Source organism: Panthera onca, chromosome B4 (assembly GCF_046562875.1).
Source record: "Panthera onca isolate mPanOnc1 chromosome B4, mPanOnc1 haplotype 2, whole genome shotgun sequence".
Classification (NCBI taxonomy): Eukaryota; Metazoa; Chordata; class Mammalia; order Carnivora; family Felidae; genus Panthera; species Panthera onca.
Window position 1 is genome coordinate 78,515,410 of NC_138345.1, and position 121,896 is coordinate 78,637,305.

General features: G+C 50.1%; 5 protein-coding genes and 1 long non-coding RNA gene across 6 annotated transcripts; 1 reads left to right on the top strand and 5 right to left on the bottom strand.

The window, feature by feature from the left end:
* Positions 1–15,698: 15,698 nt before the first annotated feature.
* LOC132694352 (uncharacterized) lies at positions 15,699–18,892 on the top strand. Its single transcript, XR_009617265.2, has 4 exons — positions 15,699–15,935; positions 16,589–16,648; positions 18,618–18,688; positions 18,805–18,892. It is a non-coding gene; the product is annotated as an uncharacterized LOC132694352 (long non-coding RNA).
* Positions 18,893–19,206: 314 nt separating this feature from the next.
* Positions 19,207–28,948, bottom strand: KRT71 (keratin 71). The gene is made up of 9 exons (XM_060657529.2): positions 28,458–28,948; positions 25,304–25,518; positions 24,556–24,616; positions 23,936–24,031; positions 23,402–23,566; positions 23,076–23,201; positions 21,483–21,703; positions 20,736–20,770; positions 19,207–19,850 (listed from the first exon to the last, which is right to left on the bottom strand). The coding sequence occupies exons 1-9, from the start codon at positions 28,899–28,901 to the stop codon at positions 19,639–19,641; spliced, it is 1,575 nt and encodes a 524-aa protein (XP_060513512.1). The 5' UTR covers positions 28,902–28,948; the 3' UTR covers positions 19,207–19,638.
* Positions 28,949–39,977: 11,029 nt separating this feature from the next.
* Positions 39,978–47,628, bottom strand: KRT74 (keratin 74). Its single transcript, XM_060657542.2, has 9 exons — positions 47,138–47,628; positions 46,314–46,528; positions 45,810–45,870; positions 45,223–45,318; positions 44,583–44,747; positions 43,262–43,387; positions 41,579–41,799; positions 41,089–41,123; positions 39,978–40,380 (listed from the first exon to the last, which is right to left on the bottom strand). Exons 1-9 carry the CDS (start codon positions 47,606–47,608, stop codon positions 40,190–40,192), a joined length of 1,581 nt encoding a protein of 526 aa, XP_060513525.1. The 5' UTR covers positions 47,609–47,628; the 3' UTR covers positions 39,978–40,189.
* Positions 47,629–58,117: 10,489 nt separating this feature from the next.
* On the bottom strand, positions 58,118–69,795 carry LOC132695352 (keratin, type II cytoskeletal 72). The gene is made up of 9 exons (XM_078449839.1): positions 69,286–69,795; positions 67,423–67,637; positions 64,689–64,749; positions 64,244–64,339; positions 63,393–63,557; positions 62,705–62,830; positions 60,116–60,336; positions 59,451–59,485; positions 58,118–58,696 (listed from the first exon to the last, which is right to left on the bottom strand). The coding sequence occupies exons 1-9, from the start codon at positions 69,742–69,744 to the stop codon at positions 58,506–58,508; spliced, it is 1,569 nt and encodes a 522-aa protein (XP_078305965.1). The 5' UTR covers positions 69,745–69,795; the 3' UTR covers positions 58,118–58,505.
* A 6,450-nt stretch (positions 69,796–76,245) lies between these two features.
* Positions 76,246–87,264, bottom strand: LOC132694340 (keratin, type II cytoskeletal 73). The gene is made up of 9 exons (XM_060657530.1): positions 86,818–87,264; positions 85,108–85,322; positions 84,252–84,312; positions 83,285–83,380; positions 82,403–82,567; positions 79,769–79,894; positions 79,150–79,370; positions 77,884–77,918; positions 76,246–77,108 (listed from the first exon to the last, which is right to left on the bottom strand). Exons 1-9 carry the CDS (start codon positions 87,262–87,264, stop codon positions 76,852–76,854), a joined length of 1,623 nt encoding a protein of 540 aa, XP_060513513.1. The 3' UTR covers positions 76,246–76,851.
* A 19,888-nt stretch (positions 87,265–107,152) lies between these two features.
* On the bottom strand, positions 107,153–114,398 carry KRT2 (keratin 2). The gene is made up of 9 exons (XM_060657522.3): positions 113,536–114,398; positions 112,328–112,542; positions 111,921–111,981; positions 111,585–111,680; positions 110,749–110,913; positions 110,323–110,448; positions 109,292–109,512; positions 108,052–108,086; positions 107,153–107,957 (listed from the first exon to the last, which is right to left on the bottom strand). The coding sequence occupies exons 1-9, from the start codon at positions 114,145–114,147 to the stop codon at positions 107,599–107,601; spliced, it is 1,890 nt and encodes a 629-aa protein (XP_060513505.1). The 5' UTR covers positions 114,148–114,398; the 3' UTR covers positions 107,153–107,598.
* Between the last annotated feature and the right edge of the window lie 7,498 nt (positions 114,399–121,896).

Consider the following 121,896-nt stretch of genomic DNA (forward strand, 5'->3'; position numbering starts at 1 on the left):
AACCCAGGGCCATCTCAGGAAACACTGGGCGTTGGGACATTCCTGGAGGCACACCGATTCCTGCCCAGCCCAGCCATACCCTCTGCATGTTCACAGATCCTGTCTTCACACCCCATAGGCACACAAACTGTGGGCCTTGCTCACCACCCGCTGGGACTGACAGTCACTGTTGAGTGCTCATGAAAAGAGGTTAGCTTTTTCCAAGAGAGACACAGTGTTCCAGGCAACTGGGAAAACACTTGTACCAACCATTTACTAATTTCTTCATTCACCACAAGTGCTTTGAGCAGTTGTGGGGGACCATGCACTGGGCTGCCACCGTGGGGGTGCAGCAGTGAAGAGGACAGGCCCGTGGGGGAGAACCAGGGTCTGAGGACAAGGCTGGGTCTCCCCAATCTCCTTGCCAGGCTGAGGACAGTGACCTATATCATCGCCTGGGGACAGTGGATGGTCGTCAAGGGCTGGAGGGAGACTAGCCTGTGAGCCAAAGTCAGTGCCAAGGCCCTTTTAGCCAAGGTGTCTGCCTGTTACAGGCTTGGTCCTTCCAGGCTGTGGGTGCTGGTGCCAGATGGGGAGAGGAGCAATTGATGGAAACCCCTTTCTTCCTGCCCCTCTCCCATCCCTCTTCCCACCAATAGAAGGATTGAGAATCACATGTGAGCGTTGGCCTGTGTCTAAACCACATCATGCCCTCAGCTGGCTGTCTCCTCAAATCCATACCCTCTGGAGGAGTTGCCAAGGGCTCCTTTGTCCCTCATCCCACCCAGTCTCTGGGTTCCTGTGGTCATTCAGCCTCAACTCTGCTGTCCAGTCAGGTGGATCCATTCACACCCCTACCCCAGGGCCTGGCTTTCATGCTAAGAGGGGCTGTTACACTGAGTGTTGCCTCTATCTTTGTCTCTGTCTCTCTGTCTCTGTCTCAGACTCTGTCTTGGTTTCTCTGCCACAAAACATGAGGCAAAGACCCAGAGGCCTCTCAGGCAGTCTGTTCCAAATGGGTGTCTGACAATGGCTAGCTGGGTGCCTCTCTGAAATCGGACTTTCCATGATCCCCAAACAACCCAGAACATGGGCTGAGTCAGTGCCCAGGGTACATTTTGTGGTGTGGTAGAAGACAGTAACAACAGGCACACTTATATAGCACTGGCTGAAGGCCAGGCACAGTTCTGGATGTAGTAACTCATTTAATTCTTACACCCTCATTAGGTGGGCCTATTATTGTCCTCATTTTACAAATGAGGAAATTGAGGCCCAGAGAGGTTAAGTAGCTGGTAAGTGACAGAGCCTAGATAAGAACCCAGGCAGGTATGACTCCAAAAGCCCTTGTCTTCACCATTATGGACATTCAGGTTGTTGGCTCATGACCCCGACTTGACCTGAGGAGGCCTTCGGCAGTGGCTCTGGTCTCCAGCCAGCCTGTGAGGGCAGCAAACACAGGGGGCCTTAGATGCCATTCAGCAGTCAGCATGTGTCAGTATCCTGCAGCAGTCTTGGGGGAGAGGAGACTCTAACCTTGACTAGGGATAGAAGGGTGGATCCTTGGGGATACCCCTCCCCTCTCTGGACTGCCAGAACCTGGGGTGAGGCAGCTGGGACTCTGGGGCAAGACTGCAGTGGATTGGGGTCATCCTACACCATGTCCCTGGGGAGATGAATCTTAGGGATTACCTACTATCACTCCTCTCCCTATGTCCCTGGCACCAGACACGGGGCAAAGGCCCAGATATCTCTGCAGCAGCCTATCCCAGATGGCTGAGTTGTGTCTGAAAACCACTTATCCAATGCTGCATGTGTGGCCCAGTGTCTTTGTTCGGGCTTCAGCTTTTCCTTCTATTGCTCATCTTTCCCACCCTTGAAGCTCCCTACACCAGGATACCAAGACAGGGCCCCCCAGAACTTTGCTCTGGATGAGCAGAGGCCACAAAGAGGAACGGATAAGAGGGGACGACCCAGCCTGAGGGTTATTTGGCATTTTTGAGTCTTTGGAATGGGCTGGGCTACCAAGTGGACTCATAGGGAGTAGACCAACTCCTTCAATGGGACCACCCCACTCAGAAAAGAGATGAACCCCATCTCACTCAGATATGTGGCCTCATTTCTTTTGGTGACATTGGGTCTGATTTCCTCCAGCTCTTCTTTGAAATAAATAGCTATCAGAGTCTCACGGTGTGCCTGAACTTGTGCTAAGATTGAACGTGCATTGTTTTATTTACTACTTGCGTTACCATGGGTAATAAGGCTATTATCATCCCTGTTTTCTGAACCTCAGAAACTAATTGTGTCTTGTCTAAGGTCATACAGCTAGTAAGTGTCAAACCTGAGATTGGATCCCCAGTCTGGCTGTTCCTAGAGCCCATGTTCTCAACCAGCACACAAGCCAAGCACCTGAGGAGCCAAACACCTCCGTGATCTCCATCGGCAGCCCACACACCAAAGCCTCCTCAAATAAACATACCACCTAAATGAAAACAGCGTGCTTCTCTGCACACCAGCTCTGAGACCAGTCTGCTGTGCCATTACCTCTTTGCAATCAGATCACAGTCTTTAAGCCCCAAGCCCTGCTCATGCAGAAATTCTCGAAGCATCAGTAGAGCCATCAACACCATGATGCCCCCACAAGGTGGGACTTCCTGACTCTTTGTATCTATGAGGCCTGAGTGTTCTCCACTTATCCATCAGCCTTCCCAGACAGGGTATGTGCCAAGGAATGAACAAAAGCTCCATTCACGATGACCCCTCCTCCCCCACCATGCCCTACTTCTCTCCTCAGCAGTCCAGGAACCCAACCGGTTTGAGTCTGCCCTAAGGGCTTGTCCCACCCATCGACCTCCTTACTCTCCAGATCTCCTTGGAAAGGGCAGCCTCACCATTCAGGGCTAAGGAGACACTCGGTGGCAATCGATGCTTCACTGCCAAAATGTCATGACCTATCCAGCCTCTTGGGCAGTCCCCAGCTTCCAGCTGACCTGGGCATCCCCGAGGGCTGGGGCCCCTCACTCTGGCACCAGCCACGGCCTCCTGCAGGTTGGCACGCTGCCTTCCACAGAGAACAATAACGTGTTATGGTCTGCAAGACCTCAGACATAACATGGCTCCATTGTTCTGAATCTGGAAAATGATCTCACATTATTAACCCTGAGAATCAAGTTATCCCCAGTCACTTGGTAAAGCGTTGCCTTCCTTTGCTCAAGAACACACAGAAGCTTTCTAATGACTTTGTTCTCGCCTCCTTATTCCTCTGATCCCCCTACCTCATCATCCCTACTACCATCTGTGGTGGGCTCAGGTTATGCTACATGGCAAAGGAAAATTAAATTAAATTAAAGCTGCAGAAAAAAATAAGCCTGTTAATCAGCTGCCCTTAAAATTGGGAAATTACCCTACGTTATCTAGGTGGGCTCAACACAATCCCAAGGGTCCCTAAATGTGGAGGAAGGAGGTAGAGGGGAGGTCTGAGTGACGTCAGGCAAGAAGACCCTGACCACTGTTGTCATCTGTGAAGAAGAGAGAACAGAACCTGTGAGCCAAGGAAGGTAGGTGGTCTCCAAAAGCTGCAAAATGCAAGGAAGTGAATTCTGCCCTAGAGCCTCCAGAAGAAATGCAGCCCTGCCCACACCTTGATTTTAGCCCAGCGATACCCCTTTCCAACTCTAACCTCCAGAACTGTGAGATAATAAGTTTGTGTTATTTCCACCAATGAGTTTCTGATAATTTGTTACAACAACAACAACAACAGGAAACAAATACACTGTCTATATCCAGATCAACTTTGGCCAAGGAACCTACTCTTTGTCCTCCACACCACACCCAGGTAACCCTCTCCTCCACCTTGTCCTGCCTCCTCCACCTAGTCCTGCCTATCCCTCCCGCTTCCCGGGTTCTGCTCCTCACAGCCCACCTCCAAAAGGGTCCATGGCAGAGAGGACCATCTTATGTCTCATGTCTTTGCCCTCTCCATATGTTGTGCCACCAGGAACAATGTCCACGGAGCAACAGTGAACAGGCTACATTCAGCATCCACTGTGGTTCCTCTGCCAAATACATGTTTTTTTCTGCTCCAGGGTTTGTATGCATTCTGGGGTTTTGTCCACTGCTCTCAGGTGAAGAGATCACTCTGGATGGGTCCCTGTGTTTATCTTCCTCAGTACTGACTTTCCCTCCCAATCCCACCCCATTTCCTTGCCCCAAGGTATAGCAGGAGCAGCGCTGGTTCTTGACAGTTGCAGGTTCTCACTCATTGGCTGAGGGTAGGAAGAACCTGGGCTGAATTAGACCCATCCTTTGGTTACTATTTGATGAGTGTGAACCATGAAGTTCATGTCTGCTCCATCCTGGAGACTGGCCCCTGGTAGGGCAGAGGAAGGGAAGTGGTGGGCAGCGGAGGGGGGTGGGGCAAGGTTGCTTGGTAAAGAGCACTCCACTTTGCCAGGTTGTTTTGGGGGGATTGGTCTTTGGTCTTGGCAGTTCAATGGCCTCATTTCCTGGTCACCTGACTTCACCCATTGCAGCTTTTGTTCACCTTGGGTTCTCGCCCCATCAACTGCCACCAGCTATAGGTCGTCACGCTGGTGTGGCCAACAAAGGCAAGGTGGGAATTCATAGGCAAGAGTCTCTGACAGTTGGTGAGGAATGTATCTGTCCTGGAATGTGACATCACAACTGATGTCCTCCCTGAGGACCTTGGCCTGCTGGACAAATGCTGACATTTACCAATGGTCCAGTTCCTTATGAGGGAGGCAGGGAAAATGGCCCCACTCTTTCCCAGACAGTCCCCAGAGGGACATTCCCCAAACAGAATGGGTTCTGTCAATCTTCCCAAAGCCCCATAGTCTTCTTAGTTGGCAGAAAACAGAGAGTACCCTTTGTATTAGGATTTGGATGAAGATTCTACTCCTTGAGAATGGGCATGCCTAATAGGTTTGTCTCATAATGACCTCAGCTGGGAGTGCAAGCTACAGACTGTCCTTCACCTGAAAATAGCTCTGGCTCCTTAGGAATTCTGCCCTCCCCATCACCTTGCATCCTCTCGAGGATTCCCACAGCCTGTGTGCTCTCCACATTCCTCCAGGGAAACGAGTGTGACTGGCTCACAGCTCTCCCACTGATGGGGGACAGCCTCAGATGGAAGGAGAAGGAACAGAGTAAGTGATGTCTTGGGTTTTCTCCCTGAGGAAACCCATGCAGCATGAGTGTCCTACCACCCAAACATGGGGTTCAGATTGCCAAACTGGGCCCCACCTCGTGAGTCAGTTGGGCAGACACCTCCAAAGGCCTCCAGCACCATCAATTACCTGCCTCAGTCTGGTGTGGGGATCCAACCTGGACCTCAGGCTGGACAGCAGGGTGGCCATGTTCTTTATTCTTACACACTCCACTCTAGGCTGTGGCTGTTTTCCATAGACCAGAATCCCCAGATGTCTGAGGCAGGGTCTCCATCATAACATCTCCTAAGGGCTGAGGGAAGGAGCACCTTCTGTCAGGTTCCACAGAGCCTCACTCTACTTGCTCTCATTCATTCCCAACAACCAGAGTTGGCCTCACCTGGCCTGTGGAGCATCTCCCCTCAGGCACGCAGCTGGGCCTTGGGAACACGGGCCACGAGTCCCCTAGTAGACCCTCTCCACAGCTTCCTCTGAGAACATGGCAGTCTCATCTCTCTCACCTTGCCTCATTGAAGGGTCATACTGTACTTGCTGGGAGGAGCCAGAGGGCGTGCCCTTCCCCAGCCCTACTGGAGACCAGTGAGAGGACCACTCTCCTCTGCCCTGGGGTCCATGTTCAGACAGTTTCCATTAGAAGAAAGCCCTTCCTCACTGCGAGTTGAAATCGCCTCCCCACAACATATGCTTCTTGGCTGTGGTTCTGCTCTATGGAGTGACACAGAAGAAGCTCAAATTTCTCTTTCCCTCTGGCAAATTTTTCCATATTTGGGGACATTTCTGAGTCGCTACCCCTTCTCTGATTCAGAGGACACTGACTCCCAAGGAGAAAAATGTGGTGCCATCCCAAGCTGTCTACACTGCTGCAGCTTGCCCGATGGTGCACTTCTCATAGCCCTCGGGAGCTGGCTCAGCCCTGGCAGCCAACCCAGACCTATGCTGGGATTGCAGGCCTCTCCAGCCAGTACCTATTTGCCCCTCTCTAAAATGAATATGACTCCTTAAGTATTTCCCCAACTGCAGCCATTCAAGTGTTATGCCAGGATTTTGCTCATATCTACAAACGACCTAGACTGTTATTCTCTATAATATTTTTTCTTTAGATTAGCTTGCAAGTTTACCTAATATATTTATTTTATAAGGGGACTTTTTCACTGTTGAATGACATCTTTTCTAATACACATCGAAATAATGTCAGTACTATAAAACAGGCTATGACAAAGGCTGGAATGATTCTGTGCACCAACAGGGCTGGCCTCTCTGTTTTGGGAAGCAGCCTTTCACATGTTTGCAGGGAGGGAGCTATGCTCCAGAGTCCCTCCTGCTCATCTCATCCCCTTCCTCAAGCCTCTGCCCCAGACTAGCTTCCTAACGTGCCTCTGGTTTCCAACTTCCGGGTTGTCCAAAACAGGAATAGCCCCTTCCCTCTGTTTTCTGGCTCCCTGCTTTCATTCTCCACCACGAGACTGAGACCTTGCTCACAGCTCTCAAGTCTCTTCTCCCATGAAGTGAGGAGACCCCTCCATGGCACTTAGGACAGGGCTGGGGCAAGGGGCTGATTTATGTCTTCAGAACGTCCAGCTGCAAACCTGGACCAACAGGTACACCTGATCCAGAGTCAGGGAGGTGGCAAGGCCATTTCTGTAATTATACCATCGGGTGTCTAGAAACCACAAATGAGCACTTAGAAAGCCAAATTACAGTCCTTACAGGGAAGGATGGTGAGTACAGCAAGCAGCAGCCTCTGGCCAGGCAGTCAAAACAACTGGGGCTGTGGCCGATTCAGCCCAGGTGTATTCTGGGGAAGAGAGCGGTGGCTTAGGCACCTGATCTTACCCTGCCCCTATGATAGGTAGCACCTTCCTAGAGATGCTGAGAACCACTGTCACTAATCTCAGGCAGGACCCAGGAGAAATTCCTGAGAAGCTTCTCCTCTGGAGGCATTTGCCCCCTCCCCAGCACACCAGGCTTATTATCATGGCCACACCGGCTACACCCCAAGGACAACCTTGACCATGTGGACATCTGGGCCTGTGCATGGCCTTGAACATATCTGGCAGTCCTGCCAGTTCACAGGGCTGGCTCCAGCCTCACCCTTCACCCTCCCACACCCATATCATTGGCTCCATACAGAGTCCCCAGCTTCTCTGGAACACCTCTCCCAATACCAGCATCTCTGAACTGCCCCTTGAAGGCAGAGCCAACCCCTGGAACAAAACCAAGAGGGGTCAGTGAGATTTCCTCTGCCTCCTTTCCAGCACATGTGCTCCATCCAAGTAGGAGAGAATGTGGGGGCCACTTCTGATTTGTGACCCAAATGAGTTTCATAGTCTCTCTGGCCCTGAGTTTTTTATTTCTATAAAATGAAGGTGCTAGTAGAGTTGTTGATGAGGATTTAATAAGGAAATATCCTTAAAGAAGCTAGTTCATAGTCTGGTACCCAGGAAGCCCTCCACAGACAATAGCCATTATCATTATTCCTACCTCCAAAGTTTCTCTCTCTGCCTCTTTCCCATCTCCTTGACAGGCCAGGTGCCGCCCCTTTGCTTCACCTTCCTGTCCTTTGACACCCACGGCTTGGCGTAGGTGCCTAGGTCTGCCCCAGTTGGTGTCCCAAATGTAGGTCCTGTGTCCAGAAGCACCCTGACCCTAGGCGAAGGGGAGCCCTGCCTGGGACCCTTCTTTAGCGGGCCCTGCTTTGGTCCCTTCCACACTTCCAGAGCAAGAAGTCTCTAGGGTCTCTGGGACAAGCTTATCTGGAGCCACAGTCTTCTTTCAGGCAACTGAACCCCCAGAATCCCCTACCCACTGCCCCCAGCCCACACCCACGCCTGTATGGTCCTCTTCTGCTGGAGGTCCATCCTCTGGAGCACAGACTGCCTTGCTGGTGGGTGCCCTTCCAGGATGTCTGCAGTTGTAAGCCAGGGTTTGTGTGAGGTCCTTGCAGTGAGGATGGAGCCAAGGGTCAGAAGAGAAGGGCAGGCTGGGGAAGGGAGGAGTAGGAGGGGTCTCTCTGTACTGCCACATTCAGACCTGGAACTCTTAGGAGTCCAGGAATATTCCAGTTGAGCCTGGCCTGCTGGTCAGTCTGTTGGGGACCCAAAGCCTGGATGTCTCAGCCAGCACAGGATCACCTCCACCAGCTTCTGTACTGCTAGCCATGGTGTGTAGCGGGGAGGGAGCTACCTCTGGTGCTTGGGGCTCTCAAGAGGTCAGACAGTGAGCCTGCTGACTGTATTCTCCTTGGTATTTCAGATCTGTGAGCTAAAGATTGGGATGCAGAGAAGAAGTTACTGGGGTCTACCCCTGCAACAGCAGAAGCAAAGCTGAGGTGTCCAAATATCCAGACCCTTTCTCAGAGACTAATATAAACTACTTACTTAATCAGATGTTCTCATTGTTTTTTCTTAGGCATTTCATAGTATTCTCCCCATATTCCATGTCATTTTCTGACGATACCTTTCTGAAAGTCCTGGACCCATGCATCTGGGAATAAGTTGCTAACTGGGATAATTACACGAATGTGTGAATTTGAGCACAAATGCATAAATTACAAATATGCTTATCTATATAAAGTCAAGGGGACCTGATTTTTCCATCTGCTAGTGACCATAGGCAAGGTCCTTAATGCCTCTAGCCCTCAGGTTCCTCATCTGATAGATCTCTAGATAAATTCTAAAAACATTTCCACCTCTAAAACTTTGGTGTTGGGGCGCCTGGGTGGCTCAGTCGACTGAGCGGCCGACTTTGGCTCAGGTCACGATCTCGCGGTCCGTGAGTTCGAGCCCCGCGTCGGGCTCTGTGCTGACAGCTCAGAGCCTGGAGCCTGTTTCCGATTCTGTGTCTCCCTCTCTCTGACCCTCCCCCGTTCATGCTCTGTCTCTCTCTGTCTCAAAAATAAATAAACGTTAAAAAAATTTAAAAAAATATCTATTAAAAAAAAAAAAGAAAAAAAAAGAAAACTTTGGTGTTTACCTTCTTTGCTCTTCCTTCCTTATTCTGCAGTCACACCAGGGCAATCATCTCCTTCCCAAAGTGTCCTTCACATTCCTGCCCCTAAAACCCAACCTCATCCAGGAAGCCACCACTGCACTCGTCATGTAAGAAGACCCACCTTGGCAGATGCAAGTGTGTTTCTCATTCAACACACAAGGAAACTGAGGACAAAGTGAGGTAATGACCTAGAGACAGAACAAAATGCCCTTCCACCTCTGGGGTCCACAACCCTCAGGGCCACCATTATGGCTTGCGCAAGTTATTGTTTCTGTGAGCATCAGTGGCTCCCTTCCATCACAAGACCTCTGAGGGCCAGAATCTTAATCCCACCCTCCCTGCCCTGCACCAGCCCTCCCACACAATCCTTGTGCCAGATGGGATCTCAGTGTTTTAGTCAGGGCTCTTCAGAGAAACAGAATAGGAGATGGATGGATGGATGGATAGACAGATATACATATTCAGCATAAGGAATTGGCTCACATGGTTAGGAAGGCTGAGAAATCTCAAGCTCTGTAGTTGGCAAGACCAAGGCGAGCGTGGTTCCAGTGGGCATTTAAAGGTCTGAGAACCAGGATAGCTGACATGCCAGTTCTGATCTGAGGGACAAGACCAATGTCCCAGCTCAAATAGTCAAGCCAGCAAAGTTCCTTCTAACTCAGCATTTCTGTTCCATTTGTGTACTCAATTGATTGGATGAGGCCCATCCACACGGGGGAGGACCATCTGCTTTACTCAGTCTACAGATTCAAATGTTAATCTCATCTAGAAACACCCTCACTGACACACCTGGAATAATGTTTGAGCAAATGTCTGGCACCCCATAGCCCAGTCAAGTTGACACATAAAATTAACCATCACACTCAGTAAATGTCTATTTGGTGCAACAAAGAAAAACTCCATCTTGATTCCTGCCAAAAACCCATTGTCCCTTTTGAAGACTCCCTTTATTCTTGTCTCTGCACTGTGTTGTGCTGGAACAAGTTCAGCTGCCTTACAACAGCCAACTGTTACAGTTTTAAAAATTTTGTGGGCTGCTTGTTACATATAGCCAGATTTCGAATTAAATTATCTGAACTTACAATTAAATAAGTTAAATTAAGAACAAAGGTAAGAGGGGTGCCTGGGTGGCTCAGTCGGTTAAGTATCCGACTTTGGCTCAGGTCATGATCTCGCGGTTCACAAATTCGAGCCCCATGTCGCGCTCTGTACTGACAGTTCAGAACCTGGAGCCTGCTTCAGATTCTGTGTCTCCCTCCCTCACTGCCTCTCCCCCACTCACACTCTGTCTCTCTCTCTCTCAAAAATAAATAAGCATTAATTAAAAAAAAAAAAGAACAAGGTAAGAAATGCTTCAGACTTGTAACCTCCTAATTATTTTACTATTACCTAAACTCTAGAGCTTACTTACGTCTCCTGAATCTGTATGGTGGAAATACTATACAATGATTTGCTGGTGCACATCTCTGTGACTCTGTAATCAATGGCATCATGTTGGTAACTTGAAATCACCATTGTGGGAATATTTACACCCAAGGAATCACCAAACACCACATATGAGAGCTTCATTCATTGTTCTATTTTTATACTTTTAAAATTAGATATAGCTGACATGTAACATTAGTTTCGAATGTACAACATAATCGCCAAACATCTGAATATATTTTGAAGCAATTTACTGGTTTGTTGATTGTGTAAAGCTACCCTGTTCATCACAATTGTCACTAGCCCCATGTGGCGTCTGAGCACTTGAAATGTGGCTAGCCCAGATATGGATGTATTGTAAATGTTAAATCACACTGGATTAGAAAGACTTAGCATGGAAAAAATGTAAAATATGTCATTTACAATTCTTATATTGAATATATGCTGAAATGATAATATTTTTATATATTGGGTTAAGTATATTATTAGAATGGATTTTGGCTTTTTTTTTTTTAATGTGGCTACTAGAAAATTTTAAATTATATGTATGGCTTGCATCGCACTTCTGTGGACAGCCCTGGTCTAGATTTAAGTATTGGAAAAAATGTTGTGTGGATTAAACCTAAAAGTGTATCATCTCTGTAGCCATTACATTGTGAACGGCAAAAAAAAAACAAAACAAAACAAAAAAAAACCCTGACAGCATAACCTTCTGGTATTCAAAAACTATTATTTGATTCTCTGAAATAATCACTCATATCTTTGAGGAAAGAGTGAGGCTCCAGCATTCATCTTCATTGCTGTGTTTTCATCCCAACGAATAAACTGAAAATAGGCACCAGAGTTCATGTGGGGGCTACATTTGCTCGTCAGTTGCAACCACAGGCTAGCTGTGGATGTGGAGCTTTGCAAAAACCAATTGAAAGCATTTTGCAAGAGTCAGTGGCTTTCTAGAGTTTACCATAAAGAATATTTTATTATTATTGTAAATATTATCAGTGAAACTTGTGATAAGCCTACGTACAGCAGCATCTGGCTGGCTCAGTGGGTGGAACACGTGACTCTTGATCTTGGGATTGTAAATTCGGGCCCCACATTGGGTATAGAGATTACTGAATGCAATAAAATCTTAAAAAACAAAACAAAACAAAAAACCTAAGTACATACATATGTACATATATGCGTGTATATATGTGTGTGTGTATATATTTATGTGCACATATTTTTTTTTCAAAGAGCTAATAAAGTTTTTATCAGCACACGGCTGATAAAACTCTCCAACCTTTCTGCTTCCCCTAGCCCACTTCCCGGGCCCTGCCTCCTGCATTACTGCCAGACTTTCTACCTGCCCCCCCCATCCTTCATTTCTGAATTTGCAGGCTTCAGAGATGTGGACTAGAGGCCCCGCCCGACTTTGTTCCTCTCAAGATACCTTTTTTCAGTGTGTTCTCCTCTTACCCATCGTGGCTGGCATCTCAGTTTCTGGACACCAGCCCTGAATGGTCAGTCACAGTGCCACCAAAATCCTGTTCCTGGGCTGGACATTTAGTGGGAGCCCTGCCTGCACTCTTGCCCTGAGACACTAGAGGCAGGAAATCATCTTGGGCAGTGACTCCCAACACCACTACAGGGATGTAAGATGGCAACAGCCGTTCCCAGTCCCATGGAAGATGGGTCTGAAGTGAGGCGGAGGGGTGGCTGAGCCACAGAGAGGGGCATGGTGCAGGTGGATGGTGTTCAGAATGCTGGGGACACGGCTCTGCACATTTCTTGTACCCTCGTATCAAAAACAGTGAGTTCAACTTAGGGCAATTCTGTCCTAGATGCTGCACAAGAAAACATTGCCCCTCCCAGGCTCTGCCTGCCAAGGAACCCAGAAGGACACATCGGCCACGACTACTAAGAGGCGATGGGCACCTGAGGGTAAGACTAGCAATCCTGTTTAGGGTAAACCACAAACAGCAACATATACATGTCAGGGGTGAGGCATGGCTTCAGGAGATTCCGGGTGGAGAGGGTGGGTGTTGGTTGAAGGACAGTGCAGGGGCCAAAGCTCCATTATGGTGGGGAGACACTGAGTGGGTAGCCATGGGCTCTGAATATCAGGGTTAGCTCCCTGAAGGAAGCAGAGTTCAGAAACATGGGCTCAAACACAAGAGTCTGGGGTACAAGGTAAAGACAGGGAGACAGGCACTCTTGCTGCTGGGAAATCAAAATGGGATCGGAGTCCCCAGGGAAACCCTAAACATTACTGGTGGTTTCCTAGGTAGTGATCATTGTCTCAATAACAGTAATGAGAATAATTAATAATAATAATAGCAGCTAACATTTATTGTGGGGCCGGCATTTTACGTCTCAACTGCAACGGTGTCAGGGGATAATTGTTCTTCTTCCCTTTGTGTAGAAGAGGAAACAGACGAGTGAGGACAATGAACTAGCTGTGGAGCGCAGCGTTTCCGAACGGCGCCCGGGACTGGAGCCCCGGCCCCGCACCCCCACACGGCCATGGCATTGCCTCTGCAGTGCTGTCACCTGCACCGCTCTGAACGCCCATGCTGCGTTTCTACAGGCTTCTCCTTCATGGTTCCTTTTGATGATTTTCTAAATGTCGTGCAGTTGACAGAGCAGTTTTATTCTTGTTTAGACGACGACACTGAGACACAAAGAGGCAGCTTGAAGCACTTTTCACTAGTCTGGAGCTAATGGAGAAAAAGAAGGGCAATGCAGCAGGTTTTCATGTGGCTAACTTTATTTAGTCTAAAGGATTGAACTCACTTCCAAGAGGTGTCCTTCCTACTGTGAAATTGTCCTTTTCCTTTATGAAATGATGAAGGGAGTGGATGCTATGTGTTGCTTTCCTTTATGTCCCATTTTGGCAAAATGAAAGGCTGTCAGCCCTCGCCTCTGATTTGCAATCCTAATTGATGGTGGGCTGTCAGGGTCCGGCTCTGCTGTCCTGGAGCCCCAGGGCTTGCTGGGTGCTCTCTCACGGCACACCTCTTCCAGGCCGGGGCATTTACTCAGGTGCACTTTTGCCGCTAAGTATGAAGGATACTCACAGAGCAGTGCCCAACCTGCCTTCCACCAGTTGGGAAGATGCCCTCCATTACCCCTGCCTGCGGAGGAAGGGGTCTCAGAGAGGACAATGGGCCTGGCTGATCTGCCAGCTGAGAATGTGCAGAGGGAACACCCTGGGTGTTCTGGCTTCAGAGAGTGCAGTGTCCCCAACAACCCTCTTTCAAATATGCCTCAGCCTGCCTGGGGCCCCTTCTCCCACACCCCACTAATGTTCCACTTGCTTGCTTGGGGGCGGATGGGGGGGAATCAAGCAGAGATCTTCCCACCCTTGGCCCATGTGTCCTAAAAGCCACGATACATCCACCTTTTCTTTCTTTTGAGGATTTTCCATGGCAGCCTGGAGGCTCTTCTCTCCTGGTTTGGCTAGATTCCAAGACAATCAGGAGCTATTTGAGGGGCGTCTGAGTGGCTCAGTCGGTTGAGTGTCTGACTTCTACTCAGATCATGATCTTAGTTTGTGGGTTCGAGCCCCACATCGGGCTCTGTGCTGACAGCTCAGAGCCTGAAGCCTGCTTCAGATTCTGTGCCTCCCTCTCTCTCTGCCCCTCCCCCACTGGTACTCTCTCTCTCTCTCTCTCAAAAATAAATAAACGTTAAAAAACTTTTTTTAAAGAGCTATTTGAACAACAACAAAAAAATCAGGACCACGTGAGGGGAGCAAGTTCCTAGAGGATAAATGTTTTCTATCTCTTGTAAATGGAAATTATCTTTGGGTTACCTGTGCTTCTGAATTACCTGTGTCATGGCTCATTCTTCATTTTTGTTTTTTTTTTAATTTTTTAAAATATTTATTTATTATTGGGAGAGAAAGAGACACAGCATGACCAGGGGTGGGGCAGAGAGAGAGGGAGACACAGAATCCAAAGCAGGCTCCAGGCTCTGAGCTGTCAGCAGAGAGCCCGATGTGGGGCTCGAACCCACGAACTGTGAGACCATGACCTGAGCCAAAGTCAGATGCTTAACTGACTGAGCCCCCCGGGCGTCCCTCATTCTTCATTTTTGGATGGCTTTTTCTCCCTCCTCCACTAGCACTGGGGAGAGATAGTGACTGTATTCCAGTCTAGAATGGAGGACCAAGAAATAGCTGAGGCAGAGGGAGAGACTGGAAAAATATTTTTCTTCCCTCAAGCTGTACTGTGATAAGCCCACAGCCGACTGAGGGAACATTAGAGAATCGGGCCAGCAAGGTTGGGTGATGGGACCTGAGAATCTCCAACCCTGAGAAGGCCGGCCACTGAGGGAGCTAGACAAGAAAACATCTTTGCTGCGCACTTGACAGGGAGCCGAGGTCCTGTGTCCTCGAGGGGGCGGTGGTCAGACTCGAAGCAGAACTTTTCTAAGGCCAGGTTGTGAGACACGAAGACTCCAGCGTCTGCTCAGAAGGTGCCATAGAAGAGCAGAGATGCCTTTACCTGGAGTGGTTGCAGAAGTGGTGGCTGTCTTCAGCCGGCTGGACTGGCTATCGTGCCATTGTCTGGAGAAAGGACAGTGCCTGGAAGAGCCCACTTACCTGACAGGGGCCACCTCCTTCGTGCTCCTCCAGATTCTTCCTGCTGGTCTAGGATTTCATTTTGATACTTCTGCTCCCACAGCCCAGCCAGCTTCTCAGGATAAAGTGCCCACCCCAGTCTGCCTCAGCTCCATTCCCTTCAAAAGTAGCCTTCCCCGCACGCTGGGTCCACACTAGCCCACCTTCATCACCTGCTTGAGGCTCCCCCCTTGCCCCCTCCTGCTCCTTCTCCAGAGCCAATGCTACCAGCTTCCCTGGCCACCTCTGGCACGGGAGACCAGGGCTTCAAGGGGAGCTGGATCTATGTGCTGCTCTGACAGCCCCCCCAAACATTGAGGGGATCAGTCTCTATAACTGGCAGGTGACAACGTGGCCACAGCCTCACTGGGGAAATCTGAGATAGGTTACATGGCAATTCATAGGCGTAAGAGGAACCTAGCCCGGTGCCTAGGACGTGGAGGTATCAGTCTTCAGATGATGGAACGTGATGGAAGTTCCAGCAAACAATGGGCAGGGAACCCACAGGACATCAGGGAAGGGTGGGAACGCACAGCAGCTGGGTGGGCAGAGGCAGATGGTTCCCACACCGGGAGGCAGGGCGGTGATGTGGAAACAGTGTGGGCTTTGGAGAGACAGACCTCATGGAATCCTGGCCCCGTGTGCTGGCTCTGTGACCCTGGCTGCAGCAGGCCTCTGTCTTAGGGAAAACAACACCCACCTCAGAAAAGTGACGCAGGAGGCGTGCCCAGCTCGGGAGATTCTGGTCCACAGTAGGTGCCCCATAAACATCGGTTTCTAATCCCTCTTCTCAGACCCTTGTTTGGTACTCTGGACCCAAAGCATAGGAAAGGGCTGGGGTACTGAGGCTACACAGAAGGAGAGAAGGAACAGAGTAGTGATCAAGCCAAGAGGGCTCAGCCCCCTTGGTGGGCACCCCAGGTTCTATGTGGGACCCCTTTTGTTCTCCTCACCTTCCAAAGATGGCCTGAGGGTGCCAACCTCCACATCTATGGCCAACTTGACCCACAACAGTCCCTTGCAGTCCCCCAGCTGGGCTGCTGCTATATCTGGCTTGGCTTGCTGCAGAGTCCCCTCCAGTGAGATGTCCCAAGGGCCTGCTCCCATCAGTGGCCATGGTGGCAGCCGGGAGTCAGAGTCCCATGGAGAGGGGGGTGGTTAGTCCACCAGCCTGTGCTCAGTGCAAGTGGTGTGCTAGGCACAAGAGTGCAGAGGTTAGGACCACTCAGGCTTTGGGGGAGGTGATGGAAAGGACGAGTAAGGTGGGTTGGGGACTTTATTCATTTGCACCGGCTTTTCCTCCACCTGTATCCTTCCTGAGTGGCTGCTCCTGTCTGTAGGACTAGAAGCTTCCTGAATGCAGGAACTGTAACTTTGCTTTCTTTTTTCTGCATCCACTCCACAGAGCATCACATAGCTGTGAGGAGAGGGAGGCAGAACAGTGGCACAGATCCAGAGGCAAGATGTGAGGCTCATTGCAACACTTTTACACACCTATAACCAGCTCCCTTTCCTGCCCCTCACCCTCTGTTGGTGCCCCATAACCCCTGCCACCCTGTCCCTCGGCACATGGCCATGTCTTACCTGACACAAGTCTGGGCTATTAGGTGTAAATTTCCTCATTGCCCCACCCCCATGTCCCTTTCAGAGCTCATGCTGTCATCTTAATGTGTTGACCCCATCTCTACTCCCTCATTCTCAGACCTTGCTACATTTACTAGAGTTTGGACCTCTTTCTCCACTGATTACATTCTCAGCTCTGGACGCTCATTAGAATCCCTTCCGCAACTTTTGAGAGATGCCGCGAATGCCTGGGCCCCACTCCAGTAGACCACCATAACTGGTTTGGGATAGTGGCTGAGACATCAGTATTTTAAGTTCCCAGGTTATTTAAAAAAATTTTTTTAATGTTTATTTATTTTTGAGAGAGGGACAGAGTGCGAGTGGGGGAGGGGCAGGGGGAGTGGGAAACAGAATTGGAAGTGAGCTCCAGGCTCTGAGTTGTCAGCACAGAGCCCGACACAAGCCTCGAACTTATGAATGGTGAGATCATGAGCTGAGCAGAAGTCAGTCGCTTAACTGGCCGAGCCACCCAGGCGCCCCTCCCAGGTTATTTTTGAGCCTTTGTGAAGAACCACTGCTTTTGGCAACTGTGATCAAATGACCACCTAGACTCATGTGACTTCATGGCCACCCTGCCTGTAAGTCATTAGCATTATTCCATTTCCTCAGAGCCCTGCTTGTATCCCAAGTCATCCAGCAACTCTTACCTGGTCTGTCGCTCACAGCCAGCTGAGATCCCTCACTCCAGCACCTGCCAAGCTCCATAACTTGAGTCTCTACTAACTTGGGCCTTGGTAGGTGCTCCTGACTGTCTCCTGCAGGAAGCTCCTCTCAGCCTGCAGCACCTTGATCTGCTGCTTTAGAAAATGAACTCAAAACCTAGGATAACCCTGCCCACCCAGGAGACCCCCATGAGCCAAAGGGCACAAAGGGATATGGGAGAGTTCTTCACTTCTTTTCCAAATCTGGATGAGAAACCAGCAGGATCTAGAGAAGCAGCCTCCATCCGCCCCCCCCCAAACCCGCCCCGGCCCCATTTGAGAATCTAGAATTCTTCTAAGCCTCTCAGCTGGAAAGGTCTTTCTGCTATCCCAGAACCTCAGTTCTTACTGCTGCAAAGGTAGCAGAGGCAGCAGGTGTATGTGGATCCTCTGCTGAGGGACAGTTCTGAAAGACAGTGTCTCTACCCAGTTCTGAAAATACACACACACACACACATACACACACACACACACACACACATAAGCTTCACCATGTTGACCAGTGAAGCAAACTTGCTGCTGAGTCTTGATCTGTTCATCTTCCTCCACCCACATGGTGGTGTTGACTTCCAAATTGAGAGAGGTGAGAGGCTGAAGCTGATGGCCACCTCCTGGGTAGCAGGGGTTTGAGGCTGGCCCTGGTGGCCTTGGGCTAAGCCCCAACCACTACTCTAAAGTTCTGTCTGCCAACCCAGCCCATTCATCCCTTTCTCCAATCCCTCTACCTCCAATTTTGTAAGCTCTTCAAGCCCCCAAGGACTTCCTGACTGAGGTTTGGCAGCTCATGCTGGTTGCTGGGGGTAGGGGGGTTGTCTGTCTTCCTTACACCTCTCCTCACCCCAGGGTAGACAGCCATCTGGGTGGGAGCCAACTGTACAGTCACTAAAATTTATAGCCTACCCTGACTCCCAACTCACTTCACCCAAGTCCAGTCTCAGGCTCCAAAAACTTGTTCCCCATCTGGGCATCCTACAGGCCCCAAGTGTGGGGTCCCCATAAGCTCCACCCTTTCTGAGCGACCCCTCTCCCAAAAGACCAGGCCTCTGAGCAACGAGGAAAGAGTTGAACAGATACAGACACCTGACTGCCAAACCCCTACCTTCCCTCTAGGAAAGAACCAGTTCTTAGATGGAGGCCAGGGTCCCAGTCGGGAGCAGGACCATGTCTGTCAGTAGACACAGGTAATTCTTTTGTTGAAAGCCACAAACCACACTGCACACACCCCCTTCCTCTATTCCTCTCCCTCTTCTTCTCCCTCCCTCCTCCCAAAGTCAGCCCATGCTTCATTCCCCTGCAGCTCCAACACTGCCTAGCCCCTGGGCCACGTGTGCTCTGAGAACTCCTTTTCCTGCTCCGCAGAAAAAATTAACATAAAACTGTGGGCTGCACAGGTAATATGCAGTGTGTACTGTGTGTGTGTCTGTGTGTGCCTGTGTGGTCCCTGCTCCAGTGAGTACCCAAGGAACTGAGTATGTGCACACACCTTGACTACTCAGACACCAAGCCATCAGATTGTGCTGTTTATTGACGATGCGATAGGAGGGTTCTAAGAAGAAAGGGAATGCAGAGGGCCTCCTCTTCTCTGCTTCTGGACACAGGAGAGTGAAGAGAGATGCTGAGTTGTACTGGGTCCCGCTCAGAGTGAGCCATGAGATGGAGCCAAGGTGGGGTGGGGACTGGCTTCTCTTGGTTGTTGTCCTTCAGTCCTCCTTGTCTTGAACACAGAACCAGCCACTAGCCTAGGCAGGAGCTGGGACAAAGGCCCCAGTGTGAGAGCTGGGGCTCGGTGTGAGCCCCAGGGAGCCAGACAGAGTATTTAGCGACTGAGCTGGAAGCTGTTGTAGAGGGCAGAAGTCTGGGAGCCTGGAGCCGAGTTGATGGCATAGGTGGGGGACCTCAGCCAAGGAAAGCAGTGCCAGGCATATGTCAGGAGGAATTTCCCCAGGTTTAGTCATCCACACCTGTCCAGGCTCAGGAAGACACAGGCTGGGAGAAGTGGGTGGCCAAGGCCAACACTGGAGGTACAAGAGCAGGGCTGGGTAGAGATGGGGCTGCTGGTGGGCTGGGGAAGAGCGTGTGTGGGAGACAGCTGGGGATGCACGGGTGGCAGGAGGGCATCGGACGGCCCTCTCTACCTGCTGGCTTTCTTGGAGGACGCGCTCTGGCTGGAGCCCTTCCCCAGGGTATCCTTGTAGTCGCTGGTGCTGCCCCGGCTCCTGCCCTCCCCACCGCGGACACTGCACACGCCCGAGATGCAGCTGCTGCTGTTGGCCACGTAGCCGCCGCTGACAGAGCTGGGCCGGAGGCCATAGCCACTGCTGCCGCTGGTGCTGCTGATGATGGCTGTAGAGGGAGAGCAGGGTCAGCTCCCCTCAGGGGGCAGAACCAGAGGAGGTTACCCTTCCCTGGGACAGAGGGGCCTCTTGGGACGATGGGTTAGGTGAGGGCTTTGGTTATAGCCACATGCAGTTTGGATAAGGAGGAAGCAGTCCTGGGCTGGGATCCAGGAGACCTGATTGCTGGCCATGCCTCTGCCATCTGGCTGTTTGGGCTGTTGGGGCTGTAACCCCAACCCAGGGAAAATACCCCAAAGACAGCTTCCCCCATGTCCTTCCCTTGCCTTGTGCAGCTTAGACTGGCTGATTCTTAACTCCCAGAGGCCCATCCCTTTGGTACCAGCACACCCACCTATGTTCTGGATATACCCCTCCCCCTTCTATTAGCCTTTTTGCTCAACTTCCCAGCCTCCAACCTCTGCCTCTGGCTAGCTGTCCCACAGATGGCATCTTTTGGAAGCTATGGTTTAATTCTTAGTCCTACTGAGAAATCCAGAGATCCAATACTGTCAGCTTGCTTAGCCTCAGAGGTTCCCCCTTCCCTGATCCCCTCAGCCCCCTCTATTTCCCCAGCCCAGGGCTGGTCACAACTTGCAGCTCTGGTGTCCCGGGCCTCACACACACTCATCCTTTGTTTCCCCTTCCCTATAGCGATAGCCGTCCTAGCTGCCATCCCCTGGGAATGGGGAGACAGAGGGATAAGGAGGAAGCAGTCCTGGGCTGGGAGCCAGGAGACCTGATTGCTGGCCATGCCTCTGCCATCTGGCTGTTTGATTTCAAGGTTTTTTGCTCTCTGATCCTTAGGTGCTCATGTATACACACAGTGGGGGGACTAAGGCCCTTTCTGGTCTGCAGATTCTACAGCTTTAGGTCCAAGCATACAAGTACTTACAGATGCTGACAGGGGAGGGAAATTCTCCTGACATCCTGTTAGGGAGAGAAATAAAATAAGACCAAGCAGCCATCCAACCCACAATCTATTGTCCTCAAAGCCAGTGTCCCCAACAGCCTGATGTGGGTTTCTGAACCCAGTGGGCACCTGTGGAAATTCCAGGGCTTCTTTGGAACAAGCAGAGCTTGGAAAGCTCTGGGCGCTGCCGCTGAATCTTTGGGGTAACCGGGCAACAACCCAAGTCAAACTGCAGTCAGCACAAGGTGCACACGTAAGGTGTCATGCACACTTCCCAAGGTCAGGCCCAGGCACTGAGTCTTTCCTGTCTGCTGAGAACAGTGGGGGAATGGGAATGGCTGCCCTGGGACATCTCTGACAAGTTCATCTTATACCTGGACAGATAAGGAAAGTGGAACTAGACGGTCTAACATAGTAATGGGTTTGGGTTCTGGGGTTTTTGGTTTTGGTTTTGGTTTTGGTTTTGGTTTTGGTTTTGGTTTTGGTGGGGGAGCTGGGTGGTGTGCTAAGTACACCAGGCTCGAAGGAGCTAATCCCTGAAGCACAGCGCCTGGCATGAAGTGAGCGCTCACGCCAGGGCAGGTGTTATTAATTACTTTTATTATTCCCATCATTGTCACCCCTTCACCACCAAGAACGCATCTTATTCTGGAGAGTGTGCTAAGCTTTCCGCTTTCATCCTTCTCAAATCCCCGGGGCTCTCCTGCCAGAGCACCCACACACACACACCTGCATTCCTCGCTCTCCAGAAGCTTGCGGTAGGTGGCGATCTCCATGTCCAGGGCCAGCTTCAGGCTCATGAGCTCCTGGTACTCCCGCAGCATCCGGGCCAGCTCCTCCTTGGCCTGGTGCAGGGCGGACTCCAGCTCGTCCAGCTTGGCCCGGGCATCCTTCAGGGCACTGTCGCCCCGCTGCTCGGCATCGGCGATGGCCGTCTCCAGGTTGGAAGCCTAAACAGGGAGTTAGAGAAGTTCAAAAACTGGAAGGGGTAATTCGAGTCATCCAAATCCAAATCTCACTAGCGCTTGCTGATTCCCAGGCAGGGACGCCCACCTCCACCCTTCACACCTCCCATTCCTCTTCTAGGCCAGGGCCCTTCCTGGAGCTGGCTATCTCCACTCGTGTTTAGGCATTGGTAGTGATGAAAAATAGCACGTCCTCCCCTCCTGCGATCGTGGCCAATTCAATACCACGTCAGTTCATCGCAAAGACATTTACTTGGCCACCCATGTGCCAAGGATACAAAATGAATAAGAAAGTGATTGGCTTTCTGCTCTGGAACTGTTTAAAGTCTGGGAGGAGAGACCATTGGAATATGGTGTTGTAGATACAATGATAGTGGCCACCCAGGGGCATAGGACCACCGACAAGGAGTGCAGGGAAGTAGATTTCCCAGAACCAACTATTATTTCCCAAGTGCTTACCATATGTCTGGTACTGCACTCAGCCCTTTATATGCATTTTATGTACCTAAGCCCACGTAGTCCTGTGCAGAAGGGATAATGAACTTGTCCCACATCACAGAGCCACTAAGTGTTAGAGCCCAGGGGGAGATGGAAAGATCACTAGACTGGGAGCCACAGTTGATTCCGATCACAGCTCTGCCACTTGCCAGCTTGCAACCCTCTTAACTTCTCTGAGCCTCAATCTCATCTGCAACAATGGGTAACGCTTGCCTCATAGAGTCTTTGGGACGATTCAATGTGATAAAATGATAGGAGCTGCTGCTATTGTTATTATACAAATGCATCTTGTCTTCTCACCTTAAAGCTGAGACTGCAGCCTATATTCTTGGGAGTGGTTCCAAGCAAGGCCTTAATAAAGCACTTTAATGAGTGCTGTCTGAGCCCACTTATCAATCATTTAATCCAAAAATGTTTATTAAGCTTCTACTATGTGCCAGGCACTATGCTCCATGCTGGGAAAACAATGGGGAACAAAGCAGCCAGCTCCCTGCCTTCTTCCAGTCTAGTGGAAGACGGGACAGGCTGGTATCAGGCAATTGTCAAAGAGTGACAAGACAAGAGAAGTGCAGGTGCCGGCAGAGCATGTGAATAGGAAAGAGGGAACAGGGGTGTGGGCCTAGTCCATTCTGGAGAATGAGAGTAGGCTTCCTGTGGGAGAGGCTTCGAAGCAGAGGTCCTTGGGGTGAGTAGGAGATGAGATGCCTCAGGGATGTCTGCTCTAAGTACTCAAGACAGTGACCTCACTGTCTCCTTTCTTCTCGTGGGCAGAGATTTGGGAGGCTGATATCCTTGGCCAACTCATCCCCCCTTCAATTTTGCCCTCCTGCCCTGGGCCATCAGTAGCCAGTCCCCTCACCTGCTTCTTCACATTCTCAATCTCTGAGCGGATTCTCTGGATGAGCCGGGTGAGCTCCGAGATTTCATTCTTGGTGTTTTTGAGGTCATCCCCATGCCGGCCAGCTGCCAGCTGCAGCTCCTGGAACTGGGGACCCCAAAGTACAGAGCCATAGGTAAGCATGATGCATGTGTCATGGGAGTACAGGATGTCTGGGATTGGTGATGTCATGGGGGAAGGGCATGTTGGACACTTAACTGGACACGGTCGCTGTTCTGGGAGTGTTCAGGCCCAGCCCTCATGCCTGCTGGAGTTGCCCTCCCTGGTCCTGCCTCAGCCCAGCTCACCTTGGTCTGGTACAGGGCCTCAGCCTCAGCCTTGCTCTTCAAGGCAATCTCTTCATACTGGGCGCGGACCTCGTCAATGATGCTGTCCAAGTTCAGGTCCCGGTTGTTATCCATGGACAGGATGACGGACATGTCGCTGATGTGGGACTGGATCTGAGCGATCTCCTACATGGGAAACAGGGCTGGTCTCAGAACTTGACTATAGGAGGCCAACACCACCCCTCACCCACCGCCACCAAGCAAGGTTAGCAAATCCAGGAGACGCTAACTTAGAGGCTCTGAACCAAGGCTGTTGCTCCCTGGGCAAAGTGAGCTCCCTTCAGGCCCCAGACAGACTCCCACCACCATGAAGCCAGGACCTGGACTATTTCCTTCCCACCCAGAGGGTGCAGATTAGGAGCTTCTTAGGGCTAAAATGGGAGATGAATGGCCAACCGGGGGGCCTCCCTGAGAGAGGGGAGCCTCCTCTAGCCCCCAGAACAGAGTTTTACCCGCTGGCTGCCCTCAGAGGGGTGGGTGGAGAGACAGACTTACGGCTTCATAGAGGCACTTGAAAAACTTGATCTCCTGATCCATGGAGTCCACCTTGGCCTGGAGCTCCTCCTTATTGGCATAAGCTGCATCCACGTCCTGAAAGATGCCCCCACCATCCCTCGGTCACTACCAAGAAGAAAACACCAACCCCAGCCTGGGTGCCCTGCACATGGAAATAGCTTCCCTCTTCTCTCTGAGAGGCTCATGGGAAAGGACAGGAACGAACAGAAGGGCCAGTCCTGCCCCATCCTGAGAATCTATGCTCTCAGCAGGAATGGGGCTCCCCTCTGAGGAAGGGAGCCCCAGCCAGACAGCTGGAACCCCAGCCATCAGTCATCCTTCTGACGTCTGAGTCAAGCCCCGTGGTCTCTGGGGAGCCCCCGTGTGTCATCCTCTGCTGTTCTTTGTTGTGGACAAACCCTGTCCACGTGAAACACTCAGGAAGGCCATTATTGTCTCTGCCTTTTCATTCCTTCTCTGGGTAGTCCATTGTGGTTTTCCCTGGCCCCCCTCATTATTTTGCAATTGCCTCTCTTTCACCAAGAGCAGAGCACACTGGTAGGCTCAGCCTTCCCTGGTCCCAGGCCAGCTCCGGACTCAAGGCCTGCCTTCCCCCTCACCTTCTTGAGCAGCACAAACTCGTTCTCTGCAGCTGTCCTCCTGTTGATTTCTTCCTCATACCTGCAGGAAAGCCAGGGCTCAGCTGGTCAATGCGTCTCACTTAGAACCCTCTCACGGAGAACCCTCATCCCTCAAGGAAGACTCTGAACAAGAGGCAGTGTGCCCATTTGAGGGGACAGATGCTAATGGGCCACAGAGTATTGGGCTGCTGGGGCTGCCAGGCAAGGGAGGCTTCCTGGAGGAGGGGACACGGTAACCAAGTTTGAAAAAAGGAGATTGTTGAAGATCTAGGTACAAAAATGAGGGAGGAACACGTGGAGCAAATGATCTGTGAGAAATCTCAGAGGGAGCAAGGAGCAAATTTGAAAATTTGAATCAAGCCTTTCAAATGAATGGGGGTGTTTCCTTAGTTACTCCTCTTGGCCATTCGGGGAGGTGGATGGGTGTAAGTCCCCTTTACCAGTGAAGACCCAGGAGCTCTGAGTGGCTTACCCAAGGTTTCCCTCACCCAACCAGACATAATCCTTTGACCACCGTCCAGCTACCTGGACATCTGTCCTATGTGCCAGATCAGAGGCTGGAGAATCAAGTTCCAGAGTTTTGTGGGAGTAATTCTGCCTGGTATGACAAGGAACATTGCCCCTCACCTCCAACACCTTTCAGCTGGGGTAGCTGCCACTCCTGCAGAGGGAGCTCAAAGGGAAAGGGGCAGCTGTCCAGCTGCAGCGAGATCCCTTCCCCACTCACTTCTTCTTGTAGTCCTCCACCACGTCCCGCACGCTACGCAGCTCCGAGTCCAGCCGCACCCTGTCCCCAGACAGTGTCTCCAACTGCTTCCTCAGGTTGCTGATGTAGCCCTCGAGGATGGGCTCCAGGTTGTTCTTGCAGTTGTTCAGGTCCAGCTGCTGTAGCAGCTCCCACTTGGTCTCCAGCACCTGGTTCTGCTGTTCCAGGAACCGCACCTGGAACCCAAAGAGCAGAAACTGTTGAGCCCCCCGTGGAAACAGTCACACCTGTCTTTCACAAGGCACTGTGCAAAGCACTCTGCCTGCATTTTCTCCTTTTCTCCTCATGACAGCTGCATGACGTGGGCAAATCATGAACCCCACTTAATGGAGAGGAAACTGAGCCATAGAGAATGTAGCCTCTTTCCAAGGTCCAATGGTTTGGTAAGTGAGGGAGCCCAGACATGTGTCCCTGTAACTCATGCACCCGGTCGCTCAGAACCCACTATGGCCAAATCGACTCAGGGCAGGTGTGTGCCTAAAAAATACTAGGACAGAGTCAGGCTGGGTCCATCTTTGGAAAGCTTGACCTTGCTGAAGATGGGAGTCTGTCCTTCATTTTATAACATGTCAAGTTCAACAAGGCTCAAAGGGCTTCCAGGTAATCTAAATGTCTGCATCAGGCTCCAGCTCTTTCATTGCCCATGTCCTCCTCCCTCAGCCCTAGTTCTGCCCCTGAGAACCATCTTCCACAGGGCAAAAATGGCATGTGGGGCATGATGGACAGTACTCCCCATGCCACTGTGGATTCGCTGGGCCAGGAAACTGACCAGAGGGAGGGGATTTACTTATTGCTCGCTTGTGTGGTTTGGGCAGTACAATTTTTTAAATGTGACTTAATCCACATGAGCACAGCCAGTGTCTAAACTTTTTTTTTTAACGTTTATTTATTTTTGAGACCGAGAGAGACAGAGCATGAACAGGGGAGGGTCAGAGAGAGGGAGACACAGAATCTGAAACAGGCTCCAGGTTCTGAGCTGTCAGCACAGAGCCCGACGCGGGGCTCGAACTCACGGACCACGAGATCATGACCTGAGCCGAAGTCGGTCGCTTAACCAACTGAGCCACCCAGGCACCCCAAGCACAGCCAGTGTCTAAATAAGATTGTGTTCCTTATCGTCATAAACACAGGACCTCAAAAAACCATCAGGGATTCAGTGTTGAGATGAGATCAGCCACCAAACTGCTTGCCCCCAGCAAATTATCCAGTCTTGCTTTGATTTAACCAATCCTGACTCTTTCATGTAAATTCTTAAGACTAAGCATTAACCACAGAGTAAAGCCTACACCCAGGACACCAAAATTCACATCCGGACCACACACTGGCTAATCGGGACCACTGATAAGATATACCTGTATTTTCTGGCTCCCTGGCGTTAGGCGACTGTGCTCCTCTGGACACTGAAGTTATTTGGAAACTGTCCAGGCCTTTGAGCTGGCTTCTCCCTCATTTTAGACAAACCACCTTTGTTCAGAGGTGACCGTCTTCATGAAGAAGGTAACTCTTCTTTCCATGTCTCCAGACTTTGCCCCTTAATGGGGTTTGACCAGCCCAGCCAAAGGTCAGTCCACTCCCACGTGATCCCCAAACCCCAAACCTCAGAGCCCTTTGATCTTCCAAATTTGAAATGGTTTGGAGGAATAAAGAGCCACAGAGACAGTGCTGGCCCCTGAGGTGAGCAAGGGATCCTCTGAGCAGGCGTCTAGAGCTGGGGGACGGGAGTAGGCTCCGATGGCCACTGACCATTTCAACCATAGGCTTTGTTCTGGGCTGACCCGTCCTTGGTGCCTAACTGCCACATAGCCAGTGTAGCCCCCCATCCCCAGTACAGTCTCACTTTCCTTCCTTCCCATCCCCGCTCCAGATGCCAAACCCTGGCATGGCATTTATCTCCATGCTTTTGCTGACTCATAGAATGGGAGTAATAATTGCTCATCTACCAAAAGTCAGGGGCTTATCTGGACTGCATGATGCCTTGAGGCCTATTCCAGACCTGTGGTTCCTCCTCTTCTCAACACCCCTCCCTGATCTCTCTGAAGATAAAAATGATAGTAACAATAACCACCATTTGGGAGTACGTGTGCGGCACTGTGCCAAGATCTTCACAAGCATTTTCTTTTATAAACCTGGTGACAAACCCCGAGAGGCAGGCTATTATCTGCATTGCAAAGATGACATAGAGGCAGAGATAAATAACTCTCTACATGGCTGGCTCTGTGGCTGGCTTAGCCAAGACAGCTGGAAAGTGATGGGGCCAGAGTAGAAGCCAGGTCTGACCTCAGAGCAGTGTGGAGACATCTTTCCCACTGCACTCTTCTGCCTCTGGCTCTCCTTAGCCAACTAAAAAAAAAAAAAAATTCCCATGGCCGAGCCACCCGGGAATGACCACACTCTGATGCTTCTGATCCATCAGTCAAATGACTAGTGGAGGAGATCTGCTCGCAATGGATGGGAAAAAGACAAGCTTTCCTGGTTGCTCTGGGGCAGATTCCCTCTCACTGGCTTTCCCCACACACAGCCTGCATGGACCCCAGGCTTAGCAATGGCACCAAGCCGACCCTTGAGTAAGAAGCAGGGATCTTCCCTTTGGAGCTCCTGCCAGTACCCCCCATGAGCCTCTGCCAGCAGAGACAGACCTACCTCTGTCTTCTCTTAGGAAAGATTATGCAAGGAACCTTAAACAAGTCACCGTGATGAAAGAAAACACCTGTTTTGTGCCTCCTCATAGCTAACCTGAGGAGAATCAGTCTGGAGACATGGAAAGAAGAGTCACCTTCTTCATGAAGACGGTCACCTCTGAACAAAGGTGGTTTGTCTAAAGTGAGGGAGAAGCCAGCTCAAAGGCCTGGAAAGTTTCCAAATAACTTATGTGTCCAGAGGAGCACAGTTCCCTAACCCCAGGGAGCCAGAAAATACAGGTATATCTTATCAGTGGTCCCGATTAGCCAGTGTGTGGTCCGGATGTGAATTGTGGTGTCCTGGGTGTAGGCTTTACTCTGTAGTTAATGCTTAGTCTTAAGAATTTACATGAAAGAGTCAGGATTGGTTAAACCAGAGAATCCCTTCTCTGTAACAAAAGCTCATGTTCTAAGAAGAGAAGAGAAGTTAGACCCACCTTGTCGATGAAGGAGGCGAACTTGTTGTTCAGAGCCTTGATCTGCTCCCGCTCTTGGGCACGCACTTTCTGGATCTCAGGGTCCAGCTCCACATTGAGGGGGGCCAGGAGGCTCTCGTTGACAGTGACCTGATGGATGCCTCCAGGTGGGCACACAGTTGAACACACGGGCCCCAGGGCCACACTGCCAAACATGCTGCCAGCAAAGCCACTGGCCCGGCCCCGGCCAAATCCATAACCACTCTTCCCACTGCCGCTGGCCATGTTGAGGGAGATGTTCCGGATGCCCCCCAGGCTGTAGAGGCTCCGGCTTCCGAAGCCCCCACTGAGCCCTTTGCCCCCTGCCCGGTAGGAGGACGAGCTGCCCCCTGAGAGCACTGCTGAGCAGCCGCTGAAGCCCCCCTTGGCGGCAGCCCCTGACTTGCAGGTGAACTGGCGGTTCATGCTGCTGGTGGAGATGGAGGTCAGATGCAGGAAGGGTGAAGGCCAAGTCCCACACGGGCTCTGCAGCTTGCAGTGAGGACTGGCAGGGCACCCTTCCTTATATGTGCTTGGCATTGGGGCTCGTGGATGGGCAGTCAAGAGCTTAATTCATGGGTTTGGCTTGCCTGGGAGCAAGAAGTCATTTTCTCTATGCTGAGCTAGAGATCAAGCCCTCCCCACCTCTGAAACAACATGAAACCTTCAAATTGCTGGGCTTGCAAGCCTTGCTCATGTAATTTGGGTTTTATCTAATTAACCTGCTGTTATAGGGTAATTTGCCCCAGGCCCCAGCCTCTCCAGGGGGATGTCACTGGCACTTCACCATCCTGACTAAACTTCTCTGGGTTATGGGCTTCCTCCTGGGGGCTCAGGGAGCTGGAAGGGGATGGGCTTTCCTGGACAGAGTAGGCTCCTGGGTAGAGTGTCTGGGGGCTCCAACCATAGGTGTGTCCTCGTCTTTACCGGAAAGAGACCATTCATTCTGGTCTCCTGGAGACACACCCCACTGACGGCCTCTTCCTCTAACCCAGAGAGGACAGTGGCCCTATGTACTGGGGTGTGAAGGATGGAGTGACCCTCATGAGGACATGAGGGGTCATATGCTTCCATCAGTTCTCCAGGAAATGGGGTCTCCGCACTTCATGACTCTCAAGCTCCAATAAGGCAGGCTGGAGGCTGTGCAAGGCACAATTGATGTCTAGTAACAGACACTGGACAGAATGAAGAAAAGGAGGAGGGAGTTGGAGCAGGTGGCTGAAAATTCAGGGAGTCAACTCAGAGGAGGCAGGGAGATGGCAGAGAGAGGCTCACCAGGGCCTGGAGGCTTCAAGGAAGGACTCCTGGGTGGTCCGTTGGCTCATTTCTGTCTTGTGTATCTGTTAGTAAGAGCAGGAACAAGCTGAGGACAGGAACCATCTGTTTAGAGTTCAAGTGGAGGAACTGCTGTCCAGGTGAAACTGAACTCCTATGCGTCTCTTCAGACCCACGCAAGCCCAGTGAGTACCTTGCTGTCCTGCTCCAGCCTGCGATCCTTGCCCCAAACTCTGCCTGCTGTCCCTGCCATCTCAGATGCCTGACTCTTGACCCGGGCCCCAGTCCTCCCCTGTGAATGCCATTGCTGCCAAGACCCCTGTTCTGCCTGTGTCCGGCTCTGTCCCCAGAGATTGCCTTTACCCAATGATCTCTATTGGGACCCCAAGGTGGGCCGTGACTCTTGGCTGGGTGAAGCCACTGGAGAGAAATCTGGAACCAAGCTGGTGTGGGGCTCTCTCACTTTAGGAGTTGGCCTGGAATCCATTCCCTCTTCCTCCCCCATACTCCTCCTTACCCACCCCGCTGCCATTTTGTCTTCCTGGCTTACCAGAACTTTTCTCTTCCTCCCTTCTCTCTTTCCCACCTTGTGTCTCCGGCATCCATCCATCTTTCCCTCTTCCCCTTTCACCACCTCTGCTCTATTGTTCCCTCTCCCAGAGGTCTTCCTGGGTCATCCCAGCCCATATCTGAGCCCCCCTTTATCTCCCTAACCCTTAGCATGTTCTTAGTGTGTTCTGGAAGGACAGTGGCTCTATGGGCAGCCCCCATGAGGTCCCCCTGAAGGCTGTGTCACGTCATCTCAGTTTTCCTTTGTAAGGAAAGTAGAAGGTTCTCCAGATCAGAGACCACCTAGCTACTCCTCCCGCCCTCCCCTATCCTTCCTTTTCTCCCTTCGGTAAACCTCTATCTCTATTGAGAGCTTCTGTGGGCCAGGCATGTGCCCAGTGTAGGGGACATGGGGGCTTGTGGTCTAACGTTAAAGGCCTTTCCCAGCTCTTGGAACCTGTCCTAACACGATGTCCCCTCGATGGCTGGCTGTGTGTTTCTGTGACATGCATTGCAGCTCACCAATCCAACCTTCAATGTCCCTGCAGCTGCTGCCCTGCCTTGTCCTCTCTCCCTGTCCTTGATGTTCCCTGCTTCAGCCAAGGACATCTCCCCAACAGGCCTCGTCTTCAAGTGCTTCTGCAGTTCTGCCACACTATCCCTAACCAGACTGAAACACCTTTCTCCCCATGCCTTCTCATCCATATCCTCTGCTCTTTCAAAATCCTGCTTAAGACCCTGGTTCAACCCCATCTCCTCCTCTGTGTGCTGGACCCCTCTGTCCATTGACACCTGTACTGCTGTGTTCCCTGAGGGCCCAGGACCCGGGTGAGGGTCCCATGTCTCCCAGTTGACTCCTTCCCCTGTACCTCTCCTCAGGACCCAAGACCAGCCTCTGGGCATCCCTTCCTAACTGCCAGAAGACTGGCAGTTGTTGGAGAATTAACCAAACAGCATGGATGGTGCATCTTCAGGGAGCCCTTGGGCTTGAATCCACCTAGAATGCCACCAGGTAGGAGCCAAGACCAGGAGCTGGCTCCAGGGGTCTGGATCCCACTCACCACCCAGCAGCGCTTAACCTCTCCAAGCCTCAGCTTCCCCAACACAACTGGGATAATAAACTCCTGATGGGGTAGCTGTGACGGTCCCATGGGAAGCACTCCGTATATGCCTGCTACTTATTCAGTGTTCAGTCGATGTTCTCAAGTACCAAAAGTACAGAGTAAAGTAGAAGTTAGGAATCAACCTGTCCTCTCCTGTTCTGCTCTCTCTCCTCCTTCCTCTCCTCTGGGAGAGGATGTTTGGATCATGACATCTCCATACAGTGTCATCTGCTGTTGGAGGACAAGAAGGGGCTGCTGTCCCCAGAGATCCTAGGCTCGAAGAATCAGTCCACTCAGACCATTCCTGATCATGGAAAACTCGCCACTAGAAATAATAATAATAATAATAATAATAATAATAGTAGTAGTAGTAGTCACTGTCTACCGAGCACTTGCCAAGTACCAAACTCAGTAAGAAGCACTTTTCAAACATTACATTTATTGCTATTGATCCACTTATCAGATATTTACTGAGCACCTACCAGGTGCTGAGTGGGGGGCAATATAAAGTATCCTGTCCTCAAAGCACTTCATTTCTGGATCCATTCAAATGCAGGTGTCTCTGGGAAAAGCATCTCATCAAGCTATTAACAAGTCATTAACACTTTAGCATGAATTAGTTAATCAGATACTAGCCATCAGGAATGGAACACCCTATGTTGTTGATGAGGATGATGATAGGAGAGGAAGGAGGAGAGTTCGGGGCCACCCACAGGAAGGGTGGGCCCAGGTAGGGCTCCTGGAGTGCATGTGTTTTTGCTGGAGGAAAAAGGGAGGGACAGAAGGAAACCAGGATAGAACCACAGTTCAGCAAGGTTATGAAGGCCCTGCCCTAGGCTTAATTAAGACCTGGGGAGACTTAGGGGCTGGATGAGGCAGAGCCCCCTGCTTTGGGAGGCCTTGGGGCTGGCAGGAGAGACAGGCTACAATTTCCCACATCTTGTGTCCCAACTGCACCTTGCCCTCACACCCTTCAAGGTACCAGGATCACTGAGTTTTCTAGCTGGGAATTATACTCTGAGACAGGCATGGACATCTCTGAGCCTCAGTTTTACTCATCTGTGAAACAGTCGGGAAGTGTCTCAGATCAGAGAATCAAACCCCCACGTTACCAGGAACATCTAGCTTTCCTTAAACATTCAAGGAAATTTTTAATTGCCTGTTAAATAAATTACATCTGTACGGTTTTATAGCCAAAACAAGTTACTTTATTTACACAAAGAATTTAATTACACAGCTTTTTGTGTGTCTGATCAGTGTGACACACTCGTTGTGATCTCTTGGCCCCAGTCAAGACACATTGGCTCCCTTCTGGGGTCTGATAAACCTCCAGAGAAAGCCTCAGAGGGAGAAGGGAAAATCAAGTACAATCCAAGAGGGTACTAGAGATTGAAGGAAAAAGGAAAGCCACAGAGGGGAGGCGAGCCCTGGGGACACTGAATCCACAAGGGCTGCCTGGAGGAGGGAGTTTGGGTTCTAGTCTGTTAAGGGAAAAACGTTTGGGTGGGCTGGCAATGGGGAATGGCAAAAGCAGCCCAGGAAGGGCATTTGTAAGGAAAGGGCCCTCCAGCTGGAGCAAGCACTAGCAAAGGGCGAATATGGGTGATGGTCCCTAGATCCCAAGCTGTGTATGTAATAGGGAGGCATTGAAGGCTCTTGAGCCAGGTAGACCCTGAGCAATACAGTTTGAGGAAGCAGAATGTAACTACTGGGTGGGTAGGAAAAGTGGGGTGGGGAGAGGCTGGAGGCATTGAGAGGGGCAGGGTTCTCGGAGAAAATAATTGTCTCCAAAATTAGAGAGAATGAGCTGGGTTGTTTGGATGACATCAGCTCCGATCCTGCCAGCCCTCCTCAGCAGATGGACTCAGGAAGTGAGCGTGCGGTCTGTGGACCCCCCACAGGTCCCCCTCAAACCCTTGTACTCCCCGCAGTTTCAAGCAGGTGCGGCACTCAGGCCCAAGGTGGCTGGATGGAGCGCAGTCCCTGGGGGACTTGGCCGCAATCAGAGCCACTCATATGGGGGCAGGACAGCTGTTCAGCAGGTTTGCAGCTGGCAAGGCCAAAGGTGAGCTCACCCCAGAGGAGCTGGGGTATAAAGGATGGAGGAGGGCTGTCCCGCCAGGCACTCAGCTCCACTCCCACTGTGTGGTGTGACTGCCAGAGAGGCGTCCTCCTCGTTCAGCTCTGTGGCCAGGAGCATCTCCCTTGAGCTTTGCTGGCCATCTCCTTCCTCCAACCCCACTGAAGCCTCTGACGAAGTGTGTGGATTTGGGAGTGTGAGGAACCAGGTCCTGGTCCTGCCGGGTGACCTTGGGAAGGTCTCCCAACTTCCTAAGCCTCTGTTTCCACATCTCTAAAAAGGGGGATGCTCATATGTGCTCCACCTGCTCCCAGAGGTGGACGGGAGACACCTTGTAAATAACAACGATAATGATGGTACTGATCCTACTAATAACAGCTAACACACATTGTGACCTCTGCCAGGCACCACTCTAAGCCGTCCGTGTGTGGTAGCTCATTTAGTCCTCACAGCAGCGTGTGAGGTGGGCACTATTATCAACCCATTTTACAGATGAAGATATTGAGGCACGAGGAAGTTAAGCTCGTAAGTAGGGGAGCCAGGGTCCAATCCGGACGGCCTGGTGGCCATCTGCACTCTTAGCCTCTACGCTGTGCTGGCTTTCCTGTGTACAAGTGCCTGTCCTATTCCAGGTACGCAGGGCCAGCTCCAGCCTCCCCTCAAGTTCCGGTTCCTGGTCCCTGCTGTCCCTCTGTCATCTCAACCTCAGTGTGAAAAACGGATTTTCTCCTGTTCTTCTTCCTGCACAGACCCTCCAGCCTGCTGTATCTGACTCCTGCTCTCCTTCTCAGCCTTCTTTGCTCTTCGGAAGAACATTAATGTAGTGTCAGGACTCAGGTGAAGGTAGGTGGCGGGGGGTGCTTGTGAGGTAGCTACGTGTTTCTCACATATATCGGCTTTTCCCTGATGTCACGTTCTCCCAGCCCATGTGGGAGGACGTGTGTAGGTGCACATCTGTGCGTGAGTGGTCGTGAGCATGGACATGGGCAGAATGGGTGGCCAGCCAGCAGGGAGTGGCCTGGCTGTCCCAGTGGTGTGTGGCTGACATCCACTGTGATGGGCTAGTGCCCGACTGTACTGGCTGTTACATATTTTGGGTATCTTCTGAAGACATGGGTCTGTGGGCCAATGAGCATGTGTCTGTGCATGTATACACTGGTTTCTGATGGCAAGGGGCCCCTGTTGGGACTAGCTCTCTGTTCCTCTCCATTGGTGGCACACAGGTCAGTGTCCCATTTTCCTTATATTCGTTTTCAATAATAGCCATGAGGGGCAGCATGGTGACTCCCAGCTGGTGACCATTTGAGGGAATCAAATTCATTCATTCTTTCAACATCCCTGAAACCACAAAAGTAGGAGAGGTTCTGGCTAGCTGGGCCTGAAAGAACATCTCTTCCCGGGGGGAGGGGGGCAGTAGGATGGACAAGGTGACTTCTCAAGGTCACAGAGCATCCATTTCACCAAGAGCTTCTCTGCCAATGCACACGGACGAATCAGTGAGAGCCGCACATGATACCAAGTTTGGAAGAGAGGGAGAAGGTTTGTGAAGATGAGAAAACAGGAGGGTTCCAGGCAGAGGGAAAAGGCACAGGGAGGAGAGGTGGGGGAGAGCAGCTGTGGCTCCAGGAGGCAGAGCACACACACTGACTGCCGTCTTCTTAGCAACCGCTCTGGGCCAGGCATTGACCACATACTGGGGACAGAGGAAGACAGGCTGGCAAATCCCCTGGGCTTGTCCTTGACCAATCAAATGGAAGGTTAGTTATCTCTGTCCCCCTACTGGGCCCGACTGCTCCCCCATCTTTATCACAGGTTGCTATTTGCCATATGGTGGGAAAGGCTGGGAGCAAAGTCCAAGGACATGGTCTCTTTGGTCTTTTTCTTGCTTCCCTCCACCCCCAAATTTTACTTTTTATTTGCGTGAGAGTCCCATAACATAAAAGTAACCATTTTAAAGTGAACGATTCAGTGGCATTTAGTATATGCACCATCACTCTGGTGCAACCATCACTCTGTCTAGGTCCATACATTTCATCACCCCAAAAGGAAATGCAGTACCCACTGGCAGGCTCTGCCCCTCCCCCAACCCCTGCAACCAAGTCTCTATGGATTTACCTATTCTGGACACTTTGTATGAGTGGAATCATACAATGTGTGACCTTTCATGTCTGCCTTCCTTCACTTAGCACCGTGTTTTCAAGATTCGTCCATATTGTAGCACGTATCAGTACTTGACTCCTGTTTATGCCTGAATAACACCCCATTGCAAAGGATATACCACATTTTTTTTTATCTATTCACTCATTGTTGGACATTTGGGCTATGTCATACCCTTCTAGGCTGCTATGACAACTATAACAAACACCACAGACTGGCACCTTATAAACAACAGAAATTTATTTCTCACGATTCTGAGAAGTCCTTCTGAGTCCTTCTGAGAAGTCCAAGGTCAAGGCACCAGTATGGTCGCATTGTGGAAGAGGCCCTCTTTCTGGTTCATAGCCAACTACTTCTCACTATGTCCTCCTATGGTAGAGGGGCTAGGGAGCTCTGCGGGGTGTCTTATTAGAACACTGATCCCACTCACGAGGGCTCCCCCCTCATAACCTAAGTACCACCCCATCTCCTAACATCACCGTATTTGGGGGTTAGGATTTCAACATGTGAATTTGGGGGACACACAAACACTCAGACCACAGCAATGTGTTTCTGCCTTTAGTTATTGCGAACAGTGCTGTGATAAACACGCATGTACATGAATTTGCTTAAACGCCTGTTTTCAATTCTTTAGGATATACATACCAAGGAGTAGAATTGCTCATATGACAACCCTACATTTAACTCTATGAGGAACTGCCCAGTCGTTTCCCACAATGATGAACCATTTTACATTCCCACCAGCCATGTACAAAGGTTCCAATGTCTCCTCAAGCTTGCCAACACTTTTTATTTTCCATTATTTTTTTTATTACAGCCATCCCCAGCGGGTGTGAAATGGTACTTCACTATGGTTTGGATTTGCATTTCCCTGATGACTAATTGTGTTGAGCACCCTTTTATGTGCTCTTTGGCCATTTGTAGATCTTGGGAAAAGAAGTCCATTAAAGTCCTTTGCTCAATTTTTGGTTGGGTTGTTGTCCTTTGTTGTTAAGTGCTACGAGTTCCTTACATGTCCTGAATACTAAATCTTTAGCAGATGTTTGATTTACAAAGATCTTCCCTTATTCTGTGGGTTTTCTTTTCACTGTCTTGATAGTGTTGTTTCATGTACAGAAGTTTTAAATTTTGAAGTCCAACCTCATCTATTTTTTCTTTAGGTGCTTGTGCTTTGATGTCATATCTAAGAATCCTTTACCAAATCCAAAGTCATGAAGATTTATTCCTATGTTTCTTCTAAGAGATTTATGGGTTTAGCTCCTATATTTAGCTTGTTGATCCATTTGATGTAATTTTTGTATATGACGAGAAGTGGGCGTCCAACTTCATTCTTTTACATGTGGCTAGCCAATTGTCCCAGTATGTCTAGGCATGGCATTGGCATCCTTGTCAAAATGGCCATAAATGCATGGGTTTTACTCCCCCAAATCTTTTGAACGTATTTGTGCTAGGTAAAAAGATCCTAGGAGCATTATCTCTTAGGTGCCTCTGTTAGGTAAAGCTCCCTTAAGTGTAAAGCCCAGAAAAGAATAAGGCAGTCCTTGCCCTTGAAGTCCCCAAGTCTGGCCCTGATGGAATCAGTCACACAGAGAGAACATCTCAATCACGTGTGGAAATGTCACGTTGGAGTAAGCAATGGGCACTGCAAGATCCTAGAAAATAGGCACTCAGCCCAGCCTAGGGATTCATGGAAGTTTCCAGAAGGAGTGGGAACCTGAATGGAATCTCAAAGGAGCATTAAGAGTTGTCCAGGTAATGAAAGGTGCAAATGACAGTCCGTGCACAGAAGCTGTGTGAGTACGAGCATCACCTGGATAGATGATTCAGCTCCTAAATACATCTTCATTGGAGGTCTACACAGAGCAAGTAAACCAGATGCTTACCCTCCCAAACAGTGTGGACACTCCCTCATTCCCCGGGGCTGCTCTCCAACCAAAAATTCCATGCACACCTGTTCCTTCTGGTCTCTTTGTCCTGTGTGCTGAAGTCAGATGTACAGAATTGAAGTCGGTCACCACTCCACTGGTCCTACCTCTACGATTTCTCCTTCTTGGGCTTCAAAGGGATCTCCAAATTGAGTCCCAAAGCAACAGCACAGTCACCCCTGTGCATTTCTCAGGATCTTAAGTCAGCCCCAGATAACAAAGAATCTGTCCATTTCTCAGGTGGATAAACTGCAACCAAAGGAGCTTCCCCTCTGCTCTCCTCAACACCTCAGCACAGGACATGTTGCCTCAGTCCCTCAAAATCACATCTACCTAGACTCCTTCACTGTGCACCCAGGACTGGGCACAGCACCCAGGCCTTACCACCCCATGGCCAGAGGTATGCCTGCACTGTGGCCCTAGAGGAGGTAAACCCCATGAATGGCTCATGGGTTCCTCTGAAGGCTGTTTCATGTTACAGATCCCATCCACCCATCCCCTCCCCACAGCCTCTCTTACTGGGTCACTGGGAATTTGGTCTTTGGAGAAAGGCAGAGCATCAGTGCTGGGAAGGGCTTTAGGGGTTCATGACCCACAGAGTCCGTGGATGGGCTTTGTGGGTTTGCAAACCTCTGAACATGCAGACACATTTCTGTACCTTTTTTCAGGGGGGATCGTCCACAGTTTTTATCAGCTCGTCTGAGTGCAACAGGTGATGGTTAGTGGCTGAGCCAGAACAGAGCCCCCATAACTCCCAGGGCACTATTTCTGGTACCCACAGTGATGACAGCGGTGACATCAGAGAGAGGCATTTGGGCAGAAAGCCCACCAGACTCTTGGGCTCTTGTGCTTCCCAAGGTTTATTGCATCTTGGCACACACAGAAGGGGACCTCCTTAATACATGAAAGGCACAGTGAGGTCAATGGAGGTGGCAGCTTGGGACGAGAGGTCCCGCCCTCGCAAGGCCTGCCCCTGTTACCCTGAGGGCTGGAGGGGCAAACATCTCAGGCACATTTATGATACCAGATAGACAGAAAGCCAACCAGAGGGCTGAATTCTGCAGGCCAAAGCTGAGGAACTCAGAACCCCATCCAGCCCCACTGCTCACTTTGGAAAATCTAAGACCTCCCACTCCCCACCAAAATAAGCACACAAAAGCTATCCCCAAACCTACCGTGATGGTGTGCTTTAAGTTCTCTTTCCAGGAATCTATGTGCCTATCTTTCTAGTTATTTGATTAAACTTTCCTCCTCCTCCAGGAAGCCTTCTTTGCTTAGCTTCTACATCCTGGTCTCTTCTCAGCATTGTTGCCTGGGACTGCCATTCCCTGATTTGTACGAGGACATGATTTGCATCTATGTCCATCTGTCCCATCAGCCTGCGATGACCTCCAGAGCAGCTTGCTCTGATCTGCCTCCTGACTTTCTAAAGGCTGGTGCATGTGGGTGGGGCGGGGCCCATTATCATTAGGAGGTGAGCAATTTGGTGAGATTGACACACTGACAAGAGTGTACCTCTGATATTACTCAAGGGCAGTTTATTGAATGTACAGCAGGAATCCAGAGTTCTTAACTCAAGCAAAGAAGGGACTGGGTGTGACCATTTTTAGGAATATTTACATCAAGAGCCATGACTTCTGGCCTGGGCAGTACCATCAGAGATAGATCAAGCTCCCCCCACCAAGCACAGCTCATAGCAATAAGAATTGAGAATCACAAGCACAGCAGGATACAGCCCCAGAGAGAGCACTCAAGATAAGCCACACACCCACAGTCCTCAACAAAAAGGCAACATAATCATGCTGCCCTCATCAAAAGAACCATGGGTTCAAAAAAACTCCCTTTGTGAAAGAGGCAGTGATATGCCATGGAAAGTATATAGACCCTGGAGTCAGCCAGACCTGGGCTTGACTCGTGGCCCTGGTACTTCGTGGGTCACAGGGACAGATTCTACAGCCTCTCAGAGGATGGGGCTTCTCCTCTGTCCTGAGGATGCTGGTTGCATCCACCCAGCAGGTTGGGTAAGAAAGACCGGCATGAGGGGAGCCTGGCACATAGCAGGTGCTTAGCATATGGTTGTAGCTATTACCAGTAAGGGAGGAGTGGTGGGTGACCCAAGGTGGCAGGAGATCCCTACGTTCTCTGTCACTTGGCTTTGTAGAGACAGATACAGCTCGTGGTCTGAGAAAGGACACCTTTTCTCCTAAATAATGGAGTCATTCGGCAAAGACCTTTCTGAGGGGACAGGCAAGGGCTGGCTGACCGCTTGCCTCCTGGGTGCACATGGAATGAGCCTCAGCCTCAGCACACAGCAAGACTATTCCCCCTCCCCTCCCCTCCTTCTCCGCCACCCCCTTCCCCTCTTCTTCCAGGGAGAACCAGAGCTCCCCAGGGCCAAGAAGGTAATTGGAGCCTGTGCCCCAAAGCCTCCTGAAGACAGTAAGGGGAAACAAGAAGTCAGAGTCCACGCGGTACCTGAGGAAACAGGACAGTCAGGGGAGACACGGCACGGGTGGCCGAGTGCACTACAGACAGTCCCGGGACTCGGGGGTGGAAGGTGGGGGACAGCAGACAACTCCAGGTAGGGCGGTGGCCAGGATCTCTCTTCTCCTAGGTGCCGGGGGCTTATCGGGTAGCTTTCCTGGAGGGGGCGCTCTTGCCCCGGGCATCCTTGAGGTCTCCCACTCGTGCCCCTTTGGCCCTGGACTGTCCGGCCCAAGTGCTGCTGGAGCTGCCCGCCAGGCCACTGGGCCCCGTGTCAACACTGCCAGAGGTGCCGGGGTGGTAGTAACTGTTTCCACCGCTGCTGATGACAGCTGAGGAGGAAGGGCCGAGAACAGAGAAGAAGGGCAGTGAGGGTCAGTCAGGAAAGAAGCCATCCCCCCTCAACCCCCAGCAACCTTCAGCAGCCTGGAAACATCACAAAGACCCACAGACACCCTGCGATGTGCCAGGCTCCGCGTGAGGCGAGGACCACACAGCACAGATGCGATCCCTGTCCTCCTGGAGATTCTTGGACTGTTTGGCCCCCAGTGTACATTCTTTTTTTTTTAACTTGTTATTTAAAGTTTATTTTATTTATTTTTGAGAGAGAGAGAGAAAGAGAGAGAGAGAGAGAGAGAGAGAGAGAATCCCAAGCAGGCTCCACACTGTCAGTGCAGAGCCCGATGCAGGGCTCGAACTCACAAACCGTGAGATCATGACCTTGAGTCAGCCGCTTAACCAACTGAGACACCCAGGCGTCCCTGCCCCTGTGCGCATTGTTAACCCTCTCTCTGGATGACAACGCCCTGGGAAGAGACAGGAAGGAAATTGGGTAGGCATGACTTCAGTCACTGTTGCCATGGGACAAAGGGAAATAGGTTTCCTTTGAAGCCAGAGAAGCTTCAAAAGACAGTTGCAGAAATTCCCAGATTGGGGGTGGGGCAGAACCACTAAAGGAGGTGGCGTCGCTCTATCCTGGTGTCCACAGCTTTCCCATCCAGCCAGAGTCCCCACCCAACCCATCTCTCAGGGACACTTACAGATGCTCACAGACGATGGATTCTCACCAGACATCCTGTAAGACAGAAAGTTAGAGAAGGATAAAACCTCAAGGAAGTGTCTACATTCAGCTAAACCTGGATGGGCACCTGCTTTAACACGTAGATTATTTTCATTCATCCTTAAAACACTCCTCGAGATGGGGATTATAATCTCATTTTACAGGTAAGAACATAAAGATGCAGAGACGCTCAATGATTTACCAGGACTGCAGAGCTTGTGCGTGGCAAAGCTAGCAATGAAACCCAATCTGGGGTTTCTGTGTGACCCCACCTGGTATTTTCAGAGCACCCCTCATGCTATTTGCTTCATGTTTGACCTCCATCACAGGAAGGAAGGGAAGCTGAGCTCCCCAGTCAAACCACCACCTTGTGCTCATGTTGTTCATCTTCCACTTCCCAAATGTCCCCAGCCTAGCAGCGAGCCACCCACAGCCCCTTCTCCCCTGCTTCCCCCCGCCCACCCCCCCACCTGCACTCCTCGCCCTCCAGCAGCTTGCGGTAGGTGGCGATCTCCATGTCCAGGGCCAGCTTCAGGCTCATGAGCTCCTGGTACTCCCGCAGCATCCGGGCCAGCTCCTCCTTGGCCTGGTACAGGGCGACCTCCAGCTCATCCAGCTTGGCCCGGGCATCCTTCAGGGCACTGTCGCCCCGCTGCTCGGCATCGGCGATGGCCGTCTCCAGGTTGGCACACTGAAAGCCAAAGACCAGGGAGATCATCAGAATGCAAGATAGTTTTTAGATCTTCTGGGTTAGGTAGCACAACCCCCATTCTTTACAGATGAGGCCTGAGGTGACAGCAATTAAAAGCTGCAGAGCCAGCACTAGACCCTGGGTCTCCTCTATTTTCTGTCGCAGATGGATATTTACAGGAATTGGTGTGAGAAGCTGTTGAAGCAGTTACATGTCATGAGTATAGGAAGAAAACTTTGATGTTCGCAAAGTTGTCTAGTCCCTGGGGTTGGAGGCCACCAGTGGCTATAAATTCAAAGGACACCAGGTCCAAGAGAATCACGCTGAGACCCCAGCCAGAACGCCTCTAAGGAGCAGACAGCATGCCAAGGTGCCACTGTAGTCAGATTCCTGCCTGCAGGACAGCTCCCAGTCAGGACCCTTGCTACCTGTTAGCACCAAGAGCAAGCATTTCTGGACCAATCCAGCACTCTGCAGGGAGTCTGGCTCAGTCCTCCCCCCTTGGCAGCCTGAATTGGGTGAAGGAGGCTTCCCTTAGAGCAGGAGATTAAAGGCCTGAAATCACAACTACAACCTCAGAAACTAGATTCTGACAAACACCTAGCAGCACTGTGATGCCATGTACTGATGGGGAGGAAAGCTGTCCCCGGGCTCCCCCTCATCGCCTGGAGTAGAGGCCTCAGGGAGGAGAGTAGGCTCTGATCTTTCAGTTTGGTGACTCTGTCACTGGCAGAGTTGACCTGGTTCTTTGGGGAAGACCAGGACAGGAAGGATTCCCCACCACCTTAAAACCAGCTCCCCACTGACATGGTGTTTAAGTCTTGCTGCTTCCAGGTGAGACAGGATCCCCCAGCTGAAGTGGACATCCCACGTGGTACAGGGCAGGGCCACCCAGGAGGGCTTCATCTGCTGTTGTCCTCCCTCCGTCACCAGGACTACGCCCCACCCGGAGGGCAGGAACTTAACGTGGCCATGGAGGGGCCCGGGATGCATTCCCCACGCATCCCACATGAGTTGAGTGTCCATTGGGAGGAGGAGGTGTGGGAGCTGCCGCCAGAGGGCACATCTGAAGGGTTGTACAGCAGGTGTGTTTCACATAGAAAAGGTCTGAGAAAGAGGGAAAAAAGAAAGAGGAAACCTGATTTCTAATGTTGGCTCTGTTGATGACCAGCTGGAGACCTTGGGCAAGTCACTTTCCCTCTCCAGCTCATCTTCCTTACCTATGAACTGGGAGTCAGATGAGGTAAGCTCAAGGCATTTCCCAATCCTGAGCACAGTGCCAGCTCTGACCACAGGGGTACAGAGGCAGGTGGGAAACAGGGACAGTGGATGGCTGAGGGGTTCCCACGCCCAGGTTGGGAGATGTGCTTTGTGCAAAAGGGTGGGCTCCAGTTTCTCCATCGCAGGGGATGAAATTGAACTTCACCAAGAACTTGACAATCTTTGTGAAGTTGCTGCCCACCTGCTTCTTCACATTGGCAATCTCACACCGGATCCTCTGGATGAGCCGGTTCAGCTCTGACATCTCGCTCTTGGTGTGTTTGAGGTCATCACCGTGCCGGCCGGCTGCCAGCTGCAGCTCTTGGATCTGGTTTCCCAGAGATAGAAAGTTGGTTATGAGACAGGACTGCATCCCTTGTCCCCCAACTTGAAGTAGGGGAAGGGTCCTGAGCAAACAATCCCATGGCTGGGACCAACCAGGGGAGGTGGTTCCAGAGCAGGAAGTGATAGAGCGGGGGCCTGGGCACCCTTCCAGGGGTTTTGTGGTGGTTCTGGCCCAGAAGTCCACCCCCTTCTCTAAGCAGAGCCCTTGTGCTGGGTCCATCATTTCTCATTGCTCTGCTTGTGTTCTTTCCCCAGCTGGATGAAAGAAAGATGTAAGTCACATTTATTAAGCACTTTCAAAATCTAAGAAGTGCTTTCAGCTTGTTTAACACCTCTTTACAGAAGCATCTGCATAGGCCAGGCTCTGCTCCAGGTACTGGAGGACATAGCAGTGAGCAGGATAGGTGAAGTCCCTGTCCCCACAGAACATAAATTCTCCCATAGCCCTTTCTCAGTGACAAGTGGAGAGCCAGGAACCTGACGGCTGTGTGTACCCTTAAGACGGCGGGATTGTTGGCTCGGGGCTCATAGCTCATATCTTCCCCTCTCCCCTTGCCCAGTCCTCCAGAGAAGAGGGGATGACATATCCATGGACAGGGGACGAGGAACCTGTGATCTTTGCTGTTAGTGGGATTTAACAAACATGACAAGGGGGGCCAGAGCATGGCAGGTGTGAAGCCCTGAAGAGCACCCAGGTAGAGTCTCCTCCAAACATAATTGCCATTGCCCAGAAGGTGCCTAGACTTTCACTTCCTCATCTTGGAAGTCTCCCCAAACTGATTAGGAAAGAGCTCAGGGCTTCCTCTTCCCTCCCCACCCCACCCTGGGGCTTCCCTAGTTACTCTCCCCCATATTTGTTACTCTTCTGCCCCATAATGACATGCCATAATCCCTGGAAACACATTTGTTTTACAGCAGGAACACCTCTCTTCTTTCTTTCGTCAATGGATTGCCTGTCCCTCTCCGTTGAATATGCCCATCCACACCAATTTTATGTTTTACCTTGGATAATAGTCTCTACTAAGAATTCTTTTCGAGTAGGATGTGGTTAAAGCATTGGTTGTAACCATTCTTTCTTTCAGCACATCTACAAAGATGGCTCTTGAATTCACTGGTGGAGGTGTCCCTTCCCAGGAAAGGAGAGGCTGGTGGAGGACAGCGATCCCCCTGGTGCCCACCTTGCTCTGGTACAGGGCCTCAGACTCTGCCTTGCTCTTCAGGGCGATCTCCTCATACTGAGCTCGGACCTTGGCGATGATGCTGTCCAGGTCCAGATCCCGGTTGTTGTCCATGGACAGGATAACAGAGGTCTCGCTGGCATGAGTCTGGATCTGGGCCATCTCCTGAATTGAGAGATGAGGAGAGTCAGTGTCACCCAACCTCCCTCTGCTGCTTATTAGTCTTCTGGGCTGACGTGGTGGGAAGAAGTGCCTGCTCCAGATCTGTCTGTTGGAGCCGAGGGAGAAGGCTCACAGCAGCAGGATATACCCCACATGGGCAGCAGACAGTCAACGGCATTTCCCATAACTCACAGGGTTAAGAACCTGTGCTTGAGTAGAACTTCACAAGGTCATTTTTTCCTGCCTGCACACAAGGTCACTATCATAGTCCAGGTGGGATTGTCTCTTATGTATATAGCTTCTGGGGACCAAGATCTTACACTTCCGTGGTCTCGCAGTGCAGAGTTTTGCACCTTTCTATAAAAACAGGCTTCATTCTATTTATTCTAAATCCTTCTAATTGGCATCCCAGGGAAGAGCCAAGTGAAGCCTCCAGCTGGCAAGAGGCAGGGTGGGGAAAGGGTAGGAGTATCCTCACCGCGTCATACAAACACTTGAGGAACTTGATGTCTTTATCCAGAGAGTCTACTTTGGCCTGAAGCTCCACCTTGACTGTGTAGGCTGCATCCACATCCTGCCAAGAGGTGCCCAGAACATTCAGTCAATACCATCCCATCTCATCAGCTTTCCCTGTCCCTGATCCCAGAGCCATCTGATTTCCTATCTTTTTGCCTGCAAATGGAAGCATATGGTTGAATAAAATCACTCAATATTGCTTTTTCTCATACTCACTTACTCTCTGAAAATAGGGAAAGGGGAATGTTGCTTGTTACATTGGAGAAAAACAATGCCCAGAGAGGTAGAATGAGTTTCCCCAAGTCACACAGGAAGGTCAAGCTGGACCAGAGATTCCTGACTCCCAGGCCAGAATTCTCTGCTGTCTGTCTCTCTGCCCATCCCCTGGGTGTGTGTCCTGTCTCTCCAACTTGCTAGAGGCCAGAACAATGACTCTGTCCCCATTTAGGCGTAAGCCCCTCCCGAGGAGGCCTGGGCTGGAGTCCTGAGTGGAGGCGGTTCAGATAGGGGTGCAAGAGACCAAGGTTCATAGGCTCTTCTCTTTCTTACCTTCTTGAGCACCACAAACTCATTCTCAGCTGTTGTACGCTGATTAATCTCCACCTCATACCTGGGAGAAAGGAGAGAGGATAGCAGAGACCTCAGTCCCACTGGCCAAGTAACCTTCCCTTCCCACTGTCCGGGCAAATGCTTGGGTGCAGAGTCCCTGCTGGATCTCCTAGCGTTGCACAGGCTGGGAGTGGCAGGACTATGTCCCTGAGTTGCCTCATTTATATTCCACTCTCTGGATCCTAGGAAAATATCCCAGTGTCCATTAGGCTCCCTAAACTGGCCACTGAACCAGTCGGTGGATCAATGAGCATGGAACTCCTTCCAATCAACCAGATAGGACGTTCTTATCAACAGAGCAAGCTGTTGTGCCACAACCAGGGGAGGGGTGTGAGCCCCTGGCCCTGGTGCTTGCTCCCTCCCCACCGAAATAGTGGCACAGAGATTGGGTTTGCCAAGAAGCCTCTGGGAATATGACCTATGACCTTGGTGGTCCGTGCTCACCTCTTCTTGTAGTCCTCCACCACGTCCCGCACGTTCCGCAGCTCCGAGTCCAGCCGCACCCTGTCCCCGGACAGTGTCTCCAGCTGCTTCCGTAGGTTGCTGATGTAGCCTTCGAGGATGGGCTCCAGGTTCTTCCTGCAGCTGTTCAGGTCCAGCTGCTGTAGCAGCTCCCACTTGGTCTCCAGCACCTGGTTCTGCTGCTCCAGGAACCGCACCTGGGACCACAATGGAGGCTATTGTGTCCATGGACATGGGCCATTGACTCCCAGGTTATATGAATTTTTCTAAAGTCGTTTGGCTTAAGTGCTGACTCTCCACTCATGGGATTCCATGCAAACTAGACCTTTACAAGTGCTCATTCCATAGCCTTCTGGACAAAACCAATCCCTGAAATCTCGAGGAAGAAGGAAATTCCATAGCTTTCTTCCGTCACCTGACTCAGCACCTGGGAGATGCTCCCCCTGATGACTCAGCCAAGGGTTTCTTCTGTACTGTGAGCCCTCCCCTCCCAATAGTGCTGATCCTACCTTGTCTTCTTTAAAGAGCTGGAGATTCATCAAGTTGTCCTCCAGAAACCCAGCACTTCTTTCTCAAGGTGGGGCTATGCTTCACTCAATTCTCCACCCTTCTTTGCAAAATCCCCCAAGAAAGCAGCACATTCATTCATCTCTTTGTGCTACCTAGCTTACAAGATGTTATGATCAGGGAGCCCTTCCTGACACCCAGCTGCCACCTTTCCATCCACTGTGCCCTGTCTACTCCCAGGCAACAGGGATTTGTTCCCATCTCACTGGACTGTCTCATCCTCCTCCTGTGAGACCCACCTTGTCGATGAAGGAGGCGAACTTGTTGTTCAGAGCTTTGATCTGCTCCCGCTCCTGGGTGCGCACTCTCTGGATCTCAGGGTCCAGCTCCACGTTGAGGGGGGCCAGGAGGCTCTTGTTGACGGTGACCTGGTGGATGCCCCCGGGTGGGCACATGGATGGGCACACGGGCCCCGAGGCCACACTGCCAAACATGCTGCCAGCAAAGCCAGTGGCCCGGCCCCCTCCATATCCAGAGCCAGGCCCAAAGCTGTAACCTCCAGTCCAAACACCACCGCCAGCTGTATTGAAGGAAATACACCGATTCCCTCCAAGACTATAGAGGCTCCGACTGCCGAAGCCAGCCCCAGGTCCTTTGCCAGCGGCACGGCAAGAAGCCATACTGCCCACAGCCTTCCTCAGCACCACGGCTGAGCGCCCACTGAAGCCACCCTTGTCACCATCAGCCTTGATGTTCAGCTGGCGACTCATGGTGGGAAGGATGGAGATGACAGAGCTGGAGAGAATACCAACGGATAGAGAACACTCTGACGGGGCACCCAGAGTGCTGCCTCCTTTTATCCTGTCGAGCCCAGGACACCGGAAAAGGGCGTCTCTTCACTATCTCCTTTCCTAGTGCTAAAGGGCCAGGGGCCATGGGCAATTTGTAGAATAGAGATCTCCAACCCTTCGTGGGAACAAAGCATTTCTGATAGCAAGCGGAATATGCTGTCCTTGCAGACTGGAGTGGTCTAATCTGGCATTTATCTGTGCTCTTAATTAAGGAGCAGGAAACTTATCCCCTTCAGAGATCTCCTAGCTTTATTTTTCCAGGGCTTCCTCCATTTTGTTTATCTATCAGTGAGGAGCAAAGGCAATGCCTGGCTTTATCCAGAGAAGACCCATCTGAAAACCCAAGGTTTCCTCCCAAGAGAACCCATCTCCCATTATTGGGTTGGTGGTAGTGAGGAGCCGAAGTGTTCATGCCAGAGAAGAGGAGACTTGGAAAGAACATGGTGTCTTCAAAGATCTAGATCCAAGACAGAAGTTCCAGGAGTCATTCTTTGGGTCACTGTCGGGACCCCAGCTGTTCAGCAACGGAACGAACCATAGGAAGATAATGGAAGCAACCACACAGAGTCTGCATGGCCCTCAGCAGGGGTATTGTCTGCGGCTTTCTCTGGGTGAGGCCTGCGGGGGGTGGTGGTTGGTGGTGACCTTGATGTTGCCTTTTCAACAGTAAAAACCTTTTCAGGCAGCTGGCAGTTCCTGCAGCCACGTTTTTGCTCCCGAATAAGGTTGTCCACCCCATACTGGGTCTCCCCAACCCCTGTGATCCCTGGAGAAACACTCCACACCCAGGGACCAAGCTGCAGGAGTCCCTGAGTTCGGGGTGGACTGTTCTGTCAGTTTCCTGATCATTTCAGTTCTGTCAGTTTCCTGATCATTTCAGGAAGCCACTCAATTAAGGGAGGGGAGAGAGCAGCTCTTTCTTAGTTCAGGTAGTCCTGGTGGGGTGAAATGTTACAAAATTCCTTCAAAAACAGGCATCTGGTAGCTATCCTGATGCAGGACTGCCGAAGCTCCTTCTCCAGGGACCCTGTCTCCCCAGCCCCCCACCCTCCCATCCCCCACCGCCCCAGCAGGGCCTCGCCCCAGGGCATGGGGGGAGGGGGGCATAATGTAAGTGGTTTCTTGTGGCTTTCTAAGCCATATTGCAGGTGCTGGTTTGTGAATGAGTCCCTTGACCAACACACAGCCCCAGCCACCAAGGAGCTGCGGACCAATAAGAGGAATCTCCGTAAAGAACTTAATCTGGGGCCAGAGCTCCAGACAGAACAGCACTGTGATGCTGGGGGAAGCACGCTAATTTTGACCATAGATTTCAGGAACCTCCAGAAGGCGGGGCTAGTACACCCCCCCCCCCCCCCCCGCCAGCACTCTTGGGGGTGGGGGCTGGTTCGCAGCAGCTGCTCCCAGGGGACTGACATATGACTTGTAGTGGCAGCAATGGTGGCAGCGATAGAACCCACCCACCGTAGTAATAGTGACAGAGCAGACAAAAAGAGTTCGCATCAATCGTTCACACCGCATGTGCCCAGCATTGTGCTTAGGACCACCAGCATTTCTACTTTAACCCTGACCTTCCATACTTTTCTTGACAGGTGAGAACCGGAGGCTTAGAGATGATAAAGAATTTGCCTGAGGGCACTGGGCTAGGAAGTCAGAGCTGGCACTGGAATTGGAATGCGTCTGGTCTCAAGGCCGCGTTCCCAACCAGCACGTAATGGGATAAGATGTCAGCTAGCAGCAAAGACGCAGGGCTTTCTGTGCTGGGGGCTGGGCAGTGATAGTGATGGCGGTGATGACGGCCACGGGCTGGGGGTGGTGACGCAGAAGGAAGAGGAGGAGGCAGAGGGGACTTTCCGGACAGGTGTCATCATCGCTGCCATGCACAGGTGCCCCTCCCAGCGAATTCTAGGGAACGTAATTGCAGGGAATTGTCTCCGACCCACATTGTGGGAATCTCTGGCAGTCCCGATCTTTGCTGTGATGGCCACCTTCTAATCAGCCACCACGCTCCCCACCCCAGTCTTTGAGTTCACTGGGCTACTGAGCATGCCAAAGTCTGAAGAGATCAGTTCATTCAATAGCCGTAAAATTGAGTTCCTACTGTGTGTACCGCTCTCCGCTGGACAGTGAGAGAGAAATGTCTAAGACACTCTCCTTCTTCTCTAAAAAACTGAAACTGAAGTGGAGGAGACAAAATACAAGCGTGTGAAACTTGTCTGGTTGTTGCTCTTGCAGTTTTAATGCCACATGCCTGCACTGGATTACGTGTGACTCCGACAAGCAGTTATTGAAATTCCGATTAAAAAAAAATCAGAATAAAATACGTGGGGCTTGGGGCTCTCAGGGGGGCTCAGTCGATTAAGCACCTGACTTCGGCTCAGGTCATGATTTCGCGGTTTGTGAGTCTGGGCCCCGCGTTGGGCTCCGAGCTAACAGCAAGGAGCCTGCTTGGGATTCTCTCTCTCTCCCTCTCTGCCTCTTCCCCACTTTCTCTCTCTCTCTCTCTCTCTCTCTCTCTCTCTCAAAATAAATAAATAATAAAAAATATACATGGGGCTTTCTGAGGTGGGGGTCGGGAAGTGAGAGGTGGGCCAGGCTGCACAGGGGCAAAAGGGACAAAAAGGGAAAGATGGTGGAGTGGCCGGGACACCTGCCTTCTCCCTGCGGACAATGCAGCATCGTGCGAGGGTAAAGAGGGGAAGAGACATCACGCTTTAGGTTAATGAGCAGTCTCTGTGTTGCATGAGAACTGTCGGGAGACAGGTATCCCGGGGAGCCCCCAGGGAGCTGAGCCTGTAGACACCACGGTCTCCTGCCATCTTGGTTAAGGATACTTCCGGAGGGTAAGAGGCCCACTCTGCAGGGCACACCACACTGGAGGTAAATCAAAAGCAGGGCCTTGAATAATCTCAAATGGACATAACCAAAGTCCCGTCTGCCTGGCTTGAGAATGGATATTGAAGGCCATTTTCCTCTAGTCCATTGGCCTTTGGACTACCCCTCAACACAGTCTAGGGAAGCAGTGTTCTGTAGTTAAAGGCCATTAATGGAGGGAAGAAGAAACCTGAAGGATCCTTGGACGAACTTTGGGGCTGCAAGACTTGGGGACACACCACAGCATCTTAGAAATGGCAAAAGCACTTGAAACTGAATTCCCTGATTTCCCTTTAAAAGTGAGCTCAGTGCAGAAACCTAAGACTCCTGACCTGTCTGAACCAGTTTGAAAAGAGGCTGTTTTTCCATCCTTGTCCAAATTTAGCCAGCCCCAACAATAGAGTTCATGTGCTTTTCTGCCATCCTCACCACACCCCCTCCCAGCACCCTTCCCCTCCCTGACATGAAATGCTCTGCATCCTGGAGGATCCCATCAGACAGCAGATAGAACATGCACCTGCGAGGTGGGGCCCAGCCCACTGCAGCAATCTGGGGCTCCAGATGCAGGATGAGAGGCAGAGGGGCAGACGATGTGGAGGGAGTGAGACAGAAAGTTCTGCGTTAGGAAGAAGGGGCACAGGATATAAGGGAGAGCACCCCAGACAGGACGGCTGGGAGAAGTAGCTGAAGACCATTTTGTAGGGTGACCAACGATCCCGGTTTGCCTGGGACGGGGCGGGGTTTCCAATACATGCGTCCTTCAGTGCTGCCCCAGGCAGTTCTGAAACACCCGGACGGTTGATCACTCTAGCACCCTCCATATCGCACTGTACAGACTAGCAAATTCTCCAGCAGTTTGTAGGGGTCACTAAAGTTGCATCTCCCCCAGTCTGTAAAATGTCAATACCCAAGCAATTCTCTGGTCTCTCTCTCTCTCTCTCTCTCTCTCTGCTAATCCCCCCAACAGCCCCCTACCCAAGTGTTAGCATGAATTCCCCCCACCCCAGATTATTGAGAAGACAGGTAGCTAGATGACATCAATTTAACTTTATTCCACACTCACTCACTTAAATGCTTGCCCTATTATAAGGTGCTGTGCTGAGCGAAATCCCAGATGGGCCATCACCATGGTCCCCACTGCCATTTCTTGGTGCCACGTTAGCATAGAAGACGCTGTACAGGACGCCTCTACTGACTACAACTTAACAGAGGATGTTTAGTGACTTGAAACTTCTCCCTGCTAGTTCTCATAGAACTTTCTACAGGCACGCCTCGGCATCTCTCCACAAACACCCTTCTCTGAGTCGAGGGCCTTCCCCACGTCCCCTCCTCCGCACCCGCATCTCTTTCCTTCTTGCTGGCATAGTCCAGCTCAGGAGGGGCGTGACTCCTCCTTCCCTCCTCAGGAGAAAAGCGGCAGGGCAGTCCCGTCCCCTGGGTGCACCACTGGATTTCAGCCCCACTCGCCCCCTCACCAGGTCCCGGTGCTGGGCACAACCCTCGTGGCCCTCAGGGCAGCCTTGGGTGGCTTGCCTGAGTCCCAAGGATGGGCTCATGATGTACGGTGAGTTGGAGCCTCTGGCCAAGTCTCCCTCCTCCCAACAGGAGGGTCGCCAGAGTGTCCTGGCTTCCCTGTGAGTTCCCCCCTGCTTCTCCAGGGCTGGCTGGGCTCTGTCATCCAGTCCCCTGGGTCTCTTCCTCACTGAGCCCCTGGGAGAGGGCGGTGGTCCCCCAGTTCCCACCCCTGTCCACTCTGGGCTCTATCCACAGGGAGCTCTGTCCTGCCCTCCTTCCCTCTGACTGGTTCTGCAGTCTGGTTTTCGATTTTCGCAGCCTGAGTACCCTTTTGCCTTCAGCACATTCCGGACTGTGTCTCACTAAACTCCTCCATTCTTGTTTCCTTCTCTCTCTTCCTACTCCCTGGCTCCTAAGCCTTTAATGGCTGGACAGACCCCCAGTCCTTTAGTGTCGATCAAGAACTCGGTAGCTCTTTATTCCCCCCGCCTTTTTAAAAAGAAAAGCTCTCTAAACTCTCTACAACTCCACCCCACCACCCACCTAGTCATCACAGGGCACTTTCCTCTCAGCTCAAGTGCACAGAGGTATGTGCAGACAAGCGCAGTCTTGCTCTGGAAGAGGACACATTTTCTTCCATTTGCTTGTTTGAAAATACCACTGGGCCCCCATTCCTGTATTACTTCATCTGTCTCCTTACCTCAGACCCCTCCACCCCAGCCGCTTCTGGAAGAAGTTTGTAAGGTATTTCCTGGTCCCCTTTATTGCTCGATTCTTTTTTTGAAAGACAATGGAGAGGCTGGAGGAAATGAAATGTCTTAATCTTTCCATCTTGACTGTGAACTTGGGTGCTTGATCTGCCTCTTCCTTTGCCCATTTCCAAAGCAAACAGGCTGGGCTGTGCAGTGGGCTGTAATTAAGCCACTCATCACTAATGACATGCTCTCTATCTCCCATCGGAGCATGGTGCAGCTCTGCCCAAATAGGAGGGGAAACCCCTCCCCACCCCCATCCGGTTCCTAGGGAGAAACAGGAGTGAGTAGTGAGCTGGGCCTGGGGGGGGGATGGGCACCTGCTTCAGGTGTGGGGGGAATGGCCATCCCCCTTCCCTGTGCCCTAATCATACCTGAGCCTGGGGGGTCCTGGGGAAGGGCGTTGGGAAGGGGACCGGAGAAAGGAAGAGGCATCCAGGCAGGACCGAAGCACTAAAGGGTCTGGGGTGACCATAGGCAAGGTAGGAAGTGGGAGGAAAAAATATAAAAACGGGACATCTGGAAAGAAATACAAGAAATAAGAAGCTGTTGTTTTAGGAAAAGGAAGCTGGAAAAGACTGGGTCAGTGGGGGCGGAGGGAATGGGTTGGTCCTGGGGGGAGGGACTAAGGCATACAGAGAGGGTACAGGAAGAGTCCCTGGAGGCAGAGGCTTGAACTGAGCTGTTCCAAGAAAGGCATTTCCATCCAGCCCCAGCCCAGGTGGAAGGGGACAGTTACCTGCAGGCTACTGTGCTGGGAGGTCCTAAGTACCACTGTCTGGAACGCCAGCCTGGCATGGACCTAGAACCTCAGGCAGATGGGGCTTCGGTGACGCCCCACGTTGGCACCTGAGGCTGGGGTCAGAGCTCCATTCAGAGCTGAGACCTGAGTGAAGCGTCTTTATAAGATTCTGTCAACCCTCCCTTCCAGAGCAACAGGACTGGAGACCCCAAGTCCCCCTCTCCTCAGTGTTGTGGGCTCCCACTGAGGCACGTGGGACTTTATGGCCAGGCTTCTAGGTGCAACACACAGCTGTGGGTTCAGGAGGCTGGTTGTGAAAAGAGACTGCAGATCGGAGAGTGGGGGACGGGGCCGCACACCAGGACAGGAACGGTCTGGAAGTGGGAGCCAGTGAGCACAAGAGACGGGGGCACACTGGTTCCCATTAGGGAAGAGAAACAGCTGGGCAGCATGGAACAAGGGTGGGGGCCGCATGTCATAACTGAGAGCCAAGGAGAGGGCTGAGAAGGACCAGCGGCTGTGGGAGAGAACCTTCTAGAAACCGATGTGAGCTGGAAGGGCTGAAGGGAATAAGAAGGGGAAGAGCTGCTGGCCTGGGATTGGAATCCAGCAGGGAATCCAGCAGGGATTGGAATCCACACAGTGAAACAGCTGTGCTCAGGTGTAGACACCGAGTGCTCGCTTGTTGAGGGCTTGCTGGGTGCATTTTGATGCATTTCATCCTCACATCAGTCCTGTAGGTAAATACTCGTATTTTTCCCACTTTACAAATGAGAAAACAAAGGAGCAGGCAGACGGGGTTGCCGAAGTCACAGTTTTATAAGTGGCAAAAGAAATACTCAACTGGCCAACTGCAGACTGTGCCCTTCCACACAGGGCGACTTCCTGCACACAGGTCCCCTCTAGCCTGGGTCCACTGTGCTATGGTTCAGGTCACTTGTTGGGAGCAGCTTTAATCTAGAACTTGGTGCTGCATCTGGAGTGTTTGGACCCCCTGAGAGCCCTCCTGGGGAAGATGGATGGATGGATGGATGGATAGATGGATGGATTGGAAGCAAGAAGGAAGGATTCAAGCAACAAGCCTCTAAGAGGGACCACATCTACACAGGGGTGTGGTGTGGACGTTTACCAGAGGGCAGCGATGCGCGAGGCCATGGAAAGTCGTTCACAGGAGAGAAGAGACTCTCACTGTCTCTGGCGGTTCTGGCAGCACTTGCCAAATAAAGCGATTGTCCTACAAGCAGTTGTCATCCTGAAGGTGATAGAAGTGGTGGAGGCCCTGGAAGAAAGATTGGACACAGCTAGCAAAGGGCAGCTGGAAATCTCAGAGCAGCTGCCAAATGTGACATAAAAGGTCTTTAAGATGCCCTTTCCACCTCCTCCAGGAAGCCTTCCCAGAATGTCTGTGTTTAGCTCTGATCTCTTCCTTCCTCTGTTACCCCTTGGCTGTGCCTTGCCAGCACCTCCATGCCTGTATCATCTACTGAGAGAGACAGAGACAGAGAGACAGAGAAAGAGAGAGATCTCAGAGGGGGCCACCCTGCATCAAGGCAGGGATTTTCACACAGTGCAGATGGGGCTGGGGGAGTGTATTGCTGAGGGATGAGGGTTTCACCCCCAGGACCTCCAGATCAGCACCACGATTCTCAGGCACTCATTGAGGAAGAGCTGGCTGGAAGCCCCAAGATCTCTGAGTAGAGATGAGGAGGTTCAGGCTTCGCAGCCAGTGCCCCTCACCCTATGTGAGTGAGAGGTCAGAGAGGAGAGGGAGGGGGCAGGAGCCAGGGTCTGGGCAACATGGAGGCTGGAGCCAGCCTGGGCACGCCAGGGAGTGAAACAGCATCTCCTCCAGCTGGCACCCTGTGGCGGGCACAGAGCCTTGTTCCAGATCGTTCCACACCCTCTGCACTAAAGGGAAGTCTCCTCTGGAGCCGTGGAAAAGGAAGGTGCAGTACCTGGGGCTGCTGGCAGAGGGCAGTGTGTGTGCACAAAATCCAGGCTCCAAGGAGTTCTCTCTCCTGCTTAGAAATCAGCAGTTCGTGACCGCATGGGAATGTGTTTCAATGAGAAGACCCAGTGCCCCCTGTCCTGCACTTAACCCCTCTCAGCCAGGTCCTTAGGCACAGTCCTGCGGTGGACTGATGGGTCGTGAACCAGTGCAGAGCCAGCATAGAAGGCCCCTGCACGGGCAATAATATTGTAACAACCAACATCTGTTGGCTGCAAACTATATTCCAGGCAAACTGTAGTTCTTCCATGATCCTTTTTCATTTATTCCTCTACAATGAGAACCTTGTCAGTAACGAAGTGTCCTGTCTGGAAGTATGGGCTCTGCAGCTGGGCTGGCGTTCGGTTCCCAACGCTGCCATTTCTTAACTATGTGACATTGGATGGTTTCTTTCACTCCTCTGAGCCTCAGTATTCTCATTAGTAAGATGTGCATTATGATCATTGCATCTTGTAGCAATAACACCTATATCAGATTGTTGGAAGAATTAACTGAGTTGCCGGACGTAAAGTGCTCAGGAGAGTTGGGGTCGAGAACAGTGCCTGTCATAGGAAAGGCTCAGTGATGGCCAGCTTGTGTCGATCCTATCTTGCAAGGGCAAGATCTTGCACGAGGGCCACAACTAGCCATTAGAGGAGCCAGGATGGGAAGCCAAGCTTACGACACTCGACTGGTATGCTAGCAGGGGGACCGTTTGCCTGAGACAGGCTGGCTTATGCCTGTCATCTGACCATCCAGTTTAGCAAATGTCCAGATCCAAAGGGTTCCAGATTGGTTGATAAGTTATATAAACTTCATATACATGGATGTCTATAAAACTCAAATTTATTAACACAAGTATGTTTCATTACTCACAAACCAAGTCATCAGGGCACCTGTGTATACCCCAAGCCCCTTCTCCCCAGCGAAGGTGGACTAGACTAAGCCATGCATTCTTGCAGCAAACGTGTATTGAGTCCCAACTGTGACGCAGACTGGGGACCCTGAAACACGGGGCTGAGAGGGAGTGGGGTGAGGTGACACACGTGTGTGCAACTACCAGGACACCAGGAAAATAAAGCACCAACTATAATGCAGATTCTGGAATGGTGCTGTGGATGTGTGGGGCTGTGAACCAGGGCAGAGCACAGAACCATCCAGGCCTCCATTTGCTGGCCTATAAAGTGAGGAGACAAGGAGGGATGCCTGGGTGGCTCAGTCAGTTAAGCATCCGACTCTTGATTTCAGCTCAGGTCATGATCTCACCTTTCGTGGAATCAAGCCCATGTCGAGCCCCATATCGGGCACCATGCTGACAATATGGAGGCTGCTTGGGATTCTCTCTCCTCTCTCTGTGTCTCCCCTACTCCTATTTGTGCTCTCTCTCTCTCTCAAAATGAGTAAATAAACATTTTTTTTAAAGTAAGGGGACAGGGAGAACTGTCTGGCCACCAGCTCTAATGTTCCCTCTCATTTAATGTTTAATGACTTTGATGGAGTCTGCCAGGAGGGACCAGAAAAAGCATGAACATGGGAGGTGGCATTTCAGCCAGGCCACAAAGGATGAGCGCGGGCTTTCCCTAAATGGGGCACGGGCACCTGCAAGTGAAAAAATCGTATTTGCAAAGATCCTTGGGTATGAAAAGTCCTGGCCCGCTGGAAAGAAAAACCAAGGTTAAAGCTAGGGATGATGTGGGAGGAGAAGGCATCATTGGGTACTTTGAATGCCCCCCTCAAACGAGGCTCATCCCTGGAAGGTGGTCTCACTCTTAGCACCTTGCTGGAACCAACGGTGGGAACTGATTCCGAGAAAACAACACCCCTGCAGAGACACGCGCATGCCTCAGAGAGCACCCTTCTTCCTTCACTTAATTTCCACTCATGGCAATAATCACTGCTTGCCGTGTGTTATGGATGTCTCTGTTAGTTGCGTGGTTTCACTCTTCCCATAGGCTGTAAGCTCTGTGAGAACACAATCTGTGCCTGTTTGTTTACTCCAGTATTCCCAGTACCTGAAGACTGGTTTGGTGAGCCGCTACTTTCTGCACCCAACAGATCCGATGCATCCAGAAACGTACACACAGGCAAGCCTCAAACTTTGGGGTGGAAAAGAATTGGCTGGAAAAACAGAAAAAGGCCCTCTGTGGGGCAGCAGAGTTAAGGTGGGTTGGCAGGAGAGTGAGGACGTAAAGAAAAAGAAGAAAATAAGAGGCACTTAGTGTGGGTGCCTTTGACAACCCGGGTGAGAAGCCACACCGAAGCTCGCGTGCCTGAGCATCCTGGCGTGACCGCGATGTGAGCCTGTCTGCAACAGGGATGATAATGCCCACCTCACACTGTGTGCACAGGTGCCCCAGTGCCCCGGAAGCAGAGCCTGTCCAGAGGCATGTCAGAAACAAACCCCAGCTGCTGACCAGGAGCCGCCCTCAGCAGTACCTACCTGGCCACAACCAGACGGCAGAGACCCACGTCCAGCCTGGCACCCCAGAATTAGACTGAGGAACTTTAGAAGGGGTGCTGCCAACGTCAACTTCCTGGACAACAGATTCAACACGGAATCAAATGGCACTGATCATTTATTGCAGGAGAAGCGGAGAACCGGACATGACCCGAAGCAGAGGACAGAGAGACCCCCTGGGCCGCAAAAGTCCAAGAAAGGCATGGGGACAGAGGGGCTCACACCTGCCCAAGGGGGGAAACATCCTACGTAGATGCGTTATCTCTGCACTGGGGGCAGCGACCCAATGATAAATGGCCAAGAAGGTCACCGAGAGCACTCGTGACCGGACTTCCCACAAAAGAGCGTGCACCACCCGGACCACAGGGACAGGGGACGGCTCAGGGACTGGGGCTCCAGAGGAAGCACTTCAGGGCTGGGACAGGGTGGGGGTGGGCAGGGAGTGGGGGTGGAGCAGACAGGTTCTGCAGCTTTCTGCACACAGCCCTTCATCTCGAGGCCTTTTTGGTTGCACAGCTGCTGCCTGAGGTCTTGGGCAGGGGATCCTTGAACTCGCTGCCGCAGTTGCCTTTGGTTTTGACGTCCACGGCCGCAGGTTTGAAGCCGTAACCGCTCGAGGCGCCGAAGCCCACGCTGAAGCCAGCCCCTCCTGCCCCAGCACCAGTGCTGCTGATCACAGCTGGAAGGGGGTGGGGAGAGAAGACCCCCCCAGCCTGTGGCATCCTGGCCACTCCTTCAATTCCCTCCCCCTGGGGACAGATTCTCTCTGCGGTGGGCTTTTAGTTTACAAAGAGGTTTTCACCAGCACTGATCATTTTTCAAGTATTTGGCCGCACGTATTAGACCCTGTCCTATCGGTCTGCGTCCATCCACCAGCGACAGACTTAGAGCTCCAGCGAGCTCTGGCAGGGACCTTCCCCCACAGGAACAAAGACCCTTCGGTGCATCCCCCAAGGAAGGGGCTGCTGGAGTACCCCCCACCACCACCACAGTAACTCCCCTGCACTGTCTCTAGCTTTCCAGCCTGTTTCAGCTCCTTCCACTGTCCTGCCCTCAGGCTCTCCCCAGCCCCCTCCACCCCCAGCACCACTACCCACCCCCCCCTCCCCCCCCCACCGACTGCAAGCTAGAGCCTTGATTGTGCGCTGGTCTCAAGATCAATAGAATGTCTCCAGGAAGCCTCATGCTTACAAGAGGCGTTTGGATTATACACTACTGGGCATCATTTGATCGTTCCATAGATTGTGCTTCTGTCTTTCACGGTATTATTATTTTTCTCCATCCGCTGCTTCTCATTGGCTACTAAAGCCTCTTCACACCCCTACATCTGTCCTGAACCCTCCCTGCTGTCCTGACTTCTCTCTGGTGTCATGGAATTGCAGGCTCAGACTTCTGGTAGGTGACCAAGGGCAGAACCAGGTCCTGGTACTTACAGATGCTCACGGAACTGGGGTGTTCCCCGGACATCCTGGAGAGAGAAAGTGGGGAAGGCAGATAAACCCTCTGTAAAGCAGCACTGCATCTATCCAGGGGGTCACAGGGATGCCGCTCAGAATGCACACTGCCCATCCATCCCTTCTTCCCACACACCACAGTGGGACCTCTCCGGAAAGGAACAGAGACAAAAAAATCTGCTGTGAAGGCTCCCTTCTCCATCAGAGCAGCTCTGGAGTGGTCTGGTGGCTGGAGTGATCATGTCCCTGCTCCCCTCTATTATGCCAGTGGTCTCACACAGTCAAGAGGAACGAGCTCACATCCTTGCAGGGCCTCAGGCTTTGCCAGAGTTACCTCGCACTCAGATGACTCTTGGAAGCCATCCTGCCCGCCCCCTCCCCCGACTCACCCTCAAGTGCGCAGCACAAAGGGCCAGGGACACTCTGTTTTGCAACCGCTACAGATGTTAATATTTCCTCTCCCACTACCTCTCTGGGATTTTTACAACTCAGTCCTTCCTAGAGTCTAACTTTGGTCTTTTCTACTGCACCATGTCAAACCCATTGCCTCAGTAGGACCTGAACCGACCCAAACTGTTTGCCCTGAATCTTCCTACTCATGCAGACAGGGAACTGTTCCAGATTAGAGATATCTGGCCCCCCACCTGCACTCTTCGCCCTCCAGCAGCTTGCGGTAGGTGGCGATCTCCATGTCCAGGGCCAGCTTCGTGCTCATGAGCTCCTGGTACTCCCGCAGCATCCGGGCCAGCTCCTCCTTGGCCTGGTGCAGGGCGGCCTCCAGCTCATCCAGCTTGGCCCGGGCATCCTTCAGGGCGCAGTCGCCCCGCTGCTCGGCATCGGCGATGGCCGTCTCCAGGTTAGAGCACTGCAGAGCAAGTGCATCCAGCGCTTTGAGCCAGAACGCAGTTCTGAGATCCTGCTCAGACACCCTCCCCTCATTTGGTCCTGACCGATAGTAAATGCTCTGAGGTCCTCCCAGTGTCCCCCCCCTTTGGACATTGCTACAGATGAATCTGTCCTTTCTCCTAACTCCAGCATGGCTCACCTCCGCTCATGTGTTGGCATGTGAAGCTGGAGCTTCCCTACCTTGGGAGAGAGGAGGAAGGGCACTGAGAAGGCGAGCTCCCTGGGCCTGTGGCCCCTGCCCTCCCCCTCCTGGTCTGTAACACTGGCTGCAAGATTCTAATGCCAACCCAAGACAAAAACCAAAAAAAAAAAAAAAAAAAAAAAAAGAGGGATTAATAAAGTTCCTTACTGATGAAATTTCTGTTCAGTAAACCTGCCACACTGAGTCTGGTCTCCAAAATTCCACAGAGCATCACACTAGGGGAGTAATAGCCTCAAAAGATACTCTTGTTACCAGGTTTCCCAAGCGGGCAGGCAGCTGCTGTCAGGTGGAAGGCTAACGTGCAATACAAAACTGCAGATGAGGCTCTGGGCTGCGGCCATGGGACGGCTGCCGTGGGCTTTTGGACCTCTTAGTCTTGGTGTGTGTTCCATCACTAGGCCAAGGTTTTGGTGGGATCTAAAACTCTGGCTTCTCTTTTCTGGTGTGTCCCCTTCCTCTGCAGTCAAATTTGCTTCACCCCAAGGAAAGCAGCTGATGCTAAGGCCAGACGGAATTCTAGATTGCGGTCCAGCCGGCGCCACCCCTGTGCCGGGCAGGCCCCCAGCCGTGCAAACACCCACAGTGTTTCAGGTGAGTGGCTCACAGCCTCAGGACCCAGCCACCCGACCACAGAAGACCACGTCCCATCCTCAGGACTGTGGAGGTCTAATCAGTCAGGGCATGGCAATACACTCTGTTGGGCTGGGGCAGGGCCTTCCTGTCTGAAAGGAAAGTGTGCCAAATTCTGCCAAACTGGCCTCTGCTCCTTTTCACTGACTGAGGTCCCGCATGGTGAGCCCAGGAGGCTTCTGGGTCTCATGAATGTGACGTGAGGGGAGAGGGCATGAAATTTGGGCATCCTTGACAACAATCATCCCATGGATCCTGGGGTCAGCAAATGTCAAGACAGTCTGCAGGTGAAACTATGTGCTTCTTTGGTGGGAAGGCCAGAGGGCCAGAAAGCACCCTGACTGAGGGCCCTCTGGAGGAGCTTCAAGGGGACCAAGCATCGAGAGTGACCCCCATGGGCTCCCCCACGGAGGACATCTTCCCTGACCTCCTAGGTGGTGTTCTGATTGCAGACGTCACTTTCTGGTAATAAGCTCACCCAACCGTGAACACACGGCATTTTGCCAGCTACACATTATAATCTGATACTTGAGGGCAGCTTCAAACACCTTGTTGTTTTTCTTTCGTGTATGCAGAACTTGATTAAATGAAAAACACCATGAGTTCTTGTGTAATGTGGTCTTTTTTCTTTCAGCTGCCAGGAGCCTGGTGCACAGGAGTGTGTGTGTGTGTGTGTGTGTGTGTGTGTAGGGAAGGGAGGGGCCTCTAAAGAAGAGGACAAGGGGACAGGGCCACTTGACTTGTCCAGGAAGCCTTTGTGCCAGCCTCCACCAACTCTGGGAATTTCCTGGGTTTGCTTCCTACAGACTCAGATAACCCAAATGATGCACCTGGGGTCATGGGGTCACTCAGTGCCAGGCCACCACACACAGCACTGCCACAGCAGGACGAAAACACAGAGCAGAGCCCTGGGCCAAGTCTATTTGGAAAGCTCTTTCTCTCCCATTCTCCTAAATTCCACTGCTGGGCTCTCCTTCCTCTGGCACCGATTCATCATCACATGAAACCTCCTTTTCACCTACTGTGTCGGGTCTAAACTCCACTGCCCAGCTTCACAGGTGCCCATAATCTGCCCCGTGCTACCCGGTGGGGTCCCGCCCCCTTGCACCCCACCCATCATAGAACTTGTGCTTGAGCTAGGTGCCTCTCACCCCTGCACACATGCCATGCAGCGCCCACCTTGGATCCATTGCTCATGCCGGCTCCCTCACCAGGACCCCTTCCCTCTCCTTTCTGCCCATCCCCTCCCACCTCCTGTAGGAAGCCTCCCTGGGGTCTTCATTCTGCTCTGGCCACTCCGGACCCCTACAGCCCTTAGGAAGCATGTTTCACAGTGGGTGGAATGCTTCATCCTTCTATACGGGTTCAGACTATTCTCTCCTCCTGGACTGTAAATGCCCTCAGGAGGGACCATGTCTTATCTTTGTTCCGTATTTAGTCTCATACACTTGGTGCCCAAGACAGCCCGTCAGCTGACTCATTTCATGGAACCCACCTGCTTCTTCACATTCCCTATCTCTGAGCGGATCCTCTGGATCAGGCGGTTGAGCTCTGAGATCTCAGCCTTGGTGAGTTTGAGGTCGTCCCCTTGCTGGCCCGCTGTGACCTGCAGTTCTTGGATCTGACATGGGGCGAGAAGGAGGAGCAGAGGACCATTGGGAATTCACCTCCCAAGGGTCCTGAGCATGGAGAGGGGGAGGGGGACCACATGCTGTTCTCACTGCCCAAGCAGCAAAGGTACTGGGAGGAGAGATGGGGGGGAGGGACGGAAAAGGAAGAGAAAGCCCACCCTTTCCTTTCAGACAGGAAGGCCCTGCTCCAGCTCAACAGGGTCCTCAGGTCCACAAGGGTGAGAGCCTTGGTGGAGTTCTACGAAGTTGGGAACACAAAGAAAAGCCAAGATGGATGGATTACCCACAGAAACTGACAGAGTCTTCCCTGGGTTGTGGCTCATGTGACCTCTGCTGTCAGCTAGGGCCAACAGCCAAGCCCATATATGCCCCTAACACATGCCAAAGCTGTGGTTGCCCTCCCTGGACCACAGGGGGGCATTTCCACAAGGCTCAACTCCAAGACAAAAGAGGTCTCAACCCAGCCCAATACACACACACATGCACATGAACACACGAGGAGAGAGTGGCAGCTGTAGTCACTGGGCCTTGCACACCCGGCACACAGCCCACCTTGGTCTGGTACAGGGCCTCAGCCTCGGTCTTGCTCTTCAGGGCGATCTCCTCATACTGGGCACGGACTTCATCGATGATGCTGTCCAAGTTCAGGTCCCGGTTATTGTCCATGGACAGGATGACAGATGTGTCGCTGATGTGGGACTGCATCTGAGCAATCTCCTGGACAACAGTTAGGGAAGTGGAGCCAGTTAGAGGATCCCCATGAAGAGAGCACATCTCCCAACCCTCCCTGGCCAATCCCTCACTGCCCTCCCTCAGCCTTCCGCAGAGCCTACCAGTGCCGGTGTGTGCCAGGCACGAGGGGAGCGCGTTGGGCTTTCAGTCCCAAGGTGGGACTGCCCTCTCCATCATGCACTCAGGCCTGCACCTACCCCTATTCCACACTCTATGACTTCATCTGGAATATTAGATCTGAGCGTGGCACACAGAGCTTCTCTAGGATCACCGACCACCTTCCTTTTCCCCAGGCCCCTCACGGTTTAGTACAACTCAGGCCACGCATCCAGCTCCTCAGGCAAGACCCCCGTGACCTTCTCAGCACCCCCTGAGATTTTCCTCATCCTTCTCTGGGAACCTTCCCTGGCGGCTCAGGCAGAACTCCCTATACCTTCCTCTGCTCCCCTCTAGAGCTCATCTGCAGGTTGTTTTCCCTATTGGACTGCGACTTCCTGGAAGACAGGGATCATTTATTCTCCATCAGGCCCTCCTCAAGCCCACCTCATTGCTCAGCAAACGTCAGCTGCACTGAGCTGCCAACCTTTGGTCGACACATCCATGTAGGCCGAGGGCCAGAAGCCACTTGTGAGTGGCACAGACCACACAGGAGAGCTCAGCGATATCCTTACCCCTTCATAGAGGCACTTGAAGAATTTGATCTCATCCGTCAGGGAGTCCACCTTGGCTTGGAGCTCAACCTTGTTCATGTAGGCGGCATCCACGTCCTGGGGGACACAGAGAGGAGCCAGCTGCCTTCCCCTGCCCTCCCTCCCTGCCACAATGAGCCTCAGGTTCCCTATGGGCTCTACTCCCCTCTCCCTGGCCTTCACAGGGAGGCCCGGCTGCTGATAGCAAACCAACCAATGTGCGGGGCGATGGCCGTGCCAGAAGTGTGGCGAAATGTGTGGACTGGAAGCTGGCAGGTTCTGGGAGCATGCATCCCAGGCAAAGGAACTTAGGAGAGCAGGGAAATTAGAACCCCGGTCACCCTTTCCTCAGCCTACCGACATCACTGTGTCAGGTGTTCAGGGAGCTTCCCTAGGCCTCCTCCAGCCCTTCCTGTTCCCCTCTCACCTTCTTGAGCACCACAAACTCATTCTCAGCAGCTGTGCGTCGGTTAATCTCCACCTCATACCTGTGTGCGGCAAGAGAACGGAGGTGGTGTTGCCATTGGGATAATTCAGTTCTGCAAATGCTCCCTGAGCAGTTGGTGATCACCTCCATGCCCAGAGCTGCGTGGCAGTGGCCTACAAACTGGGGTTCACGTACCCTTGGGGCATGCACAGCCTTCTAAAGGGGACGTGACGGGAACAGGTTTAAAGGAATTCACATCCAGCTCCTTCGTTCACATGTGACCTATCCTGCCGTGCAGCTGCCCTAGAATGCACCTGTGGGGGGCTTCACTGTCCCTCCTCTGTTTCACAACTACCCCCACCCTCCTGACAGCAGAAAGACGCACCCCTTCTGCCATCCGGCCCCTTAGCACAGTGCATTAGCCCATGGTGCAAAACGTCCCAGGCACCAAACAAAACACTATCCCCACCTTCGAGTTGTTTCTACTGGGTTTTTTAAATATATATACATATTTCTGTTCCAGATGAAGCAAGGTCTTAGAAACAGGATGCTTGGATAGGGCTGGGATGTTATTCATGCAGATATATTATAGATTGGGGAGACAAGAGTATAGATGACTCAAAGACCTATGTCACCTCTTACTGTTGTCAAAGAATGTTGAATAATGAATCTTAATTAATGCTAGAAAATGGCTTGTTTCCATATGATTTAACACGAGCAATCCATTTCAGCTTTTTCCTTCTTCCTAAGGCATGCCACTGGCTGCCAAGGGGGAAAAAGGCCTGCTGAATGACTCAAGTAGTACAGGTTAGTGAAGTGGGTTATTTTAAAATGTGACTGGAACATTTTCTGAACCTGCCGGATTTTGTCAGTCACACTGGATAAAATACATAAAAAACAGTTGATATGATTTATCTCAGATTCCGTGTGGGTTACTTAAAAGACAATTGAATACTTCTTTTTATCAAATAGTTGTTTCTATTACAATTTATCATTATCTCACATTATCTTATAAAATATTCAATCTTTCTTCCTCCCGTTAACAAATAAGAGTATACCCTAGTTGCAGACCAATTAGTTTTTAGCCTATCTTTCTATTCCATAAAATACATAGAAAAAGTTTGATCATGATGGCTATCAAAATTAATCACATTCATTTGGCCATAATTTTTCATTAGGTACTTCTAGAAACCAAACAGCAGAACATACATATCTACACCCTTTTATAAAGAAAAAGAATGCATTTCATAGCACTATTGACTTTGGAACTAACTTATAATTTACAAAATACATTATAATGCATACATAAAAGTTAAGCTACAGCCAAATGCATATTGACTTTTTGTTTCAGAACACAGATATATTAATTATATTAAATCTCTATCACTTTAATCTTGAATGCTTCCAATAACACTGTACAAGATGTAGACTTTCATTTCTTGCCAAGTGGATTTTACAATAGTTCCCAATTCATTTCATTATTTCATTTCATCCCCACGGTAATCCTGCGAAATAGCTTCTATTATTATCATCTCCCAATTTTATACATGAGGCAAAGTCATAAAGCTAGTTAATAGTAAAGCTAGGATCTCAGTGACATCAGGACACCAGGCCTTAGTGTTGCCTAGCACTTTGGTTCTTTTAAGAGCTGTTAATACATTACTTTCTGGCATTACCCTCTCTCAACAGCCCGTGCAAGTGGCGAGGCAGGCAGCAGTATCTGAATTTTATAAATATTAAAGCTGAAGTTCTCAGAGGACTCAGTGACTCATGGTCATGGTGGTGACTCCAGAACACCTGGCTTCCCTGGTCTGAAAAGCCCAGAGGCAGCATGATCTTTGGATGCTTCTGACCTGGACATCTGGGCTCTGCCTGGAAATCCCCTCTTTTCCTCCAGAATTCTACCCAAATATCCAATGGGGTGGCATTTCCATCTTAATGCCACTCAGTCTCAGTTCACGCTGTATTCATTTCCACTGCCTGGGGGGCTCTCTGAGCGTGTTCTTTAAGCCTGTCCCCATAATCTGTGTGCTTTCAGGACTATAGACTATGTCACCTCCTCCCTCAGGACTCTTCGCAGGTCTCAGGGCAGAGTTCTGCTTGGGGCTACTTCAGAACAGGGGTGGACAGGCAGATTGAACATGGAGCAAGAGAAATCACTTGGCTCTGACCATCTCCATCCCCTTGAATTGTGGAAGAAGTCATCTTTCCCTAGAGATCCTGGTGCCTGAAAGCCAGCTTCCAAAATACCAGATCACACTGAGCCGGGATGGCTCAAGCCTGGGGGAAATTAATGGGATTCAGCAGCACAGATATGCTGCAGCATGAAAAAAGTTTTTAAAACACTTGTTTGCTCAGCTTTAGGTTTTATTCTGGGATTGGCGTGCTGGCTCACATCCTAGGTACTCCCATGGAAGGCCCCTCGCACAGGAGGAGCTACAGTGCCATCTGGGCTGTCCATCTGGTTTTGAGACAGCCCTCTTGTCCCCATGTCTCCATTTCCAATGTGAGAATGGGCACACCATTTCCTAGGCGATTCAGGGCACCACTTTGGGTAGAGATCCTTTCTCTTCCTATGTCTCAACCTGTCTGGATCTCCCTCCCTCCCCAGGGGAAAGGAAATCGCACATGGTATCAGCAAAGGACCTAAGAAGGCAAAAATGCTGGCTGCAGATCGAAACCTCAATCTGTCCTCAAGACCCTCCAGTGGTGGATTCTCTGCCTCTCCACTCACCTCTTCTTGTAGTCCTCCACCAAATCCTGCATGCTTCTCAGCTCCGAGTCCAGCCGCACCCTGTCGCCTGTCTGTGTCTCCAGCTGCTTCCGGAGGTTGCTGATGTAGCCCTCATAAATGGACTCCAGGTTCTTCCTGCAGTTGTTCAGGTCTAACTGCTGCAGCAGGTTCCACTTGGTCTCCAGCACCTGGTTCTGCTGTTCCAGGAACCGTACCTGGAACCCAAAGGCGGTCATAGCACAGAATCCCCCTTCTGTTCTTGCCTCTCCACAGTGGGGAGAGAGGGCCCCAGAAATCAGATACAGTCGGTCTTGGATGGGAGGGAGGAAAGAGCAAGACTCATCAGAGAATGGATTCAGCCAGGGGGACGTGCCTTTCTGGGTCTCCAAGACGAGAAATCAGATTGAGTCTAAAAGAAATCGGGAAGTAGGCTTACGCAGTGCTATAACTGCCACCGTGAGTTATCATGTGATGGAAGTAGCTTCTTTTGCTGTAAATGCTGGTGTTTTCAGAGTGAAGGAAGAGGGGAAGCAAGGGAGGAACAGTGCAGGGGTGGGGAATGGCATTGGAAGGCCACTCTGGCCATTAACACGTTCTCTCTTATCTGCAACCTAAGTTGCTCTTGGTTGGTTGGTTTCTTCGGTTTTCATTTCAAAGCGGGTTCTCACATCTTTAGAAGGTTCCTTCATACTTGACCAAAAGTCTTACATATTTGGGCTCAATAACTTCAAGCCTCTGCTACTCGCTAGCCTTCCTCTTCTTCCCTACCTCTAGCTTGAGGGAGAGAAGGAAACATGAGGGGGAAGAACAGACTTTGAACAGGAAAATGAGCCCTGTCCTCTGGGACAGTAGCTCTGTTTCTTCCAGTCCTTCCCTCTCCCTTCCAACCACTCCCTTCCTCTTCCTGAGCACAGCGGTGAGGGACACAGTCCTCTGTTGCTATTCTATCAGCCTGGGCACGTTTACTGGCCTCCTGCCATGTTAGTTTCCTCATCCGCAAGGCAGAATGATAACACAATCATGGGTTGTGTGTTGATATATGGGAACCCCTTGGGACAGCACCAGGCACTGAGTAACATCAGCTCTTGTCAGTATTATGTCCCCTGTGACTCATGGCCTAGACCTTCTGCCCCAGGTTGGATACAGAAGCATATTCCTTCTCTCCTCTTCGTTCTTTGGGGTCACTGCCTCTGAGTCACCAGAGACAGCTTCCCTTTTAACCTCCGCATGCTCCCATCCCCACAGACACATAGAGAATGCACACCTGTAACTCGACATGCCCTCCTTCTCAATCTCCCCTCTCCCCCCCCCCCCCCACCACCCAGCCCCAGCTTTCAGTCTTCTGGTCCTTTTCTTTCATCTCCTCTAGACACCTTCCTGGCTTATATCCCCATCCTACCTCCTACTTTGTTAAGTCCTTTCCCTTCACCAAGCATCACGTCCTGTGATACTCCCTCATCAGTGTCCCTCTTGTGCTCCTGTCCTGGATATATGTACCCATCTCCTTGTGTGATAATTGAGAGCTCTCAGAGGGCCATTTCACAAGTCTCCTGCCTGTGGCGCTCCCCGTTCCCACCCCGGGGTCTTGTCCACAAGGATAAAATGAAGCTTCTGTTTACCATGGGTCGTGGGTCGGGGGTGGGGGTGCCTAGCACTGTTCCAAGCACTTTAGAAACATCCAATTCACCCTCACATCCTCATGTGGGGTAAGAGCCACAGTGTGCCCATTTTACAGAGGAGCCAAGGGAAGCCCAGAAAGGATAACCGGCTGGCCCAAGTTTTCACATAGCTGTCAGTGGCAGAGCCAGCACCCCGGCGCACACTGGTCACCAACGCAAGGCGCACAGATGCCTGAGGACCCACCTTGTCGATGAAGGAGGCGAACTTATTGTTCAGCGCCTTGATCTGCTCCCGCTCCTGGGCGCGCACCTTCTGGATCTCGGGGTCCAGCTCCACGTGGAGGGGGGCCAGGAGGCTCTTGTTGACGGTGACCTGAGGGATGCCGCCGGGCGGGCACACGGACGGGCACGCGGGCCCCAGCCCGGCGCTGCCGAAGACGGTGCCCACGAAGCCGCCCAGCCGGCCGCCGGTGCCGGAGCAGTGGCCCAGCGCGTAGGCGCCGCCCCGGCCGGCCGCGGCGCACAGAGCCAGGCGCCGGCCGCCCCCCAGGCTGAAGAGGCTCCGGCTGCCGAAGGTCGCCGTGCTCTTGACGCCGGCCCGGAACGAGGCGGAGCTGCCGCTGACCCGGCCCGCGATGACGGCCGAGCAGCCGCTGAAGCTGGGGCGCTCGCCGGCGGGGCGCTGGTGCAGCTGGCGGCTCATGCTGTGGGGACCGGGTGCGGGCGCGTGCGGAACGCGGGATAGGGGCGCGGAGGGCGGCTGCGCTGGTAGGCCTGGCTCGCCCCCCGGCCCCTTAAATAGGCGGCTGGAGGCAGCCTAATTTGTAGGTCGGGAACACTTATTAGCCACCTGGGGCCTCTCCGTATAGGAGATTACCACCCCTCCCTGAGATTTGTCTCCCCCCCTCCAACCGTGAACTCCCCATGAATCCCCTATAAAATGGCTCGGAACCCCGCATTTGGTTTGCTCACCTCCTGCATTATAATAATTTGGCTACCTTATCTTCACTTGCTGTCCTCCAATTACTGGGGTTATCACTGTCAAGATCTGTGGTGGAAGCTTCCAGTGGGTCTGGCTGGGGTTGGGGGGAGACACCCTTTAGAGGTGGAGGGGTGTGGTACAATGGAGCAGATGGCCAGGCGGGTTCTGCTTCCAAAGGACATGAACAGGGTCAAGAATATTCCAGAGAATCATCCTTAGCTTGTGGGCTGCTGCTTTCCCAAGGCTTCTGGATAAAGACGGCTCTGACCTGAGTACTGGAAGGAAGTCCCAGAGGGTGGAGATTTCTGGTCTGTCTACAAGGAATTCTATGTCTGTTGAGGCAGATCAGACACAGTGACAAAATTAAGGCCAGTGGGAGCTCTGGTCACAAGAGGTGGAGGGTGAGGGCTTTGGGCCAGAGCTAAAAGGGTTCTCCAAAAACATTTCTGGAATAAAAGTGAGGGAGATGCTAGAGGAGATGGAACAAGAAAGCTTTAGGAAGATGGTCTTTCGTGGGATTTGCGTGTTTTCTTTTACTTTGATAGCAGAAGATGATCATTCGTCCCATGCAAGGAACCCCTGATCGGGACATTTGCTGCCTTGGCATTTCTGATTCTGGATCAAAATGTGACTGATGATTAAGAACAAGTCGAGAAGGGCTGAGGAAGACTCCTCCAATCTGAAAAACTAAGAACTAGATTCTAGAACTTCATTCCAAATAAGTTCAAGAGTATCTTTTCCAATCGAACCCAATTTCCTTTTTCCAACTTAAGTTGCCTCTAATTCTTCTCTTCTGTTAGAATCGGCCCCTCTCAGGGGCACCTGGGTGTGTCGGTTGGTTAAGCGGCTGACTGCAGCTCGGGTTTGGCTCAGGTCATGATCTCCCAGTTGGTGAGTTCAAGCCCAGTATCTGGCTCTGCATTTGACAGCCTGAGTGGGCTTGGGAGTCTGTCTCTGCCCCTCCCCCACTCTCACTCCCTTCCCATAATGCCCTTCTGACACCCGGGTGGGCTTCTGCTTCATCACTCTTATTGCTCAGTCTGTCTGAGTCCTGAGTATGTGTCCCATTTCCACCACCAGACTAGCAGGTCCTTCTGGATTAACCCTTCCCTCCCCTGCTCACCAGTGTTCAGTCCCAGCCTTGGCACCAGGGACATTCAGGATGAGTGTGAAACAGACTGGTGCTTAGGACAAGGCTCATTGCTGTGCCCTCAGTTATACCCTGGAGCCTGGACTCCCCCTTGGAACCCTCGTGGAATGGCCAGATGGTACCCGGGCGTAGTTGAGTGACACAGGCTCCAGTGAACCAATCAGAGCATAATAACACCCAAGGTGTTTACCCCACAGGGAACAAGGCTGTGGGGACATTGGTGAGTGATACAGATGGCGCCAGCCACAGATAAACAGATAGAGGAGTCTAGAAGGTCCTGGGTGGAAAAGAGAGTGGGCTCTCTATGCTGCCTCAGGGGAGACACTACAGTCTATTCCCTCTCATGGAGAGGGGCCATGTCAATGAAGCTGGGTGACCAGCAAGCCCTTTGAGAAATTCAAGGTTAGGCTTTCCATTATTTCATGAGATTATTTCTTATACCCCATAAATGTAGCCAGTTTTTTGTCCCCCACAAGCACAAGAGAGAGTTTATTAACTCTGACCATTGAGAATAGAAGAGAGGAAAAGTATTTATTGAAACAGAAGAAACTTACATAGGATTGGGTTTCAAAGGGAGCCTTTGAAGTCTCCTTTTTTTTCTGGACACTTTCTAAGAAGTTGAGACACCCAGGCATCTGGAACCAAGCCACTTCTGCCCAAGGTCAGGGAACAGGCAAGATGACCTTTTCTCATCTTCCCTTGAGGGGTTGACCGGCCAGATGAATCAGGAATTCCTTTGAAGCCCCAGGCTTACCTTCCTTACAGATTATGGAGAGACAGAAGTGATACAACCAGGTTTGGAAGGCATGGGATGTGTGGGGATGTGGGCAGGTCAAAAGGTGGCTGAGGTCTGGGAGGAGGGCTTCACATTGGAGGTGCCTCTGACAGCAGCCTACTGTCATTTGGGCTCCACTGACTACCTCTGCCATTAGTTCCAGGTGGGAGCAACACCTGGGATGGTAGACTAAGCCAGAAGCATCACCCTTTGAAACAAGAGCTCAACAACAAAGGATGGATGGATGGATGGATCCTTGAAGCAAGGCTTTGCAAACATACTGAAATTAAACTGGTTCTCGTTTGCCCGGGAACCGTAGTTCTTAGGAGATTAATAGCTACCGTGTAGAAAAAAAGCATGGGGATGGATTCTTTGTTGGGTTTTTTAAAAAAAAAAAAAAAGGTTAAGCAGGCATCATATTGTGGGACTTTTTAGATCCATCACTATGCTTAGGAAAGCTACACCAAAGGATGCTGCGAAACTCAGTGTTTTCCAAAGATGGTGACTGGGAAGTGGTTTTTTTCTATTTTTTAACATTTCTAAATTTTCTCATGTGAGCATATCATGTTTTTATAGATGAGTTATTGGAAAAAAAAAAAACTAGAGAAGAAAGGGAGGTAGGCCGATTCCAGTACCAGATATAAAGCACTGTTTTTGTCCAAAAAAAAAAAAAAATGTGTGTGTGTGTGTGTGTGTGTGTGTGTTTCCCAAGCTTTTGCTTGACCATAAAGACCTCTTTTTGGCCAAATATTTTATAGGAACCAGCATTTCAAGGAATGTGCTTTAAGACACACTGAACAAGTTATCTCTATTTCACATTTCCCAAATCCAAACAGTGTTCCAATATCTCCTTAAAAACATGAAGGAGAACTAAATATAATTACCATAGCGTGCAGCCTCATCTGGTCTATAGCACTGTGCCTAACATGACATTGTCAAAGTCAAAGGGAAGTTATTTGCTTGGACGAGGGCACATGTGCTGGTGCCATCTCAGCACTGCTCATGGGGAAAAGAATTCTCGAGCTGGTCACCTGATTGGTTGGCACCAACCAAAAAGGTTGTGCCAGAGACGTCTAGTGCTTATCAAGTATCCTCCTTCTTGTCCTCATTTCCCAGCCTCCTTTGGGGTTTGGTTGGGGCTTGGGACCCTATTGGCCAGTTAAATGTGAGTGGTATCTAGGATGAGGCAGTTAACAGTCCATGTGTCTCTTTCACCTCTCATTTCCCCTTTTCCAGTAAGTAACCTTGAGGCCACATGTCCCATGTGGCCAGGCTCAAGACAGAAGCGCGTAGTTCTGTGGGACACCCACTGGGAGAATCATGTGGGATTACTGCCCAAATCGGTCTCGGACTATGAGTGAGAAATGAACTTCTATTGTGTTGAGACACTGAGACTTCAGAGTTTGTCCATTGAGTCAGTCAGTGTTCATATTCTGATCTAAGCATACGATGGTAGAAATATCTCTTAATAGCCAATGCGTTTTCTCTTTAGTTCATTTTCACATTTTCATCAAATAATCTGATTGCTATCAGACCTTCTGCACTTCACATCTCAGCCTTTTTGAAAGACTAGTCTATCCTAATAATGCTAAGAGTGACAGTAGGAACAATGATATAATAGCAACTATTTATTGAGCACACACTATGTGCCAGATATTGAACAAAATAATAATTCTCATGCATTCTTCAGCTAAACTTAATTCTCATGACAACTTTGTGCAGGAACTTCTAATAGTAACTTCTTTATACCAATGAAGAAACTGAGATTCATGGAGCAAAAGTGTTTTGCTTAAGTCACATTGTGAGTGGCGGAGGGGGACTGAAACCTGGGTCTGTCTGATGCCGAAGGTGTTGGCTTCTCCTGTGAGCACTACGGTGTAAAATCCCAGCTCTGTAGCCAATTGAGAGGGCCTCTCTGATGTGGCTGCTGCCGCCCTCCCCAGCCCCCCAGCACCACTGCACCCTCCCTCTCCACCTGCTGTAATCCCTCCAGCAGCCTCCTCTGACCTCCTTGGAGCTCCTCACTCTCCTCTGTGCTGTCTCTGTATCTCCTTTTGTTACCAGTATCTCACTGTGTTACAGTTACGTTTATTACCATCATGTCACCATCAAGGGCATGGACCAGGTTTGCCTACCACTATATCCCCAACAATAACTGTGTGCCAGGCACATGCTAGATACTCAACAAATACTCATTGGACTGATTATAAGTTCTTTACTGGCCCCAAGAATGTATTCTCTGAGACTAGCTATTCTGCCAGCCGATTCTCCTTTGGGCAATAAATAAATTGGCATATAGTTTATGAGATGGTCTCTTTAAATTTTTTTAATGTTTATTTATTTATTTTTTGAGAGAGAGAGACAGAGTGCAAGCTAGGGAGGGACTGAGAGAGAGGGAGACACAGAATCTGAAGCAGGTTCCAGGCTCTGAGCTGTCAGCACACAGCCCAACAAAAGGCTCAAACTCACGAACCGTGAGGTCATGACCTGAGCCAAAGTCGGACGCTTGCTTAACCGACTAAGCCACCCTCAGGCACCCTGAGGTGGTCTCTTTAAAGTTTGGAACTTGCAAATTGCTTTGCCACCACTAAACACCTCTTTTCAGTGAGCAGATTTAGTCAAGTGTTTGAGCCAAGAAAATTGAGGACAAGATCCTGTTTCCACTGACATTTATTAAGTATGAACTTTGTACCAGAAGTTGCATAAGACATGCTTACATTGCCTCATTTGGGCATAATAATCATCCAGGGGTGATTGGCTGCCTATTTTATAGCTAAATAAATGAGGCTCAAAAGCCTTGAGAGCTTTGCTTACAATCCCAAGTCAGTTGCAGAGTCTGAATCTGAATTCAAAACCATTGACTTGAACTCTAAGATTCTCTGGACCCACAGTGACCCTGTTCAAATGCACCTGTGAGTTACAGCCTGAATGAATGCCAGCCTCTCACTGGCTCTTTGCATCCTGACAGCATCATCACGGCCTGGGAACCTGGCAGAAGTCTCTCAGCACAGGAGTGTTTTGGAAGCTGAAAAGTGTATATAACAGAGATGGCACATGCTTCAACACAACTCATACACAAATGCATTCACTTCACCAAAGACTGATGGAACACGGCTCATTGTTTTAAAGAGAATCTACTGTAGGGGCACCTGGGTGGCTTAGTCAGTTAAGCGTCCAACTTCTGTTCAAGTCATGATCTCATGGTTCCTGAGTTCGAGCCCCGTGTCAGGCTCTGTGCTGACAGCTCAGAGCCTGGAGCCTGTTTCGGATTCTGTGTCTCCCTCTCTCTCTGACCCTCCCCTGTTCATGCCCTTGTCTCTCTCTTCTCAAAAATAAATAAATGTTAAGAAAAAAATTTTTTTTAAAAAGAATTAAACCAATTGGGGGCGCCTGGGTGGCTCAGTCAGTTGAGCGTCCGCTTTGGCTCAGGTCATGATCTCATAGTTCGTGGGTTCGAGCCCCGTGTCTGGCTCTGTGCTGACAGCTCAGAGCCTGGAGCCTGCTTCCAATTCTGTGTCTCCCTTGCTCTCTGCCCCTCCCCCACCTGCACTCTGTCTTTGTCTCTCAAAAACAAACAGCCATTGAAAAACAATTTTTTGAAGACCATCTACTTCAGCATTTTCCCAGAGATCAGGGAGCAGCCATAACTCGAGCCCCAGGCTTTCCAGAACTGGCTTCCTTCTGTCTCTTGATCAATTTTAAATCCTGCCACAAGATAAATGCTGCCTCCCTCCCCCTGCTGATAAGCAGCACGTTCTTCAAGATTGCCTGTTCACTGGAGCACTGGCTTGAGAAAAACATGACTTGAAGGCGCAGCTACTGGGGATGGGGTAAGAAATGACTCCAGGGTATCACAAAATCCGGGGTATCACAAAATCCAGTGGGATCCTGCAGTCCATGCAAGGATCTTTCTCTCAGATTAAAAGATACTCTGGGGTGCTGTGGAACACACCAGACCTCGATGCCCCAGGTTTCAGGTCATTTACCTCCACAGATAGAAAATATGTGGTCTGAGGGGCTCCTGGGTGGCTCAGTGGGTTAAGCGTCCAACTTCAGCTTGGGTCATGATCTCATGGTTCATGGGTTCGAGCCCCATGTCGGGCTCTGTGCCGACAGCTCAGGCCCTGGACCCTGCTTCCTCATTCTCTCTCTCTCTCTCTCTCTCTGTGCCTCCCCTGCTCTCTCTCTCTCTCTTTCTCTCTCTCAAAAATAAATAAACATTAAAAAAAAGAAGAAGAAGAAAATAGGTGGTCTGAGATGAGGATTCCCGTAGAAGAGAGAAGCAGCCTGGTCCTGCATGAGTTTTATTAAGTTTATTGGTGAGATGCAGGAATTAGAGAGGTAAGACCTGAACAAGGACAGGAACTCACATATTGAAGGCACAAATCCCTTCATGGATAAGACCAATCTCCAGGGCTACTCCCAGCTCTGTAAACGTGTTGGGGCCACGCAAGATAGAACCCGTAACCTAGTGTTTTGCCTGAGCTGCTGTTGCTGTAACAGGAGACAGTCTTTGTGGGTCTGTCGGTGGCCCTGTAATCTCATGAACCCAGGCAGCATGTGGCCAAATAACTCCCTAAGGCCAGGCTGTGGAGGGGGGAACTGCTGAGAGAGACCTTTCTCTGCAAGGGGCTGTGCAGGCCAGGGAAAGATCTGGCCTTCCTGGCAACGCTTCAGGAAGGGGAGCCTGAGTTAGGGAGTCTCTTAGTATGGAGGCAGCAGGATGGGCTAGAATCCAGATTCTGAATGAAGGAAGACTAAGGCAGGAGGTAGAAGAGAGGGAATGTCAGTGGCAAGGAAAAGCAAGAAGGAGACGATGATAAATGTGATGCAGGAGTTTCCTGGAGAAGGGAGTCCAGAGGAAACCAGGGTGAGGTGGACAGTGGGGAAATACACTTTCACTTTATCTTGTGGTTTTCTTGGTGGGGGAGCTCAGAGCTGAGGTCTTCCCCTGGGCGTCCTTGAATTCACTTGCACTGCCCAGCCTGGTTTTGGCCTCTCCGCGGGGGCCACAGTTCCCACTGCCAGTGACACAGCCCCCGGACAGCATGCCATAGCCCCCCGAGACAGAGCTGGGCCGGTAACCAAAGGTGCCAGAACCGCTGAAACCAAAGCCAGCTCCTGTGCCCGTGGTCCCGGCCACCGTGCTGCTGATGACTGCTGTGGGGGTGGAGGGAGGAGTGATAAGTGTATGTCCCAGGACAGGGGTGACACCAAGTCCCCTCCAATCTCCCACCCACAACTAGCTTAAATGTCTCCCTCTTAAGCAAACGCTTCACATCAACTGTGGACTCTAAGGATATATGCTCAATTCCTGAGCAGCTCAGGCACTGGAAAAACTAGCCCAGATCCCACAGGATCCCCAAATTGGGCGTGTTCTCCTTCTCTGAACAAACAGGAGTACCAAGAGTGTCTCCTGAAGCATCACATAAGCCAGTAGGGCTCTCATTTAACTTTAGAATATGCTCTTAATTTTTTTCAAAGAACTTCCGGATTGCTTGATTTCGGGAAGGTTTGCTGGTCTGTCTTAGGAGACCAGGCTGACCGCTGTGGAGCCAGCACTCACACTGGTCATGCACAGCGTGCCTGAGCACAGGTCTCTGCTTGCAGTGAGGAGGTGGGCTCTTCCTGCTCACAGCTTCCATCATGCAGGAGAGCTGTCGTGGGACGGGGGAGGCAGAAGAGGGTGGGCTGAGAGTTTTGTCCCAGCATAGGTGAGATCTCTGGGGAAGGGGCCCATGTGAAATATCAGAATGTGACGGGAAGCTGCCAGTGGGAGCTCCACGGAGGAAGAGGGAACAGGTCTTAGCGAGGAAGGGGGTTATGACCAGGTGATCTACCAGGCAGAGCCCATGGGGGCCCGGAGGCAGGCACCCATTTCCTCTGTGTTCATTAATGGGCTACAAATATTCCCTCAGAGGCATGAAATACTCACAAATGCTCACAGAACTGGTGTGTTCTCCAGACATCCTGTGCAGAGAGAAAAGGGGAGGTAAGTCTCCAACGCTTGGAATCCAAGTTCCCCACACCGCAGCTTGAGATCATCAGCCACATGAGCCCAGCCTCCACGAACCCCTCCAACTGGCCAGATGTCATCATTGCACCTGCATGTCTCTGCTCTGCCCCGCCCCCCAGTCTACCCTTCCCACGTCAGACACGTGCCAACCTGCAAACTTGGGGCCCCCAACAACAGCACCTCTCAGGGCCCCTCCTCTGGGTTCCTCTTTATCCCATTTCTTCATTCCTGGGAGGCTACTGCCTGAATAAATACACGTGTGGAAATACTGGCATCAGAAGGTGCCCCTAAGGAAATAACCGTCTGATTTTAGGACCAGTAACTTCTCCTCTGCTGGTCTCAGCACTACAATGGAGCTCAGTTAGAACAAGCTTTTCACATGTCAGTGTTTCACGTACCCCACTCTGACGTGCTATGAACCTGTACGACTCACACCGTTACATACTTAGTATTTTTCATGGACTCTGCCTTTTATACCAAAAAAATGCATTTCTCTTAACAAGAAGTTTTATGGGGCTCCTGGGTGGCTCAGTCTGTTAAGCGTCCAACTCTTGGCTTCGGCTCAGATTGTGATCTCATGGTTTTGTGAGGTGAAACCCCACATCGGGCTCTGCACTGACAGTGTGGAGCCTGCTTGGGGTTCTCTCTCCCTCTTTCTCTGCCCCTCCCCTACTCGCGTGCTCGCTCATTCTCTCTTTCTCTCTTTCTCAATAAATAAATTTAAAAAAATTTTTTTAAGACGTTTTCCTTCACCAGGGTAAATAGAAAACCAACACTACCTGATCAAAAAGGATTAAAAAAAAACAACGGTAGCAGTAAAAATAAGTATAATGAAAATAAAGCAGTTTAAAACTTTAGGGCTAGACATTGTTGCCTTCCCGAGGCTCTGAACCTGGGATCTAGTATCTCTTTACTTATAGGGATATTTGCAAGGGTCCGAGCGGTGTTAAAGACACAACAGAACCATCCTGAGACTTTCTCCCTGTTGTGGTCTGGAGACTGGCAGGAAAACTATAAAGGAGATTGCTGTCTCATTGACCAGATGCTGTTTAAAAGCTGTTTGTCATGACCTGAAAAGCATCTCCAGCCACTCCAGCAACCTCCCCCACACTCTGGGAAACTGAGTCAGAAAAGTCCAAAAGTTCTTCCAGCTCTAAGACCCTCCCCGCCCCCCCCCCCCCCCACCTGCACTCCTCGCCCTCCAGCAGCTTGCGGTAGGTGGCGATCTCCACGTCCAGGGCCAGCTTCGTGCTCATGAGCTCCTGGTACTCCCGCAGCATCCGGGCCAGCTCCTCCTTGGCCTGGTGCAGGGCGGCCTCCAGCTCATCCAGCTTGGCCCGGGCATCCTTCAGGGCGCAGTCGCCCCGCTGCTCGGCATCGGCGATGGCCATCTCCAGGTTAGAGCACTGCGGGACAGGAGGTAGCATTTTCCCCTGAGTTCTAAGGGCAGCCACTCCAAGCCTCACTTCACCCCTCATCCCTCATGTGCTGACTGTGGTCGGACCCTCCTCTGTCTGGCCCCAATTCCTACAGCAAAGCCACATCCATGGTGATAGATAGAGTCCCCTCAACTGGGTCAGGGGAGATTCTTACTCTTAGCCACTTGGCTTTCTGAAAAGACCTTTCCAATTGTTCCAGATTTCAGATGGGAGATAAGTGTGGAGGATGAGATCGGGGGCTCCACCTGAGAAAGTGGGTTCTGAAATGAAGGATGTAGAGTAGGAGAGAGGCCTGGGGGAGTATGTGTGATAGACCATTCACACCTCCCTGGAGAGTGAGCCAGGAACTTCCAAAGCCCCTTTACCTGCTTCTTCACACTCTCAATCTCTGAGCGCAGCCTTTGGATAAGCCGAGTCAGTTCGGAGATCTCATTCTTGGTGTGCTTGAGGTCATCCCCATGCCGGCCAGCTACTAGCTGGAGCTCCTGGAACTAGAAGGACAGGGGGCAAATCAGAGACCTTGACTCAGGCCTGGTGGAGCTCAGCCTGGCAGACCATGCCTTTGCCTTCAGAGTGTGACAGAGGTGGGTAGGGGTTCCCAACTTCACCAGGCCTGTCAACAGCCCCCCCACTCAAACATCTATCTGTTCATGGGATTTATTTGTTTGTCTTAAGCACAGTTCTCTCACTGATGGTTACATTTGGACATAAGGACTGTTGAAAGTCTTCTTCTCTCCATACTGCAACCATATAACATACAACTCCAACTATGACACTGCTCTACTGATAGCCCTTCAAAGTCAAGATCAAATTCAAACCATGAGCATGGCATCAAGGTGCTTTGAGATTTGCATCCACCAGTCTCTCCAGACTCATCTTTCGCTACCCCTGCCCATCTGCCTCTACACTTGTGTTGAACTGTTCCCTAAAGGTCCCTGTGCTCTCAAGTCTCTGAGACTTTGCATGAGGCTCTACCTCCACCTGGAAAACCCTTTCTCATCCATTTTCCCTTTTTCCCTAGCTAGTTCCAACTCAGCCAAAGCAGATCAGCTTCCTCCGGAAGGCCTTCCTTGATCTTCCTTGATTGGGTGTACTTCTGGTTCCGTAGTTCCTACCACTCCAGTTCATAGATCTTACCACACTGTACTATAAGCACACCTTTCTGTGTCTTCCCCATCAGACTTAGCATGACTGGATGACAGGGACCTGTATTCTCTGTGACTTCCTGCCCTTCATAGCTCAGCTGGGCCCTGGGCTACTGGAACTGTTTCTGGGAATGGAGGAACATTGTGTGTGTGTGTGTGTGTGTGTGTGTGTGTGTGTGTGTGTATATGTCTGTGCGCGCATGCGCACGTGCGTACGCGTGTGTGTTGGTATATTCTGCTAGTCTAACACCACTAGCCATGAATTTGAGGTCATCTACTAGTTTGGGATCACTCCCGCCTTGATGTCATCCATTGAACAGTCAATAGAGAATATTTTAGTTCTACCCCAGAATCTGGCTTATGAGGAACTTGGAAAAGTGTGACACTCAGAACTCTGGTGACTGCACACTGCTTCTCTCTGTGTAACTGGTGCTTGGCCTTATGGGTTGTCATATCTGACCCTAACAAGGCCCTAGAGTCAGGATTCCTCTTAAAAATGCCAGGTCCCCTGGAAGACAAAGAGGCTTCTCACTATGTTCCTGTGTTTATCTTTGGTACTAATCTTGGGATGATAAACACTGGGGCAGGACAGGTGGTCTTTCCCTGCTTCTCTGCAAGTCTATGTGAGGAGGATGGCCCTCCCTACGAACGGACAGGGAGGGAGGCACTAATTCCCTAAGTTCTGACACCAAGCAGGCTCCTTCTGAAGCAAACAGACCAGTGTCCTTCTCCACTCTGTTCCTGGCCCATCCTAAGTCGTCACTATAAATGCTTCTTAACAGAGTCATGTCCTGATCTTTTGTCTGAACACTGTGGAATTTGTAGTCAGTCATCTAGATTCAAATCCAGCTCCATTTATTCCCCGCTAAGTGACCTTGGCAAATTACTTAAATGCCCTGATCCCTGCCTTCTTCATCTTTGAAAGGGGAAGAAGAAGAAGAAGACCTTCTAATTCTGTTGCTAGAACTACACTAATGAAACTCTGGTCAGTAAGGGCTTAGCTCCAATTGGAGACTTGCAGGTATGGATAACCCCATACTTCTTCTGGAAGGAGTTTGGGGTTAAGCACTGGCCACTGACAATCCAGAGTGCCTGGGCCACATGGCCGTCCCTGAAACTGGCTTGCAACAGTCACGTGGAGGGACTTGGGAACTGGAAACTTGGGTTTGAACACTTATCAAGGAGCCCTGGCCTGTGCTGTTGCCTGGACCTCCCTCTCTTCCTCCCAACCCTGCTGACCACATCTTTCCATCCCTATGGTATCAAGGAGGCAGGGGGAGAGATAAGATAAGGTCTCAAGTGTGTGAATTTCCCCTGGGAAGGAACCCAATAAATAGCATGGAACAATTAGGAAGTTGCCATCTGATCTGAGAAACTAAATTATCTAAAGAATCATTTCCCCACCCATGACCCATTAAAGGAGTTAAGATCATACTCCCCCTTTATCCTTGTAATTGGACTTGAATGAAAGGTAGGAATTACCTGATCTCAGATGACATTCAAGAGACCCCCTAATTTATTGTAATTAATGGAAGAGTTGAGATGCTAACTACCCATGTTTTCCTCCCTCTCAGACTCAGTTCAAACCCCTCAGCCTTCAGGAAGTCAGTACTGACCTGTCCCACTTGGCCCCCTAACCTCTGTCTCCCCAGCATCCAGGACTCTGTTTATGCCACATTCATTTGCAATCAGCCATGGGTGTCTGTCAATGGCTGCCCCAGTCTTTGTGGATCAGTCCAAGAGCTTCATCTTCTCCTCCCTTTGGGAGTACCCCAGAACCCAGGACAGTGCCATGCTCCCAACAAATGTGTGGACCATGGTGGGCCATGGACTCTGAGGAGGTGTTCAGCCCACCTTGGTCTGGTACAGGGCCTCAGCCTCGGCCTTGCTCTTCAGGGCTATTTCCTCATACTGGGCGCGGACCTCAGTGATGATGCTGTCCAGGTCCAGGTTCCGGTTGTTGTCCATGGACAGGATGACAGATGTGTCACTGATATGGGACTGGATCTGAGCAATCTCCTACATGAGAAGGAAGGAAACATGAAATGCCATTTGTGGATGGAGGAAGGCCAAGGTGATGACCCTTTCATAGAGAGCCCCTAGACCCTCCCAAGTAGAGACAAGCTGTATTCTCCAAAGCCCCCCAGCCCAGATGTTTCAGTGCCACGTCTGAAAACTGCTGAATGAGATGGAAGCAGCCCAAGAAGAAAACAGCCCATCTATCTGTCACTTGAAACAGGTCAGGAGTCGAAAATATAGAGGAGAAACAGCCTGGCCACCACACAAGAGACACTAAGGACACAGGAGCCCACATATGCTTGGCCAACAGGATCAGGCTTTAAGCCAGATGATCAGAGGTAGTAGAAAGGGTGTGAGGACTCCCCCACATTTATCCCTAGAGATTCCTGTTCAAGACCCAGGGAGACACCCCAAGTGGCAGACAGAAGACAGGCAGAAATGAGAATATCCTTAGCTGAACATCAGTGTATCAAGGACCCATGGCTTCCTCAAAGATGTGAGACTGTGACTGGGAGTCCCAGGCTGGGACTGATGGTCCACATAATTTGAAGGCAACAGGATAGATGTCATGCTTTCCTTTGATCTACATGCCCCCCAGCATCCAAATGCTGGAGATCCCCTGGGCTCTTAAAGTTACAAGGAACAAATAGCCACTCATTCACATGGCTGTCTTCCAGAAGACAGAGTTAGGGATGGGGCTGGGGGATGGAGACTTACCCCTTCATACAGACATTTGAAGAATTTGATCTCTCCATCCAGAGCATCCACCTTGGCCTGCAGTTCCACCTTGCTCATGTAAGCCGCATCCACATCCTAAAGGAATCCAGAGACCCCCTGATATCACCCTTCTTCAAGCCCAGAAAGTGCTCTCCCAGGAACTGACACCCAAGCACCAACACTGAGATGAGCTGCCCCCGGGAATGGAGTGAGGCCTCAGAGGGCAGGAACATAACTTCCACCCAAGACTCACTGCGAGCTTCTGGAACTCATCTGCCCCCATCCAAGATGGAATCCTGTTCCTCCCCCTATTTCTCAAAGAGAGGCTACGGGAGGGAGAGCTATCTCCTATAGGGGGTCATTTGGCAGTCAGAGCCCAAGGCAGCCACAGCACTTTGCCAGAGACAGGCAGAGCTGGAAGGTAAGCGTGCAGCCCTCCCCAAAGCACGTCCTGTTCCCCAAGCCAAAGTGGACATACCCTGGACATTGGCTATCCACATCTGGGCTCCCACCCATCGACGCCAAATATAAAAAGCTGACAAGGTAGGGGTGCCTGGGTGGCTCAGTTGGTTGGGCGTCCTACTTTGGCTGAGGTCATGATCCCGCAGTTGGTGGGTTCGAGCCCCGCATTGGGCTCTGTGCTGACAGCTCAGAGCCTGGATCCTGCCTTGGATTCTGTGTTTCCTCCTCTCTCTGTCCCTCCCCTGCTCATGCTCTCTTTCTGTCTCTCAATAATAAATAAACGTTAAAAAAACATTTTTTTTAAAAGCTGACAAGGTAATGTATTCTAGGTAAACATCTAGGTGTCCCAAGATATCCCAAGCAACACATCCTTCCATCTTCTTCTGGCACTTCAGATCCTGGTCGTTCTACAAGGAGCACAGACCCCAGTTTCCTCTCTGTTACCTCCCCCACCCTCCATGCCCCACCACCAGGTGACGGGCATATATATGCACCTCCTCCTCACCTTCTTAAGCACCACAAATTCATTCTCGGCAGTTGTGCGCTTGTTAATTTCCTCCTCATACCTATAGGAAAAGCATCACATGAGCAAGGTATGTGTGTGTGTATTCTCATCACAAAAGCAGAAAAGAGGTGTCCACTCTATGTATCTTTTAGCAGCTATTATTCTACATCTTTGCAAATCTGTCCCACTCACTAGGACTATGTGGCCAGTGCTGTAGACAGGGTTTGAAAGTAACTCCCTCCCAGGTCAGGGGACCAGATGATTTTGGGTCTGGATTCCCCCTGATGCCTGGGGAGTAACTAGGTTCTTCCTCCTCCCATTCAGTGTCCAAATCACAGGAACATGCTGCTATCCCTTGTAGCCATGATTTTTGCATCACTCCAGCTTCCTGATACCTTGCTAGTAAACTCACCCCATCCCAAAGTGTGAATCTAAAGGAACCTAGAACTGTCCCCGGACAGGAAGAAGGAGCATGGCCCAAATGTCCAGGACCTGAAGACAATGAGAGAAACTCCAACTCCCTGACTTGCTCGTTTGGGGAAGGGGTGGTTCCTGGAAATTTGGGGGACCTCTGAGCGAGCTTAGGAGCTGAGAGGCTTTCTCAAGTGGGAAGCAGAAGGGAGTGTGCCAAGGAGGTGGCCACTTGCAAGAACAGCCCTACCACTGCCTGAGAGGCTGACTATCCACTGTCCAGACTGCCCAGTCACCCAGAGAGGGCCCTCATCTTGCCAAGGCAGGGGAACTCAGGACGGGCCACTGTCACCCAAGCTCAGTGCCCCTGAGCAAGTGTCCCAGTGCCTGCTGGGAAAGCCCAGCTCTGGCAGGCCAGTCAGCCCAGGCATGGGGTCCTGCTCACCTCTTCTTGTAGTCCTCCACCACGTCCCGCATGCTGCGCAGCTCTGAGTCCAGCCGCACCCTGTCCCCGGACAGCGTCTCCAGCTGCTTCCGCAGGTTGCTAATGTAGCCCTCGAGGATGGGCTCTAGGTTGTTCTTGCAGTTGTTCAGGTCCAGCTGCTGTAGCAGCTCCCACTTGGTCTCCAGCACCTGGTTCTGCTGTTCCAGGAACCGCACCTGGGACCCAAATCAACAGGCACTCTGTCAATAGGGAGGGCCTGTGGGGTTTCCTTTCCTGGGCTGTGGTTGTGTTGTCCTACACTATATTAGCTTAAAGCGTAGCCCTCCGGACTTAGAAAATGTCCCTCACACCCTTCCCCATCCAGGGCCCTTTGTCTGACTGAGGTTCTCTTTGTGGGGACAGCCTCTGATATTGGGCAGGGGCTCATCATCTTTATTTACCACTAGTAAATGTCTAAATCTGCAGGGACCTGTGTCCATGGGCAGCCAAGTCCCTAGATGTGTAAGCTGGCCTTGTACTGGCCTTCACACTCTTGGGCACCTCTGCTCAGGGCCAGGTAGCCTGGCCTGTGCTCTGCCTGCTCTCTGTCTCCTCCATCATGGCATCTCCCAGCCCAGCCAGAGGCAAGCACTCAGTTGACTGGGGATCTTGGGCCCTCCCATGTTGCTTTCATGTCCAACTCTCTGGTCTCAGAGCATTAATCTGGGGGAAGAACCAGCATTCTCAAGCTGTAGCTTACAAATACCATACCATTCCCTTATTCAAAATGGTCCAGTGGTTCCACATCACCTGCAGAGTCCAGTCCAAATTCCTCCTTGTGCTCTTCACCATGTGCCTACCCCTCCTCCCCCTCCTCCACCACTCACCCAATACTCACACAAAGGCAAGTTCTCCCCGTTCTTCAAACAAGTCCTACCATGCTACACGGGACTTCTCCCTCTCTCTAGGTTTCTTTTCCCCACCTCTATCCAGTGAACTCCTATTCACACTTTGCCACCCTACTCACTGCCACCCTTGGTGAGCTTCCCCTGCTCCCCTGAGCTCAGGAAGTCTCTATTTCTCAAGGCCCTGCTACCCCTTTTTTCCTCAGGGGTTCTCAAACTCAAGTGGCCATCAACATCACCTGGGGGCTCCTGGGCCCCACTGCCAGAGCTTGCAATTCAGTAGGTATGAGTTGGAGCCTGAGAATGTTCATTTCTACAGGTGCCCAGATGATGCTGATGCTGCTGGTTCAGGGAAAACTTTTGAGGACCACTGCTCTAGTACATTGCTCCTCCCCATCTGCCTTCCCCCATAGATTGGGTGTATTATAGTCTATGAGTCCATCTTTCAACCAGGATCTGAGCTGCTCTGGGTCCCATGAGAGGAGAGATTGGGTCTCATGGCTTTATAGAAATCCTTGGCTGCCACGGGCCTCTCCTTTGTCTGGCTTCCTAGTTTCATAAACTGTCATTCTCCTACTTCTCAACTCTGAGGCCACTTGCCCTGCTTCTTGGGAACATTCCCAAATTAAGCTCCCTGGCTCTTCCTGCCCCTCTGTCCACCCCCACCCTCAGCCCTGACGTCCAGGTTGGTCCAGTTCCTCCCTACTCAGTTCTTGCTGTGTCTGCATCTTGGGGAGGCGCCTGTCTCAGATAGAAAGCCACCTGAGGGCAGCAGAAGTAGAAGAAGGAAGGGGGTCTATGCTTGGCTTGCTCCAAAGAGACCCACCTTGTCGATGAAGGAGGCAAACTTGTTGTTCAGAGCCTTGATCTGCTCCCGCTCTTGGCTGCGCACTTTCTGGATCTCAGGGTCCAGCTCCACGTTGAGGGGGGCCAGGAGGTTCTTGTTGACAGTGACCTGGTGGATGCCCCCTGGAGGGCACACAGTTGGACACACAGGCCCGAGGGCCACACTGCCAAACATGCTGCCAGCAAAGCCACTGGCCCAGTTTCGACCAAACCCATAGCCCCCTGCCCGCCCACTGCCGCTGGCCATGTTGAGTGAGATGCTCCGGGCGCCCCCCAGGCTGTAGAGGCTCCGGCTTCCAAAGCCCCCGCTGAGCCCTTTGCCACCTGCCCGATAGGAGGACGAGCTGCCCCCTGAGAGCACTGCCGAGCAACCGCTGAAGCCCCCCTTGGCGGCAGCCCCCGACTTGTAGGTGAACTGGCGGTTCATGCTGGGGAGGCCAGAGAGATGGAATAATACGCTAACCCTTAGCTGAGATGCAATTCATGAGCCTACAGTCTCAGGCTCCCCCTTTATAAGGCTCAGGAGGGAACCACTGCCCTAATTTGAGGGTTTAGTTTGCCTGGGAGCAAAAAATCATTTTCTCCTAGCAAAATCAGAGACACCAGGTAAATAACTTGAAAATCCCCAAAGTGCTGGGTTTGCATGTCTTGCTCATGTAATTTGAGTCTTATCTAATTAACATGGGATAATTAGCCTAACCAAATTATCCCTAGAAAGATCTTGGCTGGGAGATTTGTCACAGCCTCGGTTGCCCTTTCCCAGGGAGTGGGGAGGCTGGATTGCAGGGGTGCAGAGGAAGACCTTTAATTGACAGAGTCATCTGTGAGAGATCTCACAGCTCTACCGGCATCAGATCAGGGACCCTGGCTGAGCTGCTTTTATGTGGTTAAGAAAAAGCTTTGTGGCCTGGCTTCCCAGGGCTCCTGGAGACAGTTCTCAAGGCTGACCCACTAGGAATCCAGGGCCTCTGCTGTGCCCTCCCAGGCAGGTCTTACACTCCCCTGTGCAGTCAGGCTTCTTTGTTGCTGTGCGTTCCCGCCATCCCACCCTTGACCTTGAAATAATGGCATTGCTACCATTCACAATAGCCAACACTAGTAAAGCACTTTACAGCATTAAAAGAGCTCCTTGCACACTGAATCTCACTGAGTCCACTCAGTCAGCTTGGGGAGGAGTATGATAACCCACATTTCACAAATGGGAAAACTGAGGCTCAGAGAACTGAGGATTGCAAACATTTCATGAGCCCTTTCTTTGTAGAATCCCAGAGGATGCAAACACCCAACAAAATGAAAGCCTTCACTTTGAGAGTCCCTGGTCTGGTCTTCTGACCCTACATACAGAGCTATGAAGGCCATATTTGTCCATCTGTCTGTCCACCTGCCCACTGACTTACCCATTCATTCATCCATCCATCCCATAACAGCCCTCTGTTAAGGGCTGACTCTGTCCCAGTTACTGTGTTACATTCTGGGGTCATAAATTTGTAAGACAGAAGCCTAGCTCACAATTCTAGGGGTGAGGACAGACACTCACATTTCATTAGAGCCTTGACAACACCAAAGTATGTGACCCAAATGTTTCATTGTTCCCAAATCCCAAGTATATTCACAGTATATAATATCCTCCATAAAAATGCAGTTATTTCAGCAGCCAGAGTGCTTGAATGAACAGTTTACCAATCCCTCTTTTCTACTTCTGTCCAGATACTCTAGCCCTCTTCTGAATTATATATTATAATACACCCGTGTTATGTCTCTACTGTAGAACCAAGCAATTGCCAAATTCAACCTCCCCTTCTCTTTTTATACAAAACAAATATTTTTAGTTAAGAATAATCATTTTCTAGGGAACCTGGGTGGCTCTGTCAGTTAAGCCTCTGACTTCAGCTCAGGTCATGATCTTGCACTTCGTGGGTTCAAGCCCCCATGTCAGGCTCTGTGCTGACAGCTCAGAGCCTGGAGCCTGCCTCAGATTCTGTGCCTCCCTCTTTCTCTGCCCCTTCCCTACTCATTGTCTCTCTCTATCTCTATCTCTATCTCTATCTCTATCTCTATCTCTATCTCAAAAAATAAACATTTGAAAAAAGAAGAATAATCTTTTTCTTCGATGATGTCAATTTCACACCAGTAATAGCACTTGGCTTTCTTTTCCATCTTTCCATCTTTTCCATCTTTCTTCACTTAGGCACAAAGGTTTTATCCTTTTGTGATTTCTTTATAAGGCATGATGAGTGAACACCAACAAAGCTGTATTGTGATGAGGATACAGTGTCCCAGCCAGAATCCCTCCCTAATTGGCTCCTTTCAGCACACCAGTGGCAGAGTAGACATGATTCAGACCCATGGCAAAACTACAGACTGCTGTCACAAGCTTTGAGATCCCTCCCTCAGGGCTGACAGCCAGTGGCTATGCTGTGAGCATCAGCTCTGCGGGGTGGTGTGTGAGTGCTAACGGGCAGCCAGCCTCCACTCTGTATGGCCTTCACTTCCCCTCTCCCACCACAGTCTTTCCTCCCCATGAACCTGCCATATGGATACCCCGGCAAAACTTCTCTTGTCACATCTCAATTCAACTCTCCTCTCTGGTTGGTCTCCCAGACTGTATCTATTTTTTCACATGTGTCCCCAAAGTGTACCAATCTCCATCAATAGCCAGAAACGTTCCTAAGGATGAGACCCACACCCTATCCTCCCTGTTTCCATCCCAGGACCACAGGAGTGAGGGACTCTCTCCTGAGAGAGAGGAATGCCCCCTTGAAATCATTCCTCCTAAGGACAGGATCCTTAGCATCTGTCTTTAAAACTCTCTTAAGTGGGCCACTTCTGCTTCACATCCTGCTACTGCTCTTGCCAGGGGAAACTTGATGCCAGCTGAACACTTACCTAACCTTCACCCACTTCCCACAGAGGTCAGTGCTGCCATTAGCCTTTGCTCACCTCTAGGCAGGCATCCCTGATGGGTGCAGCACACAAGAAGCAGGAAATCAACGTCCCATCACCCACAGAGGCAGTAAAATCATGTTATAGAAGAATATGTAGGATCTGTAATTCAGAAAGATGGAATAGACATACTTTTCCTTTCTTTTGATGCTGCTAGAGCAGAAGAAATAGTGTGAACACTCTTCTTCCACTAACTATAACTAAAAACCTGAATACTATATATATATATATATATATATATATATATATATATATATATATGACATGAGAAGACTCTGAAAGGTGGAGAAAAAAAGTCATACTGGATAGGGATCTTGGGAGCCAAGGAACGGCATGGTGGTGAATTCTCTGGGGTTCCTATTTGTTTCATACATCCCAGACTTGGGGCAGAAGAAGGCAACAGCCTGGAAGGGCACAAATTTTTTCAAAAACCCTGCAGAAGTCTAACTCTCTGGAGAGAAATATTCAAGAATAGGGCAGCCTAGAAAGACAAAACTCAGAAACAGAAACCACTCTATTCTAGCCAAACATTACAAAGAACACTGAGGTCCCACCCCCACCTACTCCAACAAAAGCTGAGCAGGAAGCCTAGATTCACCAGCCTATAATGAGGCACCTCAACTGCCCCCTTCCTCTGGCAACGGGGTGATGCCAGGGAAGGCCAAAGCAGAAGCTGGGACTTTCATCTCCACAAATAGAAAATTGTCCCAGGTCCATCCAACATCAGTGGATACCACATGGGGATCCCTGACTCCCACCCCCACCTGGCAATAATATAGTGGCACCCAATCCTTTCCCCTGCTAGGGCAATGTCAGAAGAGGACAGCTAAAACAGAAGACTTAAACAAGATCATAACATAACCTAATACACAAAATGTCCAGGTTTTGATAAAAAATCACTTAGCAGACCAAGAATAAGGAAGATCTCAAGCTGAATGAATAAAGACAATTAAGAGATGTCAACCTAAAGTGACAAAGATGTTAGAATTATCTGATGAATATTTTAAAGCAGCCATGATAAAAATGCTTCAAAAGCAATTAAGAACATGCTAAGCAGATGAAAAAAATAGAAATCTCAAAAAAGAAATACATATCAAGAAGAACCAAGTGGAAGGTTTAGAATTGATAAATACAATAACCAAAGTAAAAAAACTCAAAGGACGAGATTAACAGCAGGATATAGGGACTAGAGAAGACTGTGAACTATAAGATATAATAACAGAAATTACCCAACCTGAAAAACAGAGAGGAGAGAGAGACAGAGAGAGAGAGAGAAAGGAAAGAAGGAGAAAGAAAGAAAGAAAGAAAGAAAGAAAGAAAGAAAGAAAGAAAGCTGGAGGGAGGGAGGAAGGAAGGAAATGGGCATCAGGGACCTGAGGAACTGTAACAAAAGATCTTACATTCATGTTATTGGAGTTTTGTGAGAGAAGAAAAAGGACTGGCTAAAAAGTACTCAGATAAGAACTAAAAATTCCCCCAATTTAGCAAAGGATATAAATCTAAATATTCAAGAAGGTGACAAATCCAAACAGAATACATCAAAAAAATATACACCAAGATATATCATAGTCAGAATTCTGGAAACTGAGGATGAATTAAAATTATGAAAGCAGGAAAAGAGAAACAACACTTTACCTATAAAGGAAACAATTTCAAAGGGCAGCTGATGCCTTGTCAGAAACCACAGAAGCTAGAAGAGACTGGCACAATTTTTTTTCAAGTGCTTGAAAGCAAAAAACTGTCAGCACAGTTTCCTATACCCAGCAAAAATACCCTTCAGGAATGAAGGGGAAATCATAACATTCTTAGATGATTGAAAACTAAAAGGATTTGTTACCAGCAGACCTAATTCAAAAGCATGGCTAATGGAAGTTCTCTAAGTAGAAAGTAAAGTATAATAATAGAAATCTTGGAACATCAGGAAAGAGGAGAAAGAACATGGTAATAAAAAATGTGAGGAAATACAATAGACTTTCTTTCTCCTCTTGAATTTTCTAAATTATGTTTGATCATTGAAGCAAAAATTATAACACTCATGTGGTTCTAAGTGTATTTAGAGGGAATATTTAAGAAACCATATTATGAAGGAGGGAGAGAAAAGGGATATAAAGAGCTAAGGTGTCTTGACTTGAACCAGTCAAATGATGACAGCAGCGGACTGTTATAAGTTACGTATATATCATACCTAGAGCAACCACTAAAAAAGGTATACAAAGACATATACTCTAAAACACTATACATATATCAAAATGGGCTCTTAAAAAATGTTCAAGCAGCCACAGGAAGGCAGGAAAACAGAAGTGAGAAGCACCAAGAACAAAAAAATAAAATGACAGACCTATGCCTTAACAGATTAATAATTACATTAAATATAATCTAAATACACCAGTTAAAAGACAGAGATTGTCAGGGCTTATTAAAAAACATTAGCCAACTATATGCTATCTACAAAAAAAAAAAAACCCTTACCTCAAATATAATAATATATCCAAGTTAAAAGTAAAAGGATGGAGAAATATACATCATGCAAATATTAATCAAAGGAAAATAAAAGTGGCTATATTAACATCAGATTAAGTCGTCTTTAGAGCAAAAAACAATTGTGAAACATAAAGAGGCATTATATAATGTAAAAGGGCCAATCCTGCAAGAAGACACAGCAATGCTAATGTGTATGCACAAAATGGAAGAGCTACAGAATATGTGAAGAAAAAATGATAGAACCAAAAGAAGAAATAGACAAATCCACAATTAAAGTTAGAAATGTCAGTATTCCTCTCTCAACACTTGATAGAACCACGAGAGAAAAAATCATCAAGGATATAAAAGAACTCACCAACACTATCAACCAATAGGATCTAATTGGCATTTATAGAATACCCAACAAATGCAGAATATTCTCTCCACATTAATAGTCTCAAAACAACACCTGGCACATATTAAGTGCTGGATAAATGCTGCAAGATCAACATACATAAGGAAACTGAGACACAGAGAGGTTAAGTTACTTGGACAAGACCACACAGCTGGAAACTGGGAATGGAAGCCAGGCAGCTCACTGTAGAGCCCACACTCTTACCTACTATTGCCTGAAATCTTTTTAAAACAACTCAACCCTGCGATTTTTATTCAAAAGTCTTGGGGTAGAGCCTGAGCTTATAGAGTTTCTTAAGCTTCTTCATACTTTCTTTTCTTCAGAGACTGAATCCACACTCAAGGTCCCCACCTTTTAAGGGCACAGCATGATATGGATTTCGTTGTGCAGAAGTTTCCTTCATAGCTACAGTTTTCTGCAAAGGAGGCTTGAAAATGTAGTCTGTATGTATGGCCATGTACTCATCTGTAATTTCTATTTCTGTAGGAGAAGAGGGGAGAGGGTAGTAGGGGACAACTGGCAGGCTCAGGCACGTTCTGTCTGCTAGATAAACACTCTTGCCCCTTTATCGGTCTACTGTTTTATGCTGCGGGATGGAGTCCAAATTGCTGGAGCTAACAAAGTGGCAGGATGAGCCACCATCCCGGTTTGCCTGGGACATAGTGGGTTCTTAGGACATGGGATGCTCAGTTTTAAAACCAGAATATCCCAGGAAAACAGAGCAAGTTGGTCACTCTACCCAGAAAGGTCCTCATCAGCCTCTCCTGCCACACCTCCTCCCAGCTGCCCCAGATTGCACTTCTGGGAAAGAGACTGAAGGGCCAAGCTCTTGTCAAACTCCTTCAATCCTTCGACCAATATTTATTGACCACCTACTATGTGCCAGGTACTGCTCCCATCACCGGAAGATAACACTTCTGTCTAAAACACTCCCTTAATTCCTCCTTAACATTTAGGTTTGAGGGTTCAGCTTGAGGACTCTTCATCAAGGAAGTTCCCCCCATCCTGCTAGTCTGGCCCCTTGCTCCTGATAGGGACTTCCCCTAGATAACACTTATATCCCTGACTCTGCACATTCTCTTGCCTGCCTTCCCCATACATAAGTCCTGGTCCTCTTTTTGCATCAGTATCAAGGACAGGATGTAGCACATAGTAGGTGCTCAATAAATGACTGTCGAATGAATGAATGAATGAATGCTGCCTCTCTAGACACCTAGGGCCTGCTCAAACAAGGAGCTATGCCCATCCCCTGACTGGCCATGTTCCCTCCTCTCAGCGCTCCCAACAGACCTCATGACAGGGAACTGATGAGACTGTCCTCCTGATCCCATTCCACTGGACTCCACGCATGCTGTGCTGGGAACGACATTCTGGTGGCAGAGTGCCCTTGTGACCTGAGCCCCCAGGCTGCGGCTTCCCACTCTACACCTGCTGGCCGTTACCTGATAATAATTCTTATAACAATAACGATAATAATACTATTATTCCTTAATTGGGCAATAATGACACCTGCTTGGCTGCCAAGCAAGGCTCGGGGACCTGAAGTTAATTGTTTTAAAAATGGAAGCTGGGCTTCTTCAAAGAGGAGGGGAAGGAAGAGTCATTTTTGCCCACCTTCCAAAGCTAAATAGAAATAACACATGCTTCCGTCAGCAGAGGTAACCGAGCGTCCCTCTCTGACCCTTCCCCAGCCTGGGCTCAGGGCAGCCGTGCCTGGACTGGGCAAAGCTAAGGAAAACTAGTCCTTTTTTTCTCTGTCTTTCTCAATGGTAGGGCAACCTCCCCACTTTGCCCTTTGGTCCAGAGGTCCAGAGGGAAAGTTCGGAGGAGGTAGGGACTCCAGCATACAGGGCTGGGGCCTGTACTATCACATGCACTCTGGTGAAACACTCTAACCAGACACCCCCCTTCCCCACCACTGACAAAGCTCAGGTTGTGTTTCAGGAAGAAGTGAGTTAAATAATTGCCCAGCATCCAGATGGTAAGGTTGACACGGGTCACTGCTGATGGACGCTCACTCATTTTCTCTCCTCTGAGTCACCCACCTACCCTCCTCGCCCTCCAACAGCTTGTGGTAGGTGGAGAGCTCCACATCCAAGGCCAGCTTGGCCCCCAGCAGCCTGGTAGTCACACAGCAGCCGGGCCAGGTCCTCCTTGGCCTGCTGCAGGGCGGCCTCCACCTCGGCCAGCTTGTCCTGGGTATGTTTGAGGGCCACCTCACCCTTTTGTTCGGCCCCCAGGAAGGTGTTTGCAGGGCAGCACTCTGCCAGGACCCATCAGCAGACAGTAAGTGGGACACGGAAGACCAGATACCTACCTCCTTGCTGGGCTTCTCTTTTGTCCACTTTCATAATTTATTATGGAAGATGTGCAAATATAGAAAAATAAAGAAATAAAACAATCTATCTTAACCCGACCCCCTCAAAAGCTACCACTGCCATGCTGGTGTCCCACCTGTTTCTTGAGGTTGGTGATTTCTGCTTGAAGTCTCTGGATGGCCGGGTTGACCTCCACCTTAATCACTTTGAGGTCATCACCCTTCCTCCCGGCAGCTGCCTGGAGCTCCTGACCCTAAAACCAGGAAAAGGCAGGAGTGAAAGGTAGCACAGGGAGAGCCAAACCCAGGGCAATTCACCCCAGACCTCAAAGCTTCACTCATCCAGGACTCCTGTGCCCTGCTCTGTCTGGTCATTGTGGACGAAACCAACCCATAGAGGAGACATGTTCCTGTCTGCTGGTAATGCAGGGTCTAGCTGAGGAAAGAACATTCCTACCACCATAGATATGCAATTGCCAAAGATCACAGAGCCAAATCCTGGACAGGAACACATCTCTGGTCTGTCCTTCCCAGCCAGACTCTGATAGGGGAGTTGCAACAGGCAACCCACAATAGGAAGAAGGCAGCAACTATTTCATGTGTGGACCTAGAATTATTATTGATGTTAAGGAACTGCCTTCAACTATGTTCCACTCAGGGAGGTAGTTGGAAGATCAGGCTCCCTGAAGATGTGCTCCCACAGACGTGTGGCAGGAAAGGCAGTGGGAGCATGTGCTGGTAGAAAGAAACCAGCCTGGGTGAGACACGAGCTACAACGATGCATGGATTGAAGAGCTGGCTGTGCAGGTTTGAAAGCCTTGGTGTCTCTAAAGGAATCTGGGTCTGCGGTGTTGGGTCAGCTCCCCCAACATAGGAATGGTAAGACCCCAGGAAGCCTAGAAATTTCCAGTGATGGCTGAGCCAGAGATTTCATGGGCTCCTTCCCCACTAATCTCCAGGACAAGACATATGAAGGCAAGTGGCCCTACCAACCACCAGGCCAATGGAGCAGGTCAATCTCTATTGTCAGGGATGAGGATCCTACATGCTCTCTGGGCATAACCCAGCACAGGACAGTTCTCCAGGTGGGCATCTTGGTCTGGTACAGTGCCTTGGCCTTGACATCAGAGAGGATGCTGTCCAGGTCCAGGTGCTGGTTATTGTCACCACATTGGTACCATTAGACTGTCTGCTGTTCCTGGGCCAGTTCCTGTCCAGCAGAACAGGGATCAGTCCTCTGGAAAATCTCAGTACCCACATTAAGAGGTTCCCTGAGTGCCCTCGCCAGCAGTCATGTCCTCAGGGGAAGACCAGGGAACTTTTCTCTCTTTCTAAGTTTTCCAACCATCCCAGGGGCCTCCCAGGGAGCTCAGACCCCAAACTCATAGCAGCACAGAAGACTTGGAGGAATTCAGTTTCCTGCTGCAAGATGTCCACTTTGGCATTGAGGTCCACTCTGACCAAGCAGCCACTGTCCACATCCTGAAAGAAAGGAAGCAATGGGTCCAGTGGCCTCAAGTTGCCAGAGGGAAAGTGACATTGAGAGGGCAGGCACTGGGGGAGATTAATGAAGTGGAGACAATGCCAGGTGGATTTGATATCCTATGAAATTGAAAAACAAGACTTTGGAGCCAGAAATCAGGGTTGCCTTCATTCTTAATACTTCTGACAGTCTTGCCTGAAGCCCAGTGCTGACTTGGAGGTCATTTGCATTGGCCAGGGATGCTTCACAGCTGAGGAAAGTGAGACCAGTACAGAGAAGGTTGGAGAGCATAATGTTGCAAGAGCCCTGTCCCTCAAGACCTGAGGGACAAAGCCAGCTGCCTCTCACCTTCTTCAGCACCATGGAGTCACTCTCAGCCTTTGTCCTGCTGTTGACCTCTGCTTCACATCTGGCAGGAGTCTATAGAAGAGGAGACTATCAGTCTCAAGACATTCCCTTTTCTCTGCTTTCCTACACTCTGAACACACATCCACAAACAGATTCACAAGTTCCTGGAAGGAGAGACCAATTCTATGCCCTAGCACTGCTCTCACACCAGACCTGGGATCCACATGCATTTTGGCCCAACACCAAGTGTCCCACCTTCCCCCCACCACTCACTTCTCATATTCTTCCATGGAACCCTGGGTGACCTTCAGCTCTGCTTCCTGCCTCATCTTCTCTGCTGAGAACTTGTCCACCTTGACTTAGCCCTCAAAGTTGGGCTCCAGGCTGGAGGTGCTGTAGCAGCACCCACCTGGTCTCCAGAATCTTGGTTTCACTGCTCAAGGAACCGCACCTGAAAACAGTAAGTCCAAGGGCTCAGCTCCACAGGACAGCCACAGTGGGCTTGGGCTTGGTGAGAGTGACAAGTGACTCCAGTTTGGTGTTAATCCCAACATGCTATGCTAGAGATTAGTTCACCCCATTATTTGTAGAGATTTCTGGTATGTTTACATAGAGGCCCAGGTTTCCTGATGTAGGATAAGGACTGAGCCTTTGGATGTTTACCAAGTTCCCTAGTTGATTCTTGTTTGCACCAAAGTTTGAGAACCACTGGCCTGCATCATTTGTAAGAGATGTCAGGAAAAGACTCATCAATGAGCCAGCAAAATAACTCACTTTCGGGAATATTCTTTTACCAAATAGCCAGAGTTACTTGATGTGGACAAAATATTTCCTTTTTCCCATGATTCTCTCTGTATTCTTGACATTGCAAGTGACAGCCACAATAAGTAGCAAAAGAGAAAAATTTCATTGATAATCAGTATCTTGAATTTGAGCACCTTCTTGGTAAAGCTCACGAGACACTGTCACCCTGCAGCAAACCTCCTCCCCTATTCATCCCTCAGTTTCTGCCCCTACCTCTCACCCCAGCAGCCCTTATCAAGCAATGAAGGAAGAACATAGTTTAGTTTAATGTTTTCCAAGACGGAGCTTTAATCAAGCAGGAGCCCCATACAACTTATCACCTTTTTTTTCAACTTCACAGAGGTATAATTGAGATATAATAAATGGTAATATATTTAAAGTGTACAACATGATGATTTGATTTATGTATACATTGTGAGAGGATTTCCCACATTTGAGTTAATGAACACATCCTTCACCTCACATGTTTTCTTTGTGTGTGTGTGTGTGTGTGTGTGAGAGAGAGAGAGAGAGAGAGAGAGAGAATGAGAGAGAGAGAGACTTAAGTTTCACCTTCTTAGCAAATTTCAATTACACGACAGACACAGTGTTACCAACTACAATCATCAGGATAGAACATAGCTCCTTACTGCACCATCTACACTGGTAAGGCAGCCTTAAATCCAGAGCTCTGGGCACATTCACCAGTTCTACTTTTCTTCTTACTGGCTTCTTCTTATGTTTTCCCAGCTCCCAGTCTATGCAGTAGTGCTAATCCATAGTTGTTCCTCCCTAAGAAAGAGCACCCAGAGAAGGGTGGGGCCAGGCAGAACCACAGCATTCTTCCCAGACAATCCTGAGCGTCCCATTGGCACAAATCCAAGATGCAACCTCCCTGCCTGCCTCATCTTTCCCAGGGCTATTCACAATAAACCTCAATCCAAGGTTGCTCTAGGAGCGCACTGTTTGGTGCAGTTAGTATAAGAAGTCTGACCTCCTTTTGGTGCTAAGACGAGATGAGATCTGAAGGTCAGGATTCCTCTGGGCTACGAATATAGTTCACCACTTACAGCCTGGCCAACAGAATTTGAAAAACACCTGGTCAAATCATTTGCATTGGCCCCATGCTCCTTTTTTTTTTTTTTTTTTTTTAAATTTTTTAACGTTTATTTTATTTTTGAGACAGAGAGAGACAGAGCATGAACGGGAGGGGCAGAGAGAGAGGGAGACACAGAATCGGAAGCAGGCTCCAGGCTCTGAGCCATCAGCCCAGAGCCCGACGCGGGGCTCGAACTCAGGGACCGTGAGATCGTGACCCGAGCTGAAGTCGGACGCCCAACCGACTGAGCCACCCAGGCGCCCCAGAAAGAGAGGGAGACACAGAATCCAAAGCAGGCTCCAGGCTCTCAGCTGTCAGCACAGAGCCTGACGCGGGGCTCGAACCCACAAACCGTGAGAACACGACCTAAGCCGAAGTCGGATGCTTAACCGATTGAGCCACCCTGGTGCCCCCCCCATGCTCCTTTTCCAAGAGCCCATTAACTGGACAACATCTGATTTTTTGTGGTCTCCACTCACTGGCTTTCAGAGTGGAAATGCCAGTCTGCAGAGAAAGAAACTCCAAGACCCAGAATCGCGTGGCAACTTATGGGGAAGAAACCATTTGCCAAAGTCAATGTGTCCACTTACAAGATATCCATTGACTATTTTGACTTCTTTAAAACTGAACCTGTCAGCCTGTTCTGATTCAGTATCCATGCAGAACAGATTTGCTTTATTTCAGGGTAACACCATAAGGCCCTAGTTTGGTGGGGTGGTGACAAGTAGCTGAAGGTCAGATCCAACCTCTTAGGGAGGCTTGGAGAACATGAAGAATTAAGTAAACACCTTCCTCCAGGGCCAATTAAAAGAGACAGAAACTGGGCTAGCTGACCTCAGATAATCTAGACCAGCACAGTCCAATATGGTAGTCACTAGCCCATTTCTGTCCTAGGAGAAAGATCTTTGTGCAGATCCCTGAAGCTATCAAGGGCTGGTTGTCTGACCCCCCAGGCATGAGCACTCATCTTGTCAATGAAGGTAGTGAACTTGTCATTGACTTCCTTGATCTGCCCCCTCTCCAGCTGCTCACCTCCTGGGCCTCAGGGGCAATCTGCACATCCAGTGATTCATTACAACTTCTTAGATGCTCCCAGGGCAGACTGTTGGACATACAAACTTCAGCCCCTCAAAACCACCACCAAAGCCAAACCCAACAACACCGAGACTGCCCACCCCATAACGCCTATCCCCATAGCTCCCCAGACTGCGGCCATGGCCCAGACCTCCAGCTATACTGATGGAGATGCTCTTGCTCCCACCAAAGCTAACGAGATTCCGGCTACTGTAACCTTGCAGACTGGCATGGCCTTGGCAACAGCCGCCACTCTTACAGATGGACAGTGAGCTTTCTGTCCCTCTCTAGCACCATCCTGGCAGGATGGCCAAGCCTCTGCCAAAGCTCCTGCTCTGACACTTCAAGGCATAGACCTGCCAGCTCATGGTGACGCAAGGGACGTGAGTGGCGCTGAAGAGGCGGGAAGAGGCTGCCTCAATGTTTCTCCACTAGGGTGCAGAGGGATCCCCTCATATATCTCTTCGAGTTGCCAGCTGGCCAAGGAAAAGTTCTTCAATTTGGTTCCCCTGAAGGTGAAAGTGACAAGAAAAAAACCGATACCCTCTACTTGGGGACAGTATGTCAGATAATTATCGCTTAGTGAGCAGGGGTTTCTTATTATTTATGTATCAGCTATCTGTTGACCTATGCAATACAAGGAGTGTATGATTACATCCAAAAAGCTCTCAGATAAGGTGTTTTCTTAGACCATTGTGTTTCAACCTTTTTAGTTTTTAGAAGAGTGGTATTGAAGCTCAAGGTACATCTTCTAGAGGCTTTAGACAGTGACACTGAATTAGAAACTGATCTGGAAAGAATGGTGATTCAGAGAGACCTATTCAATGGAGTTTTCGATAATTGGTGGGAATAACTTCTGCTTCTCCACCCACCCGGCCAGATGTGTGTGTGTGTGTGTGTGTGTGTTCCCAAAACAGATGTGTCCAAAACAGAATAGAAAGTAGTTAAATAAACTGCATCCATAAATGGAATATTATTTAGATAATTTAAATGATGGTTACAAGTTTTATGCAAAAGAATATTTTTTTTCTGTTTTATTGTTAACTGAGAAAAGGGGCAATCAAGATTGAATAATCTTGGAATTAGACCTGGAATAAGATTGGAGATAGAGTCTGAGAGCAGCTATATATATATATATATTTTTTTTTTTTTTAACTAACTAAAGCTAAATACATTTATTATTTTTTTAATGTTCCTTCATTTATTTTTGAGAGAGAGTGTGTGAGTAGAGGAGAGACAGACAGAGATACACAGAATCCAAAGCAGGCCCCAGGCTCCGAGCCATCAGCACAGAGCCTGACACGGGACTCGAACCCATGAACCGTGAGATCATGACCTGAGCCAAAGTCAGACAGACGCTTAACCAATTGAGCCACCCAGGCACCCCTAAAGTTAAATACTTTAGAAAAATATGTTCAAAATATTATACCTATATTTCAAAGTCTCAACAATAGTTATTTCATGTAATGGCTGGTTTAAAATTTCTTTCACCTTTTACATTTCTAAGTTTGAAATAATGAGCAGGTGTTATTTTTGTAATACAAAGTATCAAGCGCCGTGATGTTCCAAACCCCTCTGCCGGGAAATGAAACAGCCCTTCCTTTAGCAAATGCTCAGGCAGGCCAAGGACACTGGTCTCTTCTTTTGGTCACCCCGTAATTATGAGGGCAGCCACCCAAGGGCATATGTGGACTCAGGCTCCTCTTACTACCTGTCACCCAGGCCAGGAAAATGCAGGTTACCACACTGACCAGCGGCCCCATCTCAGGCCCTTAATTCCCCTCTCCCCCCTGAATCTGCAGGTGTGACAGCAGGCACCTAGCACACGTGAGCATTCACACATGCACAGGCAGGGCTCAGTGATCTCTCCCAGTTGGCTTCCTCTCCAGACCCAGACTGAGAAGCTGAGATGTCTCCCCCACCCTCTAACCCTGTACCCTCCTTGCTCGGCCAGGCCCCACCCATTGTACAAACAACCCTAATCTGATCACCGGGAGGAGATCCAGGCAAAGGAGGAAAACAGAGTGAGGTATGATGGAAGTGATGTGGGATGTAAGATCTATACCTCCGGTTCTTTATTCCACTCCCATTACTTCCCAGCGTCCTGTCTGTGGGCTTTTCGGCTTCTGTTTTGTCACCTGCCCAAATGGGGTGATAATAACATCTGTCCTTGCTACTTAACTAAGGTGTTACATAACCCATTCAAGAGAATGGATGGGGCACCAGGGTGGCTCAGTTGGTTGTCAGGTCATGATCTCATGGCTCATGTGTTCGAGCCTCACGTTGGGCTCTGTGCTGGCAGCTCAGAGCCTGGAGCCTGCTTCAGATTCTGTCTCCCTCTCTCTGCTCCTCCCCTGCTCGCACTCTCTCTGTTTCTCAAAAATGAATAGACATTAAAAAAATTGTTAAGATAAATGTTACGCCCACATGTTTCTCCAGCAGCAATAATAGCAGCACCCCAACACTTACTGCCTGATTATTGTGCTCCAGAGGGTGGTAAGCGCTTTACAAAGATAATTTCATTTAAGCTTCACAGCAGAGCTCTATGGTAGATAGTACCATTATCTTCAATTTTTATAAGTAGAAACTAAGGTTCAAAAGATTAAGGGGTTTGCCAAATAATACAACTATTTAAGAGGCAAAGGCAGGATTTGACCAAGGCTGACTGATTGCAGAACTAAATATGTACATGTCAAACTGATTCAGATATTGAACCCATAAAATGCGAGGAGGCGAGGATTGGGAGCCCTGCTGGGAGGTGGTGCATTTTGACCACCAGCCCAGCCCAGGCCCACTGGACGTGAGAACTGGAAACGAGGGGGTCTGCAGTGGAGGGACCGGGTTTCCCAGGCAGAGGCAGAACATGATTGTGCAACGCCTTCTGTTTTGTCTTCTTCCTTCACAGACAAGGCCGGGATTCTAAAGGAAGTTCTTGAGCACTCCAGGTCCATTTGACCCTGGATAGATCTCTGTGGAAGGTCATGAGCTGGAGAAAGTGCCCTCCCAGCCCTCAGGAGGTTTCTAGTCAAAATAGTCAAAGAAGGAGCCAACTGCAGTGGGTGCCCAAACTCTCTTCTTCTCCCAGCCTCTCCCCATGCACCTTAAAGCGCCCTCCTCTGGGCCTCCCAGGCTGAAATCCCATCCCTGGTCCAGCCCTTTCCCTGCGGCTACTGGCTTCGTCTCCCTTCAGACCCTGCACAGAATCCTGCATGTTCCTCATGCTCTACTGCGATGGATATTTGGAGAAAAAGTAGATCTTCTTGGCTTTTTTTTAATTATGAAAGAAATGTATGCTTTGAGCAAAAACTCAAACAATGGGACAAAGTATAAAGTACAGAGTAAAAGTTAACCCTCTTTACACCCTTTCACTCTCTCCTGTCACAGGGTCACTACTAGCCCTTAGAGCATACTATGAAAATTAGACACCCCTCCTGCGACACGGATGCAAAAATACTCAGCAATCCGGCAAACCGAATCCAGTAGTATATAAAAAAGGTTAACATAGCATAACCAAGGGGAGTTAATTCCAGGAACACAAGATTGGTTTAACATCTGAAAATCAGGCACCTGGATGGCTCAGTCGGTTAAGCATCCAACTTCAGCTCAGGTCTGATCTCATGGTCTGTGGGTTCCAGCCCTGTGTCGGGCTCTGTGCTGACAGCTCAGAGCCTGGAGCCTGCTTCAGGTTCTGTCTCCCTCTCTCTGTTCCTCCCCTGCTCACACTCTCAAAAATAAATAAACATTTAAAAAAAACTCTAAAAAATTAAAAAAGAAAAATCTGAAAATCAAGCAGTATAATTCACTGTATGAAGAAAAAGGAAGAAAAATTGTATGATCATTTGAAAAATTTCAAAAAAGCACTAGACAAAATTCAACTCTCATTCAAGATTTAAAAAAAAACCCACATTTAATATTATAGATAATGGTGAACACACAAATGCTTCCCTATAAGATCGGGAACAAGGTAAAAATGTCCACTTTGCTACTCTATTCAACATTATACTGTTGTACCAAAGGTTCCAGCCATCTCAATGAAGCAAGAAAAAGAAATAATACCAAACAGTCTGAAAAAGAGGAGACAAAATCTTTATTCATAGACAACGTAACTGTGTACATCTAAAATCTTAAGGAATCTACAAAAAAGCCACTAGAACTAATATATGAATTTAGCAAAGTCAGGGTCAATATATTTTTTATTGTATTTCTGTATACTAGCAACAAATAATAAATTTAAAAGTTTAAATGTCATCTGCAACAGCATAAAAACATGAAATACTTGGGGATAAATGTAACACAATATGTATAAGACCCATACCCTGAAAACTACAAATCTTTGCTGAGGAAAACTGAAGAAGATGTATTAATCATGTGGTTTATTTTCTGTGTTGTATTATGTTTCAACATCTTCAGGCTGAGGAGAGCCTGTTTTCCTGGGCTTGGCTCAGAACAAGTCTTTCATATGCAAACCAACCAATCCTGAGTCCTTAGCCTCTACTACATCCTTATCAATCTCTCCCACCCCAGAACCAACATTTCCTTTGCCCTAAATCATCCCAGGGCCAGATACCAGGGAGCTAGAGACCACCACTATGCCCCAAAGCCCACGGAGTCATTCAAATTAGCCAGTCCTAAACGGTTTCATCTGCCCTGCCCTGCCTTGCCTTGCCCATGGAAACTGCGATCCCATGGCCTTGATTTTGCCCTCCTTTCTGCTTCCTGACTGACATTGGTGACTTCCCCTGTGCCCCTATGTGGTCTGCAGTGACCCTGCCTCTGAGACCTGGGAGTATAATAGCCCTTTGCCTTCCAAGCTCCAGTCTTATTTCCTCCCAGCCTAGTGGGAGGCCAACTCAACAGCACAGATGGGGCTCTTTTATACTGAGCTGGAGAGATATGCAGAGATCATCTCATTCTATCTCCTTGGAAGGAGAAATGACCAGTCTGATACAGCATAGCAATTCCCCCCAAGGTGAAGTTCAGCATTAAAGTCTCCCAACTTCTAGTCAAAGGCCTTCCCCTCCTCACAGCAAGTAGGAGCATGAATGTCCCGCTCAGGTGGGTTTTCTGGAGGTGTTGAGCTGTCCAAGCACTGTCATTTGAATGGACAGGGAAGAAGGAGTGTGGTAAAGGGGTAAAAGGAGGAAAGAAGTTCATCTGAATTCATATGAGGACTCACAGGTAGAGAAAAGGAGGGAACCACAGGCGGGAAGGTGTCCTAAATTGTCTGCCACATCATCAGGATGTAAATATTTAGCCCAGTTCCCTATGGAAATAGAGGTTGTAAAACCCTTCTGCCTGTGCCCATCTCCCTTTTGTAGCCCAGGACCTGGTAAGTCAGCTACCAGACCTGGTGGAAGACGGGCAGAGGCCCTGGTAGGAGGGGTGTGACCCAGATTCTAGACTCTCCTAGATACTAAACTCTCTTAGATTCTCTCCTCCTGTGACACTTAGGAGGAAAGGAGAATCTGTTCCCCAAAGCTGGTCACTCATTCCATTACCTGCTTAGAGCCAGACTTCGTTCAGGCTTCAGGCCTGTGTCCCCCTGAGCTCATCTACACAGCTCATTTTGCTATTGGAGTCCAACATGAAAGTAACCTGTGTTTGCGTGGATCTGAAAAGAAGGGCTACATCTCAGGTAGAGTAGAAGCAAGGAGGGTGAACCATAGAAGGGGCTGGAAACTCACAGCACCGATAATCTGAGCAATTAAGGTAGCTGGGAATAAAAGCTGTCACCTTACCTGCTTCACCTTCTTTCCCCTCAGAAAGTTATCAGAACAGCTCACCATTCCCAAAGCCTTGAAACAATACATGAACTGGGAAGCAGAGGCCAAGTTTCTATGCCCGCCCTGGACTTTATCTGTTTCCTTCCCTAAACTGAGGATTCAGAATCACAGCCCTAAATGTGTGGGACACTAGACCCTGTTTAGGGCCTTGTTCATGCCTGCATAGTAAATATACCCTAAAACAGCCAGGCCCCCACATTTCTCCTTCCTAGTAGGCACCCTCACCTCCACAGACCTCTCCCACCTAACCAAGCTCCGGGAGCTCTCAGGGTCCATCTCTGAGCAGCACATCAGCCCTGACTGGCCATCCTCATGTATTATCACCTTGCCCCCTTCAGCCTTCAGACCTCTTCCTGTCTCGTACCCTCAAACCTGGGGCCAGCTGGTCTGGGATCAGTAAAAAACATCTATTCTCTATTAATGCCTCCCCTACATTGTTCAAAGCCATCTCGACAGCCTCTAGGGATGTGGAAGAGTCTCACAGACTCAACCAAGGCCTCACCAAGGTTTTGGAACTAAAGTAAAATGAGAGAGAAAAGAATTCCCCCAGGATTTTTTTTTTATTTGAGTTATTTTAAGACACATCGGCTACATCTGAATACCCACACATATATCTCGACCTGACCCAATCAAAGACACCAACTCCCATGTGGCAACTAGTCTATTACCAACCCCAAGAGCCCAGCCCTTCCTGAGTTACCAGGAAGCTGCAGTCAGATGACAAGGCCTTTGTGGGGAAGAGGCTGAAATCGTCTCCATGACCACAGGAGAAGGCTGCCCTGATTGGGGTGTCCAGAGGGAGGGGCTCCCAGAGGGCTATTGCATGGTTGGGGGCAGGGGGGAAGGGGGGACAAAAGGGCCCATTATCTGCTGAATGCGTTGGAGAACTTCTCTGGTGGTAGTGGAGAAATGTTCTGTGAAAAAAAGCAGTTTTTTGTTTTGGAGATCACTTTATAGTCCTCCAGAGACTTCCCCAGGTCCTCTCCTTCAGCCTTTGTTGAGAACTCCCACTGGGTACTTAGGTTTGGGTACTGGGTACGTAGAGCACCCAGTGACCTAGGTTGAGCTAAGAAAATACTAATTCTGCCTTGGAAGCTTAGAGCTGCAGACAGCCTGGCTGGAACTCAGGGGGGCCAGCTGATTTGTCCTGAGGAGCAGGGACATCAGCTCAGAACTCTTGTCAGAAGGTGGAGGGTGGGGTGGCATCTGTGGGAAAATGCTTTTAAGAAGAGTGGCTTTTGCTGGGGAAGAGAATTTTCCACAAATCCCCCTGTCACCCTCCTGGCAATATCCCAGTCCCCAGATCTCACAAATACTTTTCTAAGAACATCACATCCACACCCTGACTCCAGGGCTAGCCCCTCCAGTCTCTGTTCTTCAAGACTTCCAGAAAAAAAAGAAAATACACTGCCCTTGGCTTCTCCCAGCCACACTGCCTCAGGGCCATATGTCCCTGCCCCAGGAAGCTTCGCTTTTATATATTTCCCAATCTCTCCCTTTTCTGGTGTCTTAAATTAGACAGCAATGAGTAATTACAGCTCCTGACTGCCCATTTCTGCCAAGGCTTGACATTAAATGCACATCACATGTTATAAATTGCTGACGAAGTTTATTGTGCAGACACCAAGACCACAGCACTTTAGATGCAAAGCCAACAAGGCGGGCTATATACACAGAAACATGTTTCCCTGGGGGGCAGGCCCACGAGAAAGACGCAGGCTTTGAGATGGAGCTCTCAACAGAGTAGTCCTCAGGAGGAGGACCACCAGAGGGGCAATGCAAGGAGGGGCCAGGCAGGGGGGCATGGCTGGAAGTACAAGCCTGGGCGATGCAGCTTCTTCCGGGGGGGGGGGGGGGGGGGGGGCAGGGGGCAGAGGGTGTCACTGGCTCCAATCAACTGGTTCGGAGAGAAGATATTTCAAAAACCTATGTGAGCAACCCTTTCCTCCAAAATGTCATCAGGGGTGGAGGACAAGGTTTGATTTGCTGCCAATGGGATGTACAGAGACAGGCTTCTACATTCTAAAGCAGCAGAATCGACAGTAGGACTCCATCTTTATCTAAAAGAGAAGGTCACGCTGGAACTGTAACCTTCACCTGAGCCAGAACCACCCTTTTCAGAGCCGGAGCCCCCTCTGGAGCCGCCTCCAGAGCCATAGCCCCCTCCAGAGCTAGATCCGCCTCTGGAGCCCCCTCCAGAGCCATAGCCCCCTCCAGAGCTGGATCCGCCTCTGGAGCCCCCTCCAGAGCCATAGCCCCCTCCAATGCCCCCTCGGGAGCTTGATCCTCTGCCTCCAGAGCTGTAACTGCCACTTCCAGAGCTGTATCCTCCTCCTCTAGAACCGGATCCTCTGCCTCCAGAGCCAAAGCCGGCCTTAGATGTCATGCTCGAAGACACGGTGCTGCTTGTCACAGCTGTGGGGAGAGATGGCATCCCCGTGGAGAGTCTGAATGCCTCAGCATCCTCCCGACACACCACCCACAGGGCAGGAACACCCCCACTACTTACACACAGTCACGTTGCTACTGAGGTCTCCAGACATCCTGTCGGAAAGAGAGAAAATAGCTTATGGCAGAGCCCTTGGGTTCTGGGTGGCTCAGTCCATGAAGCGTCCGACTTCGGCTCAGGTCATGATCTCATGGTTCGTGAGTTCGAGCCCCGTGTCGGGCTCTGTGCTAACAGCTCGGAGACTGGAGCCCGCTTCTGATTCTGTGTCTCCGTCTCTCTCTGCCTCTCCCTCACTCACGCTCTGTGTGTGTGTGTGTGTGTGCGTGTGTGTGTGTGTGTCTCAAAAATAAATATTAAAAAAGAATTTTTTTAAAGAAAGCAAATTCCCTTCTGATTTGCAACCCGTGTTTGTATTTAAATCCATCTGAGGGAGTCCGCTATTCTGAATCCCAACCACGCTAGAAATTTTGAAACAAGGCTGCACTGTGAACATTCAACTGGGAAAGAACTGTAACCCTGTACAGACTCCCTATTCTCCCCTCCTGCCCCGCCCTCCTCTGCTTCGTCTGAAATCTGTCCCACTTCTTCTTGCAGGGCATGGCCTGAAAGACGAGTCCAGAGCAACACCCTGAGCAAAGCGGCTCCTTCCCCATCATACTGGCTTGCTGCTGGCCTGGGGTAGCTTGTCCCCTTCCAGCTGCTTCAGCCAAATAAAGCCACTGGGGATGCTGGTGACACTGACAGAGGGCTCAGACAGCGTCGTCAAACAGAGGAAGAAAAGTTCCCTTTGGCGGGTTAGCAAAGGGTTCAGTCTGTCACTCCAGAAATCTGCAAAGAACCAGGTCTGGCACCTGCTGCAGGGGAGCTGTCAGCCAGTCAGCATGGTCCAACACGTGATCCCCCTGTTCTGGGTCGCAAGGTGGAGGCAGACAAGGCCATCCACCCAGCAGACCCATAAACCAATGTCTCGTACTCTCTAGGACCAACGTGATTTCACAGCATTTTAGTTTCTCTTTCAGAAAAGACCAAGATTAATGTACTGCTTAATCTACTTTGATTTAATTTCACTTAACTGGGTGTAATTTAATCTGACTTGTTAGTCATGCCATATTGATAAATCTACAACTGTACGTTAATGCTTTGGGTCCTGAATGGCTGCTTGGGGAATGTGGTGACATCAGCTCTCACCTGTCAGAGGTCCTGCTCCACCCCTGCTTTCCCTGCCTTTGCCTCCAGCCCCGGTTCTAGGAGAGAGGGCAGGGTGGACCACGTGACCCTCCTGCTTCCCAAGTGTCCCCACCTGCACTCCTCGCCCTCCAGCAGCTTGCGGTAGGTGGCGATCTCCACGTCCAGGGCCAGCTTCACATTCATCAGCTCCTGGTAGTCCTTCAGCAGCCGGGCCAGGTCCTCCTTGGCCTGCTGCAGGGCGTCCTCAAGGTCAGAGAGCTTGCCCTGAGCATCTTTGAGGGCATGCTCTCCTTTCTGCTCCGCATCCGCAATGGCTTCTTGCACACTCTTACACTGGGAGAGAAGGAGAAAAGGTTTCTGTTAGTCTGGAGAGCTGAGTCTGCCTGGCAGAGGGGGAGGGGAGCAGATGTGTTTAGGGTGTGAGAAGCCAGACTCACTGGCCCCGGAAGTGTTGGGTCCCCCTGGAGTTGATGCAAGTCGCAAACAAGGATGCTGAGACTTGCTGCCATCTCTGGGGCATTGCCTTCCAGCTGCCTCTGACTGGACCCTGATGCGTTGCCCATAATGACCCTTACCTCACAGCACAGGGCCAGAGGCACTGTCCCGGTCTATAGTCGCAAATGAAAACATCCCATGTGGACAACTTCACAGAACCCCTGCTGCCTCTGGAGTCCATTCTCTGCCCCACATTATCTCTCCCAAGCCACCGTCCATCCCCCAGCCAGCTTCCTGCCGCGGCTGCTGCCCCACCACCGCACCGCCACTGGTGTTTCAGGACAGTGCCAAGCATGGAGGGCAGGCTCTGTCTGCCACCCCCACCCCCCTGCCACCGGCCAGATGACTTCTTGCCTTATTTATTATCACTCCCTTCCGCTCATGGAAGCAATCCAAAAGGTAGCACAATTCTTTCCCTGCACTAATCCTCACTTTGGAATGTCTCTTATACCACCGTAAAAATTGTGATAAGCCTTAAATTTTGTTACACTCAAGGTGGTTGGGATCGACATATGCTAGATTCGAATTCCTCAGTTTCTCCTCTCTCTCACACACACGCAGTCGCACACACTCACCCATACACAACCTCCCACCCACCCGAGCCTCACTTGACCCCCAGAGCCACACAGCCTTGGGTGTCACGCCCACCTGCTTCTTCACATGGGCGATCTCCCCTTGCAGCCTCTGGATCATGCGGTTCAGCTCACTGATCTCCATCTTGACCTCCTTCAGGCTGTCTCCGTGTTTCCCTGCAGTAATCTGGAGCTCCTCGTACTGTACGGGAAGAAGGCAGTGGCAGCGTGGAGGAAGCTTGGCCCAAGCCAAGGTAAGTCTGATGCATGCTGGGTCAACCAAGCTGCATTTGTGGGAGGTGGGGGACCGTCTCACGTCCCCTCAAGGACTTGGTGCCATTGTCAGTTGAGGGCAGTTGAGGCACTATGGACACTTGCTTGGGAATGATGCCCAACTTCCATTAGACAAAAGCACCAGTAATCTCATGGGACACGTTCCGGCCGGGGTGAAGCCCAGCTTGTTAGACAGAGCTGAGGCTCTCTGTGCTCTCCTTGCACTTGCCTTGCTGTGGTACAGGGCCTCGGCCTCTGCCTTGCTCTTCTGGGCGATCTCCTCATACTGGGCACGGACCTCGGAGATGATGCTGTCCAGGTCCAGGCTGCGGTTGTTGTCCATGGACAAGACAACGCTGGTGTCGGTGATACTCTGCTGCATCTGGGACAGCTCCTGCAACACACGGGGAGGTCTGGCCATGGCTTCCCTGCCCATAGCCAAAGTCAGTGAGGAGACATTCCCCTCCCCGGTGTTGAGGACATATGGGTTCTCAGACTAAGCTGGGTGGGATACACTGGGTGGGATTAAAGCAAACATAAACACCAATCCCAGGCTTCTGCCGAGGGTGTCCAGAGAATTATGGGAGTCGGCATTTGTGAGCCTCCTAGTTTATAGCTTTCATCACTTACGCAATTTTGATAAGTTTGATGCCCCCAGAAGGAAGCCTGTGGATGATAAATGTCTTAAATTTTACTTCCTGTTTCAGAAGATATGTGTGCACCTGGGCAGGGAGGGAAGGTCTGCTGCATTTTGATCTCTGAAGTACATTAGACGTAGGGATGGGGACAGGATAGATCTCTTCCTAAGGGGAGCTGGACACTTGAGGAATGGAGTGAGAGAAGTTGTTCTCTGTTTCCTGAGCCTTACTTCTTGTGACATCAAAGGAGAAAGCTCCTCTCTTCCGAGGCCTACATCACCGAAACCTCCTTAGTGGCTTGCAATGATGGCAGGTTGAAGTCAGCCAGTCCACAGACCCCACTCATCCCACCTTTTCACAAATTGGGAAGGGCTTCCTTGGTGGGAAGGGTGGGAAGCCAGGGTGTCTCCAGGAGCAGCCTCCTTACCGCATCAAAAAGGAATTTCATGAACTCAAGCTCCTGATTCAGCACATCTGTCTTGGCCTGCAGCTCCACCTTGGTCATGTAGACATTGTCCACGTCCTGCAGAAAATGTGAGGGGCCTCTGGTGAGACTCATGCACTGCTCAGTGTGCAGGCCCCACTCCCTCTCTCTGACCCTCTCTTCTACCCAGTCCCTGCTAACTGTTCTCCCACATCCCCAGGCACCTCAGGTGAGTCTTGTCTCCACGGGAGCTCATTTGTTCTCCAGCCTGTCTGCTTGGACCCAGCGGGCTTCCGAAGCCCCCTCATTCCCACCCAGCCATGACATGCTCTGGCTCACCTTTTTAAGTGTCACAAAATCATTCTCAGCAGCTGTGCGCTTGTTGATTTCATCCTCGTACCTGTGGGGACCCGGGGATACAGCTGTTAGATTAGTTCCAGCTTGTTTACTTTTTTCTTTCTTTTTTCCAACTGGACCCACCCTGAATTCTCCATTCTCTGAGAATATTAAACACTCTTTTAACGATCTAATTTGTAACTATGATGTCCCAAATAAGGGTGCTCTTCTACAAATTAACTTGCAAACATGGGGGAAAAGCCACGATCTCTAAAGCCCTACACGTCTTCCTCACAAATGATCGACACGTGAATCGACCCCACAAATGCAGTGGGGAGAGGCATGGCCTCCTGGGGGGTGACTGGACAGCTATGATCAATATTGATCTCCATTCGCTGTTTGCCACCTACTTCTTCTTAAAATCCTCAACAAGATCCTGTATGTTGTTCAGCTCTGAATCTTGTGATGTTCTCTCTGCAGACAGCGTATCCACATATTTCTTCAGTTTGGCAATGTACATTTGAAAGATGGGCTCCAGGTTGGTGGTGCGGGTGCTGACGTCTATTTGCTGTAGCAGCTCCCATTTGGTCTGCAGTACCTGGTTCTGCTGCTCCAGGAACCGCACCTACAGGGTGACCAGAAGGAGAGCACATGAGCTCTGGATCACCCTTCCCCCCCAGCGGGCCACACTTGCCGGAGTCCGTTCTGATCCTGCTTTGGGACTTAGAGAAGTCTCCACAGCTTTGTGCTCACTAGCCGGATGCTGGATCCGGCTTGAGCTCCCTGCCTCCACACTTGGAAGGTTCTACAGACTCCTAATGTTATAGCTGGCACTTTCCATGCAGAGAACTCTTTTTCCTACTTCACCGCCCACTGTTTTGTTTGTGGCTGCTCCCAAGACTCCAGGCCATTTCCCTCTCCCATCCTAGTTGAATTTCCAGCAAAAGTCCCATAAGGTCCTGGGCAAACCAAAAATAGGCATCCCCTGGCACTGATCCTAAAGGTGCTGAGTGTGAGAGCACCGGAGGGCAGGGCTCCTCGCTCTGATTTTTACAAGCCTCATAAATTTCTTAGGCAAGTTCATCTGCCTTGAAATAGGGCAAAACCCTGTAATGCTCAAAAGTGACACCAATAAAGACTTTCTGGGTCACAAAACTGAGAATGCTTCTCTTAAAGGCAGGAATCTCTTTCATCCCCAAACAGATGTTTCGGGTGCAGCTTCCCAGAACATAATGGACTAATAGCTTTCCGGGAAGGAAAGACTATCTCAGAAGACATCTTACCAATTCCTTCCAAAATCGGCTGGCACGTGGCCTGAACTTCTCAGTCCATTTTACTTGCCTCTATCAGTGTTTCCACGATTTTCAGAATTTTCCATAAATATTACTTATTTGGGCTGAAGCCATAAAGCCAAAGATGTAAATAATTCCTAACTGCAGACTGTCTCAGAAGATGTGGCCCATGAAGCCAGCACGTCGCCCATTTGGGAAATACACCAGGCTAGTTTGACTACACCAATGGCTCCTGGAAGAAATGAATCTGTGCCATTGGCTCATCAGGTAGAAGTGGAAGTAGGGCATCCTGAGCATCAAGAGAGAGCCAGCTTCTCATGACTCACCTTGTCAATGAAAGAGGCAAATTTGTTGTTGAGAGTTTTGATCTGCTCCCGCTCCCGAGACTTCACATTCTGGATCTCTGGGTCAACTTTCACGTTGAGAGGCTGCAGGAGGCTCTGGTTGACAGAGACTTCGTGGATGCCTCCACCAGGGAATCCTCCAGGCCCCATGCCACCAGGACCCCCAAAACCTCCAAAGCCACCGCCACCTCCAAAGCGGCCGCCGCCGAAGCCGCCTCCACCGAAACCGCCGCCTCCAAAGCCGCCGCCTCCAAAGCCGCTGCCTCCACCAAAGCCACTGCCGCCACCAAAGCCGCTGCCGCCTCCAAAGCCACCTCCTCTGCCACCAAATCCACCACCAGAGCCGAAGCTTCCACCTCCTCCAGCCACACTAATGGAGATGCTCTTGGTGCCTCCAAGACCAACAAGGCTCCGACTGCCAAAGCCGCCTCCACCGAAGCCCCCTCCGCCACCGCCATGGCGGCTCAAGCAGGAGAAGCTAGTGGCCGATCTCCGGCTCCCACCGGAGACCACGGCTGAGCCACTGCTGAAGCCCCGGAATCTTCCTCCACCTCCTCCTCCTCTTCGAGATTTGCACGAGATCTGACAACTCATGATGCCTTAGCCCAGTGAGGGAAAGTGAAGGTTCCCAGACGAGTTAAGGCTAAAGACTCCGCTCTGCTACTGGGAGACTGTCAGGGCCCCCTTTTATACCTGCCAATGAGGTATTGATGTGCATGGGCGTGGGCAGACTGATGCACGGGTTTGGTCTGCCTGGAAGCTACGCCTGGTTACTGATTATCAAGCTAATAGCCATTAAAAATCTACTAATTAGCTCCATCCCAAAACTTGCTTCGACTGCAAACTTCTCCTGTTTATCTGGGCATCTGTCATGCAATTCGATTTTTGTGAAATCATCAAAAGAGGAGATCAGGATGTGGGTTTCTCAATCTGAAAAGAGACCTTCTGCAGAATGCTGTTCCCTGCTCTGGACCAACCCAAGGGAGGGCAAATGCCACTGGGCCTGTGCAGGCTTGCCACCCAGTGAGGCTGATGAAAGAGGTGACAGATTTAGAGACTGAAGGGGCCCCTCAATAGCAGCCTTCGAGTCCTCGCTTTTCCCTCTGCTCCAGGAAGAGTTTCAACCAGTGCTTTTGTAGAGTACAAATGTAACACGAAGAAGTATACATACTCTCATAGAAAGAAGTCAGCCAAGGGTGTGTCAAAAGAGTTGTTGTTTTGACTCTTTCCCATGCCATACCAGGAATGCACAATAGCCAGTCATTGAGGAGAGGACAATTTTCTTTCCTGTAACCAGAAGTCCTCATGGGCATCAACTCTGTCATCTTTAGACATGAAAACCCAGAAGTTGAGGGGCTTATGGAAAGTGTCTCTTTTCCTGGGTCTGACTCTGGGCACCCAACAAAAGGTTGCAATCAAAAGCCTTGCATAACTCCAAGGTCCAAGTGTATTTTGATTTAACCAGTCAGTGATCACATATCGTCAGGTGATTCTGCTAACCGGTCAGGAAGTCCAACTCCACAATGAGCACCAGGGACGGATGAATATCAGAAAACCCATCGAGCCACCAAATGCACAGAGCATCCACTCCAAAACTCAATCATAGTCCTTCCTTGGCGTGTGTGGCCGGGCACTGTGAGTACTGGAATCGAACGTCCATCTGGGTTTGAGTCCCAGTTTGTGATTTCCTGGCTCTGTGACTTTGAATTAAATGTTGAGGCTCTGTACTCTTAGCTAGAAAATGGAGAATTCACCCCAAGTGTTTTGAAGATTATGACAGGACACAAGGTATTCACTATTGTTTTGTATGAAGCAAAGGTATCTCCTCTTATCTTGTGCTAAGACGATGCATTCCACATAAGCCCCATGAGTCACAGAACTAGGATTTCCCAGGTCCCAACATAAGTTTTGAGTTTAAGTCTCAGTTTCATTGTATTTTAGTTAAGTAACGCTGGATGATTCATAATCCTCAAGCCTCAGTTTCCTCATTTATAAAGAGAACTATTTGTCCGTTGTAAAAACAGAACAGGTCACATACACATGTGCTAAACACAGTTCCTAGTTAATAGCAGAAACTCCAGAAATGTTATTTCCTTTCTCACATCCCCTCCACCCAAATCTCTAATCCTGTGTCTTCACTACACTGCCACAGTGGGAAATGAGAGTGAGGAACAGGGAACCAGCTCTTCATGATACTTGATGTGCAGTAAGAGAACGCTGAAGGAAGCAAACCTATGTGTCTCCTTGATTTTTTCCCCCCAATCTGGTTTATATAATCATAATCATGCAAATAAATCATAAAGCTAAAAGCTTTGGAGAGAGCCCCAATCCAAAGTCAAATGTGTCATTATCTATGGGTATCTGAGCAACGCCCTAGTTGGCCATTACTCCACCATGACCGTGCCCAGGCCACGCCAGCTTCAGGAGCAGCTTGGTCCGTCTGTGAAGGAAAGGGATGAACATTTATGGAGCATCTGCTATGCCCCAGGCTGGTGCCGGGCACACAATCTGCATGATTCACCTCTCTTTGGTTCTGCTTTCACATCGAATCTCCCTTCCGATTCTCTCCACTGGGCCCCTTCCCTTTCTAGACTCATTTTGCCAGTTTCTGAAAGGCAAGTCGAAGAAGGAGAGTCATCCTCTTCTCTTGAGATGGGGAGGGTAGAATTAATGCAACTTAGATGTTATATAACATTTTATTTCCATATCTTTACCTTTTACATAATCTCCATGTGCTCAAATATTATGTAACATTTTATTTCCATATTTTTAAACTTTACCTCAACATGCTCATCCAGACAACATGTTCTGCATTTTTTAAGGGAATGAAATGGGACTTCAGACTAGTTCTGGCTGTGATTTTGCTGCTGACCTCCACTGTGGTCCTCAATTTCTTCACCTATAAAACGGGAACATTGGGGCACTTAGGTGGCTTGTCAGTTAGGCATCTGACTCCTGATTTTGGCTCAGGTCATGATCTCATGGTTCATGAGTTTGAACTCCGTGATGGGCTCCACACTGTCAGTGAGTCATACCTGCTTGGGATTCTCTCTCTCCCTCCCTCTCTCTCTCTTTCTCTCTCTCTCTCTCCCCTTCCCCTGCTTGTACACACATGAGTGCTTTCTCTCTCTAAATAAATAAATAAATAAATAAATAAATAAATAAATAAACATTAAAAAAATAAAATGGGAACATTTACCCTGGATCCCCACTGTCCCATAAGGATATTAACCTGTTGGTGTCATGAGTCTCTGATAACAGAACAGGGATCCTATAGGACAAAATCCTTCTTTCAACAAGCTGCTGGCAAGCCCAGACCCCTAAATGCTTTTCCTCATCAGGTTTCAAAAGCATCTAGGCTGGCCAGTGGAGAAGAAAAGCAAACCCCAGTGTTATGTGAACTGTTCAGCCAGCGAGACATACATATGGATGCTGACGTCAGATTCTCCTGGTAGAAATGAATCCCCCAGCCCCATACTCCCTTGGCAGCCTGTGTACCTCCCTCACAGCCTATTGTGGTCCTCTTGTGTTGTAATGAGCCATGTCCCTGGACTCCTGCAGGGCAGAGCCAGGCTCACATTCATCTTTACCCCATACCCCCAACCCCTCACTCAGAGAACAAGCCTAGGACCCAAAAATCATTTTAGGGTTTGGGATATGGAACTGCCAGTCTTCCCTGACATGGGAATGTGATGCTAGCAGTGTTTGAGCCTTCACTGCCTCCCATGCACCTGTTCCCTAAAGATCCCACCTGGACCTTGTCTCAGGTTTCTGACTCCATCAGGGAGGGGCTTCCCTCCAGAGGCCAGACAGGTTAGTCTCCCCTTCCAAGGACTCAAAGCATCCCTGAACCAAGCTGCTGAAACCAAGTGTTTGGATTTCAAAAACAAAAACAAAACAAACAAACATCAAACCCTCCTCTTCCAGCCCCTGCCGCTGAGTTCAGGGTGCTCTAGGGGCTAACAGCCGTACAGAGACCAATAACATCGAAAAGTTCAGGAACCCCACAGGCCAGAAACAAGCCGTCTACAGGCCAGCCTGCAGCCGAGACCTCTTAGAGGAGCGGATGCCTCATCCTGGTCCCCTTACTGGCTGCTAAGCCAGGCACACTCCATCAGAGTGCCTAGACGCTGCTCCAGAGAGCTCTCTGGTGGCTCCCGGGGCCAAGGGAAGGTGGGACAGGAGACTTCCAGGCTCCCAACAGGAGCCACCTGCTCAGTATCTCCCCTGGGGCACTTCATTGTCAATGATTATCTTAACACTCCTCACTCAGTCTCTAGTCCCAGGGTCGTCCATTGCAGCCCAGGAGCCCACCTTTCTTACCTGATGTGTCTTGTTTTTTGTTTTTTGACTCCTTTTTTTTTTTTTTTCACTGAGAACCCTACAGCTATTGATTTTAAGGTGTCCTGGCCAAACTGGTTGTAATTGAGAAGCAGGGCTGGTGACCATCCAGGCATTCACAACACTCTGCTGTGTGGACTCCATTTGGAATGTGGAGTCTCTGGAACATACTATGTAACCGGCGTATCAGGAGATCGGGGTGTGCCCACTGCTCAGAAACAGCACAGACCCCAGAAACAGAAGAGGGACAAGGGCAGGAACACTGCCCAGGACACAGCAGGGCCTCGACACATACTGGTTGAACCAACGAAGCAATCCAGCAATCAAGCAATGAAGCCTCCAACACCGTGCCTGACACACAGCAGACACTCAACAAGTCACTTCCTTTCTCACTGCTGCAGCCACAGATGTCACATGGAGTTCTAATTTCCTAAGTGGGAATTTTCTTTTCTTTTCTTTTTTTTTTTTTTTTTTTTTTTTAATTTTTTTTTTCAACGTTTTTTTTTTTTATTTATTTTTGGGACAGAGAGAGACAGAGCATGAACGGGGGAGGGGCAGAGAGAGAGGGAGACACAGAATCGGAAACAGGCTCCAGGCTCCGAGCCATCAGCCCAGAGCCTGACGCGGGGCTCGAACTCACAGACCGCGAGATCGTGACCTGGCTGAAGTCGGACGCTTAACCGACTGCGCCACCCAGGCGCCCTCTTTTCTTTTTTTAAAATTTTTTAATGTTTATTTATTTTTTAGAGAGAGCGCGCAAGCAGAGGAGGGGCAGAGAGAGAGGGAGACACAGAAGCAGGCTCCAGGCTCTGAGCTGTCAGCACAGAGCCGGATTCGGGACTCAAAGTCACGAACCGTGAGATCATAACCTGAGCCGAAGTTGGACGCTCAGCCAACTGAGCCACCCAGGCACCCTGGGAATTTTCTAATTCCAGTAGATCTGCGACAGTGGGAAGCTACACATTCCTGCTGTGTTCTCCATGGGGTCGGTCCACAGCTGAATGAACTCGGTCTGTCATGGCTCCTACAACCCACTGGGGCAGGGACCTGAGTGCTTCCATGTGGTCTAGTTAACGATATCACTCCGACATTTCTGCCTCCATGTTCTCACCTGCAACACGCCTTCACTCACACAGAGAGAGCTGAAAATGGGTCTTTGTGGAAAGTTCTTGCCCTTCCCAGCCTCATCCCTTCCTCATTCCAGTCTGTTTCCCAGACCAAGTTTTCCTCTCACACTGGCACCAATATTCTAACCCTTGCCCATTGACCATAAAGCCACCCCAACATGGAAAGACAAGACAGCCATCACAGATATTCATCCCATCTTGGTAGTGATTTCAGAAAAATGGGGGTGTCATAATTATACCACTCAAGCCTTCCTCACAGATCAAAGATGCCTCCAGGGTTCCCCAGATTTAATGCTGCCTCTTTCTTCCCCTACCCCTCACTCTTGGGGTGTCTTCCGGCTAATTCTGTATTACACTGCTATCATTCACAGCTATCAGTCACCCTCAGTGCCTCTACCTGGGCACTTGCCATTTCTTCAGCAGTGCCTCTGTGCCAAGTTTTCAGCCCACACCTTTCCTTCCATCCTCAGCAGCCCCCCCACCCTTTCCCATCATTTAAATCTGCCCCCCATGTGACCTCTTTTATTTCTTTCAAGGCTTCCTGTGTTGGGCTGCCTGGGGATAATGGTAAGAGGAGGCAGGTGAAGAAACATGCCCCCCCAAAAAAGGAGAGAGACAGGAGTGCCTTGGTGGCTCAGTTGGTTAAGCATCTGACTTCAGCTCAGGTCATGATCTCACAGTCCGTGGGTTCGCGCCCCACATCGGGCTCTGTGCTATCAGTTCAGAGCTTGGAGCCTGCTTTGGATTCTGTGTCTCCCTCTCTCTCTGCCCCTCCCCCATTCATGCTCTCTGTCTCTCAAAAAAACGAATAAGTGTTTAAAAAAAATTTTTTAAGGAGAGAGAGAAAAGCATGAAAACAAATGGAATCGTAGAAGACCAAACAAATCTCCTCTCATTTCAAGAGATTCCCACTCCTTGTTGTAGCAACAAAGCTCTTTAAGATGCCTTCAGACCTGTGGCTCAGGGATGCCTCAGTTGGGAGGAATAGCCAAAGGGCTTGATTCTGGATAACATGCTAGCCACAGGAATTTTTATTAAGAAAAAAGGATAATTGTTCAAAATTTTCAGGCCAGCTTTTTTTTTTCCCACGTCAAAAATCATGGGCCTTTCAAACTCTTCTTTATTTTTTTTAATGTTTTATTTATTTCTGAGAGAGAGAGAGAGAGAGCGCACGCGCACATGTGCAAGTTGGGTAGGGACAGAGAGAGAGGGAGACACAGAATGCAAAGCAGGCTCCAGACTCTGAGCTACGGGGCTCAAACCCATGAACCAGGAGATCATGACCTGAGCCAAAGTCAGATGCTTAACCGACTGAGCCACCCAGGTGTCCCTCAAACTCTTCTTTAAAAACCTTTTAAACCTTGGGGTGCCTGGGTGGTTCAGTCAGTTGAGCTTCTGATTCAGTCTCAGGGTCTTGAGTTCGGGGCCCTCATTAGACTCTGCACTAGGTGTGAAGCCTACTTAAAAAAAAAAAACTTTTAAACTTTAAAGAAAAAGCAAATGAAATCACTGCTAATTAAACAGTGAATGTTTAATAGGACTAGTGCCATCATTCTGGATGCATTACATTCATGACATGAATTATAATTTTATGAGCTAGAGGCACTCTCCATAGCGTGTCAGATATCCAAAGTCAGTGTATTTGTTTCTATTTAGCAGTACTTTTATAAAGGAAGATTTGTGATAAACTGAGAAAAGTATGGTTAGTTGTAAAGGTCGAGTCCCCCTGCCAGAAAGTAACTGTGTGACCTTGGCTTGTCACCCCTCTTGTCAGGCTTAGCTTTCCTGTGGACTAAGGTGCTTGGAAACCAACAGAAATGGGAAGAACATTGGAAGTGGAGTCAGAGGATCTACATCCTCTTTGCAGCCCTGTGACCAACTGACTCTAGAACCTAGGGGCAGCCCTCCGCCTTTCTGAGCCTTGGTTTTCTCATCTGCAAAATGGAGGCATTGAAAACCAGTCCCAGAAGAATCACTTCAGTTCAGAAGTCAGCTTGTGCTTTGAGCGGACATGAAGAAGTAATGCCCTGGGAGAGGAAGCAGACCCTGGAAGAACCTGGAGAGCAAAACGTGCAGACCCAGACCCCGATTTTGTTTATTTTCTCCCTGAAAATAAAGAAATGTCAGGAGGGAAGGGGGGGAAATGGCAGCAGCAAGGCAGACAGAGGGAAACCGTAGAGGAAGGAGAAGGTCAGACAAGTGTGGTTTCAGCTGAGGGAGAGCTTGGCCAGTGGGCAGGAACTGAGATGCCCCTGCAGGCTTGGGCAGCTAGGATCTGAGAGGCACGATTTCATTACATCTTGGGTACCCAGCCATAAGCTCCTCCAAAGCTTGTATCTCTGTTTTTCAAAGATGCCTAGAAATAGAGTTGATAATAAATAGTTGTCTCCTAGAACTTTGTTATTTTTTAAGTTTATTTATTTTTGAGAAAAAGAGAGAACGAGCAGGGGAGGGGCAGAGAGAGAGAGGGAGAGAGAGAGAATCCCAAGCAGGCTCCACACTGTCAGTGGGGAGCCCATGGCGGGGCTCAAACTCACAAACCCTGGGATCATGACCTGCGCCAAAATCAAGAGTCGGACGCTCAACACCTTGAGCCACCCAGGAGCCCCAATAATTGTCTCTTTGAAATAGCGTTTCTCCAGACGCTGACCACAGCAGCTAAAACCCAGGTCTGCTGCTTCTCCATTCATCTCCACTCTTGGGCCTCACAGTTCACTAGCACCACTGGGAGCAACAGAGAACTTTGCCTCTTGCTTCTGGGGCTCCACATTAGCCAGTCAGAAACATTTTAAGTAACGCCTATCTGGCCAGGATTTGGAGCCCCTGGGATGTGAAGTCTCCAGACTCTCTCCCCTCCCTAGGGTGGAAATAACTT

Coding starts and splice junctions, on each gene's coding strand:
- LOC132694340 (XM_060657530.1), bottom strand. CDS start 87,264: ATGAACCGCCAGTTCACCTACAAGTCGGGGGCTGCCGCCAAGGGGGGC. Junction 84,313..85,107: donor GTGGAGGACTACAAGAAGAG/GTGAGCAGGACC, acceptor CTTTTCCTATAG/GTATGAGGAGGAAATTAACA. Junction 77,919..79,149: donor CTGGAGGGCGAGGAGTGCAG/GTGGGGGGGGGG, acceptor CTCTCTGCACAG/GATGTCTGGAGAACACACCA.
- KRT74 (XM_060657542.2), bottom strand. CDS start 47,608: ATGAGTCGCCAGCTGAACATCAAGGCTGATGGTGACAAGGGTGGCTTC. Junction 45,319..45,809: donor AGTTTGTGGTGCTCAAGAAG/GTAAGAAAGAGA, acceptor ACCTCTTGGCAG/GATGTGGATGCAGCCTACAC. Junction 43,388..44,582: donor AGGCCCTGTACCAGAGCAAG/GTGGGCACCAGG, acceptor CTGGGAAACCAG/ATCCAAGAGCTGCAGCTGGC.
- LOC132695352 (XM_078449839.1), bottom strand. CDS start 69,744: ATGAGCCGCCAGCTGCACCAGCGCCCCGCCGGCGAGCGCCCCAGCTTC. Junction 67,638..69,285: donor TCGCCTCCTTCATCGACAAG/GTGGGTCCTCAG, acceptor TTTGGGTTCCAG/GTACGGTTCCTGGAACAGCA. Junction 62,831..63,392: donor AGGCCCTGTACCAGACCAAG/GTGGGCTGTGTG, acceptor GCCCCATGTCAG/ATCCAAGAACTGCAGGTCAC.
- KRT71 (XM_060657529.2), bottom strand. CDS start 28,901: ATGAACCGCCAGTTCACCTGCAAGTCAGGGGCTGCCGCCAAGGGGGGC. Junction 25,519..28,457: donor TCGCCTCCTTCATCGACAAG/GTGGGTCTAACT, acceptor TTTGGGTTCCAG/GTGCGGTTCCTGGAACAGCA. Junction 20,771..21,482: donor CTGGAGAGCGAGGAATGCAG/GTGTGTGTGTGT, acceptor TCTCCCTAACAG/GATGTCAGGAGAATTTCCCT.
- KRT2 (XM_060657522.3), bottom strand. CDS start 114,147: ATGAGTTGTCAGATCTCGTGCAAATCTCGAAGAGGAGGAGGAGGTGGA. Junction 112,543..113,535: donor TTGCCTCTTTCATTGACAAG/GTGAGTCATGAG, acceptor GTCACCCTGTAG/GTGCGGTTCCTGGAGCAGCA. Junction 108,087..109,291: donor CTGGAGGGCGAGGAGTGCAG/GTGGGGACACTT, acceptor TCTTTCCGACAG/GATGTCTGGAGACCTCAGTA.